Consider the following 133195-nt stretch of genomic DNA (forward strand, 5'->3'; position numbering starts at 1 on the left):
TAATTTTTTTTTTTTTTTTGGCATCAGGGATTGAACTCAGGGGCCCTCGACCAGTGTGCAACATCCCCTGCCTTATTTTGTGGTTTATTTAGAGTCAGGGTCTCACTGAGTTGCTTATCACCTCTCTTTTTGCTGAGTCTACCTTTAAATTCATGATTCTCCTGCCTTAGCCTCCTGAGATAGTGATTGTATTGTAACAATAGTGGAGGTAGAAAGGATAATTTAAGAGACTTTATCAGCTATCTTTTCCTATGGAACAAACCACCCTAAAAATTAGTAAATTAAAACAGAAATTGTCTCATATTTCATGGGTTGGCAATTTGGGCTGGAATGAAATGGGTGGTTTTTCTAGTCGTTGATCACTAAACTGTTTGATCAAGAGTCAGAAGCTGGTTGGTTGGAACAGGCTGAGCTGGGACAACATGGGCTAAGACAATTGCATTCCCTTCATGTGATCACCTGATGACTGGTTAGGGTATTGAGTTTAAATGTGCAGGACCTCTTGAGAACTTGGCTCAGAATGGAAAAGAACCCTTCACCTACACTGGCAAATGGAGGGGAAAGAAGGGAGTCTATTCTCTGATGGGAGGAGGTGTCAATACACTCTGCAAGGAGCATAGATAGAGGGAAGAGTTTGTGTTAGCCAGTTTTGTTTTTTTTTTTTGTAACATAGAGATTGATGTCCTCCCATTCTGTTAAAATCTACATTGGAACCATTGAAACTAATGTATGTGTGGGTTAAAACGGTGGGGAAGGGATGTATATTTAGAATTTGTGATAAAGGAATATGTTAAGGAAAGTAAACAAATTTATTATAACATTGCCTTTATATAGTCAATTTTATTGCTATGAAAATTATAACTACTGTATTCATATATCCTGTTGGATAGAGTAAATACATCAATGGAGATGCACACTTTTCTAAGTGTGCATGGAGTTCTTTACACTAAGGAGAAATAATGATGAAAAAAATCAGAGGAAGTTACAATTAATTAAACCCTGGAGAAATGAGAATGCTTTTTTCCCTGATTATCTTGGGGAAATACCTCAGTAGAGAAGTCTTCCCAAGAAACCTTTAGAAACAGGTATAATAGTCTTTCCTATTGAATTGAAGTGTCTTTAAACTGCATAAATCCAGAAAAGGGAGGGGACTTCTGATCTGCTGGAGGTAAGAGAAGAATACCTAGAGGTGCAAGATATAGATAAATCATGTGTCAAGGAGAAGGTAAATTGCCTACTAGATAAAGGAAGAAGCACACTTGACTAAGTGCTCCTAATGTTATTTTAAATGACAATATTTGGCAGCACACTTCAGATTGCATGTAGCTAAATGGAATTGTTATCAGGGGAGGAGACACAGGATTAGACATATGATATAATATTGTATTTTGAGGGGCATGATAGATGAAATAATTAATATGTTTTTAATGGTATGATATAGTTCTTCTAAGTTCATACCCACAGAGTTTTCTAAACTAAATTATGATACCGGAAGACAACATTTCACATACTGGCTTCAAGTTCCTGCCAAATAAAAAACAAACCAGTGAGATCTACTGCAATAGTTAGAGATTAGACATATCAGAGAAACCTATTACTATTGATAGGTACTGATTCAAACAAAATGTAATCTCTACCTATAGGTCAGTTTTTCATTCCTACCTTCCTTCTTCCCTGTGGAATTGTGTCAATTTATTTCTCTCCTTCCAGTGTGGAACAGATAAACTTCTATTTGGCATATTAATCTCTATAGAGTAGAACATTGATTTTGCTAAATACTAGGCACCCCTATTCCATTAAAAGGTTAAAACCATCTACCTTGGGGAAATAAATAGAAAAGCCAGAAACACAGTAAGGTCATAATTTGACTGCTTTAGAGATCCAAAATGTCTCAGTTCTCAGGAATTTCTAGTAGTTGTCTTTATACTGATTTGCAAATGGACATAGTGTAAATGTTCTTGGCTCCTTCTTTCAATCACTTTGTGTATGTCTGCAGAGGCCTCCTGTCTGGGCCTTTAATTCAGGAACCAGAGGTGTGATGGCAGATGGAGAAAAAACGAAACAGACTCACATATAGGAAAAGCTGGGACCAGGTGGTTCAAACAAGCCGTAGTTGGGGGAGACTGACACCTGAGCTAGCCCAGTATGTTTATTATATAGGTTTGTCATCAAAAGGTTGTTTCTGAGAAAGTTTTAGCAAAGCAGGAAGTCTGAAGGATGCAGCAAAACTTTCGAGACATTGAGGTTGTCTTGTTATGCCCAGAATTCCCTACTCTGAGGAGTTAGTATCTGAACCCAACCTTCTTCCTATTGGAGCCATATGCCTTTCTTTGCAGGTAGCCACCCATGGCAGCTGTTACCATAGCAACTGGGGCATCTTGATTTGCCTCTGTGCACAGGCAGCTCCCAGGGCAAACATAGCCATGAGAGTCAGACAGGCCATGATTTAGATTAGCACTCCGCACATATGTCCACTAGGGACTGACAACTAAAAAACTCTGTGAATCAGGGAAGTTTGCAGTAGTCCATAGGCCCCACTAAAATGGCCCTTATTGCAGCAATTGTCAGGATTGGAGCAGAGATGTGTAAATGGACAACACACTAATACCAATCATAAATTTGGTAATAGAAACCATAACAGTGGAGGTTAATATAGCCCAATGGAACCCACCCATGTCAGGCATGGGCAAGGATCTGGGTGGTGGTGACAGAAGAGAATGCATCTGTTTTCCTTCCATTTTTGTGCTAGTGATTGTGGGAATCATAGTCACTTGTGCCTGGGTAGCTAAAATGCTTAAGAAATACAATTTTCTTTTCTCTATTGAACTTTAACTTTGGCTTAGGGTGTCTGATCCCCGACTAGGGACAGAAGAACATTGGCCTATCTTCTAATCTCATTTCTCATGGAAACTGAGAAGTGTGGGCAAAATCTACTGGGTGGGATCCTCTAATATATCTTTAAACCCACAAGGAAGGACGGAAGGAACAGGGCTCTTGTCAGGTATAAGAGCCATAGGTCAGGATTTGCTCCAAGTTTTTTGGGACAGAAGCACAGAGTGGCGATACAAAGGAAGTAGAAGGCTGATGACAGCTGTTTTGTGTTTGTTTGTTTGTTTAAGTTTTTTTCTATTTTTTTAACAATTATTATTATTATTATTTTTTGAATTTTACTTTTGGCCAGGATTTCTAGGGGTTTGCATACAATCCAGTCAAACTTCCCAAGCTGTTTGATCCTTATTGTGACCCACTAGTGGGGATCAGCTGGGGAGTCAGGGACTAAGGAGCAGGACCCAAGTTCTCCCTCAGAACAAAATATGTATAGAAGCAATTCACTAGCATCCTCTATGAATGCTTCCTAACTTCTACGAGAACTTGCCTAGACCCACCAGCATGAATGGAGTGTCCCACTAGATCTGCTGTGTCCCACAGGCTGTGTCTGAGAGAGACCCTCAGTGTCTTGCAAACAATGAGGTAGCACCCCCTGGAATATGCCCCCACACTCCTCTTGCACCACCAAGGTACCCTGTGAGATCCTTCTGCTCTTGGCTCTTGCAGAATGGCATTGTGCTTATTTGCTTACCCTGCTAACTGCCCTGATTTGCCAGGATCTCAGGTGAGAGAAAGAGATGGTGTTGAGCTGTCAGGAGAAGTTGATCAGAGCAACAATGATGAAATTACCAATGAAGGCATTCATAATTTAGTACAATAGTATAAAATTAGAGAACTGATTCTCCCCAGTTTTATTTTCTCCATGAAATGAAATTTGAGGATCAGGTGGATCAGAGCAGAGGTGGGGTCCTCACACAGTACAGAAAATGCTGGATGCAATGCATGAGATAATAAAGCTACTAACAAAAATCAAGGTGAATAATGAGTCCACTGCTTGCAGCCTCCTCTCCAAATTCTCTAATTGCACCCTTCAAAACTGACACCTCCTCTCACTCCATCCCTAGCCATTATCTATTTCTGTCCTATGCTTTCCCATTTTACAGAATGTCAGATAAAGAGATTCAAGCAATATGTAAACTTGGATTTCTTGCACTTCACCTAATGTATGTGACATTTGTTCCTGTTATTTCAGTTTTTAAAATTTTGATGCATATTTCATTTGTTTTTATTTTTGAATCATATTACCCTATCAGAATGTATCAATTTATCTGTTTATCAACTGACTACCATTCTGATTGTTTCAAGTTTTATAAATAAAACCACTATAAGTATTTTATTTCAGGTTTTAGATTTAACATAGATTTTCATTTCAGTTGGGTAAATATGTTGGAGTATAATTGCCTTATCAATATTAAATGTATGGGGCTGGGTTATGGCTCAGAGGTAGAGTGCTCACCTGGCATTCATGAGCCACTGGGTTCAGTCCTCAGCACCACATAAAGTAAGATAAAGACATTACGTCCACCTATAAATAAAAAAATAAATATTTTTTAAAATAATAAATGTGTGTTTAACTTTAAAAGAAACTTTTAAACTTGTTTTCCTACCATCTGTGACATTTTACATTCCCAACAACAAAATATGTGACATTTAGTTGCTCCACATTCTGCAAAGGACTTAGTATGATTAGGTGTTTTGGTTCTCTTTGCTAAAAAAAAAAAATCAGTAGTGATTTGAAAAAAAATGTACAATGATAAGGTATTTCTTTATGGTCTTAATGTACATTACCCTATTGACTAATGAGTCTTTTGAGCATATTTTTATGCACTAATTTGATATCTATACACTAATTTGATATCTTTGGTGAAACGTATGTTCAAATCCTTTGCTAGTTTCTAAAAGAAAATGTTGGGATCTCTTTCTTATTAGAGTTTTGAATTTTTATATATTTTAGATATATCTTTTATTAAATCTATGTTTTGCAAATATTTTCTCTATATGAATTTCTCTTAAAATTTAATTTTGAGAAGAAAAACTTTTCAATGTTGGCAAGGTTCAATTTGACAGTTATTTTTCTTTTATTGACCTTGCTTTAAGCATGTTTATGTCCAATTGTTCCAGAACCACTTGCAAAAGCCTTTCTTTTCTCTATTGAATTGCCTGGCCACGAATGAGGGAATGTATTTCTGTACTCTCTAGTTGTTTCCTTGATTTATGTGACCATAATAAATATTTTCATGTTTTAAGTATTCTACCTGCCTTAACTGACATGATTCCTAATATAACTTTGTAAATTAAGTGTTCTCATCTCCATTTTCAGATGAGAAAACTGAGATAACAGAGAATTCACCCAACTGACTTCATATTACAGAATATAAGAAGTGTTAGAGCTTTGATTTGGACCCTTCAGTCTCTATCCAAATTACCTGCCTTTATTATATATTTATTTTTTAATGGTGCTGGGGATTGAACCCAGGGCCTTGTGCATGCAAGGCAAGCACTCTACCAACTGAGCTATATCCTAGCTCTCAAGTTACCTTTCTTTAAATACTATCTTATTTTATTTCTTCATGAACTTTTTTATTATGAGTAAATCATGTATTTAAATGAATTAACCCATTCCCATGTGCCATTACTCCCCTCCCCCCAATTTTCCATTGAAGTTTCTCTGGATAAGGTTAGTGATGATTTCCAAGTTGGTTTATGTGGAAGATTCTTATATTTCCACCTCTGTATTTCTTGAATGGTCCTCAGTATTTGAAACTGTCACCTGCTACTTTCTTCTTTCCTCTCTACCTTTCTAGTCCTCCTTTTCCAATTTACTTTTCATGATTCTCTTACCTCATTTTTGTTATACACTGGTGTTTTCCCAGCTCAATTCTCTGCTGCACTTCTTACCTTATCTGTGTACTCTCCGTGTAGACCTTCATCTGTACTGGACTGTCTTGCTCCGCTTACACATGGGCATCTCCTAAATCCATATCACCTGTGGGAACATCTCTCTGAACTTCAGGCTTGGTCTGTTTGTCTGCCTATTGAATAACTTCCTTTGTTGGTCTCATGCATACTCCAGAGTTAACCCCTCTAAACACAATTCTTCACTTTCTCCAAATTTGCCCCTCCTTCACAACTCCTCTTTACTAATTTTATTTTAGTATAGTAAAAGCACTCTTTTATTTTTGATATTTTAATTATTTATTGTTCAGAACCAATAAGTGCAGTACATGGTGGTGAATTCTTGTAATAACAGTGACTCAGAAGGCTGAGGCAGATTTTAGGTGAGCCTGAACAACTTAGTCTATTGAGTTTTTTTGTTTTGTTTTAGTAGCAGAGATCAAACCAAAGGGTGCTCTACTACTGAGCTCCATTCCCAGCCCTTTTTATCTTTTTTATTTTGAGAGAGGGTCTTGCTAGTTTGCCCAGGCTGTCCTTGAACTTGTGATTTTCCTGCCTTGGTCTTCTGAGTTTTCGGGGTATAAGCATGTGCCACCTGTGCCAGACTAAGACATTTTTGATGTGTTATTTTATTGTATCCTTCATTGGAATACAAGCTTTGTGAAAGTGAGATTGTTTTCTTCACTGCGAATTCAACAAATAAACAGATGCTATAGGCACAAAATAGGTTCTAAGTAAATAACTAGTAATCCATGAGTAAAGAGGAATACATGTTACATGAAACCTATTTCACTGACTTGTATATTAACCAATGCATTTGATTTTTTAAAAATTTTATCTAGGAAGGAGTTGAGCCTTTCTCCCCCAGCAGTTAAGATTGCTGACCATGGTGCCAAGTAACCAAACTACTGTGGTGACAGAGTTTCTCTTCTCTGGATTTCCCCAACCTGAAGATGGCATCTTCTTCTTCATTCCTTTGCTCCTCATCTACATATTCATCATAACTGGGAACCTCACTGTGTTTTTTGCAGTCAGGATGGATTCCCGTCTCCACAACCCCATGTATGATTTCATCAGCATTTTCTCATTTCTGGAGATTTGGTACACAAGTGCCACGATTCCCAAAATACTCTCCAACCTTATCAGTAAGCAGAGGACCATCTCCATGATTGGCTGCCTCCTACAGATGTACTTCTTCCATTCGCTGGGCAATTCCGAGGGCATTTTGCTGACCACCATGGCTATTGACAGGTACGTTGCCATTTGTGACCCTCTCCGCTACCCAACCATCATGACCCCCCAGCTGTGTGCTCAGCTCTCTGCAGGGTCCTGCATCTTTGGCTTTCTCGTACTGCTCCCAGAGATTGCGTGGATTTCTACCCTGCCCTTCTGCGGCCCCAACCACATCCATCAGATCTTCTGTGACTTTGAACCTGTGCTGCGTTTGGCCTGCACAGACACCTCCATGATCCTGATTGAGGATGTGATCCATGCGGTGGCCATCATCTTCTCGGTCTTGGTTATTGCCATTTCTTATATAAGAATCATCACTGTGATCCTGAGGATCCCCTCTGTTGAAGGCCGCCACAAGGCGTTCTCTACCTGCGCAGCCCATCTTGGGGTCTTCCTGATGTTCTATGGCAGCGTGTCCCTCATGTACCTGCGATTCTCAGCCACTTTCCCACCAATTTTGGACACAGCCATTGCACTCATGTTTGCTGTTCTTGCTCCTTTTTTCAACCCTATCATCTACAGTTTGAGAAATAAGGACATGAAAGTAGCCATTAAGAAGCTTTTCTGCCCTTAGAAGATGTTTATTGCATTTTCAAGTTAACTCTGGCTCATAGGAATCTATCACTGTAGATGTTACTGTAAGGTCCTACACCCATAACATGAGCAAATACCACATACAGTGTCACACTAATATTTTGTCTCCTTATTTGAGTTCTCCTTCCCATGTACATATTTATATTTTATGTGTGATTTATTAAGAGAGCATATACTAACTGTCTAGTCTGGCACAGGGATAAAATGTAAAAGCAAATATGACGGTTAAGCCATTAAAATATCTTCATGAACAATTGTCTTATTACTTTTATATAAACATTATTTTTACTTAAGCATTATATTTATAAGCATCAATATATTAATAATGACCACAGATTATAAAACGTAGTAGTTAAAGGATAAGATCTATGAAAGAGGGGTTGGTGTTGTGCCTTAGAGGTAGATCACTTGCCTAGCACATTTGAGGCACTGGGTTTGATCCTCAGCACCACATAAAAATAAATAAATAAAACAAATATGTCCATCTACAACTAAGAAAAAAAATGAAAAAAACAAAGATCTATGAAAGAGGTCAAGATTCATATTTCAGTGATACCACACAGTCACTTTAAAAGTCATTAAATTCTCAGTCTTTTAGTTTCATTGTCTATTGCCATAAAAGTAATACATTTTAAAATTGGGACTACATACATTTTAAAAATATTAAGTAAGTTATTTTGTGCTGGACTTAGAATATTGCATAACAGTAAAAGTACAAAATGAATATTATCTATTATTTGCCCCTATTTATTAGTATTCTTTTGATGTTGTAAAGATTTGTATAATGAACAATGATATATTAAAAATGAAATCATAATCTTAGCTATAATGAGCTATGATTGTTATTTATAATGTTTTCATTGCTTATTTTTCTGAGGCCCAAGTAGAAGTCAATCTTCATTTTGCTTTGATTATTATGGTTGAATTTGTGCAATTTAATTGAATTAAACTATTTGTTTGGAAACAGTCTCAAACACATTCAAGAGAGAGAGAGAAGACAGATTAGGAATAGAGACAGAGATACAACTTTTCCATGTGTTTTTATAGGACACTTGCTTTCATTTTTGTGTCCTTTGAAGTACTTTCTATGCATTCCCGTCAGAAATTAATATTCTGTTTTTTCTTCTTACAAGTAAAGGTTTAATCAGGAAAAATAAAAGGAATGGGTTTTCACCTCCAGGTGAAGAGACAGACTTGATTGAAATAGAAGTCAAAACTGCCCATGAATGGCCCAGCCTTTTAAAGAGTGGCAGGAGCTGGGAGGGTCTGGCACTGTTATGGTAAAAATTTTAAGGAGCTTTTCTCTTGTAGAAGATTCTTGCAGATGTCTTCTGACATTTTCCTGCACCTGGTGTTTGTGGTTTTTCTGGTTATGAATAGAGGGTCTGGAAAACTGGCCCATTGTCACAGGCCTGTATTCTCAGCTTACATGGGAGGCTGAGGCAGGAGGATCTGATCACAAGTGGTAGACCAGGTCTGGGTATATAGCTCAGTGGTAGAGTGTTCCTAGGTCTCTAATCCTTAGAACTGCTCATGAATGAGTAAATATTGATACAGTATCAATGATAAATTCACCAAGAGATAGAGATTTTTTTTGAAAGGAACCAAACAGAAATCATAGAAATAAAAGGAGGAATATCTGAACTTGAAGAGAGGTCTTTTAAATGCCCCTGTCACACAAGAAAGGAGAGAAGGAAGGAAGATAGGCAGGCAGGCAAAAAAAAATGAAGATAATATTCAAGACCTTCAGCATAAATTTTTAAAAATGCACATTTTTAAAGTACGTGAAAGAGAATAAAATGGTAAGGGCATAAAAAATTCTCTTCTATCAAAGGATATCTTAAAATGTTGCTAATCTTGAGAAAGATAATGGGTATCCATATACAGGAGGATGATAGAGCCCCAAATTGTCATTAATGAGAGGTCCTCACCAAGGTATGCTATAGTCAAATGACCAAAAGTGTAAGACAAAGAAGAAACTACTAAAAAGTACAAGAGAAAAGTATCAAGTCACATTTAATGTTATGCCTACTAGACTATTAGCAGGTTTCTCAGCAGAAATCTTAGAAGCCAGGAGCAAATAGAATAAAATACTCCAAGTCCTGAAAGAAAATGACTAGCAACCAAGAGCATTGTACTCAGTAAGGTTATCCTTCAGAAACAGAGAAGAAATAAAGACCTTCCAAAACAACAAAAACAGGGCATGCCCCACCACCAGAGGAACATTATAAAGCCCACCTGCCAAAACTTTTGTGATGTAACAAAAGCAGAACTCAATGGGAGGTTTATAGCAATAAGCACTATATATCATATGTGGTTATTTTATAATATTTCAAATAAATAATAACGTAAAGATGCATTTTGGGTGGAGGGTACAAGGTATTGAACTCAGGGCCACTGAGCCACTGAGCTACATCTTCAGCCCTATGTTGTATTTTATTTACAGACAGGGTCTCACTGAGTTGCTTAGTGCCTCGCCACTGGTGAGGCTGGCTTTGAACTCAGGGACCTCCAGCCTCACCCTCCTGAGCTGCTGGGATTACAGGCGTGCACCACTATGCTCAGCAAAATGCATCTTAATGAATTAGAAATGCAAGGAAAATTCCAAACCTGAAATTAATAGAAAGAAATAAGTTACTAGAATCAAAGCATAAATAAACGAAATAGAGACTAAAACCAATAGCCAAAACCAAAATAAACCCACAAATCAATGAATCAAAAAGATGGCCTTTGAAAAGATAAATATGACAGACAAACCTTTGGCTAAAGTAACCAAGAAAAACAAAGAGAAGACTTAAATAAAAATAGAGATGAAAAAAACAGATATTATTACCAGTACCATAGAAATGTAAAGGATTACTAAGGCTTATTATGAACAAGTTTATGCTAACAAATTGGAAAATCTAGAAAAGAAGGATAAATTTCTGAACACATGTAAACTACCAAAGTTAAATTGCCAGGACAGAAAAAACCTGAATAGGTCAACAAGTGATGAGACTGGATTGTGACAGTGGTACACTTCATGCTTTGACTATATCCCTCATTGCCCTAAAACTGGTGTATTTTTTTCTTTTTCCAGAACTTCCCTTCCCAGACTTTCTCCTCCCTGACCTTCTCCCTCCCTGACCTTCTCCCTCCCTGACCTTCTCCTCCCTGACCTTCTTCCTCCCTGACCTTCTCCTCCCTGACCTTCTTCCTCCTGACCCTCTCTGCCCTGATTTTCTCCTCCCTAGTCACTCCTCCCTAATCTCAGGGTACAGGATTCTTCTGAATCACCACTTTAACACCCACCCCCCACCCCACCCCCCGTTCCCCATGATGGGGAGAATCACAGACTCTGGAACAAGAGTCCCATTGTTGCTCTTTTGCTAACAAAGCAATAAAACTTCCTTTACATTTTTCTCAAAACCTTGTTTTTGTTATTGGATTGGTTGGGCCAGGATCAAGCTTTCAGTTACAGAATTAGTAATGAACAGTCTCCCAACAAAGAAAAGCTCCAGACTAGATAGCTTCTCTGTTAAAAGAAGCCATTCTCAGGTGACTCTGGGGAGAATTTGGTGACTGGGTTGATCTTCTCTATGTCCCCCAGGGAAGACAGTATTTTTTTTTCCTTTATTTTTCATCTATGCCTTGATTGTGACTGAAACCTGATGAACTTCTTTGCTGTTCCTCTGGTTGGACATTTCACAGTTCCATGTCTGTATTTTCTAATTTTTTCTCTCTCTTTCACTGGCCACCTCTTGCAGATTTGTACTTCTTCCTTGTACTTGGAAACACTGAACACAGCTGGTGAACTGTCATGGCTCTTGACAGATCTGTTGCCAACTGCAACCCCCTCTGACCATCAAGACCCCTCACTGTGTGCTCAGCACTCAGCAGGCCCTTGTACCTTTGACCTCCTAGTCCTTCTATCTCAGATTGTGTGGGTTTCTACCCTATCTTTCTATGGCCCTAACCCCATCATCAGATCTACCATTTCCTTTCTTTATTGGCTTCAGGCTGTTAGAGATGCCTCTGAGATCCTATTGCAAGGTGGGATCCGTGTTCTCGAAATCTAATAACTGCCCACATTGCTGTCTCCCTGCTCATGTTCAACAGTGCAGTCTTCAGGTGTCTTAGGTTCTCTGCTACTTATGTGTCATTCTGGGACACCGCTATTGCTCATTCTCTGTCTCTGGTCCCTTTCTCAATCCCATTATTTGGAGCCTGAGAAATAAGGACATAAAAGATGAAATTAACAAGCTCTTTTGCTCTTTAATGTATCAGGCAGATAATTTAGGCTAAAGTTCTCTTGACCCTAATGAAAACCCTTCCCAACATATTGATCTTAAAAAAGAGTAGGAGTTAAAATACAATTAATCCAACTCTCTTCCCCAGTGAGCTGATAAATAGCCTCAGAAAGTCCTCTGAGGGTTTATATAGATCACAAAAATAACAATTCCATGCCTTACACTCTAGGGTCAGTGAAATATTTTCTGTCCCCCTAATTTTGTTTGTTTTTATTGTATTCTTATTTATTTATTTATTTATTTATTTATGGTACTGGAGATTGAATCCAGAGGCACTTAACCACTGAGCTACATCCCCAACACTTTTTTATATTTTATTTAGAGACAGGGTTTCCTTAAGTTGTTTAGAGCCTTGCTAAACTGCTGAGGCTTGGCTTTGAACTCTCCGTCTTTCTTCCTCAGCCTCCCGAGCTGCTGACATTACAGGCATGTGCCACTGTGCTTTATTTTATTCTTAATACAAGAGAGAAGTATGGTATATAACCCAGGCACTGAGATCATAGGCTATATTTGGTGTTGGGTTAGCTACTGTACAAATAACAATAGAATAGTTCATATCTTTACCTTTGAAAATTTACTATTCTATATAGAATCTATGCAAAAGATGTGTAAGACATAATAAATATAAGAGTAACATATACAATCAAATTCATTAACTATTTAATCCATCAATCTAAAATTGTTTTGTTCCTTTTCCCTTCTATTACAGAGCTCATCTGAATGATTCTACATTAGTTTTAATATGATAAATACATGATTTTCTTCTTCTTTTTTGTTTTTGTCTCACTAAGTTTCACAGGATGGCCTTGAACTTGAATCCTCCTCCCTTAGCCTTAGTAATTAGCATGATAGTCCTATGCCACCATGCCTGGCAATTTTATAATCCATATTTCTGTAAACTCAAAATTATATTCTGACTCTCTTGCAAGCCACACAGTATTTATAACCACTAGTTTAATCATAGTGTCATGTCTCATGGATTGGATATACAAATTACCTCTCTACTTTGAACCTTTATGTTGTTTTCTGCTTATCATCATTTTTATAAATATTGCAAGAATCATGTTCTTACATAAAGATCTTTGGATGAGAATTGTTTCAAGATAAATTTCAGGAAATTGATTTGTTCAATTTATTAATATGTTTATAGCTCTTGATAAAAATATTCTTTTCATAAATACTCATACAAATAATACATTAATTTAACACTTCCAACACAATTTCAATAGTATGACACCTTGCATACAGATTAAATGAAGAACTGTAGTTGTGGTGTGAAGCACATCAATTCTTTTCACAGGCAAGTTAAAGTTGTAGCATTTCTATAACAAGAAATTGTGATAAATTGAGTTATAGATCTCAGTTCTTCATATCCCTGTGACAGAGTTATAGATCCACAAGCTTGCAATGAAAAGACTCATGGTAGGTCGTGTGTATTTTCAAGACTCACTATATGGGACAGCCTTTTTCTCCTTACTTGGCTATTGGGATGTCAATGGACATTTGAGAAATTGAATATGTCCTTTTGTATTTGGGTTTGTCCCCTGATAGCTGGTTCCTTTTCAGCCTTGAACCCATGTGAAGTCAGTGCCCCAGAGAGTCATTCAATGGTTCACAGAATGAAAGACACAGGAGCTGGTGTGAATTCCACCTGCTGAAAGGACAGTGCCTGGGGACCAGAACCCAGAGTTCAGAGCCTGCAGTTTAGCTTAACTCCTTCCAATGCAGCTGACCTACAGGAGCACAAAGCTCAATGATTGTCATTTCTATGCCCATGTCCATGTGTAACACACTTGATGAATTATGACATTCTGCTGTCTATGGGCTCCACTGAACTTATAGCATCCTAAGATTATAGACATTTTAGTTAGTTCTTACTACCTAATTCTTCAGATAGAGTAAAATAAAGAATCTCTGAAAACAATGTGTGTATAACAAACATGCACACATATTGAAAAGACTATAGAATTTTTTTACTTTTCTTATCCCTGATGCTTGCCATATGTACATATACAAGATGTTCAGTTCAGCGTAGTACAACATTCAGATTAGTCTTTGTAATATTGTTATGTTAAGTAAATTGGTGAGTTTGTCTTTGTCGAAAATCGTAATATCATTTTTTTTATCGTATATACATTTAGATTTCGGCAGCGGGTAGGTAGTGGTGAAAAATCATTAGACTTAAAAATACTCTTTTAAAGACATAAGAAAATATAGAAAATTTGAAAGTAGATTGGCAAGCAATATTGCTACACAAGTTTAAAAATGATAAATTGAAAAGACTAAGAACTACATAGAGAGATGCTAAGCTCTTTATTAAGACCAATTGCAAGACAGAGTATGAAATCAAATTAATATACCTGAGCGCTGACTGGAAGATACATTGTGTCATGGTTTGGATATGAGGTGTTCTCCCAAAGCTCAGGTGTGAGACAATAGAAGAAGGTTTAGAGGAATAATGATTAGGTTGTAAAAGTCGAAACCCAATCAGTGTTTTAATCCCCTGATAGGGATTAATTGAATGGTAATTGAAGTACTAGGGTGTGGCTGGCAGAGGTGGGAATTGGGGCTTGGCTTGGGTAAGTATTTGCATCTGGCAAGTGGAGTCTCTCTTCCTGTGTCTTGATCACCATGCTGCGAGCTGCTTCCCTTTGCCACACTCTTCCTCCATGTTCAGCCACATCTCCAGCCCTGAGAAATGGAACTGGCCTTCTATGAATTTAAACCTCTGAAACTATGAGCCCTCAAATAAACTCTTCGTCCTCCATAATTTTGCTGCGTGGTCTTAAAGTCACAGCAGTGAAAAAGCTGGGTAAATCACCCTGTTAGAGTCATTCTCAAGGATAATCTGCAGAAACTAAATTGAACTCAGAAGTATCCTCTTTCCTAGTAATCCTGTTCCAATAAATATTTAAAAGACATTTTTGTTTGTAAGTTGACATGCGTGAAGATACTATTTGAGGTTGGAGCAATCAAGGGCTTATTGTAGGGAAAGTATGTACTCAAATGCTGAGTGAACCTTTCAGAGCATCATAAAAGTGCTTGATCCTGTGACACTAATGAATGCAACGAAATAAATAATTCCAGGTGGACACAGGGATATCCTGTGGTTTCTGGGATAACGGATGATTGCCTTTATTCATACATTTTTCAGCCTTAAATGTGGAAACAAAGGGTAGTATTTAGAGTTCCATGCTTGAGCCCTAATGAAAAGTCCAAGAGAATCATTCATCAGTTAGTGGTCAAGTAAGTTAAGAGCATTCTTACCTCACATGAATGTAAAACATGATTTAAAGCAATTAATAACCCTTGTCTGTTCCAACACATTGTGAATATTAAGTTGAAGTTGCCAACATGAACGAGTGAGTTAAAAAAAAAATGTTTCTATCAGTTACCATATGAAATGATACTCAAGAAAAAAATGTGATATATTTTTCTAAAATTGATATTTGGACTATCTTCTATAAAGGAACTAGAATTTTTGAGGAAGAGTGCATTCCATATTAGAGGGCAAAAGATATTCAAGGAGAGAATTCATGTAGCCTTAAAACAAGATTAATTTCAAAATTTCTGGAGTAAAATATAAAAGTATAAATAGGAACTTTAAAAAAATTGTCAATTAGGGCTAGGGCTGGGGCTCATTGGTAGAACTCTTGCCTCACCTGTGTGAAGCACCAGGTTCGATTCTCAACACCATGTGTAAATAAATAAATAAGGTAAATGTCCATAAACAACTAATAAAAATATTTTTTAAAATTGTCGATTAAATATAACTTTATAAAATCCATGTTGCTATAAAGAAACAAAAAAAGCAATTCAGTTACTTTTTATCTTTAAATAATTAATTTATGTGGTTTCAACTTATTCAAAAAATATGATTCTTGGAAGTCAGCTATGTGAAAACTGATAGAAGAATGGAATTGATCTTGATAGGGTTGGCATACAACAGTGTTAATTTGCTTCAGTCTTTGGGAGACCTCTCTATCATTTTTTTTCCTGGAGAATTCTCTGACTTTTAAGCACATGGAAGTAAAACAGGAGAAAATCAACACTATTATCTAAAATATTAATCTTAGACTTCAATATTGAAATCAGTAGACAGAACATGCAATTGTGTTTCCTAAATTAAAAAAGTCAAGTGGGACCAAGTAGTAAGCCAATCTCCCGTCTTCCACTGCTGCATCTATGTGGAACTCCTCACTCTACAGTATCAAAATTGCCAAAATCTGTAACTTGTGTTTTCAGAATTTTGATGCATCAAAAAATCAGTCCAACCAGAAGTACCCGGAAAGGGAAGAAAAAACAGAAAAGAGAAAAGTAATTTTATTCCAATGCATAGAGTTCCCAAGCTATCTCATTTGGGATTGGTTTGGAGTTCCATGGGATTGGGGCTCTCCTAATTTCTAGCCTGAGCTGTTTTCCTAATTGGAGCCATTACCAAGAAAGCCTGTATACACATTCTAGCTTTCTACATATGATCAGAAACAGATATACATATTCAGAGAGAGGGAGGGAAAGAGGGAGAGAGAAAGAAAGAGAGAGAGAGAGACAGAGAGAGAGAGAGACAGAGATAGACAGACAAATAGCCAGACTATACAGGGTGAGTCTGATCTATGAAGGAAATTCAGCTTTTTCAGGGAATATAGATATCAGGGTAGGAAAAGAAAGAGACTTCCTCTATATTTATTTCTACAGCAGCAAGGTCAGTGAATCAATTATTTTTGGGGAATGGGAAGTATCCAGAGGAAGAACAACTAACCTATTTAACAAGGGAGAGCTTCACTGAGCCTGTAGATATGGTAGGTAGCCTTTGAGAAGGTTTTGAGAAGTGGGGAAAGTGTTACAAGGGAAGTTAGGACACAGTGAGGCTTTGATTATTAAATTTCTCCAGCAGTGGGTGAGATGCAAATAGGGCCAAGCTGTTAGGATAGCTTTGAAGACGCAGGTGAGCATTGTGTTTGATTTCTGAAAAGTTTCAGGAATAAGTGGTCTAAGAATCAGATGAGATTTTCAGTTGCCTGTTGGGCAGTTAGTGTCCCTGGTATTTGCACTAGAGTTATCTTTACTGAATTTTTGGAAACGTATAGAGAAGGTTTCAGTGGGCAGTGTTTAATACTTCTTCTTTTAAATTACAATTTTCATTGTCCTTTTTTTGCCCTAGGGTATTTATTATTATTATTATTATTATTGATTATGGGGATTGAACCCAGGGGAGCTTTGCCACTGAGCCACATCCCCAGTCGTATTTTGTGTTTTATTTAGAGACAGGGTCTCAATGGGTTGCTTAGTGCCTTCCTTTTGCTGAGGTTGGCTTTGACGTCATGATCCTCCTGCCTCAGTCTCCTGAGCCGCGAGGATGACAGGTGTGTGCCACCGCACCCAGATGTATTGTACACATTAAATAATAAATATGTGTTGAATGAATAAATCAACTTCACCATTATAAATTTTGATTATTCTGGGCAATTGATCTATTGCATTGGACAACAATTCTTCTTTATTCAAGCTCTTTCCTCCCTTAAACTTTAGGGTTCTGGATTCTTTTATATTCTACCTTGTTAAGGAAGGACTCCTTTCTGCTGATCTTTTTCCTTTTTTTTCTTTCTTAATTATACATGCTTCATAAAGACCAATGCCTCAGTTTGGATGGGATGAAACTTACATAGTGCAAATTCTGGGATTTCTAGCTGTCCCCGGCCCACCAACACAAACTCTCTAGTTGGTGGCCTCATTTCCTTGCTTCTGTGGTACAGTCTTTCCCTGACCCTCACCACTGAATCGTGGATACCTGAAAGCTGGATGCAAAGACAGAAGTAAAGGAGAAGGTCATAGTTTTAAAAAGATCAGTGCTATCTACTAATGAGCTGGAATGGAGCAGAGACAGAAAATCAGAGAGCAGCTGTAGGTCTTGTGTGGAAGAGAGATACACAGAAGGAAGGCTTCAGAGAACACTTAGTTTAAAAAAATGAGGGAAATCAAGAAACATGTCTGAGTTCATATAGCACCTTTTAATGTTCTGCAAAAGACACCAGAGGGCTGGGGTTGTGGCTCAGTGGTAGAGCACTTCCCTAGCACTTGTGAGGCCCTGGGTTCGATTCTCAACACCACATATAAATAAATAAAATAAAAGCCCATTGACAACTAAAAAATGTTCTAAAAAAGACATGAGAAATGGTATTACTTTACAGATTGGGTAACTGTTCTAAATTTATTAGTATCGTTACATAGTTACTACACATGACTCCTGTCCACATCCCACCTGGGCTGTGGAAATGGGGTTCCCTTCAGTGGAATGGGTTGGCTGCAGAATAAAAGCTAAGAAAAGTAGACCAACAAACCAACCACAGGACACAGAAAATATTTTCAGGAAGCGGGGGCAGGATGGGCTAGCAGGTCACACAGATTGAGCTTCCACAATACAGTGGGCGAAAAGGAGCCCGTGCTTGCTTTATTTATATCAGAGAACATCAAAGTTTTTCCATAGAATATTTTTCACCAAAAAAGGTAGTAGGTGGGCTGTTCAGTTCCCAGCGGGTTACGCCCGTCTCCAGAGCTACTGTGAGGGATCTTCCAACAAAAGCAGAGATAAAGGTCACATGCACTGGGCAATCTATTGCATGGGGGAGCCATGGGTAGTTCTCAATGCAAACCTAAAATCTCCCTGGCTGCCATTTCCAATGAAGACCTTCAAGTAATTCATGGTGGTCCCCTGCACATGACCATCCATTGTGTGAAAGGGCAATTCTCTTCTCTGTTCTGTTTTTTTTTTTGTATATATAATCCCTCCTAGATGTGACCACACCCCTAAATAAATATGCTAAATTATGGCTTTGGTTTGTGGTGGGTTGACAATAATGTTACCTTGAAAATATGTCCTTAGTCACTGCATAGGATTAAGGAAACACATGTCCTGACTTGTAATGAGCAAATGATGCTAAAAAACACATTCTTTGTTTACTTTAAATATATTTATTTTCCCCTAATGTATATTGCTTTTATTAACCAAATTTTACTTGCAATAATAAAATAACCGTATGAATTCACATAATTGCAATTGTATTTATTAATAGTAATGTAAATGTCCATGTTTTTGGAACACTTCATATTAAAGACATTGTATTTGTAACAATCATCTGTAATAGATATTATTATCATTTCTGCTGTTACTTATTTATTTATTTTTGGTGATTCTGGGGATTGAACCCCAGGCCTGAAGCACACTAGGCAAATGTTCTATTGCAGAGCTGCAGTCCCTCACTTCTGTTTTGAAAGAGAAGAAACTATGGTTTATCAGGGTTAAATGATATGTCTAAGGGTTACCCAAACCTTCATTCCTGAAGGGTCAGGGCCATTAGTCGTCCTGCCTGAATTGGACTGTAGTTTTCCATACACTGTAATCATAGGTGTGGTGACAGTAGGAGACACTCCTAAAGACCTGCTCTGTTGCTCACATGCTCCTTCCTTACTCTATAAAATAATAGAGCAAACCACCCTAGGTCGTCTGAATCAGCCACTGGCCAGCTCTGTAACTTCCTTCTTTGTGCATTAACACAGGCATGAGGAGTCCAAGGTGCCCAGGTGGCATTTCACTCCCAATTAGTGAAATCAGCGCTGAGTCTCCCTGAGGAAGCATTATTCCCATTGGAACCAAAGCTCTAGTCCAGCAGAGCATAAAGTACTAGGAGTAGAAAGCAAAACTTTCATGAGTGGCCTGGGCGTACTCTAGCAATATCTGATGATCAGCAGTGAGGATTTACAGGGGAGGACAGTGCTGTCTTGCTGTGCCTTCTTATTATATCAGTCCTTTGAATTCACATTATTAAGGATTTTGCAATCTGTTCTCTCGCTGTGCTTCTCATAACATCAAACAATTATGCTTATTATAAGTTATTATATTTTTGAGACATATGCAGAATTCCCATGACTATATACATCTCCAAATGTATAGTCACTTTTTCTAGAAAACCAATGTAAGCTTTATGTATGCATTTTATCACCACTTTTAATTCCATTTCTTAAAGCCTGAAGAATAAAGAAATTAAGAAGGAAATAAGAATGTTATGTACTATACATAGTGGAATATTACTCAGCCTTAAAAAAGAATAAAATGATGGCATTTGCAGGTAAATGGATGGACCTGGAAAGTATCATGCTAAGTGAAATAAGTCAAACCCCCCAAACCAAAAAACAAATGTTTTCTCTGGTAAGCAGAGCTGATCATAATGGGGGTGGGCGGAATGAAGGGACTTTGAATTGTGCAGAGGAGAGTAAGGAGAGGGTAGGGGGTGAGAGGATGATAAGGACAGGAGAATGAGATGGACATCATTACCCTATATGATTACACTACTGGTATAACTCTGTACTATGTTCAGCCAGAGGAAGGAGAAGTTGTCCTCCATTTGTATGAAATATGTCAAAATGCATTCTACTGTCATGCCTTACTAATTAGAATAAATTTAAAAAATTAAAAATTAAAAACAGAATGCTATGTACACAAAATATTTTCACGTCTAAAATTTGGATGACTTACCTCTCTCTCTCTCTCTCTCTCTCTCTCTCTCTCTCTTTCTGTTTTTGGTATGGGGGATTGCACCCAGGGGCACTTTACCACTGAGATACATCCCTAGGTAGTTTTATTTTTTATTGTGAGACAGATATCCCTAAGTTGTTGATGGTCTTACTAAGTTGCTGAGCCTGGCCTCAAACTTATGATTCTGGCCTCAGCCTCCTGATTTGTTCGGATGAGAGGTGTGTGCCACTGTGCTTGGCATTGTATAGATGACTCATATGTGAACTTGAGGATCATATGTGGAAAGTCCCTCATAACCTATAAAACGGTAATCTGAAGGTTACTTTTTATGTTCCGTGTTAACTCTCTGCTATCAGTCTTGGAATATCAGAAATCTTATGAATCTATGAAACCATTAATCATTGAGCAGTTTTTATTTTTCAGGCAATATGGTTAAGTTTTAAGTAAAGACATAAACTTGGTCCTTTGTCCTGTAAAATCTTCCATTGAAAAACTGTAGAGAGGCTCATGAAAGTACCATATGAAAAAGAATCACAACAAAATTCGTAATAGAGGAAGTAGTAATTGTGCTTGGTGAATCAAGAAAATCTTCAAAGAGAAATAATGTTTGCATTGAGTCTTCAAAAGTATTTAGTATATGTTGATCTTTAGATATCTATCTCCATTTAATTTAGGGCAGACAATGAGCCACTTTTAAGGAATGCTTCACTTTTTTTCATTCCCAATAATAGAAAGAGAGAACCTTTCTGAGAGGGATAAAGAACTCTTCCTATGTAATGTTTTCTATTGTTTCTAATGTAACCAGAAGCTGAGGTGTTCTCTTGTGTGGGACATGGCTTTAGCTCTGGAGAAGTGAAAAAAAGTTTTAGAGATTGTTAAGTCTCTTCCATTTAAATGTTTTAATTAAATTTTTAATTTCAGTAGCCAATTTCAGCTCTTAATGATTTGAGCAATAATTCAGAGTATTGTGACAAGGTCATAACTAACATCTTTTGGCAATGCAAATGAGATTTGGTATTTGTCTATTATTATTATCCATTATTCATGCACAGAACAATATAATGATAAAATATTACAAACAGAATATCTTATGGATAAGGAAAATATGCTTTGGGGCAAGTAAGGTGTAAATATTGCTTACAATAAAACTTTTCATATTTGCAATACATAAAATTTATTTTTTTATTCACTTATTACCTTAGGAATGATTTTCCAGTATCTTTATTGACTGTTAAAAAAAGGCTGGTTTTGGCTGGGGATGGGGCTTGGTGATAGAGCATAGGCTAAGCCCTGGGTTCAATCCCCAGCACTGAAAATAAATGGAGGCACTATAACATATATTAGCATACTATCATGATGTCTTGATAATGATGATATGAAAATGGTTAAAGAAATCAGAAAATAATCTTGTTTCGTTTTATTTTGAAGACTGTTATCATCATTTCCTGTATTCTAATGTCCTTGCTTCCTCGTGTTTCTACCTAAGTGGATCTTGTAACAAAAGAGCACATCTCTGGGCCAATAGCTTAACAAGGTATAAAACAGCACAAATTCTCTCCAAAGTCCCTTAAAAAATGCCTCTGAGTGTCCTAAAATTCTGAAAGTAACTGATCAAAGTGTCTTCTCGGTTTAGGAAGAGCTCTTTATCCCTCATTCTCTATTATTGGCCATGAATGACAGGAAGCATTCCTTAAAAGTGGCCCTTTGAGCCCCAAACTCTCATTCAGAATTCAGGTAGAAGTTGCCATAGTTACAACTCCAGCCTGTTCACCATGTATTACCTGCGTTAAAAATCATTTATAACCACATTTATTGAGTATTTATTAGTAAAACATCAAGTTTACAAAAGTATAAACATTAACTGGGGAAGAAGACATGCTATTGTAATATTAACCATGATATTTAAAGTAAAAACTTAATCGTCATGGGAATACTTAGGAGAGAAAAACTTAATCCAGGAGAATCACTTACAGCATGTATTAGTGTACTCAGTCTGCCATAATAAAATACCACAGTCTGGGGGGTATAAACCACTGAAATTTGTTTTCTTTCAGTTGTGCAAGTGGGTGATTCCAAGATCAAGGTGCAGATCAAGGTGCCAAGCTGATTGAGTTCCTGGTGGGGCTCTGTTTCTGGCTTGCAGATGGCCACCTTCTCAGTATTACCTGGTGGGAGAGAGCTTCTGTGTCTTCCTCTCATAAGGGTACGAACCTTTGGGATTCAAACCCACTTTTATGAACACATTTAATTAAGTTTAATTATGAACACCTACTCCCCAGATCAATCTCCTGTACAGAGACACTGTGATTAAGGTTTCAGCTGGTGAATTTTGTGGGGCCAGGGCACACATTTGAAGCCTGTCATTGTGTGTGTATGAGGAGGGTAGGGTTTTAATATTTGAGCTGGATCTTGATTTTTTCTTTTTCTGAGCTGAAGAAACACTGTTATAAAGGAACAGAGGTGAATGATATAAATTTTTCTTTTTATTGGCTCTTTATAGTTTTACATGACAGAATCCATTTTGATATAATTATACAAGCGTGGGACATCTCTTGTTCTAATTCAGACCTCACTACTTCTTCCTCCCCTTCTCTCTCCCATGCTATTTCCTTCCCTCTGTGGGTCTCTCTGCTATTTACCCATGGTTATTTTTAAAATTAATTTCTCATGGATGTACATAATGGAGAGATTCACAGTGGTATATCCATATATGTACATAGGAAAGTTATAGCAGATTCATAAATTCTTTTAAAACAGAATAGAAATGTTAGGGGTATATTTTCTGCTTATTATGAAAGTGTGTCTGTGGTTAGCAGAGGCAATTGACTGTTAAAGTGAACCTCATAGTGTGGCTGGCTAGGGAAAATAAAGCCATTATGTACTGGAAATGCCAGCTCTATTCTAGTGATTCATTTCATGTTAGGATGCTGCATGGGACACGGAATATAGTAAGCACGCCACAAATAATAATTCATAAACACATAAAATATATAATAAATGAATGTATTGGTTATCTAATTAACTTCCAAATCTAGATGTCCAGGAGCCCCAATTCTCCTTTTTTTAGCTGAGAAGATGACAATTAAAAATCAGATAGCACTGACTGAATTTTATTCACTGGCTAAATGTTATTCATTTACAGGAAGGTGGGCTCTTGCTTTTTATCCTCTTGTTCCTCATTTAAGTGGTCATCATCACCAGTAAACTTATGGTATTCTTAGCCATCAAACTAGATGGCTTTCTGCTTGCACACCCCCATGTATTTCTTCTTCATTATCCTCTCCTTCCTAGATATCTGGATACCAAGACCATCTTCCAAGCTTCTCTCCAATCTAGCTAGTGAGCAGGAAACCGTCTCCCTAGCTGGTTGCTTCTTGCATATGTATTTGTTTCCTGTAAGGAAAATAAAAAGAGAAACAGAGACAAGATGCAGAAGCAGGAGAGACCATACTGCCAAGCTTCATTTATATCAATAGATTACTTTAGGTCATTAGTGCCATAACTACTCTATTGTTTGGTGTTCCCTTATTCTCAGGATCTGAGTGTCTCAGATCAAGGTCCAGGCTAATAAGATTCTAGCACAGGGCCTCTTCACAAAGGACATTACCATACAAACTAAATACTGCACCTGTATTAGTTATCTTACTAGCTCCTAGAAGCTGCAGAGCATTCTAAGGGTGGGAAACCGAGTGCCTGTTAACCCCCAGGAGTTTGCTCACCAGAGGAACACTTCCCTCTATATCTCCACAGTCAGAACCCCTATAGTTTCCTCTTTGGGTCTCACTGAGTTTTGTTTGTTCATTGTACCTGGCTCTCAAGGGCTCATGACATCTATAACCCCATCTGCTCCCTGTCAATTTTGAGCCAGAGCTCTCTGTACTCCACTGACTCTAGGTTGTTGTTTTGGAGGCTTATGCACACCACCCCCTGATACCTTTTGGATATCCGTACTGCCACTTTGTGAGCCAAATCAAATTCAAAATATCTTCTGTGACTTTGATCGCACTGTTAGTCTGACATGTGTGGACACTGGCACAGCATTGTCCATCAAGGCTGTGGAGATGATAGTGGTAATGCCATGGCTTTGGCTTGCATGTGGGTCACTGCAGTAATTCTTGTTTTCTTTCTTTCTTTTTTTACATTTATTTCTTACATACATGACAATAGTATGCAATTATAATTATCCATTCACAGCACTGCTGGTGGGACTGCAAATTAGTGCAACCAATTTGGAAAGCAGTATGGAGATTCCTTGGAAAGATGGGAATGGAACCCCATTTGACCCAGCTATTCCTCTTCTTGGACTATACCCAAAGGATCTAAAAACAGCAAACTACAGGGACACAGCCACATCAGTGTTTATAGCAGCACAATTCACAATAGCTAAACTGTCGAGCCAACCTAGATGTCCTTCAGTAGATGAACGGATAAAAAAATGTGGCATTTATTTACTGCGGTAATTCTAACAATTCTACTTACGCTTTCACCTTGCTATTTTTATTTTATTTTTTATTTTTGAGAGAGAGAGAGAGAGAGAGAATTTTTTTAATATTTATTTTTTAGTTTTTGGCGGACACAACATCTTTGTTTGTATGTGGTGCTGAGGATAGAACCCAGGCCTCACGCATGCCAGGGGAGCGCTACCGCTTGAGCCACATCCCCAGGCCCTCACCTTGCTATTTTAAAAATATTATCTATGGAAATATTTTTAAAATAGCAACCGCCAACTACTCCTGTTTCCGGGACATAGCCTTGTATTTGCATTTGTTTTTACTATTCTTCAACTCAGTTATCTACAATCTAAGGAATAAAGAGAGAAAGGAAGCCATAAAAAGCATGTGCCAATCGTATGAATTCTACTGAAGAAAGCAAAATCCACACCTAGTGATTAATCAAGTCCATTGATGCAACTATCTTTATTAATGTTCTCAACTATGCTTATGTGTTCTGTGCAGAGTAAATTGAATATTTAGCCATTCCTTTTAAAATATATTATGCTTACTTTTTTTAAATACCTTTATTTTATTTATTTTTATGTGGTGCTGAGGATCGAACCCAGGGCCTCGCACGTGCTGGGCAAGCATTCTACCGCTGAGCCACAGCCTCAACCCCAAATATTTAGCCATTCTTTCTGTCTCTAAGAGCTTAATAAATGTTCTCAGATGTTAATTAACCCTGGAATTCAAAGACAGGGAGATCAAGTATTTCATTTATTATTTTTCAAACACAGAGGGAGTCACATAAAATTCTCTCTGCTCTGGTGCCTTCTCTAACCTACTGAAACAGAAATATACCCATTTTTCTCTGTTTCTGTAATATGTTGCTTGCCTCTCTACTTAGCATTTTTTAGTCCTCTTGTGTTATAATTTACATGGCCCATGTGACCCTCTAATTTATAAGCTACTTTAAAGTAGATATCTTGTTTTATCTGTGTGTATTCCCAATGTCTCATAGAATATTAAATACATAGAAACACTTGAAAATGGTTTGCTAAAAGAGTAGATGAATGTGTGTGTGTATTTATACTTGATACTGGGGATTTTACCACTGAGTCATATCCCCAAACTTTTTTATGTTTTATTTTGAGATAGGCTCTGACTAATTTGCTTAGGACCTCACTGAGTTGCTGAGGCTGGCCTCCAGCTTGGAATCCTCCTGCCTCAGCTTCCAGAGTTGCTGGGAATAGAGGCATGGGTCACTGCACCTGGCTAGTCTTTATTTCTTGAAGTTATAGAAAAGAAAAAGAGCTCAGACTATTATCACATGCAACATAGAATGGCAGAGGACTGGAGAGAATGGGTAAAGACAAGTGTATTTGCATATAAGTATAGTTTTTGATAGTAAAATGAAACTACAGAAAAGATAATCCACTCAAACTTCCATGGCTGACATATTTAAGTAGGATATTTCTTAGTATCCTTGGAACTTGGTCTCTTAAAAATAGTAATTAAACGTCATAGTTTAGTCATGGCTTGGAAAGGAATATTTGTTTAGTTCCAACACTGGATTCTATTTCCTTCCTGCTCACCTCTGCTCTAAAGAGAAACTATATTTGAGTTCTTATTTCCCTGAATGGGACCATGTATGTCACTGAATATGCTGGATTTACAAGCTTCGGAAGATTTAGGCTTAAATGATTTCCTTCAGTGTCTCTACATTCACAGATAACTATTAGTGGATAAGAGCATCAAGCAATTTTTCTTAATTTTTGGTACTGATAGATTATAAATCATTCTTTAATTGGAAAAATACTTGGCTTTTTGGAAGTTATCCCATACCAGATCTCTGCCATTTACATTCAGATTTTAAAATTTGATCATGAAATATAAAACTTGATGTAGTTAAAATATATGCCATTGACATTATTTATTTCAGTTAGCAATAATACTTCTTTTACTATATGGACTTAAATGTAAAGTGCTTTTTCATCTGCTACCCAAATTGAATCACATAACAATTACCTGCAATAGGTAGATTAGTCATTACTCTCTTCATTAACAGCTTAATAAAATGTAATTAAAATTTTCAATAACCATTTGATTATAAAATGGTGAGATTGAGCATAAAAATTAGGTGGTTCAGCTTCAAGCCCACATACTCTCCATTATCCTAAGCTGTCTTCCAGTTTTGACTGTATAGTTCATTGTATAAGAAAAAAATATACCCTAGTGTTTTGGATTTTCTTAATCCAATAGCACTGGATTTAAAGCAGAACCATCTGATTTGAATGCTCAGTTCTACTGAGCATTTAATGGTCAGTTGGTTATTGGAAATTTAAATTTTATTAAGAATATAATGGGCTTAGTAATGATTAATCTGCCTATTATAGAGAATTGAAACAACTTTTCATTTTTTAGATAATATTTGTACTGTCCTGAATCATTTAGTAATCAAAAACTGGATAAATTTTAAAATAACAACTATTTCTGAAGAAAGAAAAAGTGAAATTTTAAAAATAATAGATTAATAATGACTTCTATTAGATGGTGGAAAATTAGTTTGACATTAAAGGTAACATAATTATCTTTGATGGTACATGAATCAAGGAAGTTAGACTCCAAAAATTTCACAGTAAATAAACATATAAAATTTTTGGAGTGTCTGAGCCCAGGAGAAGATCAAACACATCACTTCGTTGTATTGCCTGAGCAGGGGCTGATACAAGCTGGTCAGGGCAGATTACACAACAGTGAGAAGTACAGATCTGCTCAGAGCTGATAACCATGACCAAGTACAACGACCCTACAAACCAGCCCCACCCTTTTAAAATTGTACACAGGACTCCCATTTTAAAAACTAGTTTTCTCTTAAAACTTTCTCCATTTTCTGACTTCTAAATAAGCTGAACAGTAAATAATTTCATTTGATAGTCAAAAGGTCTTTTTACAGCTGTCTTCTCTTAACATTTTATAACTCCAATTCCTGTAAATTTATTTGTTCTTCAATTTTATTTGAAAATGTATGTGGCCTTGCAAATTTGTAAAGCTCTAATAATGATAATGATAATAATAATAATAATAACAACAACAACAACAACAACAGAATTGCCTCCTCTTACTTTCTCTTTAAATTAAGCTGTCTGTGACCAACTCCAATGTCTCCTGTAACCTCTCAAAACATTTTTGTCCATTGTATTGCACACAATTTTATAGATTTTTTTGTACTTTTGTGTCTCCATGAAATCTGCCGTATATTCTTTACCTGTGTTGATTCTCATCATGATTTCTATGTGATCAGAGATGATAAGCATTCTTTCTCTTTTCATATCTTTTATTAGTGCATTAGAGTTGTACATGATGATGGGTTTGTGGTTACATATTTGTACATGCACACAACAGAACAATATAGTTTGATATCACTCCCTAGCACTCCTCTCTTTCTTCCCTGTCCCCTACCCCCCTGGTCCCTTTCCCTTACTGATCTCCCTTGGATTTTTATGAGATCGGACCCCATCTTTCTTTTCCTTTTTCCTATCTAACTTCCACTTGTGGAAGAAAACATGTGACTCTTGACCTTCCAAGTTTGACTTATTTTGCTTCACACAATGATTTCTAGTTTTATACATTTTCCTGAAAATAACATAACTTCATTTTTTTCTTTATGGCTGAATTAAACTCCATGGTGTATGCATACCATGTTTTCTTTTCCCATTCATCCATTGATGGATACCTGATCTGTTCCATGGTTTGGCTCTTGTGAACTGTGGTGCTCTAAATATGGGTATGCAAGTATCATTGTACTACGATGACTTTAGATACTGGGAAGTGGTAAAGCTGGGTCTTAGGGTGGTTCAGGGTCTAGTCTTTTGAGGAAACTCCATGTTGATCTCCACAGTCGTTGTACTAATTACAGTGCCACAAACAATGTAAAAATGTTCCTGTTTCTCCACACCCTCTCCAGCACTCATTATTATTTGTATTCTCGAGGACTGCCATTTTGACTAATGTGAGATGAAATCTCAGTGTAGTTCTGATTTGTGCTTCCCTAATTGCTAGTGAAATTAAACATTTTTTCATATAAATATAGTTTTTGATAGTAAGATGTTGGCCATCTGTATTTCTTCTTTTGAGAAATGTCTGTTTCCTCACATATTAATTGGGTTGATTTTTTTAGTGTAAAGTGTTTTGAGTTCTTTACATGTTCTAGATACCAATCCTCTGTCAGAAGTGTCGGTAGCAAAGATTTTCTCCTACTCTATAGGCTCATTCTTGATATTCTTGATAGTATCAGATGATTGCAGATGTGTGGATTTGTCTCTGAGTCTTCTCTTCTGTATCAGTGGTCTATATATCTGTTTTTATGCCAGTACCATGCCGTTATTTGGGTTATATGGACTGATGAGCATTCTTGGAAAGTGATATGAGTACAAGGAGAAGGTCAGTGGTCTAAGTGTTAAACCACTAAGACATAAGATTTTCTCATCCTGTGCCCCATCCATCCCAAGGACATGTCTTGATACTGTATTAATAATAATAGTAAACAATGTTTAGAGACTGGAGAATCTATATAATATTCAAGAGAATAGAAATACAGGGTAGATTGAATTTAAAGTCAACAGTAGCCAGAGTAACAGCCAAATAGCCATCAGCAACTTTTACAATGAATCTCTCTGGGCTATAATGACTGAAGCCTGAAGAACTCATCTGCTTTCATAAATCAAACTTATTCCCTGAATGTTTTGTGTGGATTTCAACATTGCTACTTTTTTTCTAAGGACTGTGGTTCTTATCCATATCTAAAAATTTTTAGCCAAAACAATGTGAAATCTACCCATTAAAAAAAAATTAAGTGTACAATACTGTACTCTAAGTGTACAAAACCTTGTAAGGGCTTTTATTCAATAAATATTAACATGATATTGCATAAAGGCCCTTACAAGGTTGGATAGCAGATCTTCAGCTAGTTTGCATATATGAAACTTTATATCCATTGACTAGCAACTCTTTATCTTCTCTTCTACTAACCCCTGACAATAACCATTCTACTCTCTGCTTCTATTACTTAAACTATTTTATATACTTTCATAAGTTGTATCATTTGTCCTTCTGTGATTAGTATAAGTTCCTCATGTTTCATCCATATTGTCCTACATGACAGAATTTCCTTCTTTTTTTTAAAGAAAATATTCCACTGCATGTCTATATGTATGTACTTATGTTTTGCAATCCTGGGGGAATAAACACAGTCCTCAGGCATGCTAACACTGAAATCTTTATTTTTTTTAATGTTTCTCTCTAGTTTTAAATGACAGTAGAATTAATTTTGACATAATTATAAAAGCATGGAATATAATTTGTTATAATTCAGTTCCCAGTACTTCTCCTTTTCCTCCCTTCCTCCCTCTATTAATATTTCTGCTATTTAGTTTTTTTTTCTAAATTAGTGTCTTGTGGATGTTTGAGACAGAGTCTCACTATGTTGTGGAGGCTGTCATCAAACTTGCAATCCTCCTTCCTTAGCTTCCTGAGTCACTGATATTACAGGCATGTACATCATGCTTGGCTTGCAGTGTCTTTATAGACCACATTTTTTAATCTATCATGGACATTTTGGTTATTTTCATATTGTATCTGTTGTACATAGTGTTGCAATATATACTGGAGTGCAGATATCTCTTAAAGATTTCTATTATTTTGGATATATACCCAGAAATGGAATTGCTGTATCATAAGGTAGTTAGATTTTTATTTTTAGCAACTTTAATACTGGCTGCACCAATTTATATTTCCACCAACAGTGTAAAAAAAGATTCCAATTTCTCCACATCTTTGGCAAAACTTCTCTCTCTCTCTCTCTCTCTGACAATAGCCATACTAACAAGTATGAGGTGATCTTCATTGTGGTTTTCATTTACATTTCCCCAATAGTTAGTGATATTGAACACCTTTCATGTATCTCTTGGCCATTTGTATCTCTTTGGAGAAATGTCTATTCAAGTCCCTGGCTCAGTGCTGTAGATTAAACCCAGGGCCCAGTGCTTCCTAGACAAGCATTCTGAGCTCCATCCCCAGACCTGTTTTTATGTTTGTTTGTTTTGTTTTGTTTTTATTGTTGTTGTGTTTGCCATTGAGCTGAAGGACTCCTTATATGTTTTGGATAGTTAAACCTTTTATCTAATAGATAGGATCATTTTCCTCTTTATCTTGCAGGTTGCCCTTTAATTTGCTGGTGGATTCCTTTGCAGAAGTTTTCAGTTAGATCTAGTCCCACTTGTCTTCTTTTGCCTTGATGGCTTATGATTTTATTTTCCCATATCCATGATATTATTGTCAAGGCCAACTTCATGGAGTCTTCCCCCATGTTTTCTTCTAGGAGGATAATATGATTTTATTCCATTCAAATCATATTTGACACTAAAGGTGGGGAAAAAGTTTAACAAAAGTATTGTTTCTCATGTTCTAGGGAACCTCAGTCTGGAGTTGGCGTGAGGAGAGGAAATTACATTTATCCAAGAGATAAGAACAAACATCCATTGCATATCTACCATGTATATCGGTGTGATTCATTTACATTAGTTTCTAATTTTCAGAAGATTCTGTAAAGCAGGTTTTATCATTCCCACTTTTATATGATAAAGCAGTCTCTGGAATGTCAAGTCTCATTCTGTTGTCATTTGGCTTGTGAATATTCACATAAGAAATCAAATTCATGACTACTTTCTGCTTTCCTTTATTTTCAGTTAAACTTCTCTTCGTATATCAGCATTTCTGGTTTCTTTCCCCTGTTTCTTTCATCTCACTAAAAGTGCCAAACATATAATAATAACCTTTTGGCCAAAGATACAGGATGGCCCAGTTAATAGGACTGACCATCATGAAATAAAAATAAAATCGTGTCTTCAACATATGCTGTTGGGAAAAATCACATGTTCACATACAAAAGAGTACTTATCTTGCACGAAATCCCCCAAATCAGCTCAAATTGGACTACAGACCTAAACATAAGCTCTTAAACGACAAAACTGCTAGAAGAAAACACGTGGAAAAACTTCATGCCGTTGGTCTTGGCAGTGATTTTGGGGATGTGAGAACAAAAACTTAAGCAACAAAAGCAAATGGAATGAGGTTTGGCTTGGAAGTTTCCACTACTGTGTAAGGAGATTTTAAAGCCATCTTGCATTTTTTTTAATTGCTTATTTGCTCCACTTTAGTAAGGTAGACTAAAAGAACTATGCCTTTGAAAAGAGCTTCTTCCTCCAAGGAACTGGAGAATATCAATCCCAAAGAACAAAAGGCTGAATGTTTTATCTGATAAGTGGATGCTGATCCATAATGGGGGAGGGGTGGGAAAAATGAGGAACTGTGATTAAGCAAAAGGAAGGGAGGGGAGGGAAGGAGCCACGGCGGGCAGGAAAGATGGTGGAATGAGATGGACATCATTACCCTAGGTGCAGGTATGATGCACATATGGTGTACGATGCTACATTGTGTACAGTCAGAGAAATGAAAGGTTGTGCTGCAACTGTGTATAATGAATCAGAATGCATTCTGCTGTCATATATGCCTACTTAGAATAAATAAATTAATTAATTCCCCCTTTAATAAATAATAAATAAATAAATTTCCCCTTTACTTTTCATTAAAAGCAATATGTAAAATAATGTGGCTTTTATCTCCTATATTAGAAGTCAGTCCTGTTTTCAAATGTTCTGTGAGGCACAGTTTGTCAAATGTAGGATCCTAATTGTTGTTTCATTAAATGCAAAATGAACACATTCATATACTCACCTGTTTTTCCTTCCATTTAAATGATCAATTTCAAAAACCTAATCTAAGAGGTCACAGAGAAAACCATCTCCCTATTTTCAAAAATGAACTTCCAGAAAAAGTCAAGATAATCTGTTGACTTAAAGGCTGCTAAATGCCTGATGAAGTTGTTGAGTTGTAGAAATGCATCAGAACAAGAACCTGTGTGCATGACTCCAGCTCTTAGTTCTGCCCTACAGAGTCAAGAATGAGCAATCCTGAATCCCTTCCTGATCCATGAGTCTCAGACATTATCAAACTTAAAACTAGTCCAAGAAACAAAACACAACCCCAATACAGCCTTTTGTCTTATGTCTATGACTGTCTTCCTACTTTTTCATCTGGAATTTTTGCTTGAACTTTTTTCCCTTTTAAGTCCTATTGAGACACTGAGTACCATAGACTCCCCAAACTGATGAGTCACTACATTGTATCTGTGAAAGTTAGCAGCTGCCTCGGCTGGTTATGTCTCCTGAAGATAATGTTGATTGTCTCTGCTGGCCACATTTTTTTTTTTTTTTTTTTTTTTGCCACATTTGGAACGTTTCTGACATCCCTATTTGAATGAGAGTAGACAGTTCCATGTGAATTCTTTCTCTCTTTCTCTTTCAAACATTTTATCTTGCCAAGTTCTAGATCTTCAGGAAAAATGGAACACTCTCCAATGGAAACCGTGAGTACAGAATTCAATTCTCAGCGCAATTTGTCACTAATATTATTAAGAAATCTGTCTGCTTTGAATTTTCTATACTATCTTTAACAGGGTCATTAAGAATTGTTCTTACTCTCTCTCCTTTCTTTGAATGTTTCACTTTAAATAATAACCTAGGACTTATGCCCATATAGCAACAACTTGTTATGTCAATTCCAATAGAGAAAAAAACAGGTAAGATGAAAAAAATAATAAAGATTTGAGTCTCCATGCAACTTTATAGCTGCAATAGTAATTGTGATCTGCAAAGAAGCAATTATATTTAGAAAGACTAATGAGAGAATGAAATTTAAAGCCTACTTTGAATGTTCTGATTAAGGTAAGCTAGGGAACAGTATTTATGTCAACATGAGTGAAAGTGGACCCTATGGAAATGTTGCTGAATATTGTCACATAGGTTGGATCCCTTTAAAGAAGAGGGTTATTTTATGTTGTTTATACAAGATTTTACATTCCAAAAAACAATTCCTGAAATTCTAATAATTAGAAATTTATGATAAGTGGGTAAAAGACAGTTTGAAGTTAAACTTTGAATGTTTTTGAATAAAGCAAAGAAAAAGAATAAATAACACTTGACCTACATTTTCAAGTATGAAGAAACAAAAAAAAATTCCAATATTGCATATAATTCATTAAGTTAATTGCAAATAATTTCTAAAGATTTAATCAATTAAGTTTAGAATGCTCAGCACTTGCCAGTGAGTGACTTTTTTTGCTCTTAGAGGCCATAAAATTTCATTTCTTTTCTCTCCGTCTGAAATTCCATGATTTTGCTCATTGGACTTGCTCACTTTAGCTCACTTTCATTCTATCTACGGAAAAAGAAATCTTGGTACACATTTATGGGAAAAATTGAGAGAGTGTTTTGGATGAAAAGGGTTCTGTGGTTAAAAATTATATAAATAAACTGCAGTGCTTCAAACAATAAGCACTTATAAGCTTAAAGATATCTAAACATAGATCCAGCATGAGTAAATAAAAGCCTTGGGATATATAAGAAGGACAGCATGCTAAAGAAATAAAAACTAGCAACAGATAAAAGCATTTTTATTTATTTATTTTAAATTTTAATTGATGCATAATAATTTTCCAAGTTCACAGCGTGCATTGCAATAGTCTAATCATGTAGGGGCTTTTTTAACTTTCAGATGTTGGAGAGCAGTGGGCCAAAGGTTTTGGAGACAGCAGAAGAAATCCAGCAGCGGCGTCAGGAGGTGCTGAATCGGTATGAGAGGTTCAAGGAACGGGTTGCTGAGAGGGGCCAGAAACTCGAAGAGTCCTACTACTACCAGGTTTTCAGGCGAGATGCAGATGACCTGGAGAAGTGGATCAAGGAGAAACTCAAGATTGCAGAGGAAAAAAGTTATGAAGATCCCACAAACATACAGGTACTTCAGCTCCACAGATTTCCCCACAGCAGACCCTAGGCTCCTGATGGAGGGAAATAGGTCTTTCATTCTATGATTGTTGAGGTGCAGGTGTGAGTGCAATCGGGTTCCATTTAGAGACAAAACCAGAGTAAGTAAGCCAGTGGAGTGGGAAGTTCAAAAATTGAATTAAAGGAAAACCTAAAGATGCATTTCCCATTATAAATTTGGAGAGATGAGGCTGAGAAAAGAAAAATCAAACAACAAAAAATGGCAGTCTGTCAGTTGTTTAAAGTAGAAATGTTTCTATGCTCAGAACTCATATTCTTGTGATTTAAGTGTCTAGCTGGTTAATACTAGTGGATTGATGTAATAGATTAGATTACCTGTTAAGGACCGTAATTAAGTCTCTAAAGGACATATGTTTTTAACTTCTTAACCTTTAGGATCTTATTTACAAAGGAAACTCATTCAAGATAGCATTTTAAATTAAACCATGGACAAAAGAGCTCAAGGAATCTCTGACGTACCATGGGATTTCAATATTTTGTGACATTAAGGACAGAATCATGATAAGAAATCGTAAATGCTTCTAAAGCATTTGCTTTCCATTCTCTTCAGAATCATGGTTTTTCTTAGTTTTTCTCCAAACTGCTACTTATGGCTCTTGTTAAATTCAAATCAAAAGTCCCAGGAGGAGATGTTAGGTGGAGACTTCCACACCTATCTATTGATGTGGTATTATAATACGTGCCATCATCTTGATCAGAGGAGGGTAATTCACATGTTGACAGGACAGGGAGTACCTGGAAAAAAATCAAAACATGTATGTTAAATGGATCAGTTCACACATGACAGCAAGAACAGTCCAGGATGCATGTTTAAAAATCCATTATTATGACTGGCCTCTTCTTCATTCTGCTTTCCTCTCAGTGGAACTTAGCTATTCCTAGCTTTCTTTGAAGGAGATGTGTCACGTCTTTTAATTCTCATAGGACTCTATGAAGCCTTTAAAATAATAGGAATTTGCTAAAGATTCCCCAAAGTCAGTGAGGACAGAAAAGGACCGACCCTCTCCATGGAAAGATCTAGAGAGATGTGGACCCTGGGACCCTTTGAAAACCTATGTTTAGGGGCCTCTACCCAAAGTGACTATTTCTTCTAGAATAGGACAATTGCAACTATGGCCACGGCTTGTCATTGAATCCAGGATAAGGAGCAAGTAATTCTGTCTGAAAGTAAGAGGAGAAGAATGAAGTTCACTTTATGGCCAGGGAGACAGTGATTCATTATCCATAAACTAACTCTGATTTCCAAACTTCAGGGGAAATATGAGAAGCACCAATCTGTTGTAACAGAAGTGCAAGCAAAATCCAGAGTCCTTCCTGAACTGGAAGAAACCAGAAAACTCCGATTTACTGAAGATCACTTTGCCCATGAGGACACCAAGGTAAATGTATGGTAGGGGTCTCATGGAGAAGTCTCATTGTTAAATATGTTATTAGGGTTTTAACTGATTATACCAGATATAAACCTTGATGTAGCTGGCTAAGAATAAGGGCATCTGCCTCTGGTGTTCTATTGAGATTGAGGGAGAAGAAGTGATGGGATGTCCTTGTGTTTGTTCCTTGGAGTAGGAAGAGAACTGTGATTGGTAGATGTCATCAAATGGTACTACATTCCTCTTTATGCCACTGTAGGATTATTGGTTCAAGATCAAGACCATTTCAACCTGTTCCACGTTTCTCAGATAACTAACAGCTTTTCCCAATGACTTTTCTATTTTTTCCTCAACTTCAGTCTCCTTGGCTCCTAAACTCTTTGAACAAGTGATGGTCTCCCCTTTGAATCTACTTTGAAATCTTTCCTCTTTGTCTGTGAAAGTTCTTTCTTTTCACACCCCATGCCTTATGACTAATATTATACATTTTAAACTCTCCTTTACTTTTACTACAAAACCCCTAAAGTTCCATCTTCAGAAAATATTCCTAGAACTAAAGATAACATTTTCTAACTTAACCTGTGCACTCTAGATATTTGCATTAATATAGCCATTTATGATCTTTTATTTTATTAGTGAACTTTTTACTGTTTACATACTTTTAAGTTGTCAAAAAAATTATATTACATGTTTTCAAATTGGGAATTGTCTTTTGGATGTGGCCTAAAAATTCTATGCCTGGAATCCCGGTAATTTGAAAGACTGAGGCAAGGGGATCACAAGTTTGAGGCCAGCCTCAGCAACTTAGAGAGATCCTGTCTCAATAGAAAGGACCAGGGATGTGGTTCAAGGGTAAAGCACTACACTGGTTCAGTCCCAATACAAAAAGAAAAAATAAATCTAGTCTATTTTACTATCAATAAAATATGATAAGGGAATATAGACTTCAACCAGAAAAGAGTCTTATTAGAAAGAACTCACAATGAAAATTTCAAAATTTATGTAAAATAGAAACAATTTTGTATCATTCGGTAACTAATATTCTACATTAATTAGAGAAATGATAAAAATATCTACCATCTGTCAAAATCATTAGGGCTATTAGAGAAATGCAGTCCACATGCTACCTTGAGCAACATAGGAGCTGAAAAAATATAATTCTTGAAGGTATGACAAAGATGGCAACTTCAGTTGTACAAGAAATGTGTTACATGATGTTCTGAGCTAAAGTGGCAATCAAAACACTCTATATGGTCTCAAATTATACAGCCGTCAACTACTCTTACTGTTTTGGTGCTACTGATTTCCAGTAACTCAGCAAAATTGTAGCTTTTCTACTTTCTGTCAAACGGTCCGTGCTGTTTCTTCTCTAGCATTACCACAGTTATTTGCTATTCTTAGAACATTTTCTACCTATCATCTACCTGTCAAAAATCTTTCTGTTCCTTAAGGTTAAGTTCAAATAAGCACTGTACCATGCATCTGTCTTCCTGTTCATTTTATTGTCATTATTCCACCTTAAAACCCCAAGGCATTTTTGCAAAAATTTCTCCCATGTAAGATTATATTTTGTTTTCATATGCATCCTATTTCTTTCTTTAGATATTTGTTGACCAATTAATGCATGAATGAATGGGAAGAGGAATCATTAATTCAGCTCTTTTTTCTGCACAAGTCTCTGAGTCAGTACCTGCTCCAAATCCTCTGTGCCTAAATGATTCTGCCTCTGTCCCACAAAGGTCCATCTGGAAGAACTCTCCCACCTGTGGGAACTGCTGATGGAGTTGATGCAAGAGAAAGGCAACCGGCTGTTGCAGATCCTGAAGTTCCAACAATACTTACAGGAGTGTGAAGATATCTTGGAATGGATTGGAGACAAGGTAAAGGACAGAATGCATACAGAACCTCCCTTCCCTCTGTCCCAGGAACTTCATAGCAACTCCCTGCAGTTTGTTCTTGGCATTCATTCCATGGGAGGCCAGGGGATTCTGGCAAAGATTGAGAGATATTTTGGAGATTGCCATTGTAGGGCATAAGCTTAAACCTATGGATCCAAATATGGAGAAGACAAGACTTACATGAAGAATACCACTTGAAATATGATCTGGGCTTATCCCTGTTCTACCTCCTGTGATCTTTAACTTCTAGGTTTTTATTTATACTCTGGTGCTTGGCTGAGAGTATTTCCAGCTCTTTCTCTAATCTCCTCTCAGTTCCTATATCCGTGGGTTTTATTTTTCTAAATGCTTAGGGAATGATCTCATATTTAAGATTGAATATATACACAAATGTGTACCTAGCACAAATTGTGTTGTAAAATATTTAGTATTTACAAAAGGGTGTTGGAGTAGAATTAGAATGAATTGACTCCTCCTCCCCTTCCAAAAACATAACAGGGTACTTCCAGAGGCTTTGGCCAACAGTGTACCTGATTTTATTGAAGATTTCTTTCAGAGACCCCTGTCCCCTTGGCCATTCAAGAAGCATACTCTGGTTTCTGGCTTTTCCTGGGGTTGGGGGCTGTTTTCCCAGGTTCCCCAAATACCTGCATCTCAGAATGCAGAGGTTTTAGTCTTTTCACCTGCAGGAAGCTCCTAAATGTTTACTAGTGAGTCAGTAAACTTTTCTGTATCTACAGGAGGCTATAGTGACATCCGCGGAGCTGGGTGAGGACTGGGAGAGAACAGAAGTTTTGCATAAGAAGTTTGAAGAGTTCCAGAAAGAACTGGAAGCTCGACAGGAGAGAGTGGATAGAGTGAACCAGTATGCCGACGAGTGTGCTGCGGTAAGATGGGCGGGAGAGTCCTTTCAGGGAAAGGATTCTGGCCTCCAAGAATTTCTGGCCACAAATAGGTAGGATAGGAGGGCAATCAAGCATTGTGAGAAAACAGAGGGTGGCATATTCCTGTAGTAACATGACCTGAGTGCTTTCCTCTCCCCTTTGAATCCATCTACCCCTGGCCAGTTCATGGAAATGTATATGTGTGAGTATGTGTTTATGTGTGTCTCTGTGTGTAGAGGAATTAAGTCTATAAGGAGCAGTGAATTTACTGCTGTATTATGCAGTACATTAATTACATATATTTATAGAGCAGTCTTTGTTCATGAAAAGAAGCAAGAATAAATTAGCAGGGAATACAAAATTTATGTGTGCTTATACACCCACCCACGCATACATACACAGACACACGTGCTTATACACAACATACTATATCATTGTACATGAGTTTTAGGGGGTGAAAAAGAGAACAGAGTTAGTTTTACCATCACTTATAAAGAAATGACTGAAATAAATTTGTAGTCTCTGAGTAAGCAAAGGGTCAGTGTGGGAATAAGTGACCTTAGTATATGCAAAAAAACTGTGTGTGTGTCTGCATAGAATCAGTCTTCCCAGTTTTCTTCTTTCTCTTTCCAGGATAGAGAGAGGAAAGCCAGGATTTCATCTAACACACACACACACACACACACACACACACACATATAATCTCTTAACAGTTGGCTATATTGTGCTTATCCACTTCCAGTTTCAGGATGATCACAACCCATAGTAGGAATGTTCATAGCTCTTTATTAACAAGAATTCAGAAGAATGGATTCTGAAGAAGGAAAACCAGCCAATGATTCCTAATTTTTTCCAGGCCACATGGCCAATACTCTACATTTTACCTCTCTACCATTTTTTTTTTCTCTTGTCGTACAAGTCTCCCATTTGTCTATTACTTCTTAAAAAAACAACACAAAATCTAAAACAACAAACGTGTCTTTTGTTCATGAGTCCATTGGCCGGATAGTTGAGAAGGTGGACTGGGCCATTCTCCTGATCTCACCTGGTCCTCTCCTGTGATTGAAGTTATTTGGTGGCCCCACTCAGTGGTGAAGGACCCAAGATGGCTTCCACCCTGTGTTTAGGCTCTGGCCAGGAAGATTTTCCCAATGTGGTCTCTCATTCTTCAGGAGGCCACTCTTCTTTATATGCCAGTGTCCCAAGAGAACAAATGGTTTCTTGAGACCTAGCTGCTGGAACTCATAGAAAATTACTTGTATCATATTCTGTTGGTAAGCAGGTTAAAGGTTGACCCTAAGCCAAGGCGTGAGGAAACAAACTCTGTCTCTTAGAGGGAGAAGTGACAAAACAGCATGATCCCCATTTTTTTCCAGTATACCACAGAAAAGATGAATCCAATACAATTAGAGTGGATCTTCTGCACCTTGGCGTGGGTCTATACAATAGAGCAGATAGGACCATACACTTTAGAAGGAGGATGAAGAAACTATGTATGAAGAAAGTTGGGAATGGGAATGGAATGGGAAAGAAATGGGGACAGGAGGAGTTGAGGACTTGGGCATATAAGAAGTCATCAAAATTGAGTCATGACCACAAAACAGTTAAGAACCAAAGTCCTAGGATTTTGGAAAATTGTCATACTGCACAACGGGGATTTTCTTTTCTTCTTCTTGGTTTCTAGTTTACAGGGGATTGGGCAGGCATCAAAATTGTGGAGCTCTGAAAATAACATGACGATCGGGCAGTCTGCATTAGCAGACTAGTCCAGCACTGTAGGCAAAGGATACAAAGTCTGGCAGGTTGGTTTTGTGTGTTTTGGTTACGGGGATCAGGTTAGAGCCAGGGAGCAGGGCTCTGGTGAAGTTCAGTGTCTACTTGTGGTGGTCAGTCATTCTCTACTTCTGACAAAGTACAAACGGTATGAAAAAAAAATGTGTTTAAATGACATTTGATGTGACTTCATCTTTGCATAACTCCAGAGCTGATTGCCTTCCACAGGAGAGCCATCCTCAGCTGCCTTTGATAAAGACAAAGCAGGATGAAGTGAACGCTGCCTGGCAGCGTCTCTGTGATCTGGCTCTCCGGCGACGTGAAAACCTGTACAGTGCTGCGGACCTCCAGAGATTCAAAAGGTGTGGATCTGGTCACTGCCTTATAGAAGACTATTAAATAGCGGCATGCCATTTGGCCTCTGTCTACTCCTCTTAGCAATTAGTGATCAATGGCTCAAACCAAAGTGAATCATGTGCTTGCCTTTCAGATAGCAAAAGAATTAAGAAGACTATGATCCAGTCTATAGCCAATGCTGTAGTGGGGGGAGACCAAAACAATAACCATGGAAATAACAGTCCTTGCATATTAGTGATGGAAGCTCTGCAGAAAAGTGATTGATAATTAGATGGGCAGTCTGGGAAGAAAGAAAGTTCTCATGAATAGCTGATTCAGATATGGGAAGTATCTCTGGATGCTCAATCATCAGGAGGCATAGTTTCTTAACATCTCAATGGAAACAAATAACCAGAAAAAAATCTTTTAAATTACTTTCTGCTAGTATGCAGGACAGTAAGTAATTGCTACCTGGGAGGATGAGGCTGGTGCATGCTCCATGCTCTGTTGCTCTCTTTGTCTTGCAATGCCTGCCATCTTGTTTTGTTGGAGCTCATGTTAATGTCTCGTAGGGATATGACTGAAGCCATGCAGTGGATCAAGGAGAAGGAGCCTCTGGTCACCTCTGAGGACTATGGCAAAGATCTTGTTAGTTCTGAGGCCCTGTTTCACAATCATAAGGGACTTGAGAGAAACCTTGCTGTCATGGAGGACAAGGTAAGACACTGATGAAGGAATGGCTGACCCCTGCAATTAGAAAATGTATTTGATAGACCTCTTGCCTAACTCCATGCCTCCAAAGGACACCCTAAATCCACTATTTTCAACAAAGGAGAAATTATGTGGCATTTGAATATATTTCTTCATTCTAATTCCTACTTATCCCAGTTCATGGGATACTGAATAGTCTTTAATTTTATTCAAATTATTTTTATTTAAATATATGTGTATGATTTATATTCTGTTGTCTTCTGTTGTATATTTCAGAATATAAAAATAAAATGGTATCTTTGAGGATGTTTCTCTAATCTCTCTCAGTAAACTACCCTATGGCTAGGTTCATATTTTCTTCTGTTGCACTTGAATCCTGCTTCTTTCTGTCCTTCACTCAGTATATCAGGGAAGCATTTTCTTCTTTTCATTCTATTATGAACACTGAGACTCTTCAGGTAAATCTACCTTTAGGTTTCCTTCTGTAAGATGAAAAGCCCCAGTTCCTATGTCTAGAAGACTAGACACATGCATCCTAGAACTTGGAGGAAGCCTATCTCCTTGAATGTTTCTTGTCCTTTATTTCCTCCCTTTATAATGTTAGCCACAACTTAAGCCAATTACTACTGAGTGTCCACAGAGCAATCAACCCACAGAAAGATTCACACTTCTGTTCTTTCATTGTAGCCCTGTCCCTGTGATCAGTTTTTACAAATATCCACCATGCAACTTCTTTCATTCTCTCTCATTTGTTTTCTTGTTTTTGTTCTTTTTAAAAATAATAGTAAATAATTAAATCCTAGGATTTGATGAATAATGGTAAAAAAATGCCAAACCATACAAAATACCTGATTATGTTTGAGTATGATGAAAGAATTAATGGTAACATGTGGAAAGTCACCTGTATCTACATTTTGACATAGTAATCTGTTCTTCAGGAATTGTGATCAAACTGGTATAGTATTACTGGGATTTTCTTTGCCTTGTGGGCAGAAATGTTTTTGTGACTCCCACAGTAAAATTTAGGGAGACAATATAAAGGAATAAATGCAGAAAACTTGCTGCCTCAATTTCATTGATTGACATTGTTTTGTTCAGTTTTCTATATCTACATGGTTCAATTTGGGTGGATCATATGTGTCTTAGAAATTTGTCAGTATTCTCTAGATTTTTCCAGTGTATTAGAATATAAAAATTCAAAATAATTTCTAAAGATACTCTGGAATTCAGAAGTGACTCTATCTCTCTCTTTTTTTTAAATCAATCTTTCTTATCATTTCAAAGAACTGATTATTTGTTGCATCAATTATTTTACTGTTTCATTCTCAATTTCATTAACTTCAGCTCTGATCTTCATCATTTCCTGTCTTTGATTGATTTTTGGCACTTTTTAGGTCTTTTTCTAGGGTCTTGAGGCATAACATTATCAATTATTTATTTGGGATCTTTCTTTTTAAAGTAGGGACTTAATGCTATAAACTTTCTTCTTACAACTACCTTCCTATTGTCCCAGAAATTTTGATTGTTGTATCACTGTTCTCATTTTAAGAACTTTTAAATTTCTTTCCTGATTTACTCCTCATTTAAAGGTGCCTTATTTTATTTCCAGGTGTTAAAATACTTTCTTTTTTTTATCTTGCTGATTTCTAATTTCCATTATGATCTGATAGGATGCAAGGAATTATTTCCATTTTTGTAATTTCTAAGTAATGTGTTTTGCTCTAAAATAAGATATATTTAGAGAAAGTTTCATGTGCGGCCAAGAACAAAATGAATTCAACTGCCAATGGATGAAATATTAATTTGGGCTTGTAGTCTACTTTGATCTGGGAGTAGCCTTTCTGCTTGCTTTTGGTCTTCATTTGCATGGTATATCTATTTCCATTCTCTCATCTTCAACCTATGGATGTCTTTGCCTATTAGGTGAGTCTCTTATAAGGAAAATGTGGCCGAGTCTTGCTTTTAAAGCAATTCTGCTCCTTTATGTATTTTGATGGAACAGTTTAGACCATTTACATTCAGTTTTATTAAGAGATATGATTTATTTCTTGCCACTTTGATTTTTTTCTAATGCTTAATTCAGATTTGATTTTCCTTTAATTCATTATTATTAGTAGTAATATTCATCCCTATGTTGGCTTTGATTTTTATTTGTCATTTCTTCTGCATGAAATATTGAGTATGTGTTGTAGTGTAGGCTTCGTAGTTATGAATTCTTCTAGTTTCTGCTTATCATGGAAGGTTTTTATTTCAACTTCAATTCTGAAGAATGGTTTCACTGGGTATATTAATTTTGGTTGGCAACTGCTTTTAGTCAGAGCTTATTATATATTATTCCATGTCTTCTTGGATTTTAGGATCCAGGTTGAGAAAACTCTTTTTGGCTTACCTCTAAATGTGACCTGCTGTTCTTTTCTTATGACTTTTAAGATCCTATCCCTATTTTGCTTGTTAGACATTTTAATTATAATCTGTTTTGGAGAGGATCTTTTTTGATCTTACCTACTTGGGGTTCTAAATGCCTCTTGTATTAAATTTCCCTCATTCCTGAGGCTTGGAAAATTTCTGGAAATTAATTTATTGCAAAGGTTATCCATTCCTTTAGTTTTCATTTTGATGTCTTCATTTATGCCAGCCTTCTTTAAAATGGCATAGAAAATTGTGAGTATCTGCAAGTATGGATCCTATAACCGCAGGCTGTCTGTGGGTGGAGTGTGGTACAGAAGTCCCACCATGGCCAATGCAGATTGCCAGAGCACTGTTCTTGTGACTGGGATAGAAAGTCAGTTGGCCGGCCTATATCTGAGCTCCTACTGTCTGCAGTTGTGAATTGTGGGTGCCCACTTCTTTTCACTAGAACTTCTTTGGAAGGATGCTACCTAAGCACTTGGAGGTTGTCTGCAAGTGTGGGGCCTGCAGGTGCAGGTTCTCTGGGGGTCATCTGGGACACAGAACCCTCCACCACGGTTGGTTCAGTTTACAGTGGTTTTGCCCATCACAGGGGTGGGAGTAGGAAGTCATGGGCCTGACTTTGAGTTCCTGCGGAGGCTCTCTGCTCAGCTGCTTCCTTTCTAGGCTGTGGAGGGGTTGAGTGTTGCAACCGAGATCCACTCCACCCTCTTCTATAATCTCTTAATACCCCAATTCACATATATCAACATAAATACACTTGTAAATTATTATTACTCATATGATCAGTTATACTTGTGCCATGACACTACGCCAGGAGTCAGAATGCTTGATCTCCTACGAGGTTTCTTTTTCATTCCAAAGGTAAAGGAGTTATGTGCCAAAGCAGACAAGCTGATGGTTTCCCATCCTTCGGATAAACCTGAGATCCAGCAGATGAAGGAGGATCTGGTCTCCAACTGGCAGCACATCCGTGACTTGGCTACTGCCAGATATGCAAAACTGCAGGCTTCTTATGGGTGAGATATTTCCTCTTTCCTATTGCTCTGTTTACCTCCGCAGGTGTCAAGTGTAATGTCCAAAGAAGAAAATAGTGAGGGTCTCAGCTCTCCTGTCTATTTAGTGGGGGCAAATAAAGTTTTAATTTGTGATGTGATACTCAGCATAACACCTCCACCAACCTGCACCCTGGACTTCACCTGCGTGTATCATCGCAAGGTATTGTAAAGTGGCCCATAGAGCTGGAAAGGCAGATGATATGACATTCCAAAATCCTGGCTCCTGCTGCAGAATTGGAATAAATTTCCAAGCTAAAGAGCATAGAAATAACTCCCAAATCATTTCCTGAACTACAGGTTAAAAGCTAACAAAAACACGGTCACCAGGCACTGTTTTAGTAATTTTGTTAATTTTTATGGTTAGTAGTTAAATTACCAGAAGATAGTACTTATCTTATTGATATGACTCCAAATCAAAAATTTTTGAATGGGTAACCATTGTTTCAGTTTTTTGAATTATTTTTATTGGTACAGTGTAATCATACACAATAGTGGGATTCGTTGTTAACGTGTTCACATATGCACACAATATAACAATATAATTTATTCCCTACTACCTACCCTGAAGTTTTTGTTTTTTATTAATAGTGTTAAATGTCAGCTAAAATACAATGAATCCCATCTCAATCCTGGCCCCTCTCCCACATGGTGCTTTCTGTTATTTAGATGACATCTATTTATATATTGGCTATATTGCATTTTATTCAAGTACTGCTAGGGTTCTGTGACCTCGTGGTGGTAGAGATTTAATGACTGTGCATCGCATCCCCATGACACCTAGGAATATTGAGCTTGCTGTGAAGGAGTTTACAGCACTAAAGGAGTGCTGACTGCAAACCACAGGAAGTCCATCAGGGAGAGGGAAGGGAAGGATGAGGTTGAGGAACATCTCACCCATCTGAACTCAGTCTGACCCTAACTCTGTTCAAAGTCCTCTCACTTTCGTTTTTCTCCTTCCTCTCCGTTACCTCACCTTTTCCACAGGTACCAGCGGTTCTTATCTGACTACGATGAGCTCTCAGGCTGGATGAAGGAGAAGACTGCTCTGATCAACGCCGATGAGCTGCCCGCAGATGTGGCTGCTGGGGAAGCCCTGCTGGACAGGCATCTGCAGCATAAGGTAGACAGGAAAGGTCTACCCAGTCAAAGGAGGAAGGAGGAGTTTGGATCATCACCAAGAATGTCGGGAGGTTTTCCGCTGTGTTTGAGACATTCTTGTTTTTTGTTTGTTTGTTTGTTTGCTTTGTGTGGCCACAGCACGAGATTGATTCTTATGATGACCGATTTGAAAATGCTGAAATGACTGGTTGGGAGCTCTTGGATGGCAACCATGAAGCCTCTGATGAAATTCAGGAAAAGGTAACCCAGTTTAACAGGCTTTGTGAAATTACTAATAAGGATCTGAGGTTCCCACTGCCCCCTTTTGCATATGCTTTCCCTAAACTGTGTCACCTGACAACATGATGAGTGGTTGCTTACCTTTGAGTCTATTTCATTCACTCCCTGACTTCTCCCTAACTTAAAACTTCATACTATTTAGACTCTTCTATACGCTTCACTTTATCACATCCTCCTCCTCATATCTAGAGTGTAAATTCAATGAGGTCTGTACCTTCTTAAAGTTCAGGTCCCCTGTAGTGCCTAGCTTGGTGTCTGCCATATGGCTGCTATCTGAATCTTTTCCTCTTTTCTTTTTATAATCTCAAATTATGCTGATTTTCCTACATCCTGTATACCTCAAAATTTTCAACACAGAAGTCCGAGGAAATCAGATTTGCCAGCATTCTAACATTCCAGAACACAGGGAATTATCTTAACCCCCTCATCCAGAGATTTTGATCCAGTCACAGATCCAAACAGTCCTCGAGGTGATAGTCACAATAAGATTTGCATGCCTCTTTTTATCCTACTAGACTCCAGCCTCCAGCTCTGCGTGATGGGTAAGGTTGAGATAAACACATTTTCAATTTCCCCAGAACTCTGTGGTAAAATTATAATATGGATTTTATTCTTTGGCAGAACCCTAAATCCATGAAAACCTAGCCATTATCCTGAGATTCTGAAAATGTGTGCTGCTTTTTTGATGAGGTTTATAGCAGCAACTATAATAAACTAGAATTTCTTGGGCAGATGGTTGGTCAGAAACAAAGACTATTTTTTCTGTGTTTGAAAATGTGTTCTTTTCTTCTTTCTTGGATTGTTCTTATTTCTTTTTCAGTGTAAAAGGCCAACTCCTCAGTCTGACATTTTAAGTGCTTTGTGAAATTCAACTTCATGAACTATCTAGCGATTAATCTACCTATGGCATTTTTTTCTACAGCCCATTCTATAACCAAATTATTAGTATCCTAATAATATCCACTTATTCCCAGTGTTATGGCCTCCTAAAACCCTAATACTACCCCTCTGTTCTGTTATTTAAATCTCCATTTTGTACAATACTTCTCATACTTTCCCCTACATTTACTCCCTAATTAATCCAATCTGAATTAATCTTTTCTTCCTTCTTTACATATACAGTACATTAAATCTCTTTTGTGGCATTTATCCCAGTTTCTCTATACCACAACTATTTGCTTAGATGTTGGGATCTAATCTAATCCCATTTTCTATTCATTTTTGTAACATTCAAAAGGGTTTGCATTTATAAGCTTCATAGTAAATATAAGATAAAATAAATTAATTAAATGTTCTTCTGATACATTATCTTCTCCTTCCCAAAGATGACAACACTTAAAAACAACTGGATTGCCCTGAGGGAGCTGTGGTCCAAGCGTCAACAACAATACCAGCAATGCCTGGACTTTCATCTCTTCTGCCGGGACCGTGAGCAAGTGGACAGTTGGATGAACAGACAAGAGGTAACTGGAAGGTTCCAGTCAATGTTAAACCACTTCTTGCACCCTTCATTTACAACCATGGCTATGATTAACATCTCACAGCCACTGCTTTGGGCTCGAACTTGTACTGGGGAACTGAAGGGTGACCCATGACAAAAAGTAAATAGAAGCCCCCTCTATATGACCCCTACAATCCTCTCATGGGCAAATGCATAGAAAAATATTTAAAGACAGCACACAGGCTTGAGCACAACTGAATATAAGGTTAAAGGAGTGGCAAATTGTTAAGGGGTCTGGTAGAAAAAATTGTAATGAGACAAGCAATGTTAATCAGATAAGATTTCTTGGAAAAGGTAAGTGGTCCTTTGGAGATAGTTTTCTTCAATTGAGATGATGCCTAAATTGGTTGAGTGAATTCCATGTGGATAGACCCAGTGAGAGAGGGTCTGTCTATCCTCTATTGAAAATTGAAATCATTAGGAAAGATGTCGACAGCTCCTGCTATTTGAGGTTAATTCCTACATACCCTCCTGATATGCACTAAATCCCACCTTGCGCTCCAACTCTCTTTGCTTTCTTCCTTAGATAGGCTAAGAGGAATATTTTTTCACCAGTGAGGACATCTGGGATGTTTCTTTCTGTCTTCTACAGGAATTCCTGAAAAATGAAGAGCTGGGAAACTCTCTGGGCAGTGTAAATGCCCTTCTGCAGAAGCACGACGACTTTGAGGAAGCCTTTACTGCCCAAGAAGAGAAAATCACAGTAAGAAATGGGCCCTGACTAAGGCATTGGCTTCCTGATGGTATACAACACTTTATCCAACAGGTGTCCCTGGTGGAATCACTCCTGTAACGCTCAGGCACAGCATGAGGATGATTCTTCATAAATTTCCATCCCTAAGTTGAGAGCATCATGTTAAGCGATATAAGCCAAACTTAGAAAATCAAAGGTCATATGACTTCTCTCATCTGGAAGCTGGGGAGGAAAAGGGGGAAAAGAGTTGAGGGGAGGGACTCTCATGAAAATAGAAGGGAGATCAGTAGAACATAGGAAAGATAAGAAGAGAAGTAGGGAGAGAAAGGGAAGGTATTGAGGAAAAAAAACTGATAGTATCATATATATTGTTATTTTTGTGCATGTATAAATTCCACTGTTATGTACAATTAGCAAAAAGTAAAGAAAAAAAAGTTGTCACCTCTTGTTTTGTTTTAGCAATATTTACTCATGTCTTTAAAACCCCTTGATTAAATTTTATAAACGTAAATTTTTTTATGTAATTTGAAAACTAAAACTTATTCAGGATTTTTCTTTAGATAAAAGGAAAAAACATCCAGGAAAAATAATCATACATTTTTTCTAACACATTTCTTCCCTGAAAAACATATTTAGAAAGATTTTTAAGATGGTAGGCAATTTTTCTTCTGACGAAGTAGATAATGGCTCTTGTTTTTTTCTGCAGCATAAATAAAAACTATTGGGTCCATATTTAATATAGGATTATCACTTAAACATTTGAATTTTTTGTTTCTCCATTCTAGTTATATCTTACTATAATTTTCTTTTGTAATATCTAAGTAGTATCTGTTCTTTTCCTTTATGGTATATTTATCCTTTCTACTGTGTTTTTATTTGTGTTTCTCATCTAATACTATGATTGAGATATTTGGTGAACCATTGGTAATAATGTTTCAGAAAACTGATCAATATATAAGCAATATATAATCTCTCTCTCTCTCTCTCTCTCTCTCTCTCTCACACACACACACACACACACACACACCATCGCCACCACCAGCATCAAAAATGACAGTCAAATTCTAAGTCTTCCCTTTTTTAAATGAATGGATTACTTTTTATTTATTTTATTTAAATTTTTGTTTTAATTAAAAATGTCAGTGCATTATAGTTATGCATAATGTTGGGGTTCATTTTGACATAGTTACATAAGCCTGGACTATCATGTGCTCTGATCAGTCCCCAGTGCTTCCTCTTTCCCTATCTTCCTCCCTCCCCCTATTTCCTTACCTAATCCATTTGGTGATTAATATGGCCCCTTCTTAATCCATATGCTTATCTGTTGATTCTCAAAAGCTAATAATATATAATAATTTATTTTTATAGTATTATCATTTGTTTTATATTATTTTCCTATTCTAATCCATTAATCCATTTAAAATATAGCAATTTGGGGGATCTGAATGAATATGGGTAAACATTCACTCTTACAATTTCTGACTCCCCTCCCCTATATAGCTGGAGATATATATTATAGGTTAATTAATGGAGTTGGGGGGATGAAGACTCAGAAAGAGCGAGATATATAGATACTGGCCACTGGACATGGCTTTATATAAATAGCCACTTGTTCTATTTGAATAGATCAAATATTTACCTTTTAGTGACATCTGCATTCATTCATTCGCTGTAGCCTGGATTGAAAAAAATATTGTGGTGCAAGTGTATGAATATGTAACAACAAATACCACTATTCTGTGTAATAAAATTCTGTATAATTATAATAAAAAATGTGGCACAGAGAAGCTAATTGACATGATTAAGTGTATTTTGAAATACAATTTATAACAGAAATAAGAACTAGGACCTAGATCTTCTGGCTCTCAAACTTGTTGTGTTCCCACATTGCTATGTTTCATTTTTATACAGTGACTCAAACTGACTGCTTGCTCAGTGGTCTCTAAAGAGAAAAATCACTGTATTTTTTTTCCAGACCTTAGACAATACTGCAAACAAATTGATTGACAATGACCATTATGATTCGGAGAACATTGCTGCTATCCGTGATGGGGTAAGTCCAAGGGCACAAAACTTCTAACTGCCTGTGCACTGGGATGGGGAAAGTTGGGTCCTGGTGGCCAGGGTGGGCGGTGAATCTCAGGCATCCATATTTGGTTTTGCAGACATTAAGTTTACTCATGGTTTTTGCAGTTGTTGCGCCGGCGGGACGCCCTACGAGAAAAGGCTGCCACTCGTCGTAAAATGCTGCTGGATTCATATCTTCTGCAGCAACTATATCAGGACTCAGATGACCTAAAAAACTGGATTAACAAAAAGAAAAAGTTGGCAGATGATGAAGATTACAAGGTAGGCAGGGTTTCCAGGTCCTGGATATCCTCATGAGCAGTTGTCTTCATGGAATTACAGCCTTGGGGCTGAACAGATGGATGGTGATCTCCATTTATAGATGAGATAACAAGATTTGGGAAAAAGGTATTGACTCTCCCCTAAGGATGGAGATATATATATATATATATATATATATATATATATATATATATATAAAATCTAGATTCTAATTTTTTATAGCCAGCTGCCCCTCACCCCTTCTCTTTGGCAGAACATCTAGTAGTTCTTAACAGAATGGGGGAAGAGAGGAAAAGCTCCTTATTCAGGTGTGTATTGTCCCTTTATCAACTCTCCTGTTTCTCTGTGTAACCTCCTTATAGTAGAAAAATATTATGAATGAATCCCAGTGATACATTTCAAATTAAAACAAGAATACCATCAACTCAAAAGGAACTCAAGAGTTTGACCTAATGTAGACTTATTCCGTTTTGCCACTGAGAAGGGACAACCACTTCTTTTATACAAGGGAACTAAGATCCAGTTGGAAAAGGTCCCAAGTTATCTAGTTACTTAGAAGGTGACTTAACATAAAGTGTTGAATCATGAACTATAGAGAAAGTGAACCAGGGCTTGAATTCTTGCCCTTTACTGTTGAAGTTTGTGTGACTATAGAGATTGCTAAATGATCTGTGGCCATGGATTTTTCTTCCTTGGGGTTATGGCAAACACATATTTTAGGCTCACAGAAGTTATATAATATAAACTATTATGCACACACATGTCTTTGCATACTATTTGTAAACCTTCACATTTACAGTCAGGGCTAGAATTAGCATCTCAATTTCTAGTCCAATATCTACTGACAATAGTTATTTTTCCAGATATCATTTGATCTTAAGTGGTTACCTGTGATCCTTATGATCCTATCTATCTATCTGTCTATTTATTTATATCAGTGGTTCAACCACTGAGCCACATCCCCAGCTCATTGTTAAATTTTTTATTTTGAGATTCACTAAGTTGCTTAAGGCCTCACTAAGTTGTGGAGGCTGGCATTGAACTTGCTATCTTCCTGCCTCAGCCTCCTGATGTCTAATATGACCCATTCAAAATGTTATAAAAGGGTTCTAATATTCTGTTGGTTCTTACATCTTGATAGAACTATAAATCTTGCTTGTAGATTTCATTCTGTGAAACCAGGAAGTAAGTGTTTGCATTCCAAATGGCTCCCATGTGTTCAGAATAAACAGATATTTATATATATTTGGCAAGTAAATGGAGAGCTTAAGGGCTTATGTACTAAGAGAGGAATGGAAAGTAATTTTATCTTTCATGATAGCTCTGATTGATTGTTACTGCTTGCATGGGGTGTCATATTCAAAGTGATCTTCAGGCCCTCTTCAGACTCAGTAGAACTAAATGCTGTATTGGTTAACCATTCTTCCATGTGTGTAGAAGGAGGGATTGATTGCATGAGTCCAAGCACTGGGAAAGGACTCTTCTCCCTTGTGACGTCTTCTTAGTACAGTTAGATTTATATGGAGAGCAATTCCTTGTCCTCAAAATTTCTGTCCCTCATTCTCCAGACAATGATTTTTGTCACTTATTTCGACATCTTCTCTCAGGATACACAGAACTTGAAGAGCAGGGTTCAAAAGCAGCAGGACTTTGAAAAGGAATTGGCAAATAATGAAATCATGCTCAATAACCTGGAGAAAACTGGTCAAAAAATGATTGAAGACGATCACTATGCCTCTGATAATGTGGCTGCTCGTTTGAAGGAAGTCACCAGCCTCTGGAAGGAGTTGATGGAGGTGACTACTCAGAAAGGTGAGAAGCAGAGGCTTTGGTGGAAGGCTGCTTCCTACACTCTGAAACCTACCACGTTCACCTTCATGAGCATGAATTCACCTGGCAACCTCTATGAGTAGGGTTGCTACCCATTTCCTTCCAATAGTTTAAAATACAAGCTAAATTTTTCCCTCTGTGCACCAACAATATTTTGTTTTCTTCACATATGTGGGTTTTTTTTAAAGCCAAAATACTGTGTTTTCTTCATTTTTTTACCCCTGTGTTTTCTCTTTTCTTGAGTAAATATTCATGAACCATGAGTTCAGTATTGGCTTTGTATCTGAATCTAGTGTACTTAAATTAGGTTGTATGTTTTGGTTCTATAAACTAGACAGAATGTTAGAACCCATTTGTAACATTTTGAATGGTTCATATTAGACCATTAAACATTGACATTAAGAGATTATACATGAACAGATTATTGATATCACATGTGATTTTCCTATAGTATTTTATTTTTTTAGGGTCTGGTCGCTTATTGCTTTTTCTCCTGTCTAAAATTGATCAGGCTATTCTCTTAGCTTTTTAAAAAAATTCTCACATGTATGCCTGAATAGTCTTACTGATATTTTATCTTACTCTTACTTTGGAGAATTAATCAGTTACCAATAATTAACATGAATAGTAAGTTTTCTCTATCACTGCCTCCATTGTTATGAACATCATCTTTAGATATTACTCTCTCCTGGTTACACAAGAGATATGTTACATGGATTTCTTTGGCTGTCATCTCATTTTTGGTTAGGACAAAGAATCCAACCTGGTTATACCAATAAGATATCACTGCCATTCTCATTTAGTAGTTGCTTTACTAAGATGTCATCTAGTAGTTGCTTCACAGAAAAAAATAATGCAAATAATTGATATAAAAGCATAGATTAAAAAATGTATCTAAGAATACTGTGAATAATCAAGACTTTTTGGAAGAAAAAAATATGGGGCATGGTTTGTGATGAAGGACAGGCATTAAGAGAGGGCATAGCAAAGTTCAAAGAAACTTCAAAATTTTAAACTGAACCAGCCCCACATTTTATGTTTGTCACAAAAAGTGTGACATTTGGGTTTGAATCTCTTCGAAAGAAAATTCTTAATAGACTAGTAAATGACAAATGAAAATATGTAGGAAGGTTAAAATGTGACACAGAATAATGATATTTCACCAGGGGTTATTACTTATTGTTTATTTTTGTTTTGAGAACATTACTATATTTAAAACCAAATACCATCAGAATTCTCCAAGTTTAAGGTGACTTTTTATATAATGACATGTAAAAGGGTTATCCTGTTTTTTTCTCTTTGAAATATCAAAATACTATGTTTCTCTTTTAAGTTGAGGGAAGGTGTATCATAGCGTATAAAGGAACAAAGTTTTTAGTAGCTTAAGCCTAACGTCTTCTCCCAGGGACCCAGTTGCATGAAGCTAACCAGCAGCTACAATTTGAAAATAATGCAGAAGACTTGAAGCACTGGCTGGAGGAGGTGGAGGGGCAAGTTGCCTCTGAGGATTATGGGAAAGGCCTCGCTGATGTTCAGAATCTACTCAGGAAACATGGCCTCCTGGAGTCCGCTGTGGTCGCTCGTCAGGTTTGTTGCTAGCTCTTCGGCCAACTGCAGGCAATTGGTGTTTATCCTCTGACTGTATTCACTATTATTATTGTTAAGTAATAAATAACTATTTATTAAGTAATTATTATTAGCAATTATTATTGCTATTAAGAAAACAAGGAACCAAAGGTAAATCGAAATTCTAGTTATTCAGCTGCCTTTTCCCAATACTCCTCCAATCCAGTCATTCTCCTGAGTCATTCGTCTTTCTTTATTAACTTTTCTAAACATAACACAGTTCACTTAATCCGGAAGCCTAAATGTCTTAGACATCCTGTCACTTACTAGTTGTATGATCTTTGGTAGGTCGTTTCATCTTCTCTTGCTTCTGTATCCACACTTAGAAAATAAGGGTTTTGGATAAAATTTGGCTCAAATTTCTCATTCTGATATTCTATTATTCAAATTTGAAAGTATAGTCAATCTTGTCAATCTTTTGTAGTTAATAAAATTAAAATTCATACATGTAAGCTGACTTTCCCAACATCACTGAGAAAAATGAACAAGGGTAGGAATGTTCTACAGATATCCAAGTTCCTAATTTCAGGGTTATTGGCCCTAACATCCTACTAGACTGATATTTAAAAGAAATTTATTGGGCTGGGGATGTGGCTCAAGCGGTAGCTCGCTCGCCTGGCCTGCGTGCGGCCCGGGTTCGAGCCTCAGCACCACATACAAACAAAGATGTTGTGTCCACCGAAAACTAAAAAATAAATATTAAAAAATTCTCTCTCTCGCGCGCGCTCTCCCTCTCTCTCTCTCTTTAAAACAAAAAATTATCTACTTAGTTTCCATAACATTTATATTGTGAGTTTTGGAAGAAGTCAGTAAAAATTCACTTATAACTAATTCAATTTCTTATCCCAGGAATCTTAGCTTTCATTTGAAAATGATTCCGCTATTCCCTAAGTCACATGAATCTGTACTCCCACAATACATTTCTTAAAATTCTGCTCTTTGGTTACTCTGACTTAAATAGGAAACACAGAAAAAGGAAAAAAAATTAAAAAAAAAACCCTCAGTCATTTATATAGCTCTAGGGATGGCTCAAAAGGCCTTCAATAAGGTAAAAGGGTAGAAAGAGGAAAACCATACAAAGGTGATATATTAGTCAGCTTTTCTTTATTGGTTCCAGAAGACCTGACAAGAACAAGATAGAGGAGGAAAAGTTTATTTTGACTTACAGTTTCAAGTGTTCAGTCCATGGTTGGCAACTCCATAGCTCTGGACCCAAGGTGAGACAGAGCATCATGGTGGAAGGGCATGGCAGAGGAAAGCATCTCAGGACAGACAACAGGAAGCAAAGAGAGCTTTGCTCACCAGAGAAAAAATGTAAACTTCAAAGATATGCCCCCAGTGACCTAGCTCCGTACCAGAGAATCAATCCATTGTTAAGATCAAAGTTTTCATAATCCAATCATTTCACCTCAAAAAATCCCTACATTGTCTCAAACATGAGCTTTTGGGGATACCTCATACCTAAACTATAGTAGATGAATTTGAAACAGATTTTTTTCAAGGAGGGAAGAAAAGATTTGTTTACTTGTTTAAAATTTATTTATTTGTTTGTTTAAAAGTACATGAAAAAGAACAACTTGTAAATGATGAATATCAGGTATAAACACTTGAAAAATAGGTATCTGTCACACTATTTGGGAAAAATAAGAGTAGCCAATCACTAGGAATTGGTTCTCCTAGTAGAGGCTAAATACATTTTATTCATTCACTTATTTGTACAGTACTGGGGATTGAATCCAGGGTTTCACACATTCTAGGCAAGTGCTCAACCACTGAACTATATTCCCAACTCTGCAAAGTTGATTTTAGTTATAGATTGTTATGGTTGGAAAATGTCTTCAGTGTTTCCTATAGGAGAGTAAGTTGAGATCAAGACAGGTGAACAAACTTTCCCAAGATCAAATTTCAATTAACTGTCATCCAGGAATAGAAACTAAGCCTTCCATCTCCCTGAGGGCATTCTACAATACATTAGAGATTTTTCAGAGTGTAACGGATCCCTAGGCATAATGATGATGATGTTCGAAAATCACTCTATTATACTATTATGTTGTCCAAAGTATCCCAAGAAAATGTGGAGAATTAGCTAGTGAGAGATTTTAATTTTAAATCTTTATGGATCCTTTAATTTTTTACAGAGTAGTAAGTTTGCATTTTAAGAAACAATTGACAGTGTTTTGTTCCAAATTGAAGAGAGATATTAATCCTTGGATAGGCTGATCATTGGATGATAAAACAGAATATTTAAAAACAATGCCTCATCTTCCTCTTTTCTCAAATAACTTCTTGTATGCAAAAAGCTTCCCTCCTCAAAAACAACAACAAAAATAAACAAAAGAAGGAGATAAGCAACTGTACCATTTTTATACAAGGCCAGCTATAGCTCATCTCACCAACAAACAGGAAATCAATCTCATATGTCTATTTTAACCCACAGGCATATAGCTAGAATTTTATGTCCAGGAGGATCATTCTCAGTCTCAAATGGGGACAACTAGGTGGCTGTCAAGGCCAGTGCAGATGCATCAGTTTTGTTGGGGTTTTCTGATCTTTGCTTTGGAACACTATATTCCATTTTATAGACTTTGTTCTTCTTATGTAACAAACTGAAGCCTCAGAAGTTCTCATTTTTAATTGGAAGACGTAGCTCATTTCAAAGGGAGAGAAAGCATGGAAAGGAAACACAGAAAAAAATCTTCCTACTTCTTTTCTTGGGTCTACAATTCATCAATACTCAGAATTAAAACATTACAATTTCAATTTGTAGGATTTCTTTGGAGCATTTTGTCCTTCTGAATGTGGTGTGACAACTATTGTCCTTCTTTTTCTCTCATTTTTTATTAGTGCATTATAGTTATATATATAATATTGTGGTTTATTTGGACATAATTATACAAGCATGAAATATAATTTGATCCAATTTTATCCCCAGTACTTCCCCTTTTCCTTCCCTCTGTCTTCCCCCTTCCCCCATTCAATTTCCTCTACTCTACTAGTCTTCCTTCTACTTATTTGTAGTTTTTTTTTTAAATTACTACATTATGGATATGCACAATGGTGGAATTTATTGTAGTATATTCATAGATGTATATAGGATGATTTTGTCAATTCAGTCCACCAGTCCTCCCTTTTCCCATCTCTCTCATGAAAGAGGTCTTAGCTTCATGAGGTGATCCTCAGTGTAACAGTCCATCCCACTCTATTTTACTTGGATTTAATTGGAAGTCTTAACATGCCACATTTGGAGAACTCTCCCGAGGCCCCCTCTTATCTCATTGAAATCCAGGCCCTTCTTCCTAAATGCTGGTACGTCCTGATGCACTTTCTGTTTCTCCCTCAGGATCAGGTAGACATTCTCACAGATTTGGCTACACATTTTGAAGAAATAGGCCATCCTGATTCGGGGGACATGAGGGCAAGGCAGGAGTCCTTGGTGTCCCGATTTGAAGCTCTGAAAGAGCCACTGGCCACCCGGAAGAAGAAGCTCCTTGATCTACTCCGTCTGCAGCAGATTTGCAGAGACACAGAGGATGAGGAGGCCTGGATCCAAGAGACTGAGCCTTCAGCGGCATCCACCCAGCTCGGTTAGTACAGCCTGAGCAGTCTGAGCCTGGGGAAGAGGACCAAGGGCTGCAGATTGAGAGATCTGGGACAGAGTAGGGTTGGAGTAGAAAGTTTACTCTCGGCTCCAGTCACCTCCAGATCCATGATAATTTGTGCAGACCTCCATCTAAATAATGCCAAAACATTCACCCCCTGAAACTGGACATGAACAATGCTGTGAATTCAGCAGTTCTGGGAAGATCTAGAGCACTCAGCTTTTCACAGGTTGTGAATGTTCTTGACGGACAAGTCATGGCTAATGTTTCGAGGTATCAAGTTAGTTTTTGTCTAGGTTATGGGTAACATAAAAATTTTGAAATTACAAGAACCCACTATGAGGATATAAAAGGTAAAGTTAGCAGACAGAGTGCAATTGTCTTGTCCTTTGTAAGGTATTAGTTCACAAGTGGCTACACCAGGATTCTTAAAGTACAGAAAAAACAGTATACAAATAAAGGGTGACTTTGTACATACATATTGGAAAGATCTGTGAGGGGCTAGACAATAGAAAGATTAGTCTAGGAAAACTTCCGTAGAACAGAAGAGCTTGAGGCTAATTATAAAAGCACAGAGTTCCTGGAGAGGTACTTTGAATAGGAAGCATGGGAAAGAAAGTTTGGAGGGGAGAGAAGTAAAGAATGTTTAGGAAACAAGGGATAGTGAAACAGGCAGGAGGGATTGGGGATCTCAAAAGATGGAGGAAATTCACAGTAATTGTATTTGTTGTGAAATGTTAATGTCAGGCAACAGGTGAGTCACTTTTTATAAATTCCTTTCATATGCTAGGATAATCCCCAACTTTAATTTTGTTTTTCCCTATAGGCAAGGACTTAGTTGCAGCCAAAAATCTTCTGAACAGGCACCAAGTCATCTTGGCAGACATTGCCATCCATGAGCCACGCATCCAAGTGATAACAGAGCGGGGAAACAAAATGGTACAGGAAGGTATGCACGATTCATATGGAGTTGGCTGAAATATCACTGGACCAGACCCGTGGAAAGAGGCTTATACAGTCTTAGAGCTTCAAGGAAATTTTAAAATAACTGATCCATTTTCCCACTCGATGCAGAAATTCCTTTTAGAAATTTCTGACAGATGATATACAGCTTTGTTTGCGTATTGCCAGTATTAGAAATCTCCCAACCTCATCCTCTGATCCCCATTCTTTTTATAAAGCCAAAATTATTAAAATACCCTAATCATCAATATGCTTCTCTGTAAAAGTTACAGAACTCAAGAACCTAAGTTACAAAATCTGTTAAGACCTTTTCCCAAGTACTAGCTTCCAGTTCTGTGAAGATTTAGGTTCCCAGTGTCTTATTATCTTAATGGTAAACAGTGACATTTCTTTGAACTTTTCACTTTATATAGTTTTTAATGACTCTCCTCATTCTGTTTTTCCATATTCAGAAACATCTGCTATTGAAATATGATGTTCATACTTGAACATCATAGGCCAGGTAGAGTATAAGCAATGCAGATTAAACTGAGATTTTCCCTTTGCTGCTTGAAGAATCCATTTCTGCTACCCAGTGTCTAGTTTTCAAAAGTATAGGTTAAAAGAAACTTTGCTAAGACAAATTCAGATCCCCATTGAGTGATTAAAATTGACAAATTTGGGGTTTGGGGTTTGTATGTTACTATACAAACTCACCTTTTATTGCTCTAAATATCTGACTGTAATTGGGAACTAATTTTTTTTCTTCTGTCAGTTTGTTTTATGTATGTATGTATTTTGAAGCTCTGTTATCATATATATTTAGGATCATTCTGCCTTTTTGATTAATTTAAATCTTTACATTATGAAATGTTCATCTTTATTCCTGGTGATGTTCCTTATTCTGAAATTGACTTATTGTGTTTTTAATAGAGACACTTGAGATGTCTTTTGGTTAGTTTTAGGATGGTATCTGTTTCTTGATCTCTTTGCTTAGTTAGGCCTTGCGTATTCTGTATAATCTGGCATGCTCTCCATTTTAATCCAAGTGTTTACAACATATACACTTCACAGTTATCATGATGGCTGCGTTTAAATCTAGCATCTTGCCATCATGTCCCTCTTTGCCCATCAGTTTCTGTCCTCCTGGAATTATTTCTGTATTTATTATGAATTCACTTTAATCCCCATGTTGGCCTAGTAGGTACAGTTCTGTTTTGTGCGAGGATGTGTTTATTGTAGTGCAGATATTTTCCAGTTGTGGTTTGTGGTGCTGGAGATACTTTCAGAGAGTGCACATTGTCAGGATACTTTGGAATAATGCTAAGATGTTATTTTTTTTCTCACACATCTTCTTTTATTGGCATATATGAAGTTTCCAGAGCCTATGCAAGATGTGCGTGGATATCATTGCCCAAACATCTACCAGAATACATGTTTGTATATTTTTTGAGTCTCAACATTTTCTATTTTGATTTCTCATATAGTAACTTTCAATAAGTAGGAGTGTGAGCAAAAGTGGTTTAGTGTCCTCATTAAAGTTGTGCATTCTAAGAGAAAATATTTGAGAGTCATTGCTCTAGGATTTAAAATATAGATCTTTAAATTATGATAGCCTCACTTCAAATTCTATCACATTATTTCATGTGTAATACAACACCCTTAAATGGATACTCCATTTCCCCATTTATCCTTGGTGCTCCTGGTATCACACATTTTAAATTTATTTATGTTATAAATACCATATTGCTTTTCATTATTTTGCTTGGATATGCCACTAGCTCTGCATAAGATTCAAAAATGAAAAAAAAAATTACTAATGTATTTGTCGTTTCCAGTGTACCTCAGTCTTTGTATAGGTAAATATTTCATGTGTATCATTTTCTTCTGCTTTATGAACTTGTAGTGCAGGTCTGCTAACTATGAAATCTCTTGGCTTTTGTTCATCTGCACACATTTATTTTGCTCTCCTTTTGGAACATATTTTCACCACATGACATTCTTGGCTAATGATTTCTTTCTTTCAGAGCCTCTTTAAAGAGGCTGCCACACTGTCTTCTGACTTGTGGTTTCTGATGAGATAAATCTGCTGTCATTGTTATCTCTATTTCTCTGTATGTGATGGCCCCATTTCCCCCCCAACTCTTTTAAGCTTTTCTCTTTATCACTGGTTTTCCTCAGTTGGGTTATATTGTAAATTCAGTTGGTTTTCTTTGTTTCCTTGGCTTGGAAAGAAACATTGAGCTTCTTAGGTCTGCTTTGTTGTGGTTCTTGCAGGACAGACTTTATCTTATGACTAACACACAAATTAGTCTAATACTAAGATATTACCCTTCTAAAGATTCAACTCATGTGTTACAATACCTTTTCACTTTGCTGTCTTGTAGTTTAATTACTTCCTGCATTATGTGAGCTCTAGGAGTTGTTTGGTTTTTAAGTCATTCTTTCCCTACCCTTTAGGAAATTCCTTTCACATGTGTGCAAAAAAGTAATCAGTCAGATACTTGAGGGACTTTTCTTCACGATTCCAAAGCTCCATCTTTGTTCAGCACCCTTCTTTTTAGTGCTCTGCCTCACAAATTCTAATTGTCTTGTCTTTTACAAACTCCTCTCTCTGTTTTCTCAATTCAGTTTGACTATGAGTTTCCATTTTAGCTCTCCTACCACTCCAGCCCCCAAACTGCTGAGGGCATAACCTACAGCAATAGTAAGATCTATCTTCTTTCTTTCATTTCTTTACACCTTACATGAAAATCACTGTATATAATACGTTTTTCCTGTTTTCTGATTGTTTAAGGTGGAAGTGCAATTCCTATAATAAATCCCTATGGACAGAAATAGAAGTCTGTTGATTTTTCTGTTTAGACTAGAGAAGACACACTTTTGATACTCTGAGTAAAAACTACACATGGGTGTTTTCTTTTCAGATCTGTATTGGTTAGACTATACCAACCCATTTACCACCACGTATACACACTTGTTAGACTTAGCTGCTCATCTCACTTTGGACTTTCCATTTTCCAGAGAATTTTTGAAAAGTTTGACATTGACTAAATTCAGCACCCTTCGCAGTCCTCCCTTTATTTCCCCATATGGGAAAGACTAGAGTATGGAAGACATTCATGAGGGTCATCCTCACCTTTTCTATAACTACTCCACAGGACATTTTGCTGCAGAAGATGTCAGCTCTAGGGTTGACAGTTTGAACAAGAATATGGAATCTCTCAATGCTCGAGCTAAGAGAAGGCAGAATGATCTTGAGGCCAATGTCCAGTTCCAACAGTACCTGGCTGACCTGCATGAAGCAGAAGCATGGATCAGAGAGAAGGAGCCTATTGTGGACAACACTAACTACGGAGCTGATGAAGAAGCTGCTGGGGTAAGGCAGGGGTGGGGTGAACATTGTCTAGTGAATAATCACCAAATGCTACCAAATTACTAATGTAGGGTTTTTTCATATTATGGGTCAAATAAAGGTTCTGCTTGATTATTTGGGCTTTCCAGAATGATCACCTTTGGCTTTCATCTGCTAAGATACCCTCAGAGTTAGCAGGGATCTCAAAAGATGTACCACATTTTTCTAATGCTCTAGAGATTTATAGATTTTTTGGAGAATATCTAAACCCAAAAGGTGCGACCAAAGATCTATACTTATCTTGGTCCTATTCTGAAACTGCTCATAACTAAAATCAAACTTTCATAAAGCAACCATGGTTTTCTGATATAGGCATCTTTATTTCTTTATTTAAATATAAAAGTCATACAGGCACATGGGGCAAAAAGAACCTCAAAGATCATAATAACTCTTTATATCCATTTTGTTTATTGTCCCACAGGAAATCAATATAGTGTTTTACAAACCTAAGCCCTAGAACTAATTGAAATGTGAGTTTAAAGTTATGCTGATGCTTATCCTACAAGGTAACATAATTATTGTCACTGTCTTTCAGCTGTGATGTGTGGGTTAATACATGTGCAAATTTAGAAGGCCAGAAATTTAAATAATTAAGTGCACATAGTGCAGATGGAGCACACAAAAATATATTTAGCAAATATATTGAAATTATTATTTATTAATTCCCATTTTCTTGAGTCTTGAAAATTTAGGATTAAAAAGAACTCCACAATAGAAAGTGGCTCTTCCCAAGATTTAAGGCTATCAGTGTAATTCAAAACAACAGAAGTAAATGCATCTTCCTGATGTGGTTAGTGTTCCTGCTACATTTGTTCTGATGATCTTCTCATCAATAAATACAGGCTCTCCTCAAGAAGCATGAAGCCTTCTTGGTTGATCTCAATGCATTTGACAATAGTATGCAAGCGCTACGGGATCAGGCAGAAGCCTGCCAGGTAAGAAGGACTTCGAGACGGCAAGAATCATGTTCCTCACCACAGAAGCAAAGGGATTTTCTTATCACTGATTTTACTTCCTACAACCCTCCTGGGGTTGCAAACAAAATAAAAAAATTCTATAATCCCATTAGGCAGGAAATGTAACATCTACAGAGGTTTAGTCCAAAAGAAGCTTTTTTTTTTTTTTTTTTTTTAATTTTTTATTGTGGGTTGTTCAAAACATTACAAATTTCTTGACATATCATATTCCACACTTTGATTCAAGTGGGTTATGAACTCCCACCTTCACCCCATACACAGATTGCAGAATCACATCAGTTACACATCCATTGATTTACAAATTGCCATACTAGTGTCTGTTGTGCTCCACTGCCTTTCCCATCCTCCACCCTCCCCCCTCCCCACCTCTCCCCTCCCCTCCCCTCCTCTCTCTCTACCTCCTCCACTGTATAACCCTGAGGGTCTCCTTCCATTACCATGCAATTTTCCTTCTCTCTCCCTTTCCCTCCCACCTCTCATCCCTGTTAAATGTTAATCTTCTTCTCCTGTTCTTCGTCCCTACACTGTTCATAGTTACTCTCCTTATATCAAAGAAGACATTTGGCATTTGTTTTTTAGGGATTGGCTAGCTTCACTTAGCATAATCTGCTCTAATGCCATCCATTTCCCTGTAAATTCTATGATTTTGTCATTTTTTAATGCAGAGTAATACTCCATTGTGTATAAATGCCACATTTTTTTTATCCATTAGTCTATTGAAGGGCATCTAGGTTGGTTCTACAGTCTTGCTATTGTGAACTGTGCTGCTATGAACATCGATGTAGCAGTGTCCCTGTAGCATGCTCTTTTTAGGTCTTTAGGGAATAGACCAAGAAGGGGAATAGCTGGGTCAAATGGTGGCTCCATTCCCAGCTTTCCAAGAAATCTCCATACTGCTTTCCAAATTGGCTGCACCAATCTGCAGTCCCACCAGCAATGTACAAGTGTACCCTTTTCCCCACATCCTCGCCAGCACTTGTTGTTTGACTTCCTAATGGCTGCCAATCTTACTGGAGTGAGATGGTATCTTAGGGTGGTTTTGATTTGCATTTCTCTGACAGCTAGAGATGTTGAGCATTTTTTCATGTACTTGTTGATTGATTGTATGTCCTCCTCTGAGAAGTGTCTGTTCAGGTCCTTGGCCCATTTGTTGATTGGGTTGTTTGTTTTCTTATTGTCTAATTTTTTGAGTTCTTTGTATACTCTGGATATTAGGGCTCTATCTGAAGTGTGAGGAGTAAAGATTTGTTCCCAGGGTGTAGGCTCCCTATTTACCTCTCTTATTGTTTCTTTTGCTGAGAAAAAACTTTTTAGTTTGAGTAAGTCCCATTTGTTGATTCTAGTTATTAACTTTTGTGCTATGGGTGTCCTATTGAGGAATTTGGAGCCCGAGCCCACCGACTGTAGATCGTAGCCAACTTTTTCTTCTATCAGACGGCGCGTCTCTGATTTGATATCAAGCTCCTTGATCCATTTTGAATTCACTTTTGTGCATGGCGAGAGAAAGGGATTCAGTTTCATTTTGTTGCATATGGATTTCCAGTTTTCCCAGCACCATTTGTTGAAGATGCTATCCTTCCTCCATTGCATGCTTTTAGCCCCTTTATCAAATATAAGATAGTTGTAGTTTTGTGGATTGGTTTCTGTGTCCTCTATTCTGTACCATTGGTCCACCCGCCTGTTTTGGTACCAGTACCATGCTGTTTTTGTTACTATTGCTCTGTAGTATAGTTTGAAGTCTGGTATCGCTATACCGCCTGATTCACACTTCCTGCTTAGCATTGTTTTTGCTATTCTGGGTCTTTTATTTTTCCATATGAATTTCATGATTGCTTTCTCTATTTCTACAAGAAATGCCGTTGGGATTTTGATTGGCATTGCATTAAACCTATAGAGAACTTTTGGTAATATCGCCATTTTGATGATGTTAGTTCTGCCTATCCATGAACAGGGTATATTTTTCCATCTTCTAAGATCTTCTTCTATTTCTCTCTTTAGGGTTCTGTAGTTTTCATTGTATAAGTCTTTCACCTCTTTTGTTAGGTTGATTCCCAAGTATTTTATTTTTTTTGAAGATATTTTGAATGGAGTGGTTGTCCTCATTTCCATTTCAGAGGATTTGTCGCTGATATACAGGAATGCCTTTGATTTATGCGTGTTGATTTTATATCCTGCCACTTTGCTGAATTCATTTATTAGCTCTAATAGTTTCTTTGTAGAGCCTTTTGGGTCTGCTAGGTATAGAATCATATCATCTGCAAATAGTGATAATTTAAGTTCTTCTTTTCCTATTTTTATGCCTTTAATTTCTTTCGTCTGTCTACTTGCTCTGGCCAGTGTTTCGAGAACTATGTTGAACAGAAGTGGAGAGAGAGGGCATCCCTGTCTAGTTCCAGATTTTAGAGGGAATGCCTTCAGTTTTTCTCCATTCAGAATGATGCTAGCCTGAGGCTTAGCATAGATTGCTTTTACAATATTGAGGTATGTTCCTGTTATCCCTAGTTTTTCTAGAGTTTTGAACATAAAGGGATGCTGTACTTTGTCAAATGCTTTTTCCACATCTATGGAGATGATCATATGGTTCTTATTTTTAAGTCTATTGATGTGGTGAATAACATTTATTGATTTCCGTATATTGAACCAGCCTTGCATCACAGGGATGAATCCTACTTGATCATGGTGTACAATTTTTTTGATATGTTTTTGTATCCGATTCGCCAGAATTTTATTGAGGATTTTTGCATCTAGGTTCATTAGAGATATTGGTCTGTAGTTTTCTTTCTTTGAAGTGTCTTTGTCTGGTTTAGGTATCAGGGTGATGTTGGCCTCATAGAATGAATTTGGAAGTTCTCCCTCCTTTTCTATTTCCTGAAGTAGCTTGAAAAGTATTGGTATTAGTTCTTCTTTAAAGGTTTTGTAAAATTCTGCTGTATACCCATCTGTACCTGGGCTTTTCTTAGTTGGTAGTCTTTTTATGCTTTCTTCTATTTCCTCAATTGATATTGGTCTGTTTAGGTTTTCTATATCCTCCTGACTCAATCTGGGCGGATCATATGACTTAAGAAATTTATCTATGCCTTCACTATCTTCTAATTTGTTGGAGTATAAGGATTCAAAATAGTTTTTGATTATCTTCTGTATTTCTGAAGTGTCTGTTGTGATATTGCCTTTTTCATCCCGTATGCTAGTAATTTGAGTTCTCTCTCTTCTTCTCTTCGCTAGCATCGCTAAGGGTCTGTCGATTTTGTTTATTTTTTCAAAGAACCAACTTTTAGTTTTGTCAATTTTTTCAATTGTTTCTTTTGTTTCGATTTCATTAATTTCAGCTCTGATTTTAATAATTTCTTGCCTTCTACTTCTTTTGCTGTTGTTTTGCTCTTCTTTTTCAAGGATTTTGAGATGAAGTATGAGATCATTTATTTGTTGGTTTTTTCTTTTTTTAAGGAATGAACTCCAAGCAATGAATTTTCCTCTTAGAACTGCTTTCAATGTGTCCCATAGATTCCGATATGTTGTGTCTGTGTTTTCATTTATCTCTAAGAATTTTTTAATTTCCTTCTTGATGTCTTCTATAACCCATTGATCATTCAGTACCCTATTGTTCATTCTCCAAGTGATGTATGCTTTTTCCTTCCTTCTTTTATCGTTGATTTTCAGTTTCATTCCATTATGATCAGATAAGATGCATGGTATTATCTCTACTCCTTTATATTGTCTAAGAGTTGCCCTGTGACATAATATATGATCTATTTTTGAGAAGGATCCATGTGCTGCTGAGAAAAAAGTGTAACTGCTTGATGTTGGGTGGTATATTCTATATATGTCAATTAGGTCTAGGTTATTAATAGTGTTATTGAGTTCTATAGTTTCCTTATTCAACTTTTGTTTGGAAGATCTGTCCAGTGGCGAGAGAGGTATGTTGAAGTCTCCCATGATTATGGTATGGTGGTCTATTAGACTCTTGAACTTGAGAAGAGTTTGTTTGACGAACATAGCTGCACCATTGTTTGGGGCATAAATATTTATGATTGTTATGTCTTGTTGGTGTATGGTTCCCTTAAGCAGTATGTAGTGTCCCTCTTTATCTCTTTTGATTAACTTTGGCTTGAAATCTATTTTATTTGATATGAGTATGGACACTCCTGCTTGTTTCCGAAGTCCATATGAGTGATATGATTTTTCCCAACCTTTCACCTTCAGCCTATGTATGTCTTTTCCTATCAAATGCGTCTCCTGTAGGCAGCATATTGTTGGGTCTTGTTTTGTGATCCATTCTACTAGCCTGTGTCTCTTGATTGGTGAGTTTAAGCCATTAACATTTAGGGTTATTATTGAGATATGGGTTGTTCTTCCAGCCATATTTGTTTATTTCTGTTACTAAACATGGTTTGTTTTCCTCTTTGATTATCCCCCCCCCCTTTACTGTCCTACCTCCCACTGTTGGTTTTCATTGTTATTTTCCATTTCCTCTTCCTGTAATGCTTTGGCGAGGATGTTTTGAAGAGATGGTTTTCTAGCTGCGAATTCTTTAAACTTTTGTTTATCGTGGAAGGTTTTAATTTCATCCTCCATCCTGAAGCTTAATTTCGCTGGATACACAATTCTTGGTTGGAACCCATTTTCTTTCAGTGTTTGAAATATGTTATTCCAGGATCTTCTAGCTTTCAGAGTCTGTGTTGAAAGATCAGCTGTTATCCTGATTGGCTTACCCCTAAATGTAATCTGCTTCCTTTCTCTTGTAGCTTTTAAAATTCTCTCCTTATTCTGTATGTTGGGCATCTTCATTATAATGTGTCTAGGTGTGGATCTCTTATGATTTTGCACATTCGGTGTCCTGTAGGCTTCTAGGATTTGGGATTCTGTCTCATTCTTCAAGTCTGGGAAGTTTTCTTGTATTATTTCATTGAATAGACTTCTCATTCCTTTGGTTTGGAGCTCTGTACCTTCCTGTATCCCAATGACTCTTAAGTTTGGTCTCTTAATGTTATCCCATATTTCTTGGATGTTCTGCTCATGGTTTCTTAACAGTCTTGCTGAGCTGTCTATGTTCTTTTCCAGTTGAAATACTTTGTCTTCATTGTCTGATGTTCTATCTTCTAAGTGTTCTACTCTGCTGGTAGTATTCTCCATTGAGTTTTTAAGTTGGTTTATTGCTTCCTGCATTTCTAGGATTTCTGTTTGTTTGTTTTTTATAACCTCTATCTCCCTGTATAGTTGATCCTTTGCTTCCTGGATTTGTTTGCGTAATTCGTTGTCGAAGTGATCTTTCATTGTCTGATTTTGCTGTTTATGTCTTCCTTGATACTCCAGATCATCTGAAGCATGTATATCCTGAATTCTTTATCTGACATTCCATCTGCTGCAGCTGTTACCTCGTCTAAAGTTGTGTTGACCTGCATTGCTTGTGGTCCTTTCTTTCCTTGTCTTTTCATACTGCTTGCGTATCTTTCCTGTAGGTGCGGGCGGCGGCTCTGCTCTCTCCTTATTCCAATTGGGGTGTCGTGGCTACCACGCCGGCAGGTCACTGGGCCTGTTCTGGGCGCTGGCGGCGGCTCTGTTCTGCCCCTACTCCAATTGGGGTGACGAGTGTACCACGCCGGCAGGCCACCGGGCCTGATCCGCCGGTCGGTTGCAGGTTTGCCTACCCTGCAGGCGCGGGCGGCGGCTCTACTCTGCCCCTACTGCAAATGGGGTGACGTGTCTGTCGTACCGGCAGGCCACTGGGCCTGTCCCGCTGGTCGGTCGCAGATCTGCCCACCTTTCGGGCACGGGTGGAGGCTCTGCTCTGCCCCTACTCCAATTGGGGTATCGTGACTACCCCGCCTGCAGGACGCTGGGCCTGTTCCTGGCACAGGCGGCGACTCTGCTCTGCCACTACTCCAATTAGGGTGGTGTTTGTACCACGCCGGCAGGCTCCTGGGCCTGATCCGCCAGTCTGTTGTAGGTCTGCCTCCAAAAGAAGCTTTGGATAAACTTTATTTATTTTGTGTTCATTGATACCTGGTTTTGACTTTCCTCATTCCTCCTTTTAATACTATTCCTTTCCTTCCTCCCTCCCCCTCTCTCTTCCTTTCTTCTTTGTTTGCCTCTGTTCCTTTTTATCTTCCTCCTTAACTCTTTTCTTTCCTTTATTAGTTTTTTTTTTTTTTTTTTGGTGACAATGCTTATTAAAGGTCTACCATCTGCAAGTATGAACAAAAAGTAATACTGACTTGCAATAAATTTACACTTCATTAGAAGGCCAGAAATTTAAATAATTAAGTGCACATAGTGCAGATGGAACACACACACACACACACACACACACACACACAAAGTCCCAAAGAAAGGAATCTTCTGTTTCCCGAAACAGGAGTGCTGGAAGAGAGAAATTTTTTTGTAGCTGAGGTGAGCCATTTTATCTGAATTTTTTGTTTGTTTGTTTGTTTTATGAAATGGGAGGTTTCCTATGCAGACAAGAAGGCTATATAGTCTTAAAGTTACTTAAGTTATTTATTAGTGCATTATAGTTATGCATAATTGGGTTCATTTTGACATATTCATTAATGCATAGAACATAATTTACTCCCTTTCAATCCCCAGTACTACCTTTTCCCCTCCCCTCTGCCCTTCCTGATCCCTTTCCTCTACTCTATTATCCTTCCTTTCATTAATTATTTCTAAATTGGTGCCTTATATTTATAAAGTGGAATTCCCTGTGATATATTCATACATGGCACATAACATAATTTGGTCAATTTCATTTTGAAGTTCCTCTTCTTTCCAATCTCTCCCCCCCTGTTAACCCCCTTCCCTCTATTCCACTATTCTTCTTTCTATTTTCATGTGATCTCTTTAAAAAAATTCTTATTTTACTCTCGCTTCTCCATATGAGAGAAAATATTTGACCTTTGGCTTTCTGGGTCTGGCTTATTTCATTGAGCATGACATTCTCCAGTTCCATCCGTTGACCAGCAAATGTCATAATTCGATTCTTTTCATAGCTAAGTCCAACTCCAATGTGTGTATGTACCATATTTCTGAGTCTTTCTTTAGTGAATTTTTTAAACTGGCGAATTATGACTACATATACTAGTGGAATTCATCGCAACATATTTGTATATGCATATAACACAATCTGGTCAATTTTGTTTCTCAGTACCTCACCTTTCCTTCCCTTCTTCCTGGTTCCCTTTCTCCTCTACTCATCTCCTGTCTGATTTCATGAGATCCTTCCCCCACTTTTTATCCCCTTTTTTATCTCTAGCTTTCACATAGGAGAAAAAAACATATAGTCCTCAAATTCCATCCATTTTCCTGCTAATGACATTTAGTTCATAAACCATGAGGGTGGATACACTGAGGAGCGAAAGAATTATATAAGTGTATTTGGGAAATGGAGATTGGCTGAGAATGTGTGAACAGCGAGGGCAGAGGTGAAAGGGAGCGTTGTGAAGGGCGATGAATTCCAATCAAGTGAATGATAGAATCAGTGTCTCCTCTGGGTACTGGAGAAAAAGAATGAGACACGCTTCTTACATTCAAAGAATCTCTTCTAATGAGAGGCTTGGGATTCATACACTGGGACCAGACACAAGACAGATTCTGCACATCAGGTCAACAGACAGATGACAGGAAGTGGGTCTTTAACTTTGTCACACAATTTTCTAAAATGTCAATGTGTATAATCCATTGGGGCCTTCTTGTCTTTCTACTGTTTAAATTGGTGCATGATAAAATGGAGTAAATTATGTTCTATGCATTAATGAACCCAATTATGTATAATTATAATGCACAAATAACCAGATAATCATATTTTTACCACTCAAGTTATATATAAAATAGTGGAATTCATTGTGATACATTGGCATAGACAGGTAACATAATTTGGTCCATTTTGTTGCCCAGTACCTCCTCTTTCCTTCCCATCCCCCTTCCTGATCCTCTACTGGTCTACTTAAGGAGCACATTAGGAACCCTGGCTTAAAACATTTAATATTTCTGAGACTAGATGTTTCTCTTGTTCACTCTGAGTTCGTATTCCCCAACCTGCTGGTCTCTTGGTAAGTGTTACAGTATTTCTGGAAACCACGTATTTTAACCTCTGGCAGCCACATAAGAGGTTCCAGACTTTCTCCTCCTGTGAGGCCCCAGGGAGTGCCCATCACTGGGAGGTTCCACAGGGAGATGCTTCCAATGCATGACTGACATCTGTCCCCCACCCCCTTTTTTTTCCCTCAGCAACAACAGGCTGCACCCGTGGAGGATGCTGCTCAAGAATCAAGGGTTTTGGCTTTATTTGACTTCCAGGCCCGCAGCCATCGAGAGGTCACCATGAAGAAGAACGATGTGTTAACTCTGCTCAGTTCCATCAACAAGGTGACTTGTCCTAACCTTATTTCTATCAGTGAAGTGGCTTTTTCATAGCCCTTCTCCTAACCTTGCCAGATAACCAGATAATCATATTTTTACCACTCAACTTTTTTTTTTTCAGTCCTGGGGATTAAACCCAGTGCCTTGTGCATGCGAAGCAGAAGCTCTACCACTGTGCTACAATCTCATTTCTTTTTCTTTTTAATATTGAGCCCAGGCTCACCTTGAACTTGTGGTCCTTCTGCCTTAGCCTCCTGAGTCATTCGGATTACAGGTTTACACCAACATGTCCAGCCTCAACATTTATATATATATATAAATATATTGTTGATAGACCTTTATTTTATTTATTTATTTTTACGTGGTGCTGAGACTCAATCCCAGTGCCTCACACATGCTAGGCAAGCGCTCTACCACTGAACCACAGCCCCAGCTTCAACATTTTTAATCACTTTGTTTTTTAAATGATTTATAACTTACCAAGTAGCATACTTTCTTCAGATATTGTAAATCATCCTCTAAAGCCTTGTGAGTTATAATCCTAAAATTCATGAAAGAAATGAAGAATCAAAGAAGTTAATAATTAACATACAAATATTTAAGGCGGCAATTCCTAAATGGATGATATTATAGGACTAACTTCTCCCTTCCTTCCCACCTCTTTGCTTGTTCCCTCTCTGTGCCAGCGTTCCTATTGATGGACCCAACATCTAGGGTCAGGAGAGGCCTGATAACAGAGGGGTCTTTTGCCAGGTGTGGTTGCATGCGCCTGTAATTTCCAGTTTGAGGCCAGAGTGAGCAAAACAGGAAGACCTGTAAGAAAAAAAGAAGGAAGGAAGGAAGGAAGGAAGGAAAGAGATTTTAAGATATTAGTTCATGTACTGGCAGTTCAAAATTTTCAGGGTAGGTTGGTAGAAAAGAATAAAGTAAAAAAGGGAAGGAAGGAAGAAAAAAGGAGGGAAGGGAGGAAGGAAGGAAATGATTTTTTTTTATTAACTTGGTTTTCTTTAGACTTTATGACCATAAAGACAATGGTAAAATATTGGGCTGGGATTTTAAATATATTTCTCATCAGCAGTCAAGTAATTCTTATATTCTAGTATCTAATTAAGTTTCAAGAGGTCTCCATAAGAAAAGGATTTGGCATATTGTTGCTCTGAATGTTTTTGGAGAGACAAAATACTGCATTATGAAAAACACTGCGTGTTTAGGCCAGGGCTGTAGCTCAGTGGTAGAGTGCTTCCCTAGCATGCGTGAGGAGCTGGGTTGGATCCTTAGCCCCACATAAAAGTAAACAAATAAAATAAAGGTATGCTGTCCATCTACAACTACTAAATAAATAAATAAAAACAAAAATCCACTGTGTGCCAGCCCACCCACCCCCTTTTCTGTTTGCCTAGACCTCTTTATTTCACCACGTTTTTCTCTGAGAAAATGAACTACAGAGAAGTTAGTACAATACCACTAACAAAAAAATAAAAGAAAAAAATTACATTAATGAATCTCAGGGCAATTGACAATTGTTAGAACCTCTGGAAGTGGGGTGGGGAGAAGAAATTTTGGTGCAGTATTATCATACACATGATCCACCCCCAAGAAACTTTGTTGGATTCCTGGAGAACAAAAGTACACCATCATTTGAAGAGCTAGATTTGATTTTTGAAATTCCTCCTAGAGTTTAGGGTCTGACATAAAATACCATATTATTTTATTTCAGGGGCTTACCTCTGCAATTCCTGAAATTCCACAGTAACTTTCTTGGTGGTCTCTGGAAATACATGTCCACCCATAAGTGATGGTTAGCTTCTCTTGGCCACCAGCTTGTGCCTGTACCTAAAGACTTAGTTATGAGAGTCCAATCTCTCTTGTCTGTGGGTTTCCCAAGAACTGAAAAAGGAGTGGGAATCTGTTCTCCCTTCAGGACTGGTGGAAGGTTGAAGCTGATGATCACCAGGGCTTTGTCCCAGCAAACCATGTCAGAAAACTGGCCTCTGATGAGCTCCCCATGGTCCCAAAGCGGCGGCGAGAAGAGCCAGGCAGCATCGCCCAGCGCCAGGAGCAGATCGAGGAACTGTGAGTTCTGGATGCTGGAGAAATGGACCATGTTTGGCAAAATAGTTCCTATTGAATGAAGGCACTCTTCTCATGATTTTGCATCTGTTAGATTAGAGATACAAATTAAAAGATTTCAAGAACAGGAAAGAAACTTAGGATCCTTCAAACACTTAAGTTTTTATATGGAGAAAGGGATCCCCCAAACCATTCATTCCTTTAAGGTTGATAAAATGTCTTCTGACATCCAATGTGGCCTTTGTTTACTTGTTTAATATCTAGGCAGCACGTAAGAATTTCACTTTGATAGAAGAGGAAGGGATGTTGCCAGCCATACTTTCAGGTCCCTAACATTTTCATTGTTATTAAATGTGATACTGTGTTATCTCTCTGCTCCTAATGCTTTATTTTGTGCCATCTTTATTTCACCCACTCCTTTACTGATCTTTTGATTTTATTCTTCCTTTCCTTTTTGTCTCTTTCACTCTCTACTCTTCTGTATCTTTTCCACCTTTTATTCCATTTTCTCATCTCCGTAACTTTTCCACCCAGGTACCGCTCTCTCTGTGATCGGGCAGAAGAACGCAGACGTCGCCTACTACAACGTTATAATGAATTTCTTTTGGCCTATGAGGCAGGGGACATGCTGGAGTGGATTCAAGAGAAAAAAGCAGAAAACACTGGAGTGGAACTTGATGATGTTTGGGAGCTGCAGAAAAAGTTTGATGAATTCCAAAGGGTAAGAAAGAGGAGCTATCACCGGGTGTGGTGGTGCACACCTATAATCCCAGTGGCTCAGGAGGCTGAGGCAGGAGGATCCTGAGTTCAAAGCCAGCCTCAGCAACAGTGATGTGCTAAGCAACTAAGTGAGACTCTGTGTCTAAATAAAATACAAAATAGTGCTGGGATGTGGCTCAGGGGTTGAGTGCCCCTGAGTTCAATCCCTGGTATCTTATTATTTGACTGCTGATGAGAAATATATTTAAAATCCCAGCCCAATATTTTACCATTGTCTTTATGGTCATAAAGTCTAAAGAAAACCAAGTTGATAAAAAAAAAACACCCAAACATTATTTCCTTCCTTCCTCCCTTCCCATCTTCTTCCCCCATCCCTCAAAAAAAGGAAAGAAAGAAGAGCTTTCTCTAGACACCTTTTGAGACTTATCATCATCTCTTTTTATTCTATGTCTCCTCCTACATGACTCTTTAATTGATTTAATACTTATTAAATGCTCTCTGCAATGCTACTGAGAACTCCACAATTTAGATCTTCCCCAGTTTATTGTAGTTGTTAGTCATTGGTTAGGAAATAAAGAAGAAGAAACTAGCTACTCTAACTTTCAAGCCTACAGTCTCTGCCACTCCCAAATCCTCTTGGGTGTGCCAATCTCCCAGAATTCCTCAAAACTTGCCCTGTATCATAGTGTATTCTTCATGCCCAGGGTGAAATGGGGTGTTAAGATGAAACTTTGTGGAGATTCTAATCATGGGACAGAGATTGGGGTGAGAAGAGAAGAACAACCTGAGTTTATAGTGAGAAAATTTCTGAGTATTTACCTAGCTAAAATCTTGTGATCACCTTTTTTCCTCTTATTTTTATTACATTATCTTACCTAGCACTGAATATAATTTTCTTCCTTCCTTCCTTTTTCTTATGATATTTCTCATTGTGTGCATGTGTGTGTGTGTATGTGTGTGTGCATGTATATAGATAGTGTGTGTGCTCCTTTGTGATGAGTTTTACAATATCCTTTAATATAGAAAAATCATAACTCAGTCAATGAAATTCTATAAAGATGGAGGTATTTATAAGGATAGAAAATAATATTACACAACTCAGGTACAGATACATCTGACAGCAAAATTCAATATAGGGGAAGATTTTAAGAAATCTAAGAAGATGGATATGCTTCCTAACTTCCGATGAATAATAGTTCTCTTGGCAATGTTTGATAGTTACGGGGTGTCAGGGAGTTTAAGAGTATTTTCTCAGTGGCAGCTGAGAAGAAAGCAGCTTGTGTAATGTAAGTGAGGTTACCTATATGTTTTAATAATACTTAGCCAAATGGATATGAAGATGAACAGATAGATATGGAATATTTTTGAGAAGAGGATTGACACTGTTTTGGACAAATTTTCTCATCCAGGATTTAAAGACCAATGAGCCTCGGCTAAGGGACATCAACAAGGTGGCTGATGATCTGCTGTGGGAGAAACTTCTGACACCAGAAGGAGCTCACATTCGGCAGGTAACTGAGATTTGGCCTTGGTGTCATCATTTTACTCTAATAGTAAAATAGTCAACGGATCAGTTAGGATATGCAGGAGTGGACAGCAGTGTGAAACTGACTATAGCAAAGGTCCAAGGAGTTCAGCCATTTTTGTTGTCTAAATGAACTTAACTAGAGAATGTTTGTTTACTATGATTTGCTGAATGTCCTCTGTTTTCTCACATCGGTACTGTTTTGGTGAAGGGAGGAAGACAAAAGTATTGGGACCAGAAATTGAGATTTAGTTTCAAGAAGCAGTTTTAGGAAGTTTAGAGACTATTGCATTTGGCATCAGGAAAACTGAGCTTAAGTGCTGGCCCTATCCCTGTCTCACTATGTGTTCTTGGGCAACTCATTTCATTTCTGAGATCTTCAGTGTCCACATCTGAAAAGCAAGAGTGTCAGATAGCAAAATCTCTAAATTTTCTTTTAATTTTCTGTGCTATGTTTCATAAAGCTGAACATAAAGTTTTGCCTTCCATCCCTATCCCAAATATAACTTTTAAATTAAAATTTTGAAATACATACACTTGAACTGATATGAAATTCTTAAATTATAACAATCACTTCCCTTTTATTACCACTCACATAAGAGATCCAATGCTCAAATACATGAATGCAAAGAAAGTGCAGATAAAGAAGCTGTGATATGGGGAAGAGTATCAAGAAAGTTTCCTGGAAGAGTTGGGTTCTCATAAATGTAACGAAGAAGGAGAAGAGAAGGAATAGAGATGAGAGAGAGAAAATTCTTCATCTGATCTGTGTCTTGACCTATGACTGCATAAAAGACTAACGAAATTTAATAGAAAGTCCAGTCTGTGAGTTGTCATAAACTAGTAAAGAAGAACTCCCTTCTTTATCCCATGGTGATTGTCATAGATAAGAGAAAAAGTAATGTGCATGAAAATAAAAAAGAAAGTAAGGCTCTTAGACCACTAGGTCTATTCAATTCAGAATGCAGAAAGGTATTATGCTTGCCCCAGAGAACTGTAGCAGATTCTAAATACCAAGGCAACACATTTTGCTCATTTTTCAGAGGTTATATATAATATGGTCTAGTGATAGCAAGCATCAATTATGGCTCCAGGGTTGATGAGTCCAACTGGGAATCATCAATTTGGAAGAAAAGAAATACCTTTCTCTGACACACCAACATAAGACCAAGCCCAGCCTGTCTGAGAAAAAAATAAAGCAAGGTGATTTCTGAAGGAGATAACATGAAAGCAATGATTTAAATCCAGCTAGTCATAGACGCCATTGAGCTATCCGAACCAACTCCTTGTCCAAAGTCTGATGTGGCTCTTCTTTTAGGAATTGAACACACGCTGGGATTCCTTGCAGAGGCTTGCAGATGAACAGCAGCAGCTGCTAGGCAGTGCACATGCTGTGGAGATGTTTCACAGGTAAGAATTAATTCTAAAATGCAGTGCTACTCTAGAAAACACTCACATAACTCACAAGTCCAGTAACGATGTGTCTAGTCAGCTTTTCATTGCTGTGGCAAAAATATCTACCAATGTGAACAACTAGAGGAGGAGAAGTTTGTTTGACTTCACAGAGGATTCTGCTTATGGTTGGCCATCTCCATTTCTCTGGGTCTGAGGGGAGGCAGAAAATCAGCGGGCTTGGAGGAGGAAAGTACTTAGCACATAGCAGCGAGGAAGCAGGAAAAAAGAGAGAAAGGGACCAGATCTAGTTGCCCAGCCCATGCCCCTAGTGACCCTTTCCTGTAAGCCATGCCCTACCTGCTTACAGTTACCAACCAGTAGTCCATTCAGATGATCAGTCCATCATGTGGATTAATGCACAGATGAAGTCAAAACTATGGTAATTTATCTTTTCCCTTCTGAACACTGATGCATTGCCTAATATATGAGTTTTTTGGGGGGACATTTCAGATCTAAACCATAACACTATAACACTATGATAATGATACCTATTCGTGTAACCCTTTTTTTATGAGCTAGAGACAGTTTGCAAATAGGAATCAGGCTTTTTTAGAAATAGATTCCTCACTTGGCACATTAAATACTCCAAGACAACCTACTTCAATTTATTTTTTTATGTATTGAATGTATTATTATTTTATTTTTTGTGGTACTAAGTATTGAATCCAGAGGTGTTTTTACATTAAGCTACTCCCCTAGATCCTTAAAAAGATTTTTGTTAACTTTTTTTAATATTTATTTTTTAGGTGTAGATTTACACAACACAATGCCTTTATTCTTATTTGGTGCTGAGGATCAAACCCGGGTCCCGCCCGTGCTAGGCAAGTGCTCTACCTCTGAGCCACAATCCTAGCCCTTTTTTTTTTTTTTTTTTTTTTTAACTTTTGAGACAGGATCTTCCTAAATTCTCAGACTGGCCTGGGACTTGCAAACCTCCTGCCTCAGTCTCCAGAGTAACTGGGATTATAAGCATGTACCACCATGCCTAGCTCCAACTTTAGTTTTCTCATGTCTGGCTTGGGCCCTGGCACATAGTTAATATTTTATGAATGCTTTCATGATAGTGCATCGATTTGAAGTATAAACAAATGGTATAAATAATTATGGTCCTAGACTAGAAGCAGACAGTAAAGGACAACAGACCATCACATTGACTTTGTTCATTGAATACATTTTTGCCTTTGGTTACCAAATCCATACTTGTACTAAGAGGTATAACCACACATACAAGAATTAAACAAATGAACAAAACATAAACCAAATACCTTCCTATGTGTGTTAAAGATGCAAGGAAGGGGAAAGCAGAGATTCAGGTGGATAGGGCTGTTTAGAATAGCTGAAAAGAGAAAGCATGAATATGATTGTTAAACACTTGGCTCTGAAGTTAGACCTCTTGATTCAATGTAGGCTTCACCATCTGGCATTGATATTATTCTGGTAAGCATTGGTGGTGGTGGTGGTGATGGTAATGGCGGTGGGAGAGGTGATGTGATGTTGGTAGTAAATGTGGTGGAAGTAGTAGTCATGGTGTGTTAGTGGAAGAGGTAGAGGTGGTGATGGTGGTGGTGGTATTGATAGTGATAGTGATTGTGACGGTGGTAAAGGTAGCAGTTGTGATGATAGTGGAAATGGTGGAGGTGGTGATGGAGGTGTTGGTGGTGCTGGTGGTGGTGCTGGTGGTATTGGTGATAGAGGTGAAGGTGGTAGATTTGGTAACATGGCAGTAGTGACTTCCTTCTGAGCCTGGTCAGTTTCTCTTTGGTACACATCATTATTCCTAAAGTCTTTTATTCTCTTGTGGACCAGAGATATAGATGACACAAAGGAACAGATTGAGAAGAAGTGCCAGGCCCTCAGGGCTGCTGACCCTGGCTCCGACCTGATCAGTGTTCAGGCGCTTCAGCGACAACATGAGAGCTTTGAGAGAGACCTCATCCCTTTGGGGGAAAAGGTGAGCTGTGTGCTTCTGAGCTTTCTCAGCACCTTCCTCTTTGCTTTTATAACCATATCAATGCCGCCTATTTTGCTTTCTTTTCCAGTCTTATGCTTTTGTTTCTTTATTTTGCACGATACTTGTTCTTGCACTCTGTCCCCAAAGCAAGACCACTAAAAAGACATACCCCTAAGACCATTAACATCAAGAAAAATGCATTAAACTGCCACCATCTGAGTATTTAATGTCCTCTTGCCTATTTAATGGGTATCAAGTGATCAGAAGTTGAGGCAATTAGTTACAGGACAGTGGCCTAAGAGAAATAGCAACTATACATACCCAGGATGGCTAGGGCTATGCCTGAGCTTTGTGCATGTTTTCTCAGTCAGGAGTTGAATAAGGTTACTCCTACTCCAAAACACAAAAGAAGAGTAGAGCTTTCCAGATACACTGGAGGCAACACGAAGCTTGGCCTTATTATACAGAGCAAAAAGAAGAACAGAAAATATCTATATTGGAAATATCCTCATTTAAAGAATAAGGACCCTTTGGTACCCTGGTTTTGCTACTAGCCAGAAGAGTCATTTAACCATCTTTCTCCAAAACTTGTTACTTTTAAAATAAAAATGGTAAGGTCAATTTTGAGCACTTCAGAAAGTTATCATGTAAACTAAGAGGTTGATATTATTTTATGAAGTAGTAAGATGTGATGGTACATTGCTGGCATCTATTTGGGGGAGATTAAGACCAGGACTCAGGACTCTTATTTGCTAAGAATCAGGTTCTACAATAGTGTGATTGCCAGAGCTCTTGCACCTCCCCAGGTGACCATACTGGGAGAGACAGCAGAGCGGCTCAGTGAATCCCACCCAGATGCCATTGAGGACCTGCAGAGACGGCGAACAGAGCTGAACGAGGCCTGGAATGACCTGCAGGTGCTTACAGAAGATCGTAAAGAGAACCTGAATGAGGCCCAGAAATTCTACCTGTTCCTCAGCAAGGCCAGGTAAAGTTCACAAGGTGGATTTTCACCCTGTGGGTGAGCAATTTTCATATCTGGCCCTAAGTAGAGCCTGGAGGAACACTCTGGGTAGAGGTGCCATCAACCCATGGGTTTGGAAGGTACCACGCTGGCCAAATATTGCCTCTGGTGAGGCATAAAAATGTTAAATTCAGTACTTCAGGCCATAAAAGATTGATGTTTGAAGAAATGTGAGGTCATATAGGCCAACTAATGACCTTCTGCAAAGTATATGGCACAAACGAGGAGCTATATATCCTGAGATGAAGATCAAGGGGGCTTTCTTACCACTGGAGAGACAGAGAAGAATGTGGACAACCATGGTGAAACATTACAAAACACACATCCTAGCAAATAGCCATGGAAGTTCAGAGATAGAGGGAACAGATGAGATTCCCTGCACTCTAGAGGAAGTAGCATTTGATTACATATCACTCAGGATTTTGGTAAAAGAGCATGCTATTCATACAGACAGGAATGGGCAAAACTGTGAGGGTAAGAAAGGCTGGGGAAACTGGAGAATAGGTTTTTTTATATTGGGGGTGTTAAGCACAAGTAGCAAAAGAAAAATTTAGAAACATTGGAATCAAATCCTAGAGATTTTTCATTGCTGTGCTACAGTCAGAATGTTTTCACAATATGAAATTCCCCTTGCAAACATACACCATGTGGGATGACTCTGCCCCATTGTTTCAGTCTGCTTGGAGGAGTCTTTGGAATTGAAGGTCCAGGCAGTAGCTACTCACAAGGTAGTGCTTTTGAAGAAGAAAAGGAAGCAAATGAGCTAAATGATTATAGTTGCTTTTGGTAACTCCTCCCCCACTTTAGCACCTCTGGAAAGCTGTAGTTTTTCACACAGTGTAATTAAATAACATCTATACCCATTCTTTAAGAACATTTATTTCCGTATATATTACTAAGATTCCAGAATAAGTGATGGCCCCTTTTTACAAATTTTTATTCCTCGATATTGCACAATCACAGTCATGTTCTCAGCTTCTGAGAAACACTAATACCTCATTTTATCTCTTTATAATAATTTATATTTCATTTTTAATAGCTATGAGTGTGTATGACTCATTCGCTTACCCTACCCCCAATATAAATAAAGTATGATCTCCTAGAAGGTAAAGATATATCTTTTTCAAAATATTTGGTACTTAGTAAGCAATAAATAAAACTTAGATGTTTGGATAAATGAAAAAAATTATTGTATAAAGAAACAAAAGACCTCTCTTTCCTAGATTTAAGGATTACTATTTAGCAAACAAGACTAAATATATTCTTTATGGGATTGTTATCTTAATATCATGATAACTTTTAAGTCAATGCATGGTTGACATTTGCTCTCTGGAAGAATAAATCTTAGCTTACCTTGTCTAAATTCTTGACTACTAAAACAATAAGAAATAAACCTTGATTTAATCTGTAATGTAGGAAATGTATGACATGTATATATGTTTATGTGTGTATATATATGTGTGCTGAGCAGAAGCATGTATTAGATTTTTTTGGGAAAAAGAGGAAAAAGAAAAGATGTGCCTCCCCCAAGATTCCATAAGCTGTATCTTTAAAGCCCAGAAAACTGTTGAAGGAACAGGAATCAACAGCAGTCATGGAATACGTTCTGTTCAGAACTCCAGAGGTCTGGGCTCTAGTCCAGATGATAGGTAGAAAATGTTCTAAGAACATAGTCCATATGTCTGGTTTTAATTGCACCACATTAGCAAATTGCTTACCTTCTCCAAGCTGACTTCCTTATCTCCAAAACGGAAATAAAAGAGTTCTCATAATTCTCTACAGGATTATTTCAGGAACTAAAAGAAATAATATGTGTGACAAGATTTTCAAATGCAAGGTAATGCTATCATTAACACAATGAGAACACCAAACATGATACGACATGGAAGCATAGGAAGACATAGAAAATGTTATTCTGGAAATATTTTCTAAAAATTTATAGGATAGATAGCCCTGTAGAATGTGGCAAGGTCTTTTGTCCATCCCAATATACCTGTTTCTCTAGGGACCTTGAAAATTGGATGAGTGCCATTGGTGGCATGGTATCATCACCAGAGCTAGCTGAGGACTTAACGGGCACAGAGATCTTGATAGAGCGACACCAGGTATGGCTAAAAACCCACAACCACTAATCACTTGACCCGATAACCTTGCTTCATTTAAAAAAAAAATTCAAAAGGATTAGCTTCACCAGTCCACTTCCCCATTTTCCAACAGGAGCATCATGGCGAGATGGAGGCCGAGGCCTCCACTTTCCAGGACTTAGAAAATTTTGGCGCAGAACTTATAGACAGTGTGCACCGTAATAGAGCTGAGATTGAAAATAAACTTCAAGATATTCAACTAAAGAGAGAAGATTTGGAGAAGTCTTGGGAAAAACGCAAGAAGATGCTAGACCAATGCCTGAAATTGCAGGTACAGCAGATTTCCAGTAGTGAAGCCCTACTCTGTTCCTTGTAAGCAGTTATATTTGGATATCACAGTCACTCAGTACCCAGACTACTACCCATGTTGTAGACACAAGGGCATCTCTTGATTATGGAACATTATTTTCTATAGTCTGATTATTGTTTTATTCTCTGCTCTTATCCCTGTTAGAAGAGATAAAGAAGAAAGTGATCAGTCCTGGACATGACAGGGAATGATTGTCATTTATTGATTAATGAAGGGGTTGATTGTTTTCATTGAGAATCTACTGTGTGCAGGCCCCGGTGTCACAAAGATTAGTAAATTAATGTTTCTATTTTTAAGTAGTAAAATTAGACATGCAGTACAGATCATTCTAATATAGGACATCATTTCGTAAAACAAAATTCTTGAAGGCTTTGAGGGTAGGGAGGAAGGAATGATTACAGCTTTGGAGGGAAGAGTATGGGAATGTCACAGGCCAACTCTGTGGGTAATGTTCAGCAGAGTCTTAAAGAAAATAACCAGTCAGTATCTTCCAGTTGTCAGATATGGGTGTTATAGCTTATATGAACACATAAAGGAAAGAGTAGAAAATTCAGGAAAGAGTAGAAAATTCAATATAGCTAAGATTCATTGTATGAATGTTTCTTAAAAGAACATACATACTCCCTGCAGGATCCTTGCTGTTCATGTCACAGGAGAGGGGTAAGACCATTTCCTCTGTCCACCCAGAATAAACATTTAATATACCTCTAATTTCATCCTCCGTAGTTGTTCCGAGGTAAATGTGAGCAGGTCGAGAGCTGGATGACGGCGCGTGAGAATTCCCTGAGGTTGGATGACAAAGATTCCTTACATGGCCTAGAGGCCTTGATGAAGAAACGTGACGATTTGGAGAAAGCAATCACTGCTCAGGTAAGAACAGGGAATGTAAATATTCCAACGATAATGGTTGTGAGCAGAACAGAAATCTTATACGTTTGTCTGGGATCATGACTTACGAGTATTTTGACTCACATTTACTTCTTACAGACAAGTTGGAGGCAGGCAAGGTGGATCGACACGAGGCACTGTCTTATCCGAGTCCTATGTGTAATTGAACTTTAAGTCTGCCATCCTGAAACCCAAATTTGAGGATTCAAATTGACTTTGTGTTCTTAGTACCTATTTCAACATCCTGCCCCATGAAGGACTCACTCTAGACAACAGTCATGAGGAATGACTGTTCTTTAGGGAGATCCTTACCACACAGATAGCTCACCTCAGTAAGATTGTTAGATATTTTTCCTCCTGTTGTGTTAAAATACACCTTCCTGTAGACCTTCCTATCAGGCATTTACCTTTGGAGCTGTCTCCTGAAGGCAAAAAGGTTATTACTATTCTTCCTTAGGAGGGAGTCTGAGATTGTACCCAAAGTCTAATCTTCAGGCACCTGGTCTCTTATTTTCCTTTATTCAGGAAGAGAAAATTAATGACCTAAAAGATTTTGCTGATCAGCTCATAGATGATGACCACTATGCAAAGGAAGAGATTACCACTCGGCTCCAACAAGTGCTAAGCAGGTCAGTCCCGAGGCTACCGGAAGATGTAGCAAAGTGACCTCTTTGCTAGCATTATGATGGGGAAGACACTCTGAGATTTTGTCCTTTCTAGATGCCTTAAACTATCTTGACATCTTGGAAGCGGTCTGTGTTATCACTGTGACCAAAATACCTGACAAGAACAACTTAGACAAAGAAAACGTTTATTGGGGGCTCATGGTTTCAGAGATTCTCAGTGCATGGTTGGCTGACTGTACTGCTCTAGGCCTGAGGTGAGGCAGAACATCATAGCAGAATGGTGTGGTGAAGGAAAGCTGCTTAGAGAACTATAAAGCAAAGAGAGGGAGAGGAGCTAGGGGCAAGATATAGTCCCAGGTCACATCCTCAGGTACCTATTTCCTTCAGCCACACCCCACCTGCCTACACTTACCACCCAGGAGTCCATTCAGATTATAAATTCATTAAATGGAAATTGGTCATTTCACTTCTGAACATTGCTGCATTGCCTAACACATGGGCTTTTCAGAAGGCATTAAAGATGCAAATGATAACACTGTCTGATCTAGACTCATGGGATGAAAGACATGGAAATTACACTAGAAATTACCTGATTTAACCACTGCATTTTGTATCTGAAAAGAGTCAAACAGTAGGAAATGAAAAAGAGCAGGTTGCAAAATGGAAAAAAAAATCATCTGGCCCCCTCCCGCAGATGGGATGCTCTCAAAGCCCTAATGATGGCTGAACGGACAAAACTTGGAGACTACGCTGATCTGAAAAAATTCTACCATGACCTTGAGGAGCTGGAGGAATGGATCAGTGAGATGATGCCCATAGCCTGTGATGAATCCTACAAAGACCCCACCAACATTCAGGCAAGTTCAAAATAGGAATCTTGGAAAATTTTACCAGTCTCACTCACATTGTTGGCTGAATGAGCACCTCCACATACTGAGTCTAACATGAAGCAAGTCCTTTAAAATCACCAATATCTTGGATGTGATAGAAATATTAACTCTTCCTTTTATACCTGATTTTTTAAAAATCTCACTTACCTACATGAAAGGATAAGTTTTTGCTTTGCCTTCAGAGGAAATACCTGAAGCACCAGACCTTTGAAAATGAGGTTCGGGGTCGAACTGAGCAGGTGGAAGGAGTCATCGACTTGGGCAACTCCCTGATTGAGCGGAAGGCATGTGATGGCAAGGAAGAGACCGTGGAGGTAAAGGTTCTGCTTGGGATGACCTTTGGGCTGCAAAGGCACATGCATAAAAATCTTTGACTCTTTATTGTTCTATGGGTAGGGATCCAGCATGTGCTCTGTGGTCACTCCTCCTCCCTCTAGACAAGAAAGGAAGAAAGCAGTAATGCTCAGACCACCTCTCCCATGATACTTAGCTCCTAGAACTCCAAGAAAGCTTTCAACTGAATTCCCAAGTCTTCTCATGCTTGCTTTGCATTCTCTATCCCTCTGCCAAGAATTTTTTTTTTTTTTTTGCATTTGGATGCCAGTCATTGCAATCAGTACAGGATCTTTGTTTCAAATGTTTCCTGTCATCCAAAACTTCTTGTTTTTCCACATTGAGCATAACTAGTTTGAAATGTCTGACATTCAATTGTCAGCAAATTTTGGCTAATCCCGACATACAGAAACTCCCTACATTATCCTCTCGAGTTGTCACAGTGCTCAGAATCCTCCCTTTCTTTGAGTTAGGAGCAACTGAAATTGCTAAAGGAACATTGGGACAGCCTCCTTGAGAGAACCATTGACAAAGGAGAGAAACTCGATGAGGCTAGCCGCCAGCAGAGGTTCAACACAAGTGTCCGGGATTTCGAATTCTGGCTCTCAGAGGTAATTGCACCTGGAGGTGGTGGGAGCACGGTAGTTTCAAGAACACTTGTTAAATAAAAGAATTTATATGTGAATGGTTTTCTTGAGCCTTCTTGGGAAAAGACTGTAGAATAGATGCTAAATTTTATTCTCCTTAAACACGGTTTTCATCTATCAGCTTTATTACTTATTATTTTGTCTCCAGGCAGAGACACTTCTGGCCATGAAAGATCAGGCCAAGGACTTGGCTTCTGCAGAAAACCTGCTCAAGAAGCATCAGCTGTTGGAAAAAGAGATGTCGGCTCGAGAGGTGAGTAGTATTGAAACCCTTTGGATAGGATGAAACATTTCTTATTTTCTTCCCTTATTTTCTAGGATACCAGTTAGAACGTAGCCTTGCAAAACTGAGCACGATGGCTCAGCCATCATTCATTTTAACCAGGTCAGATCTATGGGCTACAGAGCCACTGTGACAGTCACTATCAATTATCACTGACCTGCAGACTCTAAAACTCCAGCAAGTGGATCTTAAAAGCTGCCTTGTTTATCTTTTCACTAGTTTATATACATGCATCAGTAAAAAGACAAACAAGACAGCTTTTAAGATCCACTTCCGGGAGTTTTTCCATAGCTATATATTTGATCTGGCCTTTGAAAGAAAATGCAACTTTATTTTACAGAATTAGAGAGAGAGAGAAAAAAAAATCATTTGGAACATGTACAGTGAATTTGAAATACATATACACTCTAGAAAACCTGTGAAGAATTCCATTTGCAACCTAATACCAACCAAAAATTTGCCCTGTGAACAGTGACCAGGTGTTCATTTCAGACAGACATTTATGGTGTCATTTTTATTTAGTAGTAAAGGATATGAAGAAAGGATAAGAAGTCAAAGGCTTTCTAGATTGACGTCTTCAGTCCTTGGTGGTACCTCCTGTTGTATAACTAGGAGGCTGTGTTAGGATGGGAAGGGTCTGGGTGTGTTCTGTGGGCAAACTAAGCTTTCTACCAATACAGTTGTTTCTCTTTTAGTATTTTGCTCTAAAGGAAGATAGTCCTGTATGGTAAGATTATTCCCCAAGATCTCATTTTCTAGCTATGGATACAGGTGAAAATCAGAAGGAAGAACCAGGAGACACAGAATAAATGTACAGTTTGAGTAATAGAGTCATGCTATCTGTATCGCTCTCTGATCTAACTCTTATTCAATCTGAACATAGACAAATATGTGTAAAACAGATAATAGTATAGAACATCAATTTCACTACCTTTTTTTATGTGTGTATGGCATGGGGATTGAGCCCAGGGGTGCTCTATCTACGACTGAGCTCTATCCCAAGTCCCTTTTGATTTTTGTTATAAGATAGGGTCTCACTAAGTTGCTGAGCCTGGCCTCAAACTTGCAGTCCTTCTGCTTTAGCCCCTTGAGTTGCTGGGATTACAGGTATAAGTTACCTGCCCAGCTTAATTCAAACTACTTTTTAAAAGCAATCTATTTGCCCTGGTCTTTGAACCAGGACCAGGGATGTTTAAAGTCTGGGGTCTATACAATACCATTCACTGAGCATGCTGGGGTTTTCTAGGAGGCACTCAAGGACCTGAACAACTTGGCTGAGGATCTGCTCTCCAGCGGAACTTTCAACATTGAGCAGATTGTGGAGAAAAGGGATAGTATCAACTCGCGCTTTGAAAATGTCCAGAACTTGGCAAGTGCCCATCATGAGAAACTGAAAGAGGCCTATGCCTTGTTCCAGTTCTTCCAAGAACTAGATGATGAGGAATCCTGGATCGAGTACGTATCCCCAGTCCAACTCACAATGTGTGGATGATCCAAGAGATGTGACTAGAAAACCACCTAATGAAATTTCAGTGTAAAATTTGTATGGCATTTTAATCATGTTTGTCTCTGCTTAAAGTTAATATTGGTTTTATATTTTTCCCAAATTCCCTTACTGGATTTAGACAGAAGAAGAGAAATTTGGAGGGAGTGGTGAGCAGTTCATATACATGTAGGGAACCAAATTTTGAAGCCATATATGTTTGCTCTATATAGTTCATAGAACATGTAATACTCACTGAGCTGAGTATTTATAGATTACCCAGCTAAGATCATTGGCTCTATTCAGTCTGTATCCAGTGTTACCTAGTAACACTGAACTGGACATAAAACAGAGAATGTTATACACTATCTACCATGGTTTCATTACTAATTCTACTTTTCTTATAAAAAATATGACTGGGGAACTCTTAGAAAATTAAAAGATTCTGACCATATTACTGTTGCATCTTGCTTCTCTTCTGCAGATCTGCTTATTCTTATGAGTAATGAATGAATTAGATGGAAACATAGTACATAGGGCAGCAAAGAGGATACCTTAAAATAGCATCATCTTATTTATTATCCTGTATTTCATGATGATGTTCTAATACTTTATACTTGGAGCCATTTAAATTTCATGACCCCTATAATACCAACTCTTTAAAAACTAGTCTAGCTAAGTTTTTATTGAAATTGATAGAGGAAAATAATAAAAGCCATAGAGGTCATGCACATTGTTACTCCCCACCCCCCACAAGAGTAGCATTAGTGTATGTTCTTAAGCAAAGAAAATATACAAAAGTAGACAGGAAAAATGATTCATGGAAAGGCTTTTTTTACAGGTGTGTCCACAGTGGATATCAGTATTTTAGTTTGTACTAGCACCACTCAATTTTTATGCTGAAAACATCAGCCACTACTTACCTTTTGGCTATTAACATTAGAATATTCCAGAATTCACCACCTCCCCGCACACATACACTTAGAAAACTATTGCTGTTGAGTGATCTTGGACATCTAAACTTCAATTTTTTTTCTTTTTTCCTTGGTTTCAGGGAGAAACTGGCACGAGTCAGCTCCCAGGACTATGGGAGGGATCTGCAGGGTGTTCAGAACTTACTGAAGAAACACAAACGCCTGGAGGGGGAGCTGGTGGCACATGAACCTGCGATCCAGGTGGGCACAGAATGATCAGACCTGAAGAGAGAAAATATTCTAATAGCTAGCTGTCTCTCGTGGTATAGTCAAATATGTTGGTGCTGCAAAATGTGAATGCAGAATTTATTCCAAGGTCACAGAGAGTTAGTAATACAGTTCACAGTTGTTCTTTCTTTCGACCACATTTTATCTTCTCTGAATAGAAGGATTCTAGGCAGGAGGTTGTGCTGTTCCCTGGAAGGAGCATTTTTAGCAGTGTTGGGAAGTCAGTTACAATTGGGATGCAGGTTGGGACATCTGGTAAGGCTGTATGTTAGCCTTATGGGAAGAAGGATACTCTGGGTCTGACCTGGCAGCAGAGTCCACGTGTGACCATGAATAGTCTATAAAGCAGCTGGTGTGCTGTATAAGCATAATGCAAGCACCAAGGTATTTGCCAAAATACTTGGAAACGTTTAGCAGGGCAGACCTTGCTGCAGTTCCCTTCCTGCTCCCAGGGTTTCTAGGACTACCCCAACTGTCCAAAGTAATGGAGCCAGTCAGGCATGAAGACAGTTCTAGGAGGTTATAAATGATCCAAAGGGTAGGAAGGCCTCGGTACTTTTCCAGGGACTGTGGCTGAATGGGGAGAGATTGTGGAGTGATGTGAAATGGATGGGTGTGTCCTTCAGAATGTGTTGGATATGGCCGAGAAGCTGGGAGACAAGGATGCTGTGGGGCAAGAGGAAATCCAGGAGCGGCTGGCTCAGTTTGTTCAACACTGGGAGAAACTCAAAGAGTTGGCCAAGGACCGGTGAGTGGGAGGCCCAGCTATCTTCCTATGGGCTTCATTTGTTAGGCAGCTGTTGGTAGGATGCTTTGACCACCCTCTCTGACTGCTTAGCTTACAAGTCCCTGCTCAAAACCCAACTCTTCTGTGAAGCTGTCCACCATTTACCCTACACAGAAATGATCACTACCTCTGTTCTGAAAATACCTTTCTTCCTGCCCTGACATGCAGCTGTCTTTTATCACTAATTTCTTACAAGTGTTGTCCTTCACATCAGCACAACTTCCAACTATAATCCCATCCTGTTGGTGAGGGGCAAACATTTCTTCCTGTGGAAAAAGGGAGCTTCTAGCTTTGTAGTTCCTGAATCATACACTGTGGATAGTCTTTGACAGTGAAGTCTTAGCATTTTAGTTCTGGGGGCCATAAGGTTTCCTTTCTTTAGCAGATTTCCTAGAAAGTAGGTGATGACTCAAAATGGACGTCTAGGGCAAGAGTCTCCTCTGTTTCACAGGAGATCTGCCCCACTGACCAGCAGGCCCCTAGCAGGCTGTGACCTGGTCCAGGTTGACCGTGGCTAACTTGTAGAGCGGGAGCAGGTCTGCTTGGATGAGACTGGGCCCCCAGGCTGTCATCCTACTGCTAACCATTCCTTCTTCTCCTTGTCTGGCTAACTACCCCATCACAGAGGGCTTCGGTTGGAAGAGTCCCTACAATTCCTGCAATTCATGGAGAACGCGGAGGAAGAGGAAACCTGGATGAGTGAGAAGGCGGCCATGGTGGCCCGAGGGGAGTCTGGAGACACACTGGCTGCTACTCAGGTCGGGAACAAGCAGAATGGATCGGTGTTCTCTCTCTAAATGGGATCTTTAAATAGCCAATGTTTTCACCTATAACATTAGAAACTTTTCCTGGTGAGAGAAGGAGAAGAGGGGATTATGGATAATTCTGCCAATTTTAAAGTAGAAAGATGTAAATATCTGAAGGTATCAGTTAATTGTTCAAAATAATGGAACCAATCAGGCATGAAAACAGTACTCAAATCTTAATCTGTAATCTCTGGTCTAGAAATCAAAAGGACTTTATGGCTAAAGGCTGCTTCTGATAGTTTGGATTCTTTCCAGGGCATACATTTTCTAAAGGTTTCCTTAAACCATAATGTTACACTAATTTGAAAAAAAATTTTCTCTTATGCCTGGATATTATTCATATATTTCAGGATATATCATTTTTAGGAGACAAAGAATTTTAATGTATCTACTAGAAATAAACAATTCTAGTTAAGAGATGCCATTTTATTTTATTTATTTTTATTATCATTTTTATTTGTTATAATTAGTTATACATGATAGCAGAATGCATTTTGAATCATTGTACACAAATGGAGCACAACTTTTCATTTCTCTGGTTATATACAATACAGAGTTGCACCACATGTTCAGCCACACATGTACCTAGGATTATGATGTTAATCTCATTCCACCATCTTCCCTACCCCCCATGCCTCCTCCTCTTCCTCCCTCCTCTATACCCAATCAAAGTTCCTCCATTCTCTCCATGCCCCACCTGATGAGATCCCATTTTAAATACAGGGCTGGCTTTCCCAATTAAGAAATAAAGTTTACAGTGTGATCTTAAGTTAATGTAGATTTGACAGCTTTTGAGAGAGTGATTATAAAACAATAATGTTCTAGGAACCTTGAGAACTGTGCTTTCTAAAAATTGGGAATTTACCCAAAACTCTATGTGGAGATTAATTGACTTCTATATGATGACATAAGGAAAACTTAGGTTTGCCAAAGAAAGCTTAAAATCCAAACAGCATATAGTTCAAATTATCAACTCCTGTGGTTTGAAAACTTTTTAGAAAATGTTCATGCACACCCCTGGATTTGTTAAAGCACTTTAAGGTTTCACATCAAATACTCCAAAGTGTTTTCTTTTTAAAAAATTAAGCCCTTTGATTTTGAGAATTATAGATTCACATGCATTTTTAAAAAAATAATGCAGAGCTGGGGGCAGTAGCACATGCCTGTTATCCCAGCAGCTCAGGAGGCTGAGATAGGAGGACCACAGGTTCAAAGTCAGCCTCAGCAACTGGCAAGGCACTAAGCAACTCAGTGAGACCCTGTCTCTAAATAAAATACAAAATAGGGCTGGGGATGTGGCTCAGTGGTTGAGTGCCACTGAGTTTAATCCCTAATACACATAATAATAATAATAATAATAATAATAATAATCCAGAGAGATCCTATGTATCCTTTACCAAGTTTCCTCCAATGACAATGTTAAGAAAAATCATAACCAGAATATTGCCACTGCCAAGATTCGGAACATTACTCTCACCACAAATGTCTCTCAGATCTCTCTTCTATGGCCACACCCACTTTCTTCCTAATCCTGTCCCATTCCTAACAACTGGAAACCATTAATCTGTTCTATACTTCTAAAATTTTTTGTCATTTCAAGGCTGTTACATGAATGAAATAATACTATATGTCACTTTTGAAGATTGGCTTTTTCACTCTGCATAAAATACAGGTGATTAATTCAGCTTTTTATATTACAACAATAGCTCATTCCTTTTTAGTGCTGTATAGTGTCATGGTATGAGCATACACAGTTCAATCACTCACCTGTTGAAGGACATTTGGGTCATTTCTACTTTCTAGCTACTTTGGAAAAAAACTATTATAAATATTCATATACAGATTTCCAAGCAAATGTGATGCTGCATTTCTTGGGGACAAATGTTTAGGAGTCTCATTACTGTACTATAATCATCTATTAATTTATTTTTTAAAGCCAAACTGTTTTCCAAAACAGCTGTACTCGTTTACAGCCTCATCACCAATTGCACTAGTGATAAAGATTCTTCATATCTTTGCTAACATTTTGTGTTTTTGCTATTTTATTTTATTTTCACCTATCAGAGAAAACATTCAGCCTTTGACTTTCTGAGTTGGCCTCGTTTCACTCTTTTTATTCTGTTTGTTTACCTCACATAAGTACAATCAAGCTATGTTTCTGTTTGAAACTGGCTTATTTTACTTGGCATAATGTTACGTTTTATTTCTGTTGTCACACATTGCATAACTTCCTTCTTTTATAAAGCTGAGCAGTAATCCCATTGTATGTATAGACCACACTTGATTTATCCATTCATCTGAGAATGGACTCCGGCTGTCTTGACATCTCAGCTATTTTGAATAGTGCTGCATTGAACATAGGAATGCTCATATTTTGTCAAGCTCCTGATTTCAATTCCTTTACATAAATGCCCAGAATCAGGCTTTCCAGATCATGTGGTAGTTCTGATTTTAATTTATTGAGGACCATTCACACTGTTTTTTTCATAGCAACTGCATCATTATGATCCCCACCAATAGTGTACCAGGGTCCCAATTTCTCCAATCCATCACTAACGCTCATTGTCTTTTGTTTTTGTTTTTGCTCATAAAGAGCCTGACAGGTATGAGGTGATTTCTCATTGGGATTTAATTTACATTTTTTTATGATTAGTAAGAGTGACTATTATTTTTTCATGTACCAGTGGGCCATTTATATGTCTCCTTTAGCAAAAATTTTATTCAAGTTCTTAGCTCATTTTTGATCAAGTTATTATTTGTTTATTTATTTATTTACCTTTTATTTACTTATTTATAGTAATAAATTTGAATAGTTCTTTTTATTTCAATTGGGTGAGCAGTTCTTTATACATTCTGAATGTATAGAAAGGGTTTTCATGAATTAGCTCTTATTCCATAGGTTACCATTTCACTCTGTTGATTGTTTGCTTCGCTGTGCACAGAATTTTAGTTTGATGAAGTTCCACTTGTTTATTTTGGTTTTTGTTGCCTATGATTTTAGTATCATATCTAGGCAATCATTGCCAAAACATATGCTGTGAAACTTTCTGCTTGTTTTCTTCCAGGAGTTTTATAGTTTCAGGTCTTAGCTTAAGTCTTTAGTCCACTTTGAGTTGATTTTGAGGTATTATGTAAGATAAGGGCCTACAAGCAAAGATCTTGTTTTTCTAGAACCATTTATTAAAGAGACTGTCTTTTCTCCATTGTGTATTTTTGACACTTTTCAGTTGATGGTTTGTGCATGGATTCATTTAGGTGATATCTCTTCTGTTCTGTTCTGGTCTGTGTCTTTCTTTATGCCATACCATACTGTTATTTATAGCTTCATAATATGTTTTGAAATCATGAAGAGTATTCCCTCCAGCTTTTTATTCTTTGTTATCACTGGTTTGGGTATCTGTGATTTTTTTCTGGTTTCATTATGAGTTTTTAGAATTGATTTGTTTTATTTCTATATAAAAGTGCCGTTAGAATTGTGATAAGAATTATATTGAGTCTGTGGATTCTTTTGGGTAGTATGGGCATTTTAACAACATTAAGTGCTTCTAATCTGTGAACATGAGATACATCTCCATTTGTTCATATCTTTCTTAATTTCTTACATCAATGTGATGTAATTTTCAGCACTTAAGTTTTTTACCTCCTTGGTTAAACTTATTTTCAAATATTACATTCTTTTTGATGTGATTATGAAAAGACTGTCACCTTACTTTTATTTTCAGGTAATTCATTGTTAGTATGTAGAAATGCAACTGAATTTTGTAAATTGATTATTATCCTGTAACTTTCTTGGTTGGTTTATTAATTCTAACAGTTTTATATGGATATATATATATATATATATATATATATATATATATATATATATATAACATTATTTGCAAATAGAGACAATGCAAATCTTCTTTTCTGATTTAGATGCCCTTTCTTTCTTTCTCTCTTTCTTTTTCTTTTCTCTTCTTTCCTAATTGCTCTGGATAGAACTCCCAGTACTGGGTTGAATGGACTTAGGAAAACTGCATCTCTACCTTGTTCCTGATCTTAGAGGAAAAGCTTTCAGTTTTTCACCATTGAGTATGATGTTAGCTGTGGGATTTTTGTATGTGAAATTTATCATTTTGAGGTACTCTTTCTGTTTCTAGTTTGTTAAGAACTTTTATTGTAAAAGGATACTGTTGTTCTGCCAATGGGTGTATCACAGATATTTATTTGCATGTTGAACCATCCTTGCCTGCTAGGAAAAAATCCCACTTACTTATGGTATATAATCCTTTTAATGTATTGTTGGATTTAGTTTCCTATTGTTTTGTTGAGGATTTTTGTATTTATATTCATTGAGAACATTAGCTTATATTTTTCATCTCCTGTGAGTTCTCTGTCTGACTATGATATCAAGGTAATGCTAGTTTCATAAAGACATTTGGAAATATTCCCTGTCTTAAATTTTCTTAAGTTTGATAAGGATTAGCATTAGTTCTTTAAGTGCTTGGCTGAATTCATCAGTGAAGCCATCTGGTCCAGGGATTTACTCTGAGGTTTCTGATTTCTGATTCAATCTCTGTACTATTTATCAGAGTTTTCTGACTTTCTGTTTCTTTTTTTTTTTTTTTTTAAGAGTCAATGTCACATTTATTGCTATAAAATATTTTTCTCTCTCTGTTCGACATCTGGTTCCCATTACATACAGTATTTGGTACTTGAGTTCACCAGCCATTTTGCATACCAAGCAGCATGCACACAAAATCCCCACCGACATCCGCCAGTACACATTTGCACCAGGTAATTCTTACTTTCCATTTACAGACAACCCTTCTGTAACCAACTTAATGCTTACCCATACATTTTTGAAGTTATGTTTTCATATTTACCTTCAGGACCAAATTGCCTACATCTGAGAAATAGAAGAAGATCTTAGAAGATGGAAAAATATACCCTGTTCATGGATAGGCAGAACTAACATCATCAAAATGGCGATATTACCAAAAGTTCTCTATAGGTTTAATGCAATGCCAATCAAAATCCCAACGGCATTTCTTGTAGAAATAGAGAAAGCAATCATGAAATTCATATGGAAAAATAAAAGACCCAGAATAGCAAAAACAATGCTAAGCAGGAAGTGTGAATCAGGCGGTATAGCGATACCAGACTTCAAACTATATTACAGAGCAATAGTGACTTTCTGTTTCTTCATGACTTAGTCTTGGTAGGTTGTATGTTTCTAGGAATCCAACCATCCAGTCTCCATTTACAGCTTCTGGGGGAAAAAAAGGAACATAAAATATAATGCAGCCCATCTTGTTTTAAAAGGAGTGACCATCTGATAGCATGCTTAAGATCATTGTGCGTTGAAAAGGTTTTGTTTTCAAATGGTGATTTTGAAAAAGTATATCTGTCATAGAAATTCTGTTCTTCCTTTAGCCTGGGTTACTATGGTGTTTAAGATAAAATATGAATGAGATGCTGTATGACAAGAGGAAGGCAAAAAGGCAGCAGTGGTGGTGGTAACGAGGACTGGTATAGATATTTCTTAGGAACATACAGCAAAAGATGGAAAAGCAGTGCTTTTCATGCCTCATTCTCTCTTCTCTTTCCACTCTGCCAGCTGTACAGATGCCATGTTTCCACTGGGCAGTCAGACACACAGAAGGTTTGCAGTGACATGCAAAGACAGTTTCCTTAACCCTCTTTGCACCACTTTTGGATAAGTTCTTAGTTTAGGTATCCTAAACTTATTATTATTCTGATAGATGCAACTTTTCATAGAAAAGTTGTATAAATTCATTGTATAAATCTCAGTACAGAGACATCTTTATATATTATCCTCATTTAAAAAATCAGAAAAAGGTAAAGGTCACATGATAAGTTAGAAACGGTGTGAGTTACATTCCAAGTTCTATTTTCCAATAAGACTGCCCTCAATGGAAGACTCTTGAGAGGAATTTTGTACAGTTTTTCCAGAGAGTGTAGACACTCATCCAGTCTGTCCATTAACCTGAATCAATCCTGGTGAATAATATTACAATGAGCCTGAATGTGGGTAGAGACAGGTTTTTCAGCCTGGATATTCAGATTTTCACTGATTTCATTTATGCAGAACATTCTAAAGAAGCATGAAGCTTTGACTAATGACTTTACTATCCATGAGACCCGAGTACAAAATGTGTGTGCACAAGGAGAAGATATCCTGAGTAAGGTGAGCTCACCCAGGGACTCCATGTCTAATTTTTGTTTTGAGACAGAAAATGCCCCAAACATAGTCATGAGTAATGCTGAAGTCATACACAGAACTTTAGCAACCTCTTCTATGCTTTTGTTCCCAAACAACTAATTATCTACTCAGTTGCTGTTTTCTGGAATTTTGTTCTTCAAGTTCTTATATGTACACCTTTGACCTTTCCTTAAATCCTTTGTTGACACTTTTACTGTGCTACTAAGATCTTGTCACTGGCTTTGGCCACAGAGTATTCTAAGAATAAAAAGGAACAGAAACATACATATACTTATTTGCAAGTTGTGAATGATTTTTTTGCTTACATATCATTTTTACAGAACCTCATTGATCTGAGTGCTATGTGACTCTATACCTTCTTGAAGCTTACATCAACTAAGAAAATTACACTTATGTATACAAACACGACAAGCTCTTCAAATACTAGAGTGGAAATAACCTTCTTGGGAGTGGGTGAATAATGGGATGATTACACTAGACTTAGAAGACAGTAGTTATATACTTGGAATAAAAGGGATGAGAATTTTTAATAGTGCTCATGAATTCACATTTCTAGCCTGGGCACTCATTAGTATATGTGTCTGTTTTCCTCTCCCCTCCACCTTGGTGTTGCAGGAAGAAATTCAGAATAAGGAGAAAATTTCTGCCAAGATCCAGGTTCTGAACGAAAAGGTCCCTTCTCTGGCGAATGCAATAGAAGCTTGGAAGTTGCAATTGGAAGATAATTATGCCTTCCAGCAATTTAACTGGAAGGCTGATGTGGTAGAGTCCTGGATAGGTATGTGTCAAGGTTGGGGTCCCTTAGATTTAAGAAATCCTGATAAATTTCATTTTAGTGTAGTCTCTGGGGATTTTTCTTTCACCATTAAAAAAAAAAGGTACTCCCTTTATTACCTACTTATCCATTCTGGACACAGTTATACTCATGTTTATACATACACACACACACACACACACACACACACAGCTAGAGGAACTGATAATTCCACAGAACCCTTTTTTTTTGGGGGGGGGGGAATCATCACAAAATATTCTAGGAAGTAAACTACAATGTATGATTGATACACTTATAATTTATATCCAGTTTTCAATTTTCCTTTTGTTCTATGAAACACTCAAAAGTTTTCTTAGCCCTAGATCTGTTTGTCATTTTTATCCTTCATCAGTTTAGAAACACCAACCATTTTACCCCCCACCCGCCTCCCATCCCATGAACCACATCCTTGGAGAATCAGGAGTTTTTCCTGTTGTCTGTGGTAAAAAAAAAAAAAAAAAAAAAACATTCTGCCAAAAAGGGTTCATTGATGACCAACATATGTTGTCTTTTTATTCATTTTCTTTCCTTTTTAGCTGAGAAGGAAATGAGCCTGAAGACCAAGTTCAACGGTGAGGACCTCACTGCCTTCCTCACTCTCCTGGCAAAGCAGGTGAGACCAGGCTGCCATGTTGACAGGTGCCAGGGAGCCCTAAACCCACATCTCACAGAAACTCAGTCCTCTGGAGTTACTTCATTTCCAGGATCTGTGGCTTCATTGTCTGTAGCATCTGTAGTGTGTGTCCCCTTTTTCCTTCTCGGTATTGATAACTTGCTACCTCTCTCTGTTTCCCCCGACCTCTCTCACATACTAGCTTTGTGGCCTTGGTATTCATCGTCTTGCAGAGAAACAACTTTTGGCTTTTTATTTTTATTTTTTCTCAGTTTGTTGGTGCATCTATTGCATTAATGACTGTACTAGTCCATTTTTGGTTATAATGCAGGTTAATTTCATCAAGAGGGGAAGTTTTTTTAATTCACAATTTGAATGGAAGTCCAAACAGCACAATGAGGGCCCCAGAGAGGATTGTAGGAAGATGTGAAAAAAGAAACCACAGCTAGAGACAAGAAGCCAGAGAGAGTCAGGGGTTCCACAGTACCTGCTGAGGGTGCACTTCCAATTGACCTATGACCTATATAATTCACCCCACCCCTTAAAGGTCCTACACTCAACACATTGAGGACTAAGCTTCCAACACATAAGACTTGGGGGGACATGTTTAAGCCATATCCAATCTATGGCAATATCTTTTATCTCTTTTTCATTTTCTTGTGGATCAAATTGATGCTCTTATTTTTTTCTAAAATTTCTTGAGATGGTAAAAAAAAATAACCATTCTTCTTTTCTCATGTAGGCACATGAATGTAAGTATATAAATTTCCCCTAAGCAAGGATTTAGCTGTATTCCACAAATTTTGTCATTTTCATTATCTTTCAGTTAAACTTTTCTGCTATACCTAATTGAGTTTCTTTTTTAACCTATCTATCACTGGGGAATTTTCTCATTATTTTTTTTAAGATTTATATATAGTTTAATTACATTGTGTTTTGAAAATATCCTCTATATTATTTCAGAATATTTATTTATATTCAAAAATAAACATTCTGTTTTGGTGAATATTTCATGTAGATTATGCATTTTACAGTGGTTTACATTATCAACCAGATTGGGGTCATTATGTTTTAAAAATATTTTGTTATTTTCATATATTTTGGACTAGGTTAAAAGTTTAGGTAGAATCATGTAATCATCTTATGTGCTGATAATTTTGCTTATGAAATTCTCCTCTTTCTAGTCCATAACAGTTCTTGACTTAAATACTTTTTTTTCAGATAATAATATATTACACTAATTTTCTTTTTTTTTTTTAATGTTTGCAGTGTGTATCTATTCTATCCTTTGGGGATTTTAAAAGTTTTGTATAATAATATATTAGATGTGTCTCTTGTAGATATCACATATTTGGTTATTACTTTATTTTTCTAATTTGATAATTTTTATTAAAAAATGAGTTTATTTACATTTAAATAAATTAATTCACAAATTTTGGTTTAAAGAGGTAATTTAACAACCCTTCTCCATCCAGTCTCCTCAATTTTTGGTCAGGGATTAAAGTGATTCCAAACATAGTTTCAGCATTTATTTCATTTTTATTTGTTGAGGGTTTGAACATATTGCTCTTACTCCTCAGGCCTTTTAGAAATTTTAACCAAAGTCTTATAATCAGGGCTGCTCTGTCTTGATGGATCCTGAAGTCAGCCTTGTAATACTACCAAAAATTCTACTTGGCGTTTTAGACCCTTAGCTATTTCTGTTTGGCTTCTAGGATGTGTTTCCTATGCAGTTTAGGAATTTAAAATGCCTTGAGAGGGAAGGGAGGCCAATATTGAACCAACTTTTCTACAGTTTTATTTTTATGTCCCCTCCAATCTTTGGTTCCCCAGATTTTTTTTATTTTTATTTTTATTTACTTTTATCCAGGTGTTAAAATTGTTCTCAAAGGGAGATTTGGTCTAACACAAGCCAACATTTAAAGCTAGAAATTAAATTCCTGAATTTTGTGATGTTGGTATCAACAGCTCCACAAAAAAATAAATTTGTGTAACTGGCACCTGTATGAGGTCTTTTTTTAGTTTGTGCACTTCCAAGGTCTTTAGTAAGACACTGCTACTAATTAGAACAGATTGTATAGTAAGAGAGTCTGGGAAAGTGTGCATGCTATAGAAAGGTTTAATTTTGATGGGGAAAATTTGGACTATAATATTATGATCCAATATTCCTTTAATATTAATTTTTATAACTAGTCTAACATTGAATTATAAAGTCTACATTCAATCGGACGTAGTGAAAATTCTAAATCCAAGTGTTCCCTTAAGCCTCTAAGTCATGTTTGCTGTTTCTTGGCCAGCACCCTAATTCTTGCCTTGCCTTCATCTTTTAAGTGATAAACGTCTGAGGAAGCCAGGTGTGAATGACCTCCTGGAACCCATACGTTTTTCCTGCTGATTGCCTCTCTATTGGTCTTTCTCAGGACACACTGGATGCCAGTCTTCAGAGCTTCCAGCAAGAGCAACTTGCTGAGATCACTGAGCTGAAGGACCAACTGGTAGCTGCTCAGCACAGCCAGAGCAAAGCCATTGAGGAGCGCCATGACGCCTTGCAAAGGCGCTGGGAGCGGTTGCTGGAAGCCTCTGCAGCCCACAGAGAGAAATTGCTGGAAAAGCAGCTGCCTCTACAGAAAGTAAGGAAAAGGACGAGGCATGATTAGGTCTCAGCCACATGGATATCAACCATGGAATTTAGAAATAGACACTGGGAACCCTGTTTGGAAAATCTAAAGACAAATTAGGGCATTGAAAAAGATCAAGAAGATATTCTGGTTGAATGAAAATGAGTCCTTTTTTTCTTAGATCAAAAGGTGGGCTTTTAAAAATGGATTGATAGGTTATACAACCAACTTGAGACGGAAGTCAGAAACACGTAGTTAATAGAAGAAGTGGTTGGAACAGAAGGGTAGAAGGTCTTCACATCCTTAGAACTAAAACTGGCAGGGAGGAGTGAAAGCTGACCTTGTCGTTTTATCTAACTCAAATAAAGGGAGTACCGGATAGTAGCCATAAAACATGTTCTCAACTCATATTGACATTTCCTAGGTGGGAAGCCTTTATATAGGTCAGGTGACATTTCTTTTGAAACTTGCTTCCCCGTTTAAGAAAAAGGACAATACTGCCAACCTCTCCTGACTTCCTCTGTCAGTACTACTAAAATAGATGATGGATCCAAAAATGCAAAAGAAACCACTAAATTCTATATGGATATAAGTGATTAAAATTTTTTCCAGTGGTGGCTACTAAGGCATTGTATATATATTATAAAGTATATCAATAATAAAAGAGGGTCAGGGAAATTTTTGAGCATCCCCAGACCAGAAGAAGCATTGTACTTGGCAATAAGTTAAGGCAGGGAGTTCGAGAAATTGAGAAACAAACACACACATGAAAGTCAGTCTGGACCCTTAGTTAATTTATACTCTGCTTAAGTGTTAGGTAGCAGTTAGACATAATCAGTCAGTCAGGGGTTGAAAAAAATAGTACAGAGCAAACCAGTCAATCAACAGCTCTGCCTTAGTGGAGTTGTACAGGCTGACAAGATAGCTCTTTCAGGACCCTGGCCTAACCCCAGCTTTATAAACTATTCCTCTTACTACAGGAGAAAGTATAGATAAATTCAGGAGGTAAGAATCAAGGGTGAGTGTTTGCATTAAAAGGGCCTGATGCCTACAACATCCTAAGCAAGATCATGCTCAAACAATAGACCTGAGATTCACAAACTTGGAAAACAGGACAATTGAGACAAGCCTATACTGACAATAAATTCTGTAAACCCAAGTTCTAAGTAGAACCTATCAGCTGGGCCAAGATGACCAAGACTTGCCATTAGGCTGCTAATCAATGTAGTCTGTCAATCCAGAGCTTGAAGGTGATACTTGAGTGGAACTTTCTATCAGCTCTGTCCTCATACCCCAATAAAACTGAGCTCACAAAAAAAGGTGTTGTCTCTCAAGATGGCCCTTCTTCTCCCTTGGGGGTACCTTTTTTTTTTTTTTAACAGACTTTGCTGATTTTACTATATTTTATGCCTTTCTTGAAATTCTCTGCTGCAAGAATACAAGAACCCAGAACACAATGCAAATCTCTGTTAATAAAAGAACATAGGACCTACAGAAACAAATCTTAAATAAAAAAAATCAATTAAGCATATATATTGTTGAAGTAAGTTCACAAGATAAGAAGTAATGGTATAATACATTTATCCCTTTCCACTCCATTTAGGTGAATTTTCTTTAAGTCTTGTGGTGGGTAGGAGAGGAAACCCATTTTCATATTTTCTCAAGATAGATCTCCTTAGAAATACAATCTGCTGACCCAAAATCTAGATTGCATTTTAAGTCTCAAACTATTTTTGATCACCTGCTGTTTGTAAAAATCCGTGCTTTTTTGGAAAGACTGTTTTAGTAATATAGACGACTCAGTCTTTCAAGAGCATGGGCAACTTGAGACAATACGTAGATTCATGCTAAGGATGTAGGTCAAGAGTAGGAAATGTTTTAAAGCAGTGGTTTGAGAAGCTTCCGACATGAGATTAGGTCCAAACAAGTGCTAGTGGGAAGCTAGGAAAATGATGTAGTATGCTCAGAAATGTCAGCAGGATGTGATCTGCAGAAACTTGGAGGAAAAGAAGAGGAAGTGGATAAAGAATAAAAGAGTTGCCTGATTTGTGATAATTTTTCCCTGTATTTGTTCATCATCCATTTCTGCATGTCTTGTGTGCACCAGGTAGAACCTGAGCTCATGCTACCATAAGAAATGTAGTTGTAAACTACCTTGCCACTCTCGAACTCTTAAGAGGTGAAATGACTTTCAGAGTCATTCAGGTTTTCATTTGTAAATGATGAAACACTTGACTAGTTTCACACAGTGAGAAAATTCTAAGCCCAGGGCTGTTCCTCTCCTGTCTGTTCATCTGATCACATGGTCCCTCCTGGTTTTAGTTCATCCCTTTGAGAGTGCTGGCTCTCAGAAGACAGTCATTATTTTTATCCTCAATCTTCTCTTCTGCTGAGAACCTTTATCAGGAAAGATGAGTCTGTCTGGTTTTTCCTCTGCAGGCTGAGGAGCTCTTCATGGAATTTGCACACAAGGCTTCAGCTTTCAACAACTGGTGTGAGAACGTGGAAGAGGACTTGTCCCAGCCTGTGCACTGCGTGTCGCTGCAGGAGGTCCGGCAGCTGCAGAAGGAGCACGAAGCATTCTTGGCCTCCCTGGGTGGGGCTCAGGAAGACTTCAACTATTTGGTGGCACTAGACAAGCAGATTAAGGCCTTAAATGTGCCTTCTAGCCCTTACACCTGGCTGACGGTGGAGGTGCTGGAAAGGATCTGGAAGCAACTACCTGACATGATCAAGGTAACTTGAGGCAGAAGAGTGACTTTTGCCTGCAGTGAGCATGACCCCTTAATTTGTCATCCAAGTTGGTGTCTTATAAGAAAAAAAGAAACATTGTTAGTAATTAAACTGAGAAAGGAGCCACAAACTAACAAACACTAAGAAACATTGGGCAATAGCTTTACCATGTGTGTGCATATGTATGTATTCATAAGCCCTATCTCTCCCCCTATCCAAGGCATTCTCTACTTTTATGAGTTTGTTTTAAATTTTTGTTATCTATGATGATGGACATTATTGAAACTATGATAAGTAAAAAGATGAAAGATTAATAAAAACTAACTCCATCACCATTTTTTAATAGCAACTCTTGTTACTATCTTTCCATTTAAAAATAATTATCTGTTCTTTTAAATTTAATTCTACCCCCACACACACATCAAAAAAAAAAAAAAAAAGAAAGAAAGAAAGAAAAAATACTAAGAGGAGGGGAAGTTTGCTGTTAATAATCATTTACTTATTACTGGGATTGGTCCTAGATACTCCTATAAGTACTTTACAAATTGCTTCCTATCTCTGATCTTACCTTACAGGTCTTTTCTACATTTTGGAGGTGGGAGGTGGTGGGGTAAGAAGAAATAGGAACATATAGACATGTGCCTGTGGAAGATAGGTTAGATTTTGGAGAGGGATGTCCAACTGAGCTGACAAACTGGTTGTCTTACGGCAAAGGCAGGTTTTTTATGTGAGTCTTACTGTCTGTGGTTTGGGTTTTAGGAGCGGGAGCAGGAGCTACAAAAAGAAGAGGCAAGACAAGTCAAGAACTTTGAGATGTGCCAAGAGTTTGAGCAGAATGCCAGTGCCTTCCTTCAGTGGATTCAGGAGACCAGGTGTGCTGGGCTCCCTCCAACCCCACAACCCCTATGCCACACACATTATTTGATGACATGCATTCTGAAGGGGAGTGGCAACATTCCCATAGCATGCACTATGTCCCCAAATCACATACTGACTGTGCTATATGTTTGGATTTGATTGCTTTAATCCTTATAGCTTCAAGAAGCAAGAATTTCATCCTTCCACCCATATGCACCCTTCTTTATTCTCTCCTTAGTATTCTCAGTTTTCCTCCTGTTGCCTATAATTGTAGTCCAAAATAATAACAATCCTTTATTTACTTGCCACATTGAACTTTACAAATTGCTTCCTATCTCTGATCTTACCTTTCAGAGCAACATTGAAAAATGCATGGAACAAATATTATTACTTCTAAGTGTGTGAAGATATTCAACTAGTAAATTCACTTGCTTAAGGTCACATATGTACTTATTGGCACAACAAGAAATCACCTAACATGAAGCTCTTATTTTGCCAGCCCCCTAGAGTGTAATGAGAATCAAGTGAGCTAATAAGGGGTACAAAATGTTCTATACATGAAGATAACATTTGTCACATCTCCTCAGGAAATGACCTGGAAAAGTGAAAATTTAAAGGATACAGTTGTTAGAACAAATTATCCAAGTTGGTAGAATGTGTCTATTAGGTAGGTCAGAATTGAGGTGTTTTGATGATTAAATGGGTAGCTGGCCAAGCCATAACATATGCTACTTCTATATACTCATTGGTAAGGATAAATGAGATGAACAAAAAGAATTCTTGCATCATGTCTAAAAATACATAGGAAATAGCACATTCTCCTCTGTCTCTGGTTCGGTTCCCTTATCAGACCCTGGCAGTGTGTGCTCAACATTAAACATCTGTGCTCTCTATCCTAAAGCAAGGAGCTTCAATGAAAAGCTTAGAGTTTCTCAGGGTGGGAGAGACTTCGGAAACAGTGTAGAAAGCTTTATATTTTATGGCTACAAATGATTTAGAATGTTTCGTAGATCTGAAGAAACAAGATAATTGAAGTGATCCATGTTAACATATGATCTCTCTTTTCTCTCTTCCAATTCATGTTCCGGTTCTTCGTATCCAGGGCTTATTTTCTGGATGGGTCAGTATTTCATGCTATCATGTTTGTTTTCTTATATTATTCTGGAAGAATTAGTTAAGGAGATCTTAGAACTGAGGTATAATGATCCCATTACATTATGATAATGCATAAATAAAAATACAGGATGAGAAAGAAGCTAATTTATTTTATTCTACCCCTATATTCCAGTAGGTAGAGCCTTGTTGACATTGTTTAAGTGTTCAGAGTCAGCCCAATATTCACAGGATCTGCATCTGTGGTTTCAACCAAATGTAGATTGAAAATATTCGTGAAAAATATTATCTGTACTGAACATTTACAGTATTTTTCTTATTATCACCTAAACAGTATGATATATCAATTATTTGTTTAATAATTACATCATATTAGGAATTGCGGGTAATCTAGAGATGATTTAAAGTGCATGGGAGGTGAGGAGGCTTATATGAAAATATGTGCCATTTTATAAAAGGGACTTGAATAGCCACAATTTGGGTATTCATAGGGATCCTGGAACCAATACCCATGGATACCAAGGGATGACTGTATGTAATAATAGAACTAGAAGTACACATGCAAGTCTTCTCCTACGCAGAGAAGAAAGACCTAGGCAGTCCTGTGTCCTTCTCATCAATCTGAATGATTGCCACAAACAGAAGGTTTGGTTTGAAAATTTAGTTTTGTGAAACTTCATTTTATAGAAGCCATATAACTTGGGAGAAGTAGAAGCAGAGATGTGTAGGGGCTTCAAGTTGTTATATCTGCATGAAATATTGTCCTCTGATATTATGACTAATGTATTCCTTTGATTCTCAACTAGATCTTTACTCAAAGAAACAGGAACTCTAGAAGCCCAATTGGATGCAAATAAAGTAAGTAATGATTGTTTATTCATTGCCAGAATTAAAAAGAACTCAAGAGAAACCACTTAACAGCAACATGATGATGTTTTTAGGGAACTATCATCCCAGACCCCAAAGCTAAGGATGCAGTCCCAACTCTTGCCATCAAGTGGCACTCTAACCACAGGCCACCACACTGTAGCTATGGACCTCAGTTTTGCATTTATACAATGAGCTAATATCTCTATTACAGAGTTGCTGTAACAATTAAGTAAGGGAGCAGATAGAAAGGTTCCTAGCTTACAGCCTGGAACATCAGTGAATCTGTGCTGTTACTTAATGTGGTAAAATGATATAACTGAATCTAGATCATCTCCCAACAATTGAGAGAAACAATGGGCATAGAATAGTGTTTCTCCATCTTATTTTCAATTGCCTTTTCCCGAGAGGAAAATAAAATAAATACATTTAATTAAATTTAATTTCTTCATAACAACAGAAGAGTAAGGTGTCAACTAGAGTTGATAGTTGGGGGACCTCCAAGCCTTATAACATCTAACTTTTCTCACACAACCCTCACCATCATCATATCCAATTCATTCCTCCTCTCCGTGGGGGACAATATTCCCTCATTGAGAAATCATAGGCAAGATGCAGAAATTTGCCATATAATGTGCTTGGGTAGCAGCAGCAGCAGCCCATGCACATCTGCAGGCTGATGAAAGGGCCCAGGATTGAACACTTAGAGCTCAGCCACAATCAATAATGCAGACAATTCACATGCAATCACTGAGAGTTGATGATGCATGAGTCCCAGAAATTATGCTCTTCTTTATTTGCAAGATATGGCTATTAACTCTAAACTTCATATTTTAAAGAATAGAAGGGGGACTGATAAGGTAGGACACGGGTATCAGGGGAAGGCAGGAGGAGGGGACAAGGGAACGAACTGGGGAATTAAATTGATCAAATCTAAGTGCATGCCCCAATGAAAACAATTAGACAGCGTAATTATTACGCACCAATAAAAACATTCAAAAGAGAATACCAGAATGATAGGCATCATCTCACCTAAACATCCCACTATTCCAGAAACGAGGACTACAGAGTGAAGTGATTTTCATAAAAGAGAAGCAGGTTCCTGAAAATAATTGAAAAGAAGCAATTCAGTGAAACTCAAGTTCCTCAGCCTCCTCACTTCTCTCCTGTCTCCAGGTGTGGAGCTGGAAGTCTGACCGACTACCTCTCTTCTCTTTATCCAGAGGAAGCAGAAGGAGATCCAGGCCATGAAGCGTCAGTTGACCAAGATCGAGGACCTGGGAGACAACATGGAAGAGGCTCTGATCCTCGACATCAAATACAGCACCATTGGTCTGGCCCAGCAGTGGGACCAGCTCCACGAGCTGGGGATGCGAATGCAGCACAATCTGGAGCAACAGATCCAAGCCAAGTATGGAGGATGGATAGCCAGGGGAGGGACTTAACCAAGGGCTGGGGGTGGGGTACTAGATTGAAGAGCTGCTTCAGAAGTACTGCACTCACCTCCAGAGCCAGTGCTCTTTCTCATTTCCACAGAGGGACTATTTCACTTTACACTGGGATCTATAATGAAATAAGACACATACCTTGTCCCCTGAGTCTACCTATTATCTACCTCGACAAGTGACTTCTTGATCCAGTTTTTGGAGTCCCTTCACCATCTTGTGTGATCTATTCAGAAAACATTCCCTTTAGCAAAATGTCATTCAAAATATAATATCTGGAATGGGAGAAATATTCAGGTATGGCCTAATAGAGCAGAACAGTAAAAACGTTTTTTAAAGATAAATTATCTCAAAGCAGCTTTGTAGGCCTCAATAAATTTCTAGTAGTATTTTTATCTATATCAGGAATTGGCAAGGAATCCTGTAAAGGCCTTGTTATAAATGCTGTGGTCTTTGTGAGTCCAGTGGTTTCAGTTGTAGCATTTCAACTTGGCTGATGTAGTTGCAAGGTAGCCATAGATCATTCATACAGGAATGAACATGTTCCAGCAAAATTTTATTTATGGACACTAAAGTTTGAATTCTATATAAATTTCAGGTTTCATAAAATGCTCTTTTTTGGATTATTTTCAACTGTATGAAATATGGAAACAGCATTCTTGACAATGGACTATAAAAACAGAGGGCAGGCTGGATTTGGCCCCTGGAGCACAGTTTGTCAAACTCTGAGCTAGATGACTTAAATAGTGAATGTTTCTTAAAATTCCTCTCTCTTCCATGTGGGATGTCTTTTGCTGTTCTTGTTTTATTTCATGGATTAATTTCTGCTTTCCTTTCAGGGATACCATAGGTGTGAGTGAGGAGACGCTAAAGGAGTTTAGCACCACCTATAAGTGAGTAGAACTTCCTAGTTGACTGGTGCTTTGTTTCCTAGACCATTCAGAATTAGTTGAAAACTAACTAATCCTTTTTTTTTTCCCTCTGAGTGACTTGATGAGATCTTAAATGAAGATCTAAATATGTTAATTTGCTTCAGCTACAGCTTTTAATATGAAATGTCTATAAGATTCTTGGATTAAATACATTTCATTTATGCTCAATTCTTTATGATTTTCCCTCTATTCATTAGGTTAAAAAAATACAGAGATACAGATAGGCTCTCTAATCTCTCAAGACCTATGACATATCTAAAAACCCGTAGCTAATGCAACAAGAAAGACCTGTTCCTTTCTGTTTTAGTCCTGGTTCTCTCTTGAGCTTGCTAACATGTTTTTATTCTTTAGACACTTTGATGAGAATTTGACAGGGCGCTTGACTCACAAAGAATTCAGGTCCTGCCTGAGAGGACTCAATTATTACTTGCCCATGGTGGAGGAGGATGAACCTGAGCCTAAGTTTGAGAAGTTCCTGGATGCTGTGGATCCAGGAAGGTAAGAAGAGGACCAAGAGTCAGATCCAGGCAGGGATTGGGGCTTGGACAGTGTTTTAATCAGGTTTTTCACTGTTGCAACTAAAAGATCTGATCAGAACAATTGTAAAGGAGGAAAAGTTTATTTGAGGGCTCTTGGTTTCAGAGGTCTTAGTTCATAGAAGGCTGGCTCCATTCCTTGGGACTTAAGATTGGCAGAAGGAGGAAGAGTGTGGCAGAGGCATGAGGCTCATATGATGATCAGAAAGAAGAGAGAGAGAGAGAGAGAGAGAGAGAGAGAGAGAGAGAGAGAGCATAAATGAATTGGGCAGCTCTTGATTTTCTTTCATGAATAACTCAGAAGTAAATGGCATTAATTCCAACTCAGTCCCTCATTCTGCAATTCACGTTTTATGTTTGATTTATGAATTTCAGCTATTTCAAAGGATGGAACTTGAGAGAAGAATCCTTTCACATATATGAGATCTTAAGGAATGTTAGATGATTCAAGAGCTAACAATTGAGGGTAGAGGTGTGTGTACTGTGAGAGTGGTGTAGTCAAAGACATAAGTTACTGTTTGGGACCAATTCTTTCTAATACAGAAGACCAAAGAAGACAAGTCATTATTTAAATATGTGGGACTGGTGCTGATGGGAAATTCCAAAACTGTGTAAAGAGAACAACCCATGCAGAACAGAGTCTAGAGCTTATCAATGTTTATTTGTCTGTAAGGTGGGTAGATTATCAAGACGAAGAGTATAGTCCATAGTCTCAGAGAGTTTATTTGAAGGAGGAACTTGGAGAATAGAGCTGCTCTCTGTCTTCTGAACACTGAATAGCATGGAAGAGAGCCTGCCTTCTTCTCTGACTTGGGAAGGTCTATCTTCTCTTCCATTTCTCCTACAGGAAGGGCTATGTCTCACTGGAGGACTATACATCATTCCTGATTGACAAGGAGTCAGAGAACATCAAGACCAGTGATGAGATAGAGAATGCTTTCCAATCCCTGGCAGAGGGCAAGGCCTATATTACCAAAGAGGACTTGAAGCAGGTCAGATTCCAGTTCTTTCTGTTACTTTGCTCTCATGATCTGGATTATGGTCATCTCAGTCTTGGTTGCCTTACTTTGAAAACCCCACCCACCTACCCACATTTTCTTTTCCCTTAGACTTCCTTTTTCACAATATGTCATTTGTTTGGTCACTTCATTTGGTCTTGATGAAGCTCAGAAACCTACAGTGCTTCTCTGATAACTAACAGAGTCAATCCAAAACCTACAGCTCAGCTTTTAACGCTAATTCATTTCCCTTGTATTTAACAAGTCAAACTTAGGCAATGAGAGTGAGTGAATGGTGAAAATGAGTAAGCTCTTTCCTTGAGGAAAGAGCCACACTGGAAATTTGAGTTGGTCTTTTTTTTATTACAAATCATGAATTTATGAATAAAAGTTGTGATAAGAGCAGAGCTTGCTCCTCCCTCCAAAAGCTCTCCACCTCCTACACTTAGAGCATAGAAAATGCCTCAGGGAACCAGCTATTTCAAGTCTCTGTAACGCTGTTTTTCTATTTTTATGTTTTTTAGGCCTTAACCCCAGAACAAGTGTCATTCTGTACCATACATATGCAGCAGTATATGGACCCACGGGGTCGAAGTCAGCCTGCTGGCTATGATTATGTTGGCTTCACCAATTCCTACTTTGGCAATTGATGAGCAGATTGTTGAGGATCATAGAAAATCTCGGTTTGGGGGAAAGTATTGGGAAATGAAGGGAAAAGGGAGGGTGGGGGGTGAAAAGATGGATGTGTGTGTGTGTGTGTGTGTGTTACATTTATTGCAGGATTTAAAAAATATATCAAGCTTGTGAGCATGGGTGAGAAGTTAACAGAGTTGGTGGAGAGGAAGCTATGAGCTTATTTTGGAGGCAACTAGTCACTGCTGAGGAGTGCCAGGCTTTATTTTTAATTTGTTAGGTTTCTGTATACCTTTATTGTTTTCTTGTGTTCAGATTAGAAAATAAAGTATGTTTTTAAAGGTTGAAATGAAATAAAATATTTCTGACCCAATTGAGCTTGTGCATTACTGGAAACCAAACCATTCTCAAAATAGAGACAGCTAATTGTACTGTAAAGAATGGCTATGGTAGAGTAGATAAATAAAATCCAAGGTAATTTGCCATTTCTTTTTAGCTTCGGAATGTCTTTAAATTCTTACATTTGAAAATGAAGATATTTGATTTTCTGGGGAACTGCAATATTTTTGTCTGTAAAATGGAACCATATGGAGATCAGCATGGAGAACTTTTTTCTTTTTAATTTGTTCCTTTCATACTTCACCATTATAGTAGATGTTATCACTATGAGAAGGACAAAATTCCTTTATAGCAGCGCTCCCCTCCTTGTTCTCCAATCGCCTGAATTTCTTCATAAGTTTTAATGTAGTAAAAATAACATTTGTGTTATTTTTTAAATTAATCTTTAATTAAAAAGTCAATAGAGCTTTAATAAAATTACAAATTACAGAAAAAAACAAGAGGCAGTGTTCTCACCAGGAATTTTCAGGACAGGTTTGCTCTGAAGAAGTTCAAATGCTTATATATTCTGGCCTGATTTGTAAAAAGGTGATGGTGTCATTTGGTCATGAAAACTCTTAGGTCTTTTTTTGCTTTGTATAAAAGTCCTGATATCCCACATAAATAGCCCTCACCTCTCAATACATGCACACTCCATTTGATTACCATCTTGTCTCAATTCCTTTCTCTGCACGGGAATTAATCCTTCCTTCAGCCAGGGAAAAATCCTATCGCAGGAGCCACTTAAAAGAATTGTGGTTAATACTAAAAAGTCATCTTTGCTGTTACTAAGTAAATAAGTATTAAATAAGTATTTCACTGACTTGTATGAACAATCAACTAATATGTCATGGAGTATGACAATAAGAAAGCATTTTACATATGAATGTCTACAAATATCTAAATTAATTACAAGTAGCTAAAAATTTTACAGTTGAAAAGAGTATAGTCCAGTAGGCCACCAAAAAATCAGTTTTGTGTAGTATCACCCAAGTATGGAGAGTCTAAGACCCTGCATTGAAATAATCAAAGGCAAAGGTAATTATGGTTTTACCCCCTGCCCCAAGATGGGAAAACTAGGCTACAGTCTCATGCATGCTAGGCAAGCACTTGACCACTGAGCTATACCCCCAGTCCTCCTGCTGGGGGTATAGCTCAGTGGTCAAGAATTTTCAAGACATAACTCAGATTTTAGGCATGTGATGGATGAAAAAGTGTTCTTTACAGTCAAAGACAACTAGTGCCATCTTATAAAAGAGATTGAGTAATATATATGAAATATTTATCTAATACAATATTTGTCTGAAGAAGCAATGAAAATGCTTTAAAATAAAATGGTCAGACCTACATACAGTTCTTTCTGAAATCAGATCTGTGCAAAAAAGTGTAATAGAAATCCATATAATGAAATTAAACCCCTATCTCTCACCATGCACAAAACTCAACTCAAAGTGGATCAAGGACCTAGGAATTAAACCAGAGACCCTGCATCTATTAGAAGAAAAAGTAGGCCCAAATCTCTATCATGTCAGATTAGGCCCTGACTTTCTTAAAAAGTCTCCTATAGTGCAAAAATTAAAATCAAGAATCAATAAATGGGACGGATTCAAACTAAAAAGCTTCTTTTCAGCAAAAGAAACAATCAATGAGGTGAAGAGAGAGCCTACATTTTTGGGAACAAATTTTTACCACACACACATCAGATAGAGCACTAATCTCTAGGATATATAAAGAGCTCAAAAATCTTAACACCAAAAAAACCCCCGAAATAATCCAATCAATAAATGGGCCAAGGAACTGAACACACACTTCTCAGAAGAAGATATACAATCAATCAACAACTATATGAAAAAATGTTCAACATCTCTAGCAACTAGAGAAATGCAAATCAAAACTACTCTAAGATTTCATCTCACTCCAGTCAGAATGGCAGCTATTAAGAATACAAACAACAATAAGTGTTGGCAAGGATGTGGGGAAATAGGTACACTCATACATTACTGGTGGGACTGCAAATTGGTACAGCCAATATGGAAAGCAGTATGGAGAATCCTTGGAAAACTGGGAATGGAACCGCCATTTGACCCAGCTATCCCACTCCATGGCTTATACCCAAAGGACTTAAAAACAGCATACTACAGGGACACAGCCACATTAATGTTTATAGTAGCACAATTCACAATAGCTAAACTGTGGAACCAACCTAGATGCCCTTCAGTGGATGAATGGATAAAAAAATGTAGCATATATACACAATGGAATATTATTCAGCATTAAAAGGGAATAAAATTATGGCATTTGCAGGTAAATGGATGGAGTTGGAGAATGTAATGCTAAGTGAAGTTAGTCAATCCCCAAAAACCATGATTTAAGGATGCTGATTCATAATGTCATTGTGGGGGGAAAGCATTGGAAGATTAGATCAACTGTAGATAGGGCAAAGGTGGGGGAGGAAAAGGGAAGGGGCATGGGGGTAGGAAAGACAGTGGAATGAGATGGACATCATTACCCTAAGTACAGGTATGAAGACAGGAATGGTGTGACTCTACTTTGTGTAAAACCAGAGCTATAAAAAATTCTGCTCTATACATGTAAGATGGATTGTAATGCATTCTACTATAATGTATAACAAATTAAAATAAAAAATAAAATTAGAAAAGTATAATTTTTTAATCAGCATACATGATTTAGTAGGACACTATAAATATTCATTGTATAATATTATAACAATTAGAATTTATATCTAATATCCTTCTTAATCTCAAAGTTCTCCTAATTAATATTCATCTTTTTTTTTGACCTTCTGTTTACTTACTTTAAACTGTAATTCTGGGCCCTAGATCTCTGGCTGCAGACTTGATTTTTTCTTTCTTAATACCTAGTGCTTGGTTGGATCTCCAAAATTTTATTATTTCTATATGAATATCCCTTTTATTTCTTATGAATCTTTTGGATTCCATCCATCAATTCTTGTTTCCATACTCTGCTTACATATAGCTGGAACTCTTTCCCAGCATTTCATCCTCTCGTGTCTCTGGGATCTAGATCCATCTTCCTGTCTTCTCCAGTCAGGCGCAGTGCTGGATGATAGCACTCTATCCAGCTCTGTTGTGATATATAAAATTCTGGACACAGCTGTCTCTGGCTTATACCAATGCCAACTGGTAAAAAATAAGGCCCTCTAAGGTGATACCAACTAGAAACTTCAACTAATAAGAGATGGTTGTATTGTGTACATAATGTGTATCAGGCTTTATCCTAAATACTTTATATTAATCTTCACCCCAAATACCTATAAAATGGATATTGTTATCATTCCATTTTACAATTGAGAAAATGGAGACACAAAATGTTAAAGAAAATTTTCCTAGGTCACACAGCTAAAAAGCATCAGGACTACTCTCTCTCTCTCTCTCTCTCTGTATGTTTGTGTGTATATATCTAGAATGAATGTTTGCCCTTTTAAAGCACATGGTCAAATCTTTAATTAAGAGAGGCAAATTTCATAGCCTACTTCTGTTGTTTCCTACCCAAATCAATTATGTCAAGTTCTATAGACATGGACCTCAGAAATATCTAACAAACCCCCCAAGTGACTCCTAACACTTCCATACTTTTGACTGCTTCATTTGGAAGTTAGGCATACCTTTAAATATTGCTTAGTGATTCTTGGAGCACCCTTACTCACCACTGGCCAGTGGGTGTTTAGGGATTGTCATGCTGGGTTATTGATAGGTTATGGAAATAAATCTTCTCAAGTCCCTCAGAGCAACGAGGTAGGATCCATCCTACACTGAAAAGGTCTCTAGGGTAGATGGGCCCTCTCCTCAGACGCTGACCTTTCTGCTACCTAAATAACTCACTACTTCTCTGTATCTCATTCTTTTCTCTAAGATGTAGGTCCTTCTTCCAAACTTAATTTTCTAATTACCAATGTGTTTCTTTTTTCCTGAAAACATAAAAACTATGGATTCCACTTAGAAAAAAAAATCACAGACTAAATTCTTCCTTGATTTCTGAAGTCATCCCTCACTTCTCTTTCATGGCTAAATCCTGTGGATCTGGATCCCACTGTTTCAAAATCTCTTATGATTGTAGTTTTCTTCAATTTTCGACATCACAGCCCCTATTCAGGCCTCCGCCTCTCTGAAGGATGATGGAAACGGAGTGATTACTGGTCCCCTTGCCTCTGGTTTCTCCCTGATGAAATTCATCATCCTCCCTGCCACTGGGTTCATCTCAAATCACATCACAGATGCCACTTCACTATCTGCTCGCAGGTTTATCATGTTCTGCCTCCCAGTTCCCAAGGGGTCATATCTGAAGCAAGGTATTCAAATTGCTTCCCACCCCCAACAAATGAGTCCTAACCTGAGCGAACTTCACAGTAATTTGTGAGACATTTTCAGCTTCCTGGACAACTAACTCACCATCCTTTGGACCAGGTCTATGTTGTCTGACCTCCCAACCTGTGGTTATTCTGTTGGCCCTTCTGTGAACGTCCTCAGTCAGTGCACTCAGGAGTCATTCATTCTCCAGGAACAAGGTCACATCCTACCTTAGACATGAAGACTTCTCTGATCTTCCCCCTCCAGAATAAAATTTCCCTGAACAAAAAGCCAACGTCACTTTCCATAACACATTCATAACAGCAACTGAAATTTATTAGACGATCACTAAGGCTAAATTCTTTACATTCATGATTCCCTTTAATCACCAAAACAAAACTATGAAGTTACAACCATTTATTCAGATGAAGGCTTTGAAACTGAGGGAAGGTTAAGCGACTTATCCAGGGTTATACAGTCACTTAGGTTGAAGGGCTTACATTCAGGCTCCCACCAGACAGCTTTAGGAATTCACTACTATAGGGAAAAGTGCATGGAGTGTTGCATACATGGCACACATTAAGGGCATCTGAGTGGCAGGCCACTCCCCTGTGCTAGGCGTGTGAGCAGCAAACCGCTTACCCCATAGGCACAGCCCTGGGCATGGGGCCATGTGTGGCAGTCCCTGCACTTGCTCCATGGCCCACTCCTCGACTGGTCGCTGCAAAGACAGTTAGCAGAAATTGCATCGGTGGTTGCCTATAACCTGTTTAGCTACTGACTGAGTATATATACATGGTAACTGCACAATAAAATCAGACCTGCTTCCTGCTTGGTCTCCGGAGGTCTTGATTAGCAACTCTGTAACCACACTCTCCTTTACCCTGTTCCGTGGACCTCCTCGCTGGATGAGAGAGCCCACAAACACTACACTTTCACTTATCCCTAACCATGTCTGGCACTGTGTGTGGAACATTGTAAGTGGAAGTCTGGATAGGTAGAATAGATAGCTCTACAACAGATTCCAAGGATAATACCCTAGTCAGGGAGAAAGGACTGTCCTTGACACCAGAGAGCAACAGCACTTACCAAGGAGAATAGGAAATAAATACATTTTCTGAAATAGAATCTTCCCATCTTACATAAACAATTAAAATGAAGGAAGTAAATTAATAATAAGTCAGAGATAGCTCTACTATATAATAAAATAAAAGATACCCAGTGAGAGGGGGAATAACCTTCCTTTTCATTTTAGGAAGGTATCATTCTGTCATACTGCTTTTCACTGAATTCCAAATATTGGAAGAGCATTAGAGGTCAAATATTCTAATCATGGTATGATTTTGTAAAACTCTATAGTGACCCTGCTAGGGTTCTGCCAGCCAATGCCCTGAACTTGAATACTCCAAATTTATTGTCATGATCTTAATGAATTATGAAAAGCCTTAATTCTTAGTGGGTTTCAGTAACTAAGGGGGCATCTATGAGGCTGAATGTGAAAATTCATATTTTGTGCTCACTGTGAGTTGAACACAGAGAGCAGAGTCAGAAGCCCTCCCTCTGCTGTCTCAAGTAGCTTTGGAGGAAAGACCGGCAGGATGGGCTCTTCCAGTGGCTGCTGAGTGGGACACCTTTGACCTGAGGTCAGGAAAATCTGGCCTGTTGGTCTGTGACCAGCTTACACAGAGGAGAGTGTCCCTTTGAGCTAGTCTTCATCCTTTACCCAGTAGGCTCCCTTGGAAAGCATTCCTCACAGCTGTCTGCACAGCCCGGTTCCTTAGACTATAAACAATAGGATTGAGGAGAGGGGTCACCACGGTATAGGTGACAGCAATAAGCTGATCCCGCTCAAGAGAGTAGCTGGCTTTCGGCCTCAAGTACATGAAAGAGGCGCAGCCGTAGTGAATAATGACCACCGTGAGGTGTGAGGCGCAGGTGGAGAAAGCTTTCTTCCGTCCTTCGGCAGAGGGGATCCTCAGGATGGCTGCCAGGATATAGGCATAGGAGACGGTGAGGAAGAAGAAGGAGGCCAACAGGACCAGCAGGCTGAGCAGGAGGATCCCCAACTCGCTCAGTCCTGTATCTCCACAGGCAAGGCTCAGCACAGGGGGCGTGTCGCAGAAAAAGTGCTGAATCTCATGGGAGCTGCAGAATGACAGGTGGAAAATGACCAGCGTCATTCCCAGCCCAAAGAGGTACCCACTTAGGAAGGAGGCACCAATGAGCTGAGCACAGAGGGTAGGGTGCATGCGGCTGGCATAGTGCAGGGGGGTACAGATGGCCACGTATCTGTCAAAGCCCATGACGGCCAGAAGGAAGCAGTTGCTACAGGCCCATGAGGCGGAGAAGAACATCTGTGCAGCACAGCCCACATAGGAGATGGACTGGCCCCCCACAACCAGGCCAGAGAGCATCCGAGGGATGATGCCCAGAGTGTAGCAGGTCTCAGAGAAAGACAGGAAGGAAAGGAAGAGATACATGGGGGTGTGCAGATGGCTATCCAGCCTGATGACGACAATGATAAAGACATTGCTGGTCAGGGTGACAAGATACAGACAGAGGAATAAGGTAAAGAGTAGGAGTTGCAGTTCACCAAAGCTGGAGAATCCGAGGAAAACAAAGCCCCTCCAGAAAGTCACATTGTGTAGCACCATTCTGAGGGATATTCCTGATCGGCTTGCTGATTGCTTACACCTTGATAGCAGATGCCTAGTTTCATCAAAAGGCAGCTGATATGGATTTGCTTTTCTTTGTGTAACCTGAAAAGAAAGGCCTGATTTAGAATGCAGTCAAGTTTCAGCAAGGTATTTGTTATATTAGGCACAAACATATATGAATCCATTCTTTCATGCATGTATGTACATATGCCTGCAAACAGATACACAGTCATCACAAACATTCATGTGCACACACTTGCACACAAATACATATATGACTACATATGTGTAGGCACATACAAAGCACTCACTCATAATTATGCACATTTTACACATTCAAAAGTATGTGTTATTACATAATGACCATGTTCACAAATACATCAGGCTTTCCATTACATGACAAATGCTTATGTATTTGGGTACATGCAAATATGAAGGTACACGCGCCACATGTATATTCATGTGCCCTTCTTTAGACATACACACACTGCTTATTAAAATGTAGAGGTGAACAGCTTAATGGATATTATCTTATAGATCAGGCAACAAAAGTCAAGAAAGGTGAAGTTAATGAACAGACACTTCACAGAAGAAGAAATACAAATGGTCAGCAAATAAATGAAAAATGGTCAACATCACTAGCAATTAGAGAAATGCAAGTTAAAACTGTACTTTCATTTTATTCCAGTCACAATGGCAATTATCAAGAACACAAGTAACAATGAATGTTGGCAAGGACTCAGGGAATAAGATACACTTATATATTGCTGGTGGGACTGCAAATTGGTGCAAGCACTCTGGAATGCAGTTCTGAGATTCCTCAGAAAACTTGGAATGGAACCACCATTTGATCCAGTTATCCCACTCCTTGGCTTATACCCAACGGATTTAAAATAAGCATGATATAGTGATGCGGTCACATCAATGTTCATAGCAGCTTAATTCACAATAGCTAAGCTAGGGAACAACCTATCCATTCAATAAATGAATGGATAAAGAAAATGTGGAACATATATAGAATGAAATATTAGTTATAAAGAAAAATGAAATTATGGCATTTGTAGGTAAATGGATGGAACTGGATGCTATCATAGTAAGTGAAATAAGCCAATCCCCCAAAACCAAAGGCTGAATGTTCTCTCTGATATGCAGGCGCTAACTCACAATAAACTTGGGGGAGGAAGGGGTGAAGACTCACCAGACTGGACAGCGAGAAACCAGGAGAAGGGAGGGGGATGGGAATGGGAAAGACAGTACAATGATTTGGACATAAATGACTACACAACTAGTGTAACTCCACATCATGTATGACCACCAGAATGGGAAGTCATATTCAATGTATGTATGATATGTCAAAATACATTCTACTGTCATTTATAACTAAATGTATTTATATTATATTCTAAATGTCATTTATAACTAAAAAGAACAAATTAAAAAAAAGATGATGTTAATTTCTTGAAGTCACACAGAATCAAGACTAGTGAACAAGTATGGTTAGTAGCTAACCTAATATTATTCTCCTCTTACAATGATTTCTCTCCTCAGACTCTGTGAGAGCCCAGTACTAATGCAGACTAAGAGATATCTTACTCAACTTAAACATCTGTGTCTCTACAGCCACTGCCATGTCATTTCATCCTTTCTAAATCCCTTGGGCAGAGTAGGGGAGGCTCCTTTTTCATGTTAAGACTATGTGAGTGCTGAAGGAATAATGAGGTCCATTGCTGGTTGTGCATCAAGCATCCTTTAGCCCAAAGACCAGCCATTAGGCTCTGTGCCTCCCTGCCAAAGCATGAGAGAGCTCTGACTAGAGAAGATGCTCCACTCACCAAGGAGGCTCACAGGGAGAGCAAGTCCTACTTTTCGACAGCCATGAGCTAGCCAGCCTCTTCTGAGGTCCATTTCAGAAACACCTATTCTGAGCACAACAATGTCTCCAAATGATACCAGAAAACCTCATTCCACATTTCTAGCCCCAGGTGGTGAACCATGTTTGCTTCCATCCAAACAACTTATCTCTCTAAGGATTCCCAGTCCCAATGGGTGCTGTTTCAAGAAACAGGTCTAATTTTGTTTTTTATTATGAGTTAGGAACATCCTTTTGGGGAAAGCAGAAAAGGGAATATGAACAAGGACATGCTAAAAAGATCATGATTAAAGCAACAATTTGTACATCTATTGTGTGCTAAATATTATATTATTTGGACATGATAAACCTCTTAAAACCTAACAACCTAGTGAGCTAGTTACATTTTATAGATGAACAAATTGAGTCCAAAATAGAGTTGAAGCAACCAACCCAAGATCACAGAGCTCAGGATTTGTGTGTTTAGATGCATGCCATAAAAAGTGGAATAAAAACAGGAATTTGCTCTCCCCCTGCTGCAGTCTCCAGATGTTGATATGGTATTTCATGTAGTGTCTGGTTTCAAAGTCATTCTGACGACCATCCTGATCTCTTCCAAGGTCATTTTTCCCCTTATTCTTATCTGTCTACTTTTTTAAGATGATTTTTTCTTAAAAGTAACTTTGTCTTATTTTCATTCTCTTTCCCTTTTTCTTTCTCCTATGCTGCCATGATATCTGCACCCAAATTTCTAATCTACTTTACCCCCTCGGATTGTCTTGAAACCTCAAAACAACCCCTGCAATCGGCCTACATTAATCACTTTGCCTGACTTACCACTATCAAAGGGCATGTTTCTTCAATATTTGCACCTGCAATCTACATCTCTACTCACTGATTCAACAAGAACAATAAGAATGATTGGTAACATGAATCCATACCAGACATTGACCAACTTCATTATGTGGATTTAACACTCACAGCATTTAGGGATTATCATTTTCTTCATTATTTTAAGACAGATAACTGAGACATAGAAAAATTAAATATCCTATGATAACAAAGCTAATTGGTGACAAGTAGACCCAAGAATTTTTCTCCTAGCTACCATACTATTCCTGGTTTCTTCATCATACACAGAACCAAAATATGAGCAAGATGTGGTCAGGAGTGGAGGCACACACCTATATTCTCAGTAACTTGGGAAGTTGGGACAGCCTGATCTCAAATTCATGCCCAGCCTGGTGGACAACTTGGAAAGACGCTGCTTCAAATTAAAATAAATTAATTAATTAAAAGAAATGGGGAAATATCTTAGTGATAGAGCCCCCTGGGTTCAATCCCCTGTAGTCCCCAACACCAAAAAAAAAAAAAAAAAAAAAAAAAGATAAGTGAGATTCAGAAACAAGTATTAATACTAGGCTTATACCTATTTTTCTTGCACCATTTTTAGTTGTTGGTCTAGGGATTACAGCATGAACTTTTAGCAAAATCTACTTGAACTTCACTTTTAACATAATCTACTTGAACTTAATATTGAATACTTTCCATCAAAATACAGAAAATTTACAATGGCATAGTCCCATTTATATGAATCTACATATTGTTATATTTTAAAACCATCATATATCACTATAAAGAAATTAAGAAAACATTCTGTGTATGCATATTCTTTTATATTTAACCAACATTTACCATTTTCAGTGCTCTTCTTCATTTTTGTGTATCCAAGGTACCATAGGTTCTAATTTCCTTCAGTTTGAAGGACTGGCTTTATTATCTCTTATAGTGCAGATTTGCTGAAACACAATGTCTACATTTTTATTTATTTGAAAATATCTTCATTTTTTTCTTCAACTGCAAAATATAGTTGGCTTTTTAGGTTTTTAGCTGTAATTTTATTTATTTTTAATTAGTTTTGCTGGAAAAAAAATCTGGTTCAACATGTGTTTTCCTTTCATCTTTTAATATGTCCTTTTCAATGTCTCCATCATCCAAATTTCTGATGCAAATGTTGCCTTGAATGGTATAATTATTCCACTCTATGGTATGTGTCATTTTTCTCTTGCTTCAATAGTTTCTCTTTACTATCACAATTTGACTATAATGTACATGGGCATACCTTATGTTGCTCTCTTATTTCTGGTTTGTTGAATATATTGGATTAATTGTTTAGCATTTTTCACCAAAATGGGATGTTTATAGCTGTTATTTCTTCAAATATTTTTCTCTTTTTTTTCCTTCCTGAAATTTTAATTGTACAAATATGGACCTTGATGCTGTCTCAAAAAATTAAAATAATTTGTCCATTTCATCTTTGTTTTTCTCTCTAGATTTTTCAGATTATACGATTGTTATTGATTTAGCTTTAAATTCACTTTTCTTTCTTCTATCATATTCAATGTTTTGTTGAGCTCATTTCCTGAAACTTTTAGTTCAGTTATTATACCCCTATATTTTATTTTATTTTATTTTATTTTTTGTGGTGCTGAGGATTGAATCCAAGGCCTTGTGCATGCGAGGCAAGCACTCTACCAACTGAGCTATATCCCTAGCCCCACTATAATAACTCTATACCTTTAGATTTTCGATTGGTTCTTTTTTAGAATTTCCATTTCTCTACGGTTATACATCTGTGTACTTTTAAATATTATATTCTTCTTTTATTCCTTGAATATATTTACAATTCCTGATGTGAATACTACAAAACTCAAACTGTGTGTTCACTTGTGATCCCAATTTTTGTAGACTATTTTGCTCTACGCATGGATTGTGCTTTACTATTTTTTTTGTATATAAGTAAACATTTTTGGTTGAAAATTGAACATTTTGGAATAGAGAATATTGCAGAAACTCTGAAATCTGTTTTCTTTTCTTTTCTTTCTTTAAGGTTGCTCTTCAGTTGTTAATGAACACTCCTGAATTAAACGCATCAACTCCTTCTCACCTGCAGTACTGGATATCTGTGATCCAACCATTTGACTTCAAAAAGCTGCTTCTTTTCTTCTGTCTTTACTTTTCAGTCTGGTTTCTTCATCTCCACTGTTCATGCACATCCTAGCTGTCTGTAGGTGTAATGTAGCTGTAAGAAATATTGGTACAGAGTTTACTCTCAGATCTTGAGACTCTTCTCTGCTATTCCCTAAAGTGGTGGTTGCCTTGACACTCCTGAGTTCTGCATTTGATGCCTCAAACTAGTAAGGTGCCCATTTTCAGGACTTCCAATTTGCGTGGCAGTAGAGGGATATACTTAGTCAAAAGCATATTAAACTCACAAATACTACCAACAGCCATTCAGTCTTCTCTTGTTTTGTCTTTTTTGTGGTTGTTTATATTTTTCTTTTTATTTATTTATTTATTCATTTACTTGTTTATTTATATTTATATATAACAATGGAATGCATTACAATTCTTATTACATATATAGACTCAATATTTCATATCTCTGATTGTATACATAGTATACTTACACCAATTCCTGTTTTCCTACATGTACTTTGCATAATAATGTCCATCACATTCCACTATCATTTGTAACCCCATGCTCCCTCCCTTCCCCTCCCACCCCTCTGCCCTATCTAGAGTTTGTCTATCCCTCCCATGCTCCCTCTCCCTAACCTACTATGAATCAGCTTCCTTATATCAAAGATATAAGTTTTGGGGATTGGCTAACTTCACTTAGCATTATCTTCTCTAACTCCATCCATTTACCTGCAAATGCCATGATTTTATTCTCTTTTTATTCTCTTTATTCTCTTTTATTGCTGAGTAATATTTCATTGTGTATATATGCCACATTTTTTTTAATCCTTTCATCTGTTGAAGGGCATCTAGATTGGTTCCACAGTTTAGCTATTGTGAATTGTGCTGCCATAAACATTGATGTGGCTGTGTCCCTGTAGTATGCTGTTTTTAAGTCCTTTGGGTATAGACCGAGGAGAGGGATAGCTGGATCAAATGGTGGTTCCATTCCCAATTTTTCCAAGAAATCTCCATACTGCTTTCCGTATTGGCTGCACTAATTTGCAGTCCCACCAGCAGTGTATGAGTGTATCTTTTTCCCCACATCCTCGCCAGCACTTATGGTTGTTTGTATGCATAACAGCTGCTATTCTGACTGGAGTGAGATGAAATCTTACAGTGGTTTTGATTTGCATTTCTCTAATTGCTAGTGATGGTGAACATTTCTTCATATATTTCCTGATTGATTGTACATCATCTTCTGAGAAGTGTCTCTTCGGGTCCTTGGCCCATTTATTGATTGATTGGGTTATTTGTGCTTTTGGTGTCTAGCTTTTTGAGTTCTTTATATACCCAGTGATTAGTGCTCTATCTGATGTGTGAGAGGTAAAGATTTGCTCCCAAGATGTAGGCTCTCTACCTACCTCACAGATTGTTTCTTTTGCTGAGAACAAGTTTTTCTTTCACTGCACTCCCTGTGATAGCAGGACTTTAGACACAGACCATATTCAGATTTGGCATTTCAGCTCTTTCTGTAGCTCCCTCATTTACAGAATCCCCCCTTTAAAATTCCCAGCATTGTTCTGCTTTAAACTCTGTTTTTTTGTTTGTTTGTTTTTTGTTTGTTTGTTTGTATGTTAGGTGTGGGATGCTAAGGACCATACCTAGGCAAAAAAAAAAAAAAAATTTAAATTTCACAGTTCTTAACTAATGTTATAAAATAGTATTATTTTAAAATTAACTGCATCTCAAATTTTTGACTGACTTTGATCCCTTTTCAATGACTTCAAACAGGTTTGAAGGTTTCTGTCCATGATTCATTCATTCATTCATTCTTTCATTTTATTTTATTTTTCCCTATGGAAAGAAACACTGAATTCCTTCACATCATCAACTGTCTCTTTTTTATTCTATGCTCAACACCCCAATTTGCCCTATTTCTGCTTCAATATCTCTCCCTCAACCCATATATTAATCTAAGATCTAATGTTAAGTGGGCCAAGAGTTTATCAATCTCTGGCTGCAGTGATTGTTACAAGTAGTGGAGAGATGAATGAAGCTGAGCTAATCAATTTCTCTCTCTCTCTCTCTTGCTCTCTCTCTCTTGCTCTCTCTCTCTGTCTTTAAACATACTCATAGTCAAAGAATAATACATGTGTTTAGAAAGAAAATATTTCTACTTTAAAAATAAAAAATATTGTTAATATTTATGAAATGCACTCCATATTGTTCAAATACCAATTTATAGTTTTAAATTCTCATATTCAGAAAAATGAAGATTTAAAACAATGAATGGTGATTAAGAGAAAAAGTAAGCCTACCCAAAAAATAAGGAGAAGAAAAATATAATAAATATATAAATAATAAACAATAATAATAAAAAAGAAAATTAACAATACCAAACCCTAGGTCTTGAAGTTCTTAGGGAAATTGATAAATCCTTATTAAGACTGATCAGAATACAGAGGGAAGAATTAAAAAAAAACGGAGAAGGAATATTAATTCAGATTATATAGGCAATTAGAATAAGAATATTATGAACAGGTTAGTGTCAACTTTGGAGAACTTAAAAAAATATTTTAAAAGAACTCCAAAGGTTGCAAAAATATAGAGAAAAACTGAACACTCCCCCCTTTTGTTGTTGTTGTTAGAGGGGGGCGTACCAGGGATTGAACTCAGGAGTGCTCAAGCAGTGAGCCACACCCCCAGCTCTATTTTGTATTTTATTCAGAGACAGGTCTCACTGAGTTGCTTCATACTTCACTCTTGCTGAGGTTGGCTTTGGATTCGTGATCCTCCTGCCTCAGCTTCCTGAGCCACTGGCATTACAGGCATGCACCACTGTGCCCTGCCCAAAATATGTTTTTAAAAATAGACAAAAGTATTCAGAAAGAAAAACAAATTCATTTTATTACCTAAAATGGGATTTAATTCATTTTTGTGGCTGAATAGTATTCTCTTGTTTAGATATGCACCACATTTTCTTTACCCATTCATTGTGATGGACACCTGGGCTGATTCATTATTTAACTACTGTGAATAAGTGCTGCAATTTGTGGCAAAATAGATGAAACTGGACAACATTATATCAAGTGAAATGAGCCAGACACAGAAGGATAAATCCTGAATGTTCTCTCCATATGTGAAAGCTATAAACTTTGACCTCACAGAAGTGAGTAAAATAGTGATTAATAGATGCTGAGAAGGGTTGGGGTGGGGAGAGGAGGGGGGTTAGATATGGGTACCAAAATACCACGAGATAGGAAGGATAAATTCTCGGGCTCTACTGCACAGTAGTGTTACTGGAGTTTACAACAATCTCGTTTATATTTTATGAAGACTAGCAAAGGGGAAGTTAAACTCCAAACATGAAGAAATGATGAGGAGACGAAAATACTAATTATCCTGATTTTATCACAAAACATTCTATAGATGTATTGAATTATCACATATTTCCTTTAAATATGTTCAGATCATTTTATTGGTTAATTCTATCGAATACTTAAGGTCAACAATGAACAATGCTAAACAAATTCTTTCATGGAATAAAATGTTGGAGAACAATTCATTTGGCATTTTATGAGCCCAAAATGACACTACAACTGACACCTGACAAGTATATTACAAGAAAACAAAATTACAGACCACTGTAATACATTAACATGGTTTCAAATGTCTCTAAAGATATATTAGAAAATACATCGCAACAAAACATAAAAAGATTAATATTCCATGAAAAGGGCGTCTTATTCCAAGGATGCAAGACTGATTTTCTAACTGAAATTTATTAACATAATTTACTACATTAATAAAAGAAATGATAAAACATTAATTTATTCACCTCAACATTTGTTAAAAACAATTATAAAAATCAGTATTCATTCGTGGGCAAATCTGTTTCTATGACAAGCCTAAAGCTAATATCATATTTTGCTATAAAAAATTAAACTTTTTCCCCTAAGATGTCCACTCTTACCAACTACATACAACATTGTACTGGAGGTTCAAACCAGTACAATAACACAAGAGAAAGACATAAAAAATATTTATGTGAAAGGAATGACAAGACTTAATTCATTTTCAGATGCTCTCACTGCATACCTAGATATTCTAACTAAATATACACAAAGGGCCACTAGAAATAATAAACGCATTAGATCTATTAAAATCTTAAGTTATTTATGATAGATCAAATGAATTATTTCTAAATTATTAATAAAGGATAAGAAATATTTTTTATTAGAACACTGTAATTATATATAGTATTTAGGTTCATTTTGACAAAATCATGCATGCAAGGAATTTGATTTCAAACCCCATTACTCCTCTCCCTCCTTCCCCATTCTTTCTCTTCTACTTTACTAAATTTTCTTTCTTCTACATATACATAAAGGTGAAATTTTCTATAGTGACTTTGTATATAAATACAACATGATTGTGTTAAATTCATTCCATTTTCCTTCCCCTTTCCCTCCCTTTCTCCTTCATTCTCAGTCTCCTACTCCACTGATCTTCCCTGTATCTTTATATCTGATCCCTTCCCCAACTGCCTTCTTTCCCCTTAATTTTCTGTAGCTTCCACATATGAGAGAAAATATTTGACCCTTGGTTTTTTGAATCTGGCTTATTTTATTTAGCATGATTTCTTTCTATTTCCAACCATTTTTCCTGGCAAATACCATTATTTCATTTTTCTTCATGGCTGTGTAAAACGCCATTGTGTGTATATACCACATTGTCCATTCATTTGTTGAAGGGTACCTGAGTTGATTCCATAATTTGGCTACTGTGAATTGTGCTGCTATAAACACTGAAGTGTCTGTATTGCTATAGTATGCTGACTTTAGATCTTTTGTATAACTACCAAGGAGTCTTATAGCTGGGTCATGTGGTGGTTTTATTCCTAGTGTTTTGAGGAATCTCCACACTATCTTCCGGAGTGGTTTTACTAATTTTCAGTCCCACCAACAACTTAAGACTATACCTTTGCCCCACATTCTGGTGTCCATTTATTATTACTTGTATTCTTGATAATTGCCATTCTGACTGGAATAAGATGAAATTTTAGGGTAGTTTTGATTTGTGTTTCCCTAATTGCTAGAGATGCTGAACATTTTTTCATAAATTTCTTGGTCACTTATGTTTCTTTGAGAAGTTTCTGTTTAGTTCTTTTGCCTATTTATTTTTAAATGTCAATTTTAATAACATCGAAAATGAAACAATTAAAATTAAACTTAACAAAAGTGGAGAAGTGCTCTATAATTAATGCTACAAGTTTAGAACAAAAGGCAAAAATTTTAAAAATCCTTAAATGGAGATGTATGCAAATTTATGAATTAAAATACTCAATATGGTAAGTATTCAAGTTTCCCAAATTACCTGTCTAGTTAATGCATTTTCAATTAAAAAAATACCAGCAGGCTTTGATAAACTAACTCTAAATTTCATAAGGAAATAGGAAGTCTTAAGAATCTTTGAGAAAGAAACGTGGAGGATTTAAGCCCCTGATTTCAAAAGTTCTATAAAGCAATAATAACAAAAACAGTATCTACTGGCATACTGTGGAAAAATAGAATCCAGAAATAGTCACATGTAGAGTTAATTAGACATCAGCAAAGGTGTTGGTGAAATTCAATGAAGGAAAGAAAATCATTCAGGCAAAGGATACTGAAACAACTGCATTTGGGAATAATAACTTAATCACTGCTTAATTTTATGTACATATAGAAAAGGGAGCACAGACCTAAATGGAAAAGCAAAACCATACAGCAACCAAAATAAAACATAAGGGAATATCTTCATTGTCCTGAAAAGATCTTTAGCAAAGCATAAAAGTAGAATAAATTAATAAATCAAGGTATGAAAAAAAAATCTTATCAAAGAGCAAAACGGCAAAGAAAAATGAAACAGCCATCCTGTAAGAAAGAATGCTGGTTTCTATTAATGTAAACAGACTTAGTATGTGTTTTTCCACATCAAGATTTGTAGGAATGTTTTAGCATTTAATTTATAATAAAAAGAAATTAGAAAATGTCCAAATGTCCAAAAGCAGATCAATAAAGTTATAGAGACTACTCATAAAATGAAATAATAACTAGCAATAAAGAACAAGAAACACACACTAATAAAAACTTAAAGAATGAAATCATACATGCATAAATATTAGAAGTATTATGTTGAGCAAAAGGAGAAACAATAATACAATCCCATTTATGAGTTCACAGAACAAGAAAATTTTGTGATGGTTATAGAAATTATCTCATTGATTTTGGTGGGCTTTGTTTAGAAAAACCCAAAAAGGAACTTTCTAGACCCTACATTTTGTGTGATAAAAATTTTCTAGACCTCACAGTCAGATTTGGCTACCTATAAATTAGGCAAACTCACTGAATGCTACACTCCTTTTTTATGCATTCTACTCTCTGTAAATAATACCTCAATTTTAAAATAGATTTATGTGATAATGTAAATTGCACACAATAAAGCTTGACAAATCTTCTTAGATAATGGTTTTACATTGAAGAGAGAATGAAAATATATTTGGAGTTTAGAGACATTGTAAAATTACCTTGGCTTACGATGCTTCTTAAAAATGAAATGTGATGTTCATTTTTGGGATGAGACATATATTTCTCTGTTTTTATTCCTATCATAAACAAAACTCTTATTTCCATTTTATGGTGAATATGTGTTTAAATTAAATAAAATACTAGATACTCTAGTTCTTAAAATAAGACAGATTGAGACGAGGAACCTGCATATTATATCCTCAGTTGTTTCTCATCTATGTGTTGGTAATTTTTTCTGATATTAAAAACTTGAGTGATGGTCAGAGTTAGGTCATTCATAACTGCTATTTGAAGAATTAAATGATATAAAACTGAAGATGTTGATTTAACTGAGAATTTTTTTTTCTTTCTGTTGACTGCTCATGCTTTAATGGAGTCCTGATAATATATATGACTCATCAGCTGCTAAAGTTGTTTATGTTTCTGTAAAACACTTCCTTGGGGCTGTGGTTGTGTCTCAGTGGTAGAGCACTTGCCTAGCATGAGTGAGGCCCTGTGTTCTCAGCACCATGGATAAACAAATAAACAAATAAAAGTCTATTAATAACTAATAAAAATTCTAAAAACCTTCCTTTTGGAATCCCTGTTTTCTGCTGAAAAATCTGCTATCATTCAAATTGTTTTACCCTTATAGATAAAATATCATATTTCTCTTGCTGCTTTCAAGGTGTTTTTTTTTTCATTATCTTTTAATGTTTTCAGGAATTTGTCTATGATGTGAATTGGTAGGGATTTCTTTTTATCCTGTTTGGTATTCACTCAGGAAAGAAGTAGAAAATCTCCACAAAAAATTAGAAAATGTAAGGAAAAACTAAGTGTTTTTAGTTTCTGACTTTCCAGTGTTGCTGACATCATCAGCTACAAGATTAAGATATCTGCTGCAACAAGAAAATCCAGAGAATTCATAAATGTAATTTCCTTTTACTTGCAAATTTTTGAACTTCTCTTGATTTTTCTCCATATTTATAGATTATTTTTAATACATGTAATGTCTATAGTTTGGGGTTGTACTAATTGGTAAGAAATGGGGAAAATACTTTTACTCCATCTTCTTTGAAGTAGAAGTCATATTGCCATCAGTTGGGTCTTATGACAGTCTTCTAAATGGAATGAGTAACATCTGTACTTTCAAAGTTTTCAGTTAGGTAAACAGAGAAATAATTAGTTAAAGCATGTAATAGGCTAAAAGATTTCATTAAAAACTCAATGGCCAAAGGTGATTGAGAACACTAGTATTTTGGTTTATATTTCTGAAAATATAAAGTTAAACAAAGATTTTGCAATAGATGGATAATTATAATTAACATCCATTTGATAAAAATCAGAAAACTTAAACTTTTCAGAAACTGAAATTTGAATCTTTTTTTGGGGGGGTGGGGGAATACTGGGGATTGAACACAGAGGCACTTGACCAATGAGCCACATCCCCAACCTATTTCGTATTTTATTCAGAGACAGATTTCATTGAGTTACTTAGCATGTCACTTTTGCTGAGGCTGGCTTTGAACTTGAGATCCTCCTGACTCAATCTCCTTAGCTGCTGGGATTATAGGTGTGCACCTCTGTGCCTGGCCTGAAAAATTTGAATCTTATTGAAATGCAGTGACTACATTTGCAAGCCACGTAGATTCCATTTTGTTTTTGAGAAAGCAGAAAAAGGAACAAGTAAAATTATTTTCTAAGAAATAATTTAAAATATTTTTGATGATAGACCTATAGGCTATAAACGTTAGTACACAACTTGAAAGAAATTTATAGAATTGATTTGCCACTGCTATAAGTAAACAAATACTCTTTCAGTATTTTTCTATATTTCTGTGAATATTTATTTATTCCTATCATAAACAAAACTCTTATTTCCATTTTATGGTGAATATGTGTTTAAATTAAATAAAATACTAGATACTCTAGTTCTAGTTTTTAAGTGTTTTTAGTGTTCCTATGTATAAACTAAATACTTTGCAAGAAAATTGACCTGTGAATTAAAACAATTTGCAAGAGAATTGACCCTGAATTGTTGTGTTCTATCCAAAATAAATATGATTCATAGATAAATAAGGTAATTTGTTAAAGTAATATTTTTATTCAATAATAGTTTTACATTAAAATTTTAATTGATGGATAGCTAGGCTGGTTCTGTAATTTGACTGTTGTGAATTATGATGCTAATAGTAAACATGGGTGTCCATGTATTGTTGTAGAATGATGACTTAAATTCTTTAGGATAAATACTGAGGAGTGGTCTGGATCATATGGTGGTTCCATTTTTAGTCTTTAGAGGACTGATATTGATTTTCATAGTGGTTGTATTAATTTACAATCCCACCAACAGTGTAAAAGTGTTCTTTTTCTTCTACAACCTCTCCAGAATTTATTATTATTTGTATATTTGATGACTAAACTTCTGACTGGTGTGTGATGAAAACTTAATGTAGTTTTGATTTGCATCTCCCTAATTGCTAAAGATTCTGAACTTGGGGGAGGGGGTGTGGTGGTGGCCATTTTTATTTCTTTCTTTGAGAGGTGTCTGTTTAGTTCACTTGCCCCTTTATTAATTGGGTCATTTGCTTTTATGGTGCTAAGATTTTGAGTTCTTTATATATTCTGGATATTAATCCTCTGTCAAAAGAGTGAGTAGAAAAGATTCTCTCCCATTCTGTGGGTTCTCTCTTCACATTCTTGTTTGCTGTGCACAAGACTTTTAATTCGATACCATCCATTTATTGGCATTATTTCCTCAGTTTTTAAGGGTCTGTCATGATTTAGATATTAGGTGTTCTCCAAAAGCTCCTATGTGAGACAATGCAAGAACATGCAGAGGTGAAATGATTGGGTTACTAGATCCTCACCCAGTTAGTGAATTCATCCCCTAATAGGGATTGACAGAGTGGTCACTGGAGCAGGTAGCCTGTGGCTGGAGGAGGTGGACATTAAGGATGTGCCTTTGGGCTATATATTTTTTCCTTGGTCACT

At 37.4% G+C, this 133195-nt stretch overlaps 3 protein-coding genes across 3 annotated transcripts; 2 read left to right on the forward strand and 1 right to left on the reverse strand.

Annotated features, from left to right (window-relative positions):
• The first annotated feature begins 6670 nt into the window (after positions 1-6670).
• Positions 6671-7618, forward strand: LOC139707420 (olfactory receptor 6K3-like). Its single transcript, XM_071618651.1, is given in 1 exon segment — positions 6671-7618. A coding segment is annotated over 1 exon segment (948 nt).
• Positions 7619-33248: 25630 nt separating this feature from the next.
• Spta1 (spectrin alpha, erythrocytic 1) lies at positions 33249-111853 on the forward strand. The gene is made up of 52 exons (XM_027950791.2): positions 33249-33348; positions 34536-34775; positions 36079-36204; positions 37935-38075; positions 38834-38980; positions 40979-41112; positions 41659-41803; positions 45071-45225; positions 46249-46384; positions 46522-46623; positions 47988-48125; positions 48756-48866; positions 50833-50910; positions 51051-51206; positions 52814-53018; positions 54442-54623; positions 58003-58246; positions 59088-59210; positions 62365-62582; positions 63461-63553; positions 71816-71953; positions 73869-74020; positions 74552-74738; positions 76147-76248; positions 77581-77672; positions 79524-79668; positions 80475-80656; positions 82698-82797; positions 82910-83107; positions 83873-84016; positions 84560-84663; positions 85355-85517; positions 85733-85864; positions 86357-86494; positions 86679-86783; positions 88060-88268; positions 89351-89471; positions 90125-90246; positions 90911-91043; positions 97186-97284; positions 97936-98098; positions 98671-98747; positions 101168-101377; positions 103805-104101; positions 104858-104970; positions 106059-106076; positions 106876-106927; positions 108160-108347; positions 109221-109274; positions 109665-109811; positions 110697-110841; positions 111372-111853. The coding sequence occupies exons 1-52, from the start codon at positions 33325-33327 to the stop codon at positions 111495-111497; spliced, it is 7254 nt and encodes a 2417-aa protein (XP_027806592.2). The 5' UTR covers positions 33249-33324; the 3' UTR covers positions 111498-111853.
• A 6045-nt stretch (positions 111854-117898) lies between these two features.
• Or10z1 (olfactory receptor family 10 subfamily Z member 1) lies at positions 117899-118840 on the reverse strand. Its single transcript, XM_027950703.2, has one exon. The coding sequence runs from the start codon at positions 118838-118840 to the stop codon at positions 117899-117901; it is 942 nt and encodes a 313-aa protein (XP_027806504.2).
• Positions 118841-133195: the final 14355 nt, after the last annotated feature.

This window comes from Marmota flaviventris, chromosome 10 (genome assembly GCF_047511675.1).
Source record: "Marmota flaviventris isolate mMarFla1 chromosome 10, mMarFla1.hap1, whole genome shotgun sequence".
Lineage (NCBI taxonomy): Eukaryota > Metazoa > Chordata > Mammalia > Rodentia > Sciuridae > Marmota > Marmota flaviventris.

What these genes read in the sequence shown, in the direction of transcription:
- Or10z1 (XM_027950703.2), bottom strand. Translation starts at nt 118,840, where the DNA reads ATGGTGCTACACAATGTGACTTTCTGGAGGGGCTTTGTTTTCCTCGGA.
- Spta1 (XM_027950791.2), top strand. Translation starts at nt 33,325, where the DNA reads ATGGAACACTCTCCAATGGAAACC. An exon ending in TTGCTGCTATCCGTGATGGG is followed by an intron (nt 50,911 to 51,050) that starts GTAAGTCCAAGG and finishes TGGTTTTTGCAG; the next exon opens with TTGTTGCGCCGGCGGGACGC. An exon ending in CTGTTCCTCAGCAAGGCCAG is followed by an intron (nt 80,657 to 82,697) that starts GTAAAGTTCACA and finishes CTGTTTCTCTAG; the next exon opens with GGACCTTGAAAATTGGATGA.